Source organism: Lycorma delicatula, chromosome 3, assembly GCF_047948215.1.
Source record: "Lycorma delicatula isolate Av1 chromosome 3, ASM4794821v1, whole genome shotgun sequence".
NCBI classification, from domain to species: Eukaryota; Metazoa; Arthropoda; class Insecta; order Hemiptera; family Fulgoridae; genus Lycorma; species Lycorma delicatula.
Genome location: NC_134457.1, coordinates 192,390,358 through 192,534,536, shown reverse-complemented (window position 1 = coordinate 192,534,536; position 144,179 = coordinate 192,390,358). Strand labels below are relative to the sequence as shown.

At 29.2% G+C, this 144,179-nt stretch overlaps 1 protein-coding gene across 1 annotated transcript; it reads left to right on the top strand.

Moving 5' to 3' along the window:
* The first annotated feature begins 68,558 nt into the window (after positions 1-68,558).
* Positions 68,559-131,433, top strand: LOC142321268 (retinal homeobox protein Rx2-like). Its single transcript, XM_075359266.1, has 4 exons — positions 68,559-68,649; positions 110,630-110,895; positions 126,151-126,244; positions 131,048-131,433. The coding sequence occupies exons 1-4, from the start codon at positions 68,559-68,561 to the stop codon at positions 131,431-131,433; spliced, it is 837 nt and encodes a 278-aa protein (XP_075215381.1).
* Positions 131,434-144,179: the final 12,746 nt, after the last annotated feature.

Sequence of the window (144,179 nt, the reverse complement as noted above, 5' to 3'; positions counted from 1 at the left end):
CATCCCCGTCGAAACTTCACCCGCGCTATATGATTACTTCTGTTATCCATCAAGGTCAGCGGATGTTTAGTCGGTCAAGGGACTCTGCCTGCCCCTTAGGTCCCTCTCTGTGTTCATTAAACTCATGCTTGTGAGAAAAGTAAATAAAAATTAAAGGCTGTTCAATTTATGTAAACTATCAGTGCATTGTAATTTCTACAGAGCAACAGTTTTTTTTCCCGTAGTGGGAGGAAAAAGCCTGCCAGGCCAGCTCTGACAGCAGAGCGGGGCTCTCACCCGCTAAAAAAACCTCTCCCTCTAGTCACGCAGCGGCCGGACCTAATCCGTATGGTATGCACATAGCACGATCACCCAAGTGCTATTATTGCCATCTTGGGATAGCCCAAGCAGCAATTCTTGGGCCATTAACTGACAAAAACTCCGGAGAACAACGGCTATTCTGCCTTGGATTGACTACGTTCTTCCGGTTTGCCTTCTTCATTCTTCTGCTGCCTTAGATCTAACTATGGTAGTTACCGGAGTCGCTATTCTACTTCAGGAAACCCTGTCTCTAAAAATTATGCTGATGATGTTATCTGCATTTACTGGACCTTGTTCCAGTACATCAATCCTAAACTTCCTCCATCTTATGCACGAGAATGTTACATGATGAGTGGTGTTCCGCTCACCACAGTCGTGGCAGATCACTGTATTACAACAGTTTGGTCAGTATAGGACCCACTAATTAGTTTTTAGATTTCCCGTCGCGGCTTCGCTCGCGAAATACATAATCAGAATTGCAAACATAAATTACCATCACAGTGTTACCGAATCTCATAAAGATTGAATCAATAGCGGCAGCGTAAAACGGCAAAAATTTAAAAACAATTTATGTTTTTTAATCCCTCAAAATATTACAATTCAAAAAACCCGAAAATTGTTTTTAGATGTTTATCTGAAGAGTTTTTTCAAGTCCAAGTCGAGTGAATATCTTGTTTAGTATAATCCCGGGAATGAGGATTATTTGCAATCATTGTTTAATTTCATTTTTCATTTCTTCACTCCTTTCAAGGTCGAATTTCAAAAAAAATCTAGAAATTGGTATTTAGATATTATCATGAAGATTACACACAAAAAATCAAGTAGATATCTTCATTTGTTACCGAGGAATTAAAAGATTAGTATATTTCATTGTTACTCCATTTTAACCCTTTAAACTTGGGATTTCAAAAAATCCTTAATAGTATGTATCACTACACAGTAAGAAAACTTGCATACAAATTTTCATCCATTTATCTTCAGTAGTTTTTTTGGATGCTGATTATGAATCACTCAAGACATGTTACTTTATATACGAGTATATAGATCTGCATCCTCCCTGCGTTTCCTGTCGCGGTCAATTTATTTTTTATTCAAGTAACCGGAGGAAGTGCACCAGTCGCGTCGCACAAACAGGGACATTGGCAGTGACTGTATTGGTTGAGCCGCACGCCGCACACCGTCGTACTCCTTAAAAAATCGAAATTAAAAAACCAAAAAAATTGTTTTTAGATATTTTTCTGAAGATTACTTGCAAGTCTCAATCTACTGAATATCTCGTTTAGTACAGTTGGAAATGGGGAAAATTTTCAATCCCGGTACAAATTTTTTACCTTTCTTCATCCCTTTCAAGGTCAAATTTCGAAAAAATTAGAAATTCAGTTTTAGATATTTACATGAAGATTAGATAAACCAAACATCAAGATGATATCTTCATTTTTTACCGAGAAATTTAAAAACATTGTAAATAAAATTTTTACTTCATTTAACTCTTTAAATTTGAAATTTAAAAAATCCTTTTTTTAATGTGCAATTACACAATAAGAAAAGCGTGTATAAAAATTTACACCAATTTATCTTCAGTAGTTTTTGCTGGGCGTTAATGAATCAGTCAATCGGTCACAAGTTCTTTTACATATATATATATATTATCAAAACAATTTTTTGTCTGGAATACACTCAATTCAAATCTGTAACGTTAGAATTAAACAAAAACAACGTTATCGAATAAGCTATGTATGTGATACTTTTTTCAAAAATTAGTATTTTAATTCATTTATTATAATTTTATTTTGAAATTAGAAAGTAAATTATATTATTATTATCATTTATTTGTTTAAATTTTTCACTAGGCAGATCATAAAATGTAAATCCTTTGCCCCCTATAAGAACTTTGAAGGTTTCTTTATAGTCTATCGATTCTTATATAAAACTTATGAGAAGCTCGCGTTAAATCACTCAAGTTTCCACGAATCTTTGAAAATGGTTATTAAATCTAAGGACAATAAGGTACAATTATAAGGGTAGACAATACTGAACAGTAGTGTCGTGTTCCTCTCTTTGGGGGTGGAGAGAGGTAATAGTCAGGGAGAGTGATGGTAATAGATCTCTAAAGGAGGTCTTTCTAACTCTACTGTAGTGGCGGTATTATAAGTGTAGTCGAATAACGCGCGTCGGAATCGCTCGCTATTATCAGACAATCACGTCCTGGCTTCTTTCCTGACAAGTTGTTGCCTCCATCTGCCCATTACAGCAATAGCACAAAGCGGACACACTCCACTTGCTATACATAGAACATTTACATATTATCTTGTATGAACCATGAACAATGAAAAGGACTTTGATCTTCCACCCTATAACGACGAGTCAACCCTCCCCCCCTCCTACCATCCCTTCTACCGACGAAACCGATTCCCCGATCTCCCATGAACACAGTTAAATCTCTCCAATTAACTCTCGACACCCCCCAAGTAACCCCCATTCAGCAATATTACACTCCCTCTTCATAGAACTTGTTGGGCATCTTGATCTCATCCGAAACGATTTGTTTCCTTCCTCCGTAATGTAGCCGTTCAACCGATCATTACATTACACAACTATTTACTTGTCTTATTTAATAAATCTACATCGTTTAATAAACTGGAAAATATAGTCTTAAAATGATTACAGTAGTGATCGTGTGGACGAATAAAGCAATTAAATTCTTTAATGACATTTTATAACAAAAAATTATTTGAAATAATTAAGTTTTTTCTATAAAAAAAAATCACTCATGAAACTGATTAAGCCATCTTTTCCTTAAATCAGAGGAAAATATGTGAATATATTTGTAATCTCATATTATACAGAACACGTTTAATGAGATAGAATTGTTTTTGTAGATAGATCATTCATCCTTCATAGATTAATTTTTGTTGAAGTTTTGTTTCTGTAATTAAAACTAATAGATAAGTTAAATGTTAAATAATTAGATATACACATGTTTCATCATTCTGGATTAAACATTTTTAATCCGTTTGAAAAAAAATTCCATTATAAAGGGAAATTACATTTTACCTGTGACACGATACATCTCTTCATACATTTCAGATTACAACGCTTTTATACAACAATTTTTCTCTAGCTTTATTTTTTGATTCAAGTTAAAAAGTTAGTAGAACGAATTTAAAAGTTCAATAATTAAAACTGCTAAAGAAGTTCAGTTAATTAACCTAAAATTTAAAATCCTGAAATTAAAAATCCTAACTTGATAGGACTGTTTAAAATAACTAAAATTAATATACAGTTATCGAAATATAACTCTTATAATTAGCCATCTTTTAACTATAAATGAACCTGATCCCCTGGGGGAAGACACCTTCCCCCAGCGTAATTAGCCTCCCTCCCCCTCACTGTACCGTCCCCGCTCCATACCTAGACTTGATGGGCTTTTCCGGAGGTCATCTTTTAAACCTCGGCATATGACATCCGTCAGTCGCCTCAGTTCAGGATACCACCGATACGATTACCACAAGCGACATTTCCATCCGTGTAACGATTAGTAAAAATAACAACCCACATCTCTAGTCTCAAGCAACACTGAAAACTATAGTCGTCGAAGGAATTGAATCACCTACCTTCTACAAATGGACCATATACATTAAGATAACAACCATTTTTTATTTAAACAACCGAAGGTGCAGTAACATTAATAGATATTCAATAGTGGTATTTCTCTTGCTTATAATGCGAAATTTCTGGGTGTTTTTACTCGTATTAAGCCAAATTATCCCGGGATTATTAAATTGATTTCCTTTTCAACGAAATCAAATCGTACTTTTTGCTTTTAAAAGTTTTAATAAAAAGCTAAGCTCATCATCATTACTAAATATTTATGTTTATATATATTTCTGTCTGATATATAAATATTATGTCTCGGCATTCTTCCAGAATGTCATAACGAGTTTTCAGGATATCAAATTGGTCTCTTGATCGTTGTTTGGCATTTAAAAAATTAAAACCTTAACTAATCTATGTGTTTATTTTTATGAATCTGCAATATTTAAAAAAAAAAAGTATAGTTATTTATTGTTAAAAAATAACAATATTTACCTCATCATATCAAATAACAGAACTGTTTTCTGTTTTATTTAACATGATACCTCGGCTTACGAGAAAGAGCTTTATTATGATGCTTAAAAATAAATTACCAAGCCGTTTATAAACGTCTTTTCAGCAATTAATTTAAAATGAAATTAAAAGTTGATCATTAACAAAAACAATATTATTTTAACGATTAACTTTTAAACAATACTAATTACAAAAATACAAAAACCTCTAAATTTTCTGCATCTCTGAAAGTGCTCATAAATATGTGCTCTAATACTTTTTATTATCGTCTTCCTTCTGAATTATGATCTATTTTTACTTCCTTGTCGAAGTAAAGAAAGTATTGTGATCGCGAAAAATGTTGGTTTCCTGATTTAAACGGAAATATCCATTTTGACCATCCCTGAATCAATTTTGACTAGTTTCGGCGTGACGTCTGTACGTACATACGTACGCTATCTCGCATAACACAAAAACGATTAGTCGTAGGATGTTGAAAATTTGGATTTAGGACTGATGTAACATCTAGTTGTGCACTTCCTCTTTTGATTGTAATCGACTGTACGAAAAGTGTCCAAAAGAAAAAAGAAATTGGATTTTGGAATTTTTCTTAACTGCAGCAATAAGCCCTCATTGCGAGATTTTCAACTATATATCATAAGTAGTACTTATTTTCATTGGTTCCAGAATTACAGCCAAATAAAATTTTAGTTAAATGAAATATTTGGATCTTAGGGGAAGGCACATCGGTTCGAATCAGATTTCATCTCCTTTTTTTATTTTTTAACTTTTTTTTTAATTTAAATATATTGATTTATTAATTGTAAAAAAAATACGATGAATAATAATTCAATAACAGAGAAAAAAATTAAAAAATATCAAAAGTTTTTAATAAAATAAAATTTTACGTACTTTTCATTTGAAAAAAAAAAAATGTGTAATTGTAATTTAATAGGTGTACAAGGAAATCCATGTCTTGTCCACATCAGATTTTTTGTATTTAGAGACTTTTTTCCTTGTATCTACCTTAATATTATTTCGTTTATTCATATATTAAATAATTAATATAGATTTCAATCAACTTTATTCTCTATTTTATAATTCATTTTGTAATGCTGCTCTGTTGAAGGTTCTACTACGGTTTACCTTGATCCACCCGAAGAAATTATGGTATAGTCCTTTTTTTCGTAAAGTAGCATATCTAGCAATTTATGACATAATATATACGAGTATGTATATGTACTGGCCAAAAAAAAAACATTATTTTACCAACAACGGAACAACTTGTCGTTAGAATCTCTTGGTTAGAATGCAGTTATCACTTTCATAGAAATTTTTAGATTTTTTAAAGCTTAAATTAATCGTGTACAGTAATTTGTTTCATCAGTTTTATTTTTTAAACAATCTTATTGTCCGTGTATAAACAATCTTTATACACTGGTTAGAATAATTTGAGTTAGAATTTGGTAACGAGATCTATCTCACACTAAACTTAGCTACTTTTTACCACTAAAATAGTCATAGAAACTGAAAATATATATAAATAAAATACAATCTTCAATTTGTATGTGCGAATAACTCAAAAACTACTGAACCGATTTCCCTGAAAACTTCACAATTTATTATTATTAGTCCCATAAGTGAATCACACAAGAAGAATCTTTATTGAAATTCAGAGTTTAAAGGGGTAAAATGAAGTAACAATGAAATCTACTATTTTATTAATTTTTCGGTAAGAAAAAAAATATCAACTTGATTTTTGGTGTGTGTAATCTTCACGTGAATATCTAAAAACAAATTTCTAAACTTTTGAAATTCCTACTTTAAATCGTAAAAATAGACTTTTGATTTTTTTTTTGGAAACCCGGTTATTATTTTAATCTATAGGTAACAAATGAAGGTATCAACTTTATTTTTGGTGTGTGTAATTTTCCTGTGAATATCTAAAAAAACAATTCCTAGGTTTTCCTATGTTTTATCTTGATCAAAAATTTAGATATTCACAGGAAAATCACATACACCAAAAATAAAGTTGATATCTTCATTTGTTACCTAAGATTAAAAAAATAGCCGGGTTTCCAAAAAAAAAATTAAAAAAAACTATTTCAACCATTTAAACTTGGAATTTCAAAAAATTAAAAAATTGTTCACTTCATAATTTAAAAAAAATTTCTAGAGATTTTTTAAAAATCTAGAAATTAAAAAATTTTTTTTTAGTTAAAAAAATTGTTGAACTAGATTGCTAATTTTCCACGTTTCCGAACTATAGTAAATGAGATATAATATATTTGGGTTATAATTACTCTTCAGATAAATATATAAATAATTTCTGTTTTTTTTTTTTTTTTTGTTTCGACTTTTTAGACGGTGCGATGATGTACGGCGTGGCGGCTCATCAACACAACCATTGTCACTGTTACTGTTACTGTGCAATGCGACTGACTGGCTGTACTTGCCACCGCTTACTTGATTAAAAAATATTACACAAAAAAAATTGACCGCGACGGGAAGACTATATAGTGCGGGTGAAGCCGTGATGGGATTCTAGTTAACAATAAAACTTATAATTTTTCAGAATTAACTTAACAATATAATGGTATCGAATAACATAATACCATTGATTCTATCTTACAAGGTGATATTTCAAAATTATACATAGATATAAAGTTTTGTAGTGTAAATTTTTCTTTTAATCACACGCTACGCTAAATTTTTGATTCCTTAATTGAAACATTTGTTTTACTCATCTTGACATTAATTAAAAGTACCAAGTTTGATACAAAATGGTCATTCTTCGTTTTTTTGAGGAAACCTATCTTAACTAATTTAAATTTTCATAATTAACTCAAATACGTGTAATTATTATATAATTAACATTATGTATCATAAGTTTTAAAATATTTCTATAACATTCATTATAATATTGTAGATATTTATATTAATAAAAATTGGTTAATAGTACCGATAAATTAAATTTAGAGGAATAAAGTTAAACAGTATAAATATCTCAGTGAAACAGCATAATATTTTTGTTTACGTAAAAGTGCCTTGTTAAAAAAATACCTTCAATTTTCTAAATCTTCTGTATCCTTTTTTATTTGAAATGGAATTAAAATATATCTTTTGTAAAACATCTTATTAAAAAAAAAAAAAAAAAAAAAAAAAAAACAGTACATTATTCTTTTTATTGAGTTTATAAATAATTTAATTAAAAAAAAATAACTTTTGTAGCTTCGTTTTACGTTAAAAATATACCTGCTCGAATAATTTCAATTAATATTCTTAAACTGTTCTTTTCTTTAGTTTTGCCTAATTTTATTTATTACATTCACATATTTGCTTTAGTATTATTTTATACATGTATATATATATATATATATAGATGCATTAATAGAATAAACAATTACTATTTTTAAACAATTTAAGATGATGATCAAATCAAAATTTTCTCACGGTTTTCCCTGATCCTTCCAGACATTTTGGAGTAGTTCAACAACCTTCAAATATTGGTTAAATATTAATATAATATTGTATAAATATTAATATAATTATTGGTCAAATATGGTTCAATATACCAATTCTGGTATAATGAATAAACTATTTATATATTTGCATAAATAAATGTAATAAACAGGTAATAAAATTCCATATTTTTAACATTAACATAAATTGTAGGCTATATGTATATAAAATACTTAACATTACAGAAATTTTAGTTGACATAAATTTTCCTTTAATCATTTCAAGAAGAATTATATATAATGAGTTTAAAAATTATGTTTTTATTTCTTCTATTAAAAAATAATTCAGTATTAATATGTTAGTGTATATTATTATGAAATAAATTTATTTTATTAAATTATATTTTTAAAATAAATTTATAATCTTTTTATGGTTATTATATCTGCAGATGAAAGAAATTTAAATGTTTAATAAGTTTATTTAATAATTATCACTGTTTATTTTTACGTTCTGTACAAAGATATGAAAATAGATTTATAGAATATCATAACCATTTTCAATCGGTTTTATAAACGAATTAATTTTTTCATTACTACTAGCTAGATGAAAAAATTAATAATTCATGTTAAGTTTAAGATTATATAAAAATAAAATAAATTAAACAATACACTAGCAATTTTATATAAATAAGAGAAAAATAATAATGATAAACGTTTCTGAAATAAAAGTTATATAAGTATGTTGTAATATATCTGATGATAAAAGAGAAGAAAGAATAATAGATAGAGACGAAGTATAAAGGGCCTAGAGGTTGAGGAAGTGTTACCGGTGAGGTTAGGGAACAGATGTGCGGTAGGCGGGTGGTGGAAAAGAAGGCGCAAGGATAGAAGGCACGGGGAGGAAATAAAAGTTGCGAGTTGACTGTAATGGGTAAATGATGGAGCCACTAAGTTAGTGTCTCAATAATAGAAAGAACAACTCAATAATGTTATTGGCCGACCAAATATAGGAGGATCCCCAATAAACGGGAGGGAGTTCGGGAAAGGGGGTGGCCTCGAACTAATAAAATGGGCCGGTGACTTATTGAATCTGGTGTTTGCTCTGCAGCCAGCCCGCGTGTAAACTTTAATCAAACCCACAGGAGCAGGTCTTGTATTCTTTTTTCATCAATCCCTCTGCTCTTCTTCCATATATCTATCTATCTTTCTCTACCCGTCTCTTCTCTCTCGCTTTATAAACCCTTAAACCATTCGTTTATTAAAACTTCTTCATCTTTTATTCGGTAGAAAATTGGAGTCAGCGAAGGAGAAAGCAAACAGAACCGAGCGGATATATCAGCCCGTTCGTTCACTCTGGCTGAGGGCTATACACTGAATCAAGGGCCATTCTGTTCTCGTACCGAGATTTGGATTCGGCTCATCCCCCTTCCCACCTCCAAGCCCGCCGGCCCGCACCATCCACCGCGCGTACATCCTCATCCATCCGACCATCATACGGCACTAATTAACTTTCGCAACGACTTATAAACGTCCCTTCAATTTCACCCCCCCCCCCACAAATACCGTCCGTTTATTCCTAATAAACCTAACCTAACCGTTAGATAGGCATTTATTACTCTTTGATAACCTACTTTATACGAAACAGAAGCTTTAATATTATCGTTTAATATATATATATAATATTATATAATATAATAGCTACCGTAACGTTAGTTAATAATCTTGATTCATTCACTGAATCACCCACTTGTCAATCCATTCATATCATACCGGGCAAACTAATGAAAGTTCTTATTGTAAACTAATAAAAATTAATCCTTCATTTAATGATGACGTATGCTAAATTTGAAAATTAATTAACTCACTCTATTCAATATTCAGTATTATCTATATATACAGGTATGAAATGTATACAAACAAATTTTGAATAGATTTTAAATTTAATATAGAAGAAAAAAGTAATTTAATGTAATAGTTTATTATTATTATTATTATTATTATATAAAGTAATTTTTTACGCTTTAAAAATCATTTAATAAATAAATATATAACAAAATTTAGCAGAGTGAAGTAAGTCATCAGATTTATTATATTAAAAAATCTTATGTGGACACTATATAACTTTCTTGTCCGCCTATAAAATTACATAATTTTTTTGTAATTTTATATTTTTATTACATAAATTTTTATTTATTTTTAAAATTTTTTTATCGTTATTATTGAATTTTTATTACCGTAATTTTTTTTACAATCAGAGATTAATAATTATTAATGAATCAATATATTTAAATTTAAAAAAAAATTAAAAAAAAGAGATGAAGTTGATTCAAACCGATATGCCTTCCTTTTGTAAGATCCAAATATTTCATTAATTAAACATTATTTGGCTATAACTCTGGAACCAATGAAAATAAGTACCACTTATGATATATTGTTGAAAAGCTGTCAATGAGAGCTTATTACTGCAGTTAAGAAAAATTCCAAAATCCAAATTCTTTTGAATTTGGGCTTTTGGACAGTTATGGTCCAGTCGACTGCAATCAATAGGGAAGGTACACAACTAGATGTTACAACGGTCCTAAATTTAAAATTTCAGCTTCCTACGGCTAATCGTTTTTGAGTTATGCGAGATACATACGTACAAACGTCACTCCGAAACTAGTCAAAATGGATTCAGGGAAGGTCAAAATGGATATTTCCGTTGAAATTTGAGAACCGAAATTTTTAGTGATTAAAATACTTTCTTTACTTCATACAAGGAAGTAAAAATCCTGATTGTTGTTGATATAATTGGTAAAGGTGAACTTTATTGCCTAATGAACTATAAGATGGTTAAAGAAATTTTATTTCAATTTCAAAATAGGGAAACCTTCTCAGTTTGATTCATATATATTTATTCAGAAGTAAATTCATGCATTATTGTTTATCAAATACACCGATTTCATTATATATAAACATACATATATATATTTTATAGAGAAAGTTCCTTAGGCAGTTCCATAAGTCTCATTCATATTGCTTAACTATTTAAAATATTTTTAAAAGAAAAAAAAACATGAATTACGTAGAATTTTGAAAAAAAAGATTTATTTGTTGTCGATCGTTACTTAATACTTGATGTTATAACGTCATTACTTGATATTGTAATTTAATGACATACGCTATACCTTAATCTCTTTTATTATATAGTATTTTCACGCGAAAATTTAAGAAAATATGCTGAAGATTTACTTTAATTGGTCTAAATGTAAATAGTATATTTAAAAAGAATTAATTTGCCTAAATCTAATGTTTCATACATATTTTACATTTATTATCAACTATTAAAAAACAGAATTTTAAGATTAAAAAATTCCCAGATAAGGTTATGTTCGTATTATATCGAATCTATTTGGATAGGTTCGTATGATACCTGATTGAATGCAAGTAATTTTTTTCTTCTTTTTTCTCCTATTTAGCTTCCGGTAATTACCTTTCAGATAATACTTCAGTGGATGAATGAGGATGATATGTATCAGTGTAAATGAAGTGTAGTCTTGTAGTCTCAGTTCGACCATTCCTGAGATGTGTGGTTAATTGAAACCCAACCACCAAAGAACACCGGTATCCACGATCTAGTATTCAAATCCGGGTAAAAATAACTGAAAATAATTTTTTTCTGTAAAAATGTATTCTAACTTAATTTTTTAACACATGAATCGAATCTACATACTGCTGATTTTTTATTTGAAAATGTCTGTTTTTGTAATTTATTTCAGAAGAACCTTTTAGTTTTTGCACATATTGTGCAGATTATATAATATGATAAACAGAATACCCTTTAATTATCAGTAACTTTCATTTATAAACATTTTTTAAGTAAGGTAAATAGATTATAAATTAAAAAATATTCAAGGTTTTTAATATATTCAAGGATTGTAGGTTAGGCCTAACCTAACCTACAATCCGAATTAAATCTAAGTAGCAGGTGGCTGTGTACATGGAAAATAACTGTTAATCAAGCTAACTCGAGCTGTGTGATATTCGCTGCGGGTGACTGATTTTTGCAGATTGATATGCTGTCGTGGCATACTTGATGAATCTACGCACTAGGGTGTAGTTAGGGCTTAAATGTGACAGGCGCGGGATCTTCCACAAGTAGGCTTTTAACTTAGTTCCTGAGGGCAACGTGGTAGCTTTAGGTGTCAGCTATCTTCTTCGGAAGGCAGAACTCAATACTATCTCTCGGGGTGAATTTACTAATGTAGGTGTCCCTCGGGGCATCTGCATCGGTGGCATCTCACGTGGCCGGGCTGAACACTGTGGTATGTGATCAGTTTGAGGGCAAGAAGATGTCCTCTGTTAAAGCCATTGTTGGCAAGGAACGGAGGGGGGGTGTAGCGACCTGACACACTACGAGGCGAGATCTTCTCCTCTGGGTGGGGGGGGGGGGGAAGGAATTGAGGTGTGTGATATTCGCAATGAAGAGAGGAGACTGCCCACGAATCCACCTGGATGGAATTTTAATCCCCATATATTGAAAGTGTAAAGTACTTGGGTATTCAACTGGATCGTTGTTTGATGAGGAAGGTTCATGCGAGCGAAAAGAGAAAGCAAGCTAACACGAAGTTCAAGGAAATGTACTGATTACTGGGCGGGAGGTCTGAGTTACCTTTGTCTAATATGTTACTTTTATATTCAGCAATTTTGAAACCAATACGGGTATATGACGTCATTAATAGCGGTTTCAGATACACCGCTATTAATATTTGCTAAATATTTGGGTCTTCGGTACGTCAAGGAAGAAATAAAACGCTTCAGTATGAAATATGAACCTCGGTTAAATGACCACGTTATACACTTGGCCGTAAACCTCACAGACAACGGTGAGGATATTAGAAGACTTATAATAAACAAAGCTTTTATTAGGAACTTAGGAATTTTAAACTGTAAAGGGCAAAAAATATTGTTAGCCCTTATCCAAAGATACTTCTACTTCATGTCACTTTGCCTAAAATGTTTGGACTTAAAAAAGGTTCTCTTTCAACCTGAGTGCATAGACACACACCGTGTGTGGACCTATGTTTGTGTGTGTGTATGTGCGCGCGCACACACACACACACAAAATATGTCTCCATGTGTATACCACTAAAATTAATTACGTAAGGTAGATGTAAAGTGTGGATCAGAGAAGAATACATCTTATTTAAAGAACGAACACTCTTACCGTTAATGCACATTTAATTTGACTTGAAAATTGAGCTAATTCCTATTCATTTTGTGCATTGTCCCTGATTCTTAAAAAATAGGGCTATGAGTATGACTGGTAAATTGAAGGGTGCGGTACTAGATGGAGAAGGGTTTCTAATACTTAAAAAACAGATAGTTAGGGTATAAAAGAGACTGGTAAAGAGGGTGAGAAAGAGGGGTTGAGAAAAAATCATGAAATAATCGGCCGATGATGGTTAATCCACTAGCAAACAGATTTATTTCCTCCTATCTGAAATGAAAAGAAGGCGGGGAGGGTAGGCGCTTTCGAAATACGTACTCCCCTTTAGCTTGTTTAAGTATTTAATGCACTGACCAGTTTAATTAAACAAATACGCATTTTGTTGTGTTTTGCTGTTAGTATTTAACAGCTTAAATTTTTATAGTATTTACTGTTGATGCAAAAAAAAGAGAATGAGTAATACAACGAGTTGAATGCGATATAAAAAAATTATTTGATAAAATCAACCATAAATGTAAAAGTCTCTTCAATATTCGATTCAATAAAAACACTTGTCGAAGTTCAAAACAATTGACTTTATATTTTACGTAATAAAGATTCTTAAAATAAGAATAGGTGTGGAAGAGAGAAAAAATAAAATAAAAAATCTTATAAAAACAGTACATCAAACTTAATACTGTTTTAACTTCGTCTGAAATAAACATTTAATTTTAATAACGTTCATAAAATAAGGAATCACGTACCATAAATTATGAACCAAACTCAGTCCCGTATTCTATAGCCAGTCAAACCTCTTGCAAGATGCTGATAGTATAGTTATTAAAAAATTCCTCTTTATGGCTAAAGGTACGTTTAGAAAACTTACATCCATTGATATCTGGAAATTAATGTTTTGTTTCAAAGGAAGTACGTTCAAGTTCCTAAAGATGATATTATTATTCGTAACTTTTACTACTTGGAAAAATCCTTATACCGTTTTATAACAGCGATGAATCGGAAATAAAATCATTGATAGTTAAACACAAGAAAATATTGATTCATATGTATAAAATAATTATTAAAAATTATCAAAAAAAAAATTTCATTAACATTAATCGGTAGCATTCATACTGGCCCTTTATTTCAAATATGCAACCAGAAATCGTTCTATGCATAAACGTTTGGTCTGGCTGTCACAAAAAAAAAATGTATGTCACCATTAAACTACAATATATATATATATGGTAGCTGCTATAACAAACAGTTGTTGCAGGTCTAATGTGGGAAAAAATTTATTGCCAAAATCGAGATAACCATTTTCAAAAACAAGAATCTTCTTACGCCAAGAAGCTTACTTAAAAAAGTAAGTTTCCTTGCTTTTCCCTTTTTGGAAAAGTTTCCCTTTGCCTTCCTGGTTGTAACCTATATGAAATTTCAAATTAGTACGCTAACTTCAACAATATGCGAACAAAAACAACATTCCATCTACAAAATATCCAGCAAACCAACAGTAAACACATTTATTTATAACCATTTTAATCAATAGATCTCATTTTGTCTGCTACTTAACTCATTTACATAACCAGATCATTTAGAACCCAATAGAACCGAATTTATGCAGTATGATTTAAAAATCGACAAAAAATCGTCTATCCTAAACCAAAATATAAAATCTGGCAACAATGTCGTCGAATTTTCTCGGTTTTTGATAGATCTTAAAATGTAATCCATTCCACACTACGGATATAAAAATTAGTTTTGATTTTTCAGTTTGTACGATATGCTTGTCGAAGGTTACCGGGTTTGAATTAGTAAAAGTTGGTTGCTTTTGTACGGGATTCAATACTAGACAGTGGATACCGGTGTACTTTGGTAGTTGGGGTTTAATTAAATACAAATCTTAAGAATGGTCGGCCTGAGTCTTCCAATATTATACTTTTCCATATCTTACGTAATATCGTCATCTCACTGGTCCGAGTGGGGGTTGATTATTGTTATTTATTTATACAGATTGTAACGTACACATTAAGAATAAATAAATTTATATGATATATAATTCATTTCTCGTAATCATCAATAGCTGTAATCGATTCTAGAAGCTAAAACTATCTAATGAATAAATAAATTGTATTAAAAATAATATTTTGAATTATTTGAGCAAAATACTACTCTTAAAAATGTTTTTAAATTTACCTGTGTAAACTCCCTTCCCCTGTTTATCTCATTTCCTTGTGGGGTTCTGTTCTAAATAAATTTAAAACAATCGATATTTGAGAAGGAATAATACACAAATTTCCAAGCGGATAAGCTGTTTTAATAAAATAACTGTATGAATATGTCAAATAACTATTTACCAGATTAATTATAAACTAACTGGTCATGGCTCGTTTCACTTGCCTGATCGTCTAGCCAGGGGGCGGAGCACCCTGAACCCCCCGACGCCGCTCTACTGGTCGAAGCCCAAGCACGTTTAATCTCCATTCGCTGATCTCTTTCCTTTTTTATTTTTTGTTCTCGTAAAACCCGGCTACACTTACCGGCATTTGATGGTCGTCCTAGATTCTATATCTTCTTAGAAAGCATAATAAAAGAGATTCATAAAACCACATAGAAGGAAGAAGAAGAAGAAAGAATGCTTAATCATTAATGATTAAGAATGATTAATGAAGAAAGAGAATGTGACGTACATAAAAAAAGAGGAAGAAACAAAGAACAATGAAGCACAAAAACTTTACAAATATCTGGAAAAAAAACTAAATTACAAAACAGAATACGTATAAATATAGTAGTGTGAAAAAAGTAAGTTTACCTTGCTTTTCCCTTTCTTGGAAAAGTTTTCCTTTACCTTCCTGATTGTAACCAAAATGAACTTTCAGATTAGTATGAACCTCAACAATATGCCAGCAAAAACAACATTACATCTTCAAAATATCCAGTAAATCAACAACAAACACATATAGTATAACACAAAAAAACACATATAACACGTATTAAATACTTTATAGATATTCATTAAAGAAAAAAGAATTAGTTCATTTTACTTCATTATATTTATCTTGCCATGGTGAAAAATTATATAATGAAGTAAAATGATTAATTTTTATTTCTTTAATGAGTATCTTCAATTCAAAACTTCACCCCCGGGGGAGCTACAGCCTCGAACTATGGCTTAAAACATTCTTTGGGGTAAGAAGAATGTATCCTGAAAATTTGTAAGAAATTGATCGATCGGTTCTCGCGTGATTCTGTTACAGACAGACAAACTTTTGGATTTGTATATAATAGAAATATAAATCGTATTTTTAAAATAAAATATTGGGGAAAAATAATCTCGGACCTATGGACGTTTGTGACTGGGCAGTATCTATTTAAGTCGACATCAGGCTATATCGACTTTGGGTACAATATTAGTACACGTGAGATATATATATATATATATATATATATATATATAGGAAAAAAACAACAATGAAGTACAAAAACTTTACAAATATCTGGAAAAAAACTAAATTACAAAGCTGAATACATATAACTATAGTAGTATGAAAAAAGTAAGTTTTCCTTGCTTTTCCCTGTCTTGGAAAAGTTTTCCTTTCCCTTCCTGATTGTAACCAAAATGAACTTAACTATAATATATAAACTTTCATAGATTATTTTTTGCAGGTTGGCTTGTATTTAAAAGTAAATAAATTTGATATTATTATTTTGATAAGCTAAAAAATACAGGAAGAAAAATTTGGGAACTATTAATTTTAATTAAATTTTAGCCTGGTTCGTATGAATATGAGAAAATGAAACAGCTATTATTATGAAATCTTGAAGTTTTGTATCCTTAACGCGTTTAAAAAATATAGTACATGTGGCATTCGCATCGGTGGCATCCTCACTGAGGCAAGAACGAGGCTGATAGATGCCTTTCGCCGATGTTTTGAAGATGACCTCCGGTAAAGCCCATAAGGGCTAGGTATGGAGGGGGTGGCGTGGCGACCGCAATTGTCACATGGTGGGTATCTTCCCCTATGGGCTCAGTACAGCTTTTAAATCAGTTGCATCCGCTTTAATTAAAGGTTGTCATTGAAAGTATCGGTATTTGGATTAGATTTTGAACGATCATTGTTCGTAATATGTTCAAAGATATGTGTGGTTAAATAAATGTTTATTTATTTTTAACTGTTTTATCTGTATTTTCAGATATCTAAGAATGCCTAATTATAGTCTTTCATTATTTATATATCTGAATGATTTTCATATTGTTGATATTTGTATAAATATATGACTTGTTTCAATGAAATGTCTGATAAAATGTGGATTCAGTGGAAGAGAGAAGTAATTTTAACAGTTATTTGTATCATTTTTTTTTTGTCTTCAGTCATTTGACTGGTTTGATGCAGCTCTCCAAGATTCCCTATCTAGTGCTAGTCGTTTCATTTCAGTATACCCTCTACATCCTACATCCCTAACAATTTGTTTTACATATTCCAAAAGTGGCCTGCCTACACAATTTTTCCCTTCTACCTGTCCTTCCAATATTAAAGCGACTATTCCAGGATGCCTTAGTATGTGGCCTATAAGTCTGTCTCTTCTTTTAACTATATTTTTCCAAATGCTTCTTTCTTCATCTATTTGCCGCAATACTATGATTTTTAACATTCTCCTATAGCACCACATTTCAAAAGCTTCTAATCTTTTCATCTCAGATACTCCGATTGTCCAAGTTTCACTTCCATATAAAGCGACACTCCAGACATACACTTTCAAAAATCTTTTCCTGACATTTAAATTAATTTTTGATGTAAACAAATTATATTTCTTACTGAAGGCTCGTTTAGCTTGTGCTATTCGGCATTTTATATAGCTCTTGCTTCGTCCATCTTTAGTAATTCTACTTCCCAAATAACAAAATTCTTCTACCTCCATAATCTTTTCTCCTCCTATTTTCACATTCAGCGGTCCATCTTTGTTATTTCTACTACATTTCATTACTTTTGTTTTGTTCTTGTTTATTTTCATGCGATAGTTCTTGGGTAGGACTTCATCTATGTCGTTCATTGTTTCTTCTAAATCCTTTTTACTCTCGGCTAGAATTACTATATCATCAGCAAATCGCAGCATCTTTATCTTTTCACCTTGTACTGTTACTCCGAATCTAAATTGTTCCTTAACATCATCAACCGCCAGTTCCATGTAAAGATTAAAAAGTAACGGAGAGTCCTTGTCGGACTCCCTTTCTTATTACGGCTTCTTTCTTATGTTCTTCAATTGTTACTGTTGCTGTTTGGTTCCTGTACATGTTAGCAATTGTTCTTCTATCTCTGTATTCGAACCCTAATTTTTTTAAAATGCTGAACATTTTATTCCAGTCTACGTTATCGAATGCCTTTTCTAGGTCTATAAACGCCAAGTATGTTGGTTTGTTTTTCTTTAATCTTCCTTCTATTATTAATCTGAGCACTAAAATTGCTTCCCTTGTCGCTATATTTTTCCTGAAACCAAATTGGTCTTTTCCTAATACTTCTTCCACTCTCCTCTCAGTTTTCCTGTACAGAATTCTGATTAAGATTTTTGATGCATGACTAGTTAAGTTAATTGTTCTGTATTCTTCACATTTATCTGCCCCTGCTTTCTTTGGTATCATGATTATAACACTTTTTTTGAAGTCTGACGGAAATTCCCCTTTTTCATAAATATTACACACCAGTTTGTATAATCTATCAATCGCTTCCTCACCTGCACTGCGCAGTAATTCTACATGTATTCCGTCTATTCCAGGAGCCTTTCTGTCATTTAAATCTTTTAATGCTCTCTTAAATTCAGATCTCAGTATTGTTTCTCCCATTTCATCCTCCTCAACTTCCTCTATAACACCATTTTCTAATTCATTTCCTCCGTATAACTCTTCAATATATTCCACCCATCTATCGACTTTACCTTTCGTATTATATATTGGTGTACCATCTTTGTTTAATACATTATTCGATTTTAATTTATGTACCCCAAAATTTTCCTTAACTTTCCTGTATGCTCCGTCTATTTTACCAATGTTCATTTCTCTCTTGTATCATTAGGAAAATATAATCTAAATCATACCTCTTTTCCAACGCATCACAAAGGCGTTCCTTCAAAACAATATATTTAATTTACCAGGGTCACAACCAACGGTATAACACTTAGCACTCCCACAGACGTGAAGAAGTTTGATTTAGCTCAGATTCAGGTAAATATTTTCTATAAATTTAGCCTTAAAATAAAGTATACTGTATGTAATCAATTTAAAAACTGTTGTGTATTATTTTAAATTTAAGCTTTATGTAAATAAATAGTTTAAAATTAAATAAATTATTAAAGGACAAAAATATAAGATAATAATTATCAAGTATAATATAATTGTAAAACGTGTAAGTCGTTATATTATTTAAAGGATCTTTTAATAGTAAGTATCTATAAATATTTTACAGTAGCTGTGATTAAATTCAAAATAACGTTTTAATGCGCTGTAAGTAATAAGCTTAACGTTAACAAATGCGATGGCAATATATAAAGGTTTTGTAGCACAGGTGCTTCCTGAACAAGTAAGAACAAGAGGCTGATAAGGTAATGGCAGACAAGAAGATAAGGAGTCGAGCACGAGGGGGTGGATGAGGCAAGAGTAGGAACAAGTTGTTAATAATTGAACCTGACTTCGTGACTATTATAATATGTAATATTAAGTTTGAAGGGGGCTGGTCGGAGAAAGAGAGAGAATGACGGGGCGATTAAGGGTAAGAGAGTATATCTGATGCAATCACTGAGGAGTGTCAACCCTGAAATTATTGCTGACTGAATCTCTTTGCATTTTGGTATGAATAGGTTTAGATCTTGCGACGCCTCTACCATGCAAATACAACTCTATATGTATAATTCCTTTCGAATTAAACTTCCAAGATTTCATATTGCTTGCTCTGACGGATTCTATGTTATTATATTTGAGATTGAGCCGTCGTAGGGGATGCCGCTCGGTAAGGAGGGGGGTTCAGTTTAGTTTAGAAGGATTTGGGGAAGATTTATGCTTCTCGCTTTCAGCACAAAAATACACACGGCACCGACTGTAACAGCACACTTGTACTAATACTAATAATAGTAATAATAATAATAATAATAACTTAGTAATATCTGAAGGAGAAATATTATTAATAACACAGCTTAGTTACATATTACGTTACCGGTAAAGATCGAAGCCAACGTTGCACGAAATACAAATATTATATCGCATAAAGCACCTAAAAGTTGAACAATATTTTAAACATACGACAACTAAAGGTATGTGTTACATATAAATGTAATCTATATTCTGAAAAATTCAATCTTTTAAAGAACTGAAATAAGATTCTCTTTCCTACACAAATTTGAATCTTATTAACAATTTTTTTAATTATAAAAATGCAGATGAGATTTTGTAAAAATGCACATATTTACAAAAATTACTTCTGAATCTTCACATATTAAAAATAAAAAGCTGCCCACAGTTAGTTTTATTTGACTTTAATAATCAAATTGATTTATTTTCTTTCCAATATTCATCCATATTAATGTTCTGTTCGTGTAACATTTTAGATATTTTACGTAAGTTATAAAAACAAAAAAAAGAAAATTCAATTATAATTTTAAAGCAAAATTACAAAACAGCTTGTATAATATTATTATTACTATTATTAATAATAATTTTTTTATTATATTTTTTGGGTGGGGAGGAGGGAGGTGGAAATGCATTTACGCAAGAAGTGTCGGGCTCCCACTGATGGTATTATCTAATCACCATCAGCTACCGACTAAAACCACCACCATTCTACCAATACTCGACCCAGAACCGTTTTAACACATTACTTCAGGACGAGTCCTCCTATCCTAGCCCGAGGAGGCCGCCACTTAATTTTCATGACTATCCAAGTCACCCTCTTTGGTCCTGAGAATGCTGCCGACAAATTGGGCCACACTCTCCCAGCTGCTCAGGTCGCGAAGAATCATCGCAACCACGTTGTGAAGGGTTGAGTGCTCCGAGATCCGCCTCTAGTGTCCCCCGAGCTGTCGCGAGCACAATTGAAAAAGGTGTGCTCGGCGTCGTCCCGTACACCGTGGAAATAGAGGCAGTCGGGGGAACGGCGCTTTCCCTATGACACGGAGATAAGCGCAAAAGTATTCGTGACCCGTTAAAAACTGTCACGTAGTACTCCACCTCTCCATGCTGCCGCTCCGTCCACGGTCTGACCAGAGGGATAAGTTTTGCAATCCATCGTCCTCTGATGTTGTGGTCCCAGGTCTCTTGCCATGCGAGAAACGTGCGAGTCCGTTTCTCCTTGGCGAAGGTCTCCCGGTCACCGCCTGCCCGTCGCCTCCTGTAGGCCACCTTGCGCTCCCTTGCCAAAGGAGCAATGGGAATGACACCGGCCACCACCAGTACGGCAGGCTGGAAACCGACCGATACGCGAAAGCAACTCGCAAGGCCGCGGTGCGTTGCACATGCGCGAGCCACATCCGGTTTCTTTCGAATCTTAAGGCCTGGTCTCATATAACTTCCGCCCCGTATAACAGGACGGAATGCACCGTTCTGTTATCAGCAGTCGACGTCTGCCGGCCTTCGGTCTACCGACATTCGCCATAAGCGGGCAGAGAGCGGTTATGGTTCTCTCAGCTTTGTTGGCGGATCTCTCAAGCTGCTCAGCAAAGCTGAGTTTCCGGTCAATCATCATACCGAGGTACTTTGCAGCCGGTTTGGTCTCGACAACCTCGTCCCCGACCCACAGAAGGTTGAGGAGGAGGGTATCGATACGCTTCTTCAATACGATCTCCGTTTTCCTGAGAGCTAGAGACAACCCATGGTCGTCCACCCAGGCACTGACTCTGTGCATGGCTCGACTAAGACTCAGTTGTGCGCGTTTCACATCGCGGTTTGAGACAAGTAGTGCAACGTTGTCAGCCTACCCAACCAAGGCCGATTTTTCCAGCATCTCCAGCCTTTTCAAGTCGTCATTGACGGCATTCTAAAGGTCGGGGACGAGAATCAACCCCTGCTCCTCCCCTGACGTGATTGCAGTCCTACGCCAGCCTGCCGTGGTCTCGTACATGAGACCACTATTCCTCAGGAATAATAATAATAATAATAAAATTGGGTAATTTTAATATTTCCATGCAATAAATATATAATATTTATTATATATTGTAATATTACCATATATAATATAGTGATAACATAAATAATATGTGTTTTTAACATATTGTTACACTGCACAGAAACTGGTACACAATTAATCATTTTACATTCTCTGTTCCAGTTATTCTTATGCTGAGATACAAGTAAAAAATCTGCGTAACAAGGCGCGATTGTCAGAGTTTCTAATGATATTCACAACGAAGACAATCCTATATTCCAACGAAAAGAATGGTGTGATTTATAGAGATTAATATCACCTGCATTTCGATAGGCATCTATTTAGCCATATATTTTTCTTTAATGAATAATGTAACTAGAAGAAACCACTTAACTGTTCACTTTCTCTAGAGAACCTGGCATAGGATGTTTATTATTCTTAAAAATGTTAATATTATATTTTTAGGAGTGACTTATTATTTATCAGGTCACACACTTAACAATCGTGGAATATTTAATTTATTCTCAAACAATACAATCTGTTTCCTATGTTATTTAACAGATTATTATGAATGATTATATAGCAATTATTGTTGAAATAATTATTTTAAAAAAACAAAGGAATCGACATCAAGACCATGTAATATTATGCACGTATACAGAATTATATGATTCCTACTGTACCTACCGATGCTGTATATTATATATGTTACCGTGAAAGACCGATATCTGGCAAATGTGGATATTCTCCGGTGAATGTCAACATATACTAAATACTTCGGTGAAAGACCGAAATATTTACTAATTCAGACCTTCGCCGGTATATGTTGACACATATACCACATATAGCTCATATACATATACACATATAGCTCTGGTAGGGGTCGAAACGATAACAAGAAATTAAAAGAAAAATCACCCAATATCAGTGTCTAAGGTAAATAATAGATTACGCGAAACCCTCGTAAAAAAATAAGTTAAATTTAAGCCAAACATAATCTACGGTCGCTTCGTTCGCTAATTTCATCTAATTAATTTTATATACAAATTATATACGTTATTCTCCAACATTGGAGGCAATTAATAAAATTCTCAGCATATTATAAACTGAAAGGGCCAATCAGGATATACAGAATATGTTAACTGCATGGATGAACGATAACGATAAAATTAAATGGTTAGATGGTTTGCCCTTAATTAATCTTATTTTAAAAATACTTTTATTCATTTTTCACCATCAGTGCATGCTGAATGGGGTGAATTTAATTAATCTTCTCTAATGTTGGAGAATACCGTGTATAATTTGTACACTTAGACGAGGTGAGCGAGCGAAGCACGCGTAGTTTATGTTTGGCTTAAATTTAATCTTCCTTTTTTACGAGGGTTTCTCGTAATTTATTTACGTTAAAGATTGATACACTGGGTGATTTTTCTTTATTTTCTAGTTATCGGTTCGATCCCTCCAGAGCTTATCTGTATTTTTCAACATATACCGGTAAAGATCCAAATAAAAGCAAATATTTCGGTCTTTCACCGACGTATTTGGTATGTGTCGAACGAAATTCACCGGAGAATATTGACATTCTCTAATTTTCGTCTTTCACGGTAATATATAATATGTACATTGGGTCTGAAAGGTTTAAGACGAGATATCTCGAATTTTGATGATTTTATTAATGGTGCTACATATCTTGTGCAGAAAATCTCATTACCTGCTCTACTGAAAACCATATAACATCATTTAACGTGACGCATACATATAGAACATAGAGATTACCACTGTCCCTTCATAATCCGCTGGACGGTGAAAAATATTTTTTGTCAGTGTCAGACCGGTTTTTGTTGTCTAAAAGTTTTTTTCAACATGGTACCATTGCGAAAAGCAGCTTCGTCGATTACAGTCCAGATCGGAGTCATTACAGAAAAAAAGTCAGGGGGTAAGTTTTGAGTTCACTAAGGGAACTAGGAATAAATTTCGTTGTTGCGAACAACAGTTTTTGGCGGTAATGTTATTATTCATTTGCCTCGAATATGAGACATTTACACGAATTTGGCTCGGTAAATGTAGAATTTGGCGCAGGGTTCGTGCTTCCGCGAACTCCGTTAGCTAGTTCAGAGGACAACGATGGACATTCAAGATGTCCGGACGAGGCCTGCAGCGAAGGCAAAAGCTGAGTTTAAAAATCACCGATGTAAATGTCTATCGAGGCATTTACATCGGTGGCATCTCTACGAGGCCTGGCTTATTATTACGAGATGTAAAAAGTTAGACGGTGAAAGATGACTCCCATTAAAGCCCATCAGGACTAGGAACGGCGGGGGTGATCTGGCGACCGGAAGCGTCACAAGGCGGGTGTCTTCCTCAACGGGGGTGAGATGCGTCGATCACAACAAAATTTATTTCTATCGGATTAATAGGAAGAAAGTTATGCGCGAACAAACATAAAAAAATTTCATGTCGAATACTTCCTTTTTTGAAGTCGGTTAAAATCAGTTTAGGTTTTACTACAACTTCACTATTTTATTACTATAATTTTATGTCACATAAGTGTCGGTTAATCGATGCCGGATTCATCTGTATATTTGAGTACTACTCGTACGATCGTTGTCAATTTGAAATTACAGTAGGGAACTGTATTTTTAAAAATTAAAAAAAAAAGTATATTAGTTTTGATAAGTAAATAAAACGATAACTACAGTGTAACTTAAAAAAAATCTGTTGTTAAGAATAAATGAGTGACAATTGAAATATAATTGAATATTTCAAACCAGCGTGAGTGTTAAACAGAATTTATCGCAAGATAATTGATAATAAAATTATTATCTTATGAACATTATTTTCAAACTGCTGATATTTACAGTAAATTTTTACTCGGCAGCTACGTTTTTCTTTTAGTTGCACTTACTTTAAAAAAAAAATTATTTTTAAATACCATATCCTACCCCCAATGAAAATTGTTTCCTCTACTAATATTTATCTTATACAACTTATGAAAACAGACATACCAATTTTTTCCGACTAAAATAAATTTCTTAAAAAATGGCCAATAACTGGAAACCGTGCAACAAAAATGCCCAAACTGTGCGAGAACAATGAGAAAAGATTATTTAAAATGGCATATTGTTAGAATTACTTTTTCTTTAATTAGACACGGGAAAAAAGTAGAGTTAAGCTAAAATTGGTAAAAAAAGTGTTCTTTGTGTTTTTTTTAGAAAAATTTCAATAATGTAATAAAATCGTATAGGATCATAGAAAAAATAATTGATGAGCAAAAAACCCCATGTTTGACTCTTTAATCGTTATAACAAAGTTAAACTAAAAAATATCAAATTCATCTACCAAAACGACCGGGTTGGTCTTCGCAAATCAGGTGATTTCGAAGTCAAGTTCCAACGTTCAAATCCTGGTAAATGCACTTAATTTTACACGGATTTGAATATTAGATCGTGGATACAGGTGTTCTTTGGTGGTTGGGTTTCAATTAACCACACATCTCAGAAATGGTCGACCTTTGACTGTACAAGACTACACTTCACTTACACTCATACATATTATCATCCTCATTCATCTTCTGAAGCAATACCTGACGGTGATTCCCGGAGGCTAAACAGGAAAAAAATCCAAGACCTTATCAAATAAGAAAAACATTCCATTACTGAAAAGGATTCAAATAATATTTACATTAATTGCTGACGTAATGTATTCAAAATTTGTTTATTTTGTTATTAATTAATTATTATTATGATTGATGCCTGTTTATTATTAAATTGTTAGGTAAATAACATTAACCACTCTGTACTGAAAAGAATGAGTCACTTACATATTAATTTAGGTTTCCGCTAAATCTAGGATATGTTAACAGTACGGCTGTTACGACGCTGTCGTACGGCTTGTTTTGAATGAGACATATTTTTTTGTAAGATACATATCTTACCCACCCATCATTTTTGTTTTTTTTTCTTCTGAGTTAACGGGAATTCATTTTCTAGTAATTCATTTTTACAGTTTTAAATTAAAACAAAAGAACGCAGTTTTATTGTATTTTATTGTTAGTTGTTTTTAGAATAAATAAAATTGAAAACCAAAAACTAAATTTTGCAGTTATTTAAAAATAATTTCTTCCTTTACATCGAAGGGAATTGAAATAATGATTAATGTTCAATACTAGTCAAAAATTCGGAAGTTGAGGAAATTTCAAATACTTAAAAAAATTTCTCAAATTCTACTTCGGGAAAACTAGACGCAGCCTCAAAATTACAATGGAAATATAAAAACATCTTGCAATGACATAGTCTAGTGTCGACTTGGCTTAAACCACCGGGTTGGTCTAGTTGTGTACGCGTCTTCCTAAATCAGCTGATTTGGTAGTCGAGAGTTCCTGCGTTCAAGTCCTAGTAAAATCAGTTATTTTTACACAAATTTGAATACTTGATCGTGGATACCGGTGTTCTTTGGTGGTTGGGTTTCAATTAACCACACATCTCAGGAATGGTCGAACTGAGACTGTACAAGACTACACTTCATTTATACTCATACATATCATCCTTATTCATCCACTGAAGTATTATCTGAAAGGTAATTACCGGAGGCTAAACAGGAAAAAGAAAGCCTAGTAACCCTAGTACAAGGCGAATTTAATGTCGCACTATTTTGTCAAAACACAGTGTCGCGCATTCTACGGAAAGAAAAAACTTTAACCTTTCCGCCTGCAGAAATTACAAAATTTGCGGCAACAGATTACTCCCAGCGATTAACCTTTTGTCACTGGCTTCTAGACAAGACTGACAAGGAAAATTAAAAACCACCAACTTTACTTCTTAATTTGGGTCCCAAAAATTACAGTTGGGCTTCTTTTTATTAGAAGAGGGCAAATTCTTTTGCTAGCCGTAATTCTAAAACAAAGCGTTTCCAAATCTATTTATATGAACTTTTTTTCATTATTTTCATCACTAAAACAATGAAAAAAAAATTTCTCTCTTTAATAAAAAGTTTATTTGCGACACCCTTATATTTAGAAATGTGTATGGCTTTATGTTTTTAGCTTGTTAAAACAGCTACACTAATCTCGTACAAAAAAAGTAAAATTACTTATTATTAAGTTAGAAAACTGATTTAGGATAGTTTAATTTAGCAAGAAAATTCTTTGTCAGAAATCAATAAATCATATTGTTTCTTATGTTCTTTCTTCCTTTATTGCAAAAAGCAATCACAACTATGTACTTTTTTATACTGTAGATATAAATTTTTTAGAACAGGATTCTTTATATAGAAGTATCACACGAAGTTCTCCTGGGATTTTCATAATCTATTTTTTTCTCGTGAAAATAATGGAAAAAGTTCATATAAACATACTTCCTAAAATGCTTTGTTTGCGAGTTACGCCTAGTGAAAGATTTAGCTCGGATTTCAGCTACCCGGTGAAATGAGGTCGACTGAAATTATTAGGACATTAAGTAAGGGACAGAATTAGTGATTTCTCTCGGGTTCTGATCTGAAAAAAATTTAATAAAATAGGTCCCAGAACTCTATCTGCAGTAGATTTTAAGAAATCTGGGAGTGGGAAAACCAATAAATTGGGTAAAAAATTCTGTTTTTTAAGTTTGATGTATAATGATTCCAATTAATGATTAAATGTACAGCTTATATTAGTAGTTTCTTTTAGTTCAGTAATCCTTAAAACATTTCTAAGTAACACAAATCTACGACTTCTGTTATAATGTGTTCTATCTTCATATTTCATTTCTCATAACTTATTTTTGTTTCATTCCATATTTTAATTTATTCTTATTTAGTTTTAAACTGAATTTTTCTCGGGGATTGAATTTAAATCTTGTATTTTTTTAAACCGTTCTTAGTTTCAACTAAAATAACCACTTAACTGATATTCAGTAAATCAACTAATTTTTATTAATAATTTTTTCTACGATACTCGGCTCTAAAATGTTTCTTTTAGTTCTTTTGTTTATTACTAGCAATCCCGGCATTGCTTAGCTATTGCTAGATTTGAGTATTTATTTATATAAATTAAATGAACACAATTGAAAATTTGATAAAACATTAACAAAATGAACATGACGGAACTTCAAAAAATTTAACCTTCCCCTTTTACCCTTTGTTCCTTTTCCCTTCCCTCCTTTCATTTAATCCTTTTTCTTTTCCCCCATTTTACTTGTCCAATTTTCCTTTCCCCAATTTTCATTTTTACCATATTACATTTCCCTTTCCCCGTTTCCCCCTTTCCCCTTTCCCTTTTCTCCATTTTTATTTCCTTTCCTTCCCTCTTTCCCTTTCTCCTTATCTTTTTTTGCACTTTCGCCTTTGCATTTCCTTTTTCCGTTTTTCCTTTTCCCCGTTTGCCCTTTTTTATTTGCCCCATTTTCCCCTTCTCCTCTTTTACTTTTTCGATTTTCCTTTATCTATTTTTTTCCTATTTCCCTTTTCCGATTTATCCCTTTCGCCTTTTTTAAAATTATAATTAACCCTTTATTATATTTAATTTAATCCAACTCTATTTGTTTAAAATTGTAAGCAATTTTTTATTTTATATTGTAATAGCAAAAGATATTACTTTACCAAATACTTTCTAGAGATCCACAAATGCCATTTCATTAGCTTTGCTAGTTTTCAACCTAAACCTTTCAAAAAACTCATCGTCGTGTACGATACGAATAAAACTTAATTTTAAAATTCTACAGAGATTCAACGAATGCATAGTTTCTTACAGCCAGGCTGAAAAGTCCTGATTAGTGCCATACGTAAATTATTTAAAAATTATTTGGAAAACATAGGCATTCAATTTTGTTAGAAATATTACATGTAACTGATATTAAACAAAATTTTTGTGTAAGAGCGATTTTATATGTCAGAAAACAACCTAACCGCTAGATTTTATAAAGTAAATGTTAATCTAATTTTGGTGTTAATAAAAATAAATGATTTATTATTTTTATATACTTATTTAATAAATTGTGAAAAAAATATGCAATTAAAAAGATTAATTTTTAGCGACTTTTAAAATAAAAATGCAAAGATAGTAAAAGTGAAAATTTATTCAGTTGATAAACAACAATTTTTTTATATTCTTTATTTTTCCTAATATGTACGTTGCAATCTGTTTAGTGAACAATAAGCAACTCTCCTCCCACAGTCCAAAAAGATGATGATGATATGAATAGCATATAAATGAGGAGTAGTTTTGTGCAGACCCAGGCCGACCATTCCTGAGTCGTATGGTTAATTGAACCCTAACCATCAGAGTAAACAGGTATTCACTGTCTGATATTCAAATCTGTATAAAAGCAACTTAGTTTTACTAGAATTTAAATCTCAGAATATTATACTTCGAAAATCATCCGTTAAACAACTAACTGATTTGGGACGAGTTAATCACTAGATCAGCCCGGTGGGCTAAACGGCAAAATACAAAGTTAATCATGTCTTTAATTAAAAAATAATGATTTTTCTTTAACGATAATGAGGATAAACTTATGAAAAAAAAGTTTATATCTTTACTGGGAATCGAACTCAAGACTACTTGAATAAAAAGCCAGCACAATGACTACTACATGAAATATAGTTTATACATTAAAATTAATCGACGGAACCGATTTAGTTGTATGACCCGAAGTTGGAATTCTTATGTTACCGGTAGTGTTGTAGGCTATACGAGTATATATGTGTAGTAGTGGAGATTTGGCGGTTAAAGCAAAACTTTAATGAATTAATGAACTGTGAACTATGAGCCAGCTGGGTTTGAACTGAATGATTCGAATAAATATTATATAAAAATAATATAATTAAATTTACGTTAAATAAAATAAAAAATATTAATTAAATTAAAATAAAATTCTGTTTAATAGTAATGGGCTTCCCGAGAGGATTCCGTGTGAGGCTAGAATGGTGAGGTGATGCGAGCACCTCGTGCTAGGCTAAACCTATCACCATCAACCAGTAACAAACGGAGTGCCCCTGCGGCGCTGTTTTGGGAGGTTCAATGGAGAATATCTCTGCAAACAATCGTCCGTTTTTCAAAATTCAAACGGGGTATTTGCTAGTAATATACAACATTATGATGGAACCAAACCAGAACAAAAGAGCAATGTTTGTCAGCAATGTTTTTTCTTCGGCAGTCGTGTTTTTTAATTTTTAATACTTACCTCTTGTTAAGAAAATTATTTTTAAAGTTTTCTTAAAAATATCAGTCTATCCAAACTAATTAAATATATTTTTTTTATTTAAAAAATAGTTCAACGATTCCTCAATTAATCGTTGAACTATTTTTAGTTTAGTTTAGTACTATCGTTAGTTTAGTCTTATACATTTTAAATTTTAATTTATATATATATGTACATTTATTTAATTTATTTATTTATGTACGTATAATTATGTCATATTCGTAAATGAAGAAAAAGTTGTTAAATAAAGTAAAATTTTAAAACATAACACAAAGGTTTAGTAGAAATGAGAAGAAGAAATGTCATATTTAAATAATTTTTTTTATTTGTTATAATTTTAATTTAATTTGAAATTATTTTACTGTTATTCCTAAATTAGAACCAATGAAGATTCTCTGTGAATAAACTTTTTACAGTGATGCAATAAAATTGATATAACTGAAATATAAATATTTCAATTATAATTTGTTAAACGAGTATGCTGCCATTATTTTTATATCCTTACAAAATTATCAGAGTTTTGGAAGATATTCTCTGAAGAATGAATACGCGATTTTCTATTTTTTTTATACTGGTGATATACGAACTTAAATCCCAAATATTTTCTAGTATTTGAAATTTTCCCATTTAAAATAAATTAGAAAAACAAAATAAGTAAAGATACTAAATCAGATTTGTATTTAAAAAAAAAATTACACACACGAGATCTATAAATAAAGTAATGAGGCTATTTTTTTTGGTAGCCAAAGTAGCAACCCTGTATATTTACTAGTAAACATATGGTTATATGAACAGCTGAATTATATTAGGAATTAATATTTTTAGTCTATTATTGCCACATGAGACGTAAACAAACTTTTCATGAAACGAGTTTTTTTGTGCATTACAAAAATCAGTAATACTAATTATGAGCAACGTTGTGCAATCAAGTTTTGTATTAAATTCGGTGAGAATGCTACCGAACTTTTTCAATATTAAAAAGGGTATATGGAAATGACGTTCTGTCACGAACCCAAGTTTTTAGGTGGTTTAAAGCATTTTCATTTTCAGATGGCTGGGAATCAGTTGCGGATCATCCACGCTCTGGAAGACCGTTAACGTCAAAAAGTGACGACAATGTTGAGCGAATCAAAGACTTTATACTGTACGACCGGCGATTAACTGTCAGAATGATTACAGAAAAATTGAATTTGTACCGTACCACAGTTTGACAAACGAATTGGACATGAAAGAAGTTTATGCAAAATTGGTCCCAAAAAACCTCATTGTTGATTAGCAAAACAACAGGGTGGAAGTGTGCCGTGATATTCTAGAGCGACTTGAAACTGATTATGATTTTCTAAAAAAATGTTGTTACTTGTGATGAATCTTGGATATTTGAGTACGACCCAGAGCAAGGAGTGACAAACTTCAAACTCACGTCATAAAAAAGCAAATAAATCAAAACCATGCTAATTTGTTTTTTTGATAATAATGGCATTGTCCATAAGAAGATTTTGCCTACATGAGAGACTAAATCAATATGTTTACTGAGAAATTCTTGAAAGACTGAGGAAAAAGAGTTGCCCGCGTGAGATCAGCCATTAAAGACAATTGGATGCTGTTTCATGACAACGCACCTTGTCACACTGCACTCTCAATTAGTGAGTTTTTGGCAAAGAAAAACATTCCTGTAATTCCTCCACCATCTTATTCACCTGACTTCAGTCCTTGCGATATTCTCCTGTACCCGACTTTAAAAAAACATGTCAAAGGACACCATTTCGGAAGAGTAGAAAACATTAAAAAAATGTAACCGACCAGCTGAAGGACATTCCGGTTTCGTAGTTCAAACACTGCTATGAAGAGTGGGAAAACCCCATTTGAAGCGTTGCGTGGCTTCTCAAGGGAACTATTTTGAAGGTGACAGAGTTTTTCTGAACCAGTCTCATTACTTTATTTGCAGACCTCGTATATTATTCTATTTTTCGGGAGTGAATGTATAGAGATACTATATATTAAAATTCCGTAGTTTTATTCGTTCGTATTGAATCGCAAATCAGCAAACTTTGGTTGATATTTCATTGACGTGGATTGGCAAAGTCGTGAATAATATTTGACGATAAAACACTTAGTTACAGATATTTTTAATAAAGAAATAAAGTGAAGGAAAGCAAAAAATTGACATTTTTGCATAATGTAAATGTCAACTAACAATAGAAATGGTATTCTTTAATGGAATTTTTATGTTGTTATTGTAAATACTCTTGATGTTTTGATACATGGTTTCTTTTCTGTTTCATTTTGTTTTTAATGTCTGCTCTTATTTAAAATGGATGTAGTTCAAAATTGAAAGGACCAATTTTGCTTCCTATTTTTATAAACGTAGTTGCGTGTGAATTAAAAAGCATTTAATGTTATTATTTTTGTTTACACGTTTGGAAGTGCCATATGTTAATATGAAAAAATAATTGCTTCTTTTCGTATACTGTACATATATATTTATTTTCTTCATTTTATCTGTTTTTCATTTTATATTTTTTCCTTATTTTATTCTTTTGTTTTGAGTTTTTGTCTTTTTCGTATTTGGTCGACACATACGACTATTATTTTGAAAGATTTTGTCATCAATGTACATAAGCTTAAAAATGTAGCACCCACAACAACAATTACAACAAACCAACAAATATAAACAACCAACAACTTACAACAACCTTCTTTTTTCTTGTTAAAGGTAACAACCTTTAACAAGAAAAAAAAACAACAACCAAAAATAGCTAAAAACTGAAAACCAACATCAAAAACTAACAATAAACAATCAAGTGATAGTTTGAAAAACGTAAAAGTACTTTATTTCTTCATACAGTGTATCGTGAAGTTTTCGGGGATTTTCATAACCTATTCTACTTGTGAATATAATGGAAAAAATTAATAGTCCTAAAATGCTTCATTTTGCGAGTTACCACTAGTGAAAGATTTAGTTCGGATTTCAGCTACCCCGGTGAAGTGAGGTCGTACTGACATTCTTAGAACGTTAATTAAGGGGCAGAATTAGTGATTTAATTTACAAAAATATTGTATACAAAACAAATTCTCGTGAGGAATTAATTGTTCACATTATGGATACGGCTGAGCAACTTAAGGACAAAAGAATTAAAAAGAACTAAAAAAACCTGAAAATAAAAGAGCAACAAAAACAGCACAGAAGCTTGCCAAGAAATAGGTTGAAAATGGCGAGCTCGTTTTGAGTATCTATTATAAACTGATACGAATAATGGACTTTGGGGTGTCAAGTGTACAGTTTCTTAATATAATTTGAATTTTCCTAACTTTTCTTTTTTAATTATTTAACAAAGTAATTATAAGTCAAACACAAAAACCAAAGTTTTGTATCCCGATATATCAGTTTTCACCCCAGATTTCTCAAGAACTATTGTAGATGCGGTTCTGGAACCTACCAGGGTGGTCTAATGATCAACTCGTCATCGCAAATCAGCTGATTTCGAAGTCGAGAGTTCTAAGGTTCAAATCCTAGTAAAGGCAGTTACTTTTATAGAGATTTGAACACAAGATCGTGGATTCCGGTTTTCTTTTGGTAGTTCGGTTTCAATTAACCACACATCTCCGGAACTGTCGAACTGAGACTGTACAAGACTACACGTCATTTACATTCATACATCTCATTCTCATTTATTTTTTGAAGTAATACCTTACGGTGGTTCCGAAAACTAAACTGAAAAAGAAAAAGATAAGGTTCTGGACCTATTACAGGTATATTCGATTTTTCAGGTAAAGAACCATAAGAAATCACTAATTCTGCCTCTTAATTAAGTCCTAAGAATTTCAGTACGACCTAAAGCTAAATCTTTCACTATGCGCAACTCGCAAACGAAGCAGTTTAGACCACGTAAACTTCTTCCATTATTTTCACGAGTAGGATAGGCTATGAAAATTCCAGAGAACTTCATGATACATTCTGTATATAAATATATATCTGTTTCAGGATTTATTATTTTTTTGGATTTTACTAATTTTAAGTTTTTTTTTTTAATTTTAAATCCCAAGTTTTTGAGCGATTTATACTATTAAAAACCTAAAGAATTGATTTTGTTTTCTGTTTCATCAATAGTAGTTATATTTTCATTTATTGTGCTCAGTTTATCCAGAGGATCAGCTGACCATGGGTAATAAAGGTTGTTGCATAAGATTTTAGTAAGAATATTGTACCTGGTTTATAAAGATTGATTTTATTTTTGGAATGTATCTTGTTTTGGTATTGAACTGTATAGAGTTTATTCAATACAAACGGCATTAATATTATTGCTTTTATTTATTGTCTAGAAAGTTTTACTTTAAATAAAAAATTACTTAAAGAAAAGTTGGTAATATTACAGTTTCCTTTCCATTTTCGTAAATTTTACTAATATCTATTGAGATAAGATACACCATTGGATAGTTTTTTTAATTTATCTCTTTAACTTATAATATGAGTTTTCGATGAGTCTACTTCAGGAGAACTGTAGAAAATAGCATATTTAAAGTTACACTGTGGATTGGGAATAAATCTATATTTAAATTTTAGTTGCAAGAATAAACCATAAAAGAAAATTCTTGTGGGTAGAGTCAACGATTTTTTAGCTGGCTTAAAAATGAAAGGATATTATTCTGATCTTCAAGCGTACATGTATATATGTAGATGTCTATTGTTATTTAAAGAACTCGGCTAATCTTCATTTTCGACAAAATCATTTTACAACAATAAATATTTGTTTTGCTTTCACGACATCATTGTAAGTTACATCAACGCCCAGATATAGAAAAAAGAAATGCGCTTTTTCCAGGACCTTATCATAAAGACCAATTGAAGTACATCATTAGACATTTCGTGGGGAATTTAGTCGTCAGTACGCACATAATTTACCTTTATACACACGGCAGTTACTTTTATACGGATATGAATACTAGATCGTGGATACCGGTATTCTTTGTTGGGTGGGTTTCAATTAACCACACATCTCAAAATGATCGACCCGAGATTGAACTAAACTACACTTCACTTACACTCATACTTATCATCCTCATTCATCCTCTGAAGGAATAACTGACGGTTATTCCCGGAGGCTAAACAAAGAAAAAAATAAGCAATACGCACAAAATAACCAAAAAAATTAATAATTCGAGAAATTTAATGCTTTCATTGTCGTATGGTGTATGAATAAATTCTAAATAAAGTAGAATAAAGGGTACGATCTTATCCAACTCTGATTTTTTCGTTACTTCAGACTGATATGCCTTTTCTTAAAAAAATCGTAGTGTTTATGTAAAATTTTAAACTAAGTTAAAAGAGAAGTAAAAAGTTAAATTTCTTTATTATTTAACCTGTGTTTTCCTAAAATCAGCAAAAAACATAAGCTACTATTTCGAAGATTAAAAGCTAAGTACAATTTACTTTCCATTTAGTTTACCACAGTTTGTAAAAAAAAAATAGTATGCAAATTTTTTAAAATTTCCTTTAACGGGTAGTTGAATTACAGGTTAAGAATTTTAGACGTTTCTATTTTATAAAAAAAAGAAATCATTATCAAATTTTTGCAAATAACTATCAGATTAAAAAAATATATACCTGTGTATATACCGTATTTATTCGAGTACTCCCCGCCACCGAATAAGCCCCGCACCACGATTTTCCGGACCGAAAATCTAAAAAAAAATCGAGTATATACCGGTATTTTAAAGTGCAACAGATATGATAAAAACAATACGTAAATACGAAAATATTCAGAACGTAAAGCAATTAATTCGTTCAGTTAAATTACAATATTAATATTATATTAATAATTAATTACCGTAGGTACTAGTTTAGGTCAGAATCAGTAGGCCAGTAAAACGAAAAGAAAGTATCATGTTGAAAAGGATCATTTCAATACACTTTTTAATATGGGATTTTATTTTTAATTAATCACTGGCACTGTCAATGTCTCTAGAAGAGTTACCGGTAGTCTCCACGTCGCTCTGCCAAAGGTGATCGTCTTCACTACCATCAAGTTCATTAGATATTCCGCATTTTTAAAAACTTTTCCTTACTAATTCCGTGGAAATACCTTCCCAAGCATCTTTAATCCAAACACAAATCTGGTTAAAATCTGGGCGTTTGAGTCTTCCTGTAGGCGTGAGAAAGAAATTTTCATCAGCCATCCATTTACTGTACAGTTGTTTTAATGCAGATTTGAACGATTTATTAATGCAGACATCTAGTGGTTGCAATAGAGGTGTCAATCCGCCTGGAATTATTACTTGGTCTGTTATACCCTTTTTTAAAATGTCTTTCACTTTATCAGTCGTATTCCCCCCGATAACTATCCATTACTAATATACCGGTATTTTTTTTATTAAGTAAATCTCCTGATCGCTTTTGCCATACACACCTGATCCAATCTAAAATTAAGGTTTCGTCCATCCAACCTGATTACTGTGCTCTGATAATAACTCCATTTACCTGTACGGTAGGAAGAGTGTTTCTTTTAAAAACAATGTACGGAGGTAATTTTGATCCATCAGAAGTAATGCAAAGCATAACACCACCCCTATGTTTTTCATTACAACCAGTGCGAATCGTAACACTTTTTCACCTTTTTTGTTTACAGTTCTGTCAAATGGCATTTCAAAATATACGGGGGTTGATCAGCGTTTCCTATTTGAGAAGGCAAATAGCCTTTGTCTTTTCTAAGTTTTATTATGTATTTGTGAAAATGTAATATTTTTTGTTCATAAGCGTCTGGAAGTCGTTGAGAAATGGTCGTCTTTCGTCTTATTGACAAATCATTTCGTGCAAAAATCGTGTTATCCATCCACGGCTTACTTTAAAATAAACTTTATTCAACGGTTTAGCGATTTCACGAGCATATGATTAAATCATTTCTGTCGTGACAGCATAACCTCATTTCCTTTTTTCCATAACAAAGTCATACAATTTTTTTTCTAAGTCTGTGTATTTTGGTTTTAAGCCACAAAAAGCTCTTTTATTACAAGTTCCTTTCACCAGAAGTTGTTTCTTCTTACGCCAGTCTCGAATGCAGCTTTCATCTACGTCAAATTTTCTTCTTGCCGCCCGATTTCCAATTTTTTCAGCCTCTTCTATAACACGCAGTTTTTCATTTTTTTGTAAAAGATCGTAGACGCTGTCCTGTTGCCGTAATTAAAATAAATCACCGTATTAAACTTTACAAGATAAACTAAACAGATAAAATGCACGTAACCGTCCACATATACAAACAGTATAATGACTTTGGCGAATAGACAAGACGACGATGGGTAACTGATACTGTAACTGTAGCGTCATTAGAACCGGATGCAGCCTGTACAGAATGAATCAGTTTTATAAAAATACCGTAACTTCGTTCCTATCGATAATATGAACAGGATGTTTTAATTAAGGATGTATTCTGTATAAGCGGCATCCAGTATTGATAAACGAAAGCCTAATGTAACTATATTTATGTGATTGAATTTAGGTACTTCTAAGAACACGTTTACTTTTCATAAATTATCCTGGCTAAAGGCAGTTTCAATAAAGCCCCGCACCCTTATTTTTTCTCTCCAATTCCAAGAAAAAAGTTCGGAGGGTACTCGAATAAATACTGTATATATATTTTTCTTCTAGATGGAAAATGGAAGTATATGTGTGTGTGTGTGTGTGTGTGTGCGCGCGCGCGTGTATGAGTATTGACTTAAATGTAATTTAAGTTTATTTTACTTTTGATTGGATAGAATTAAATATAATAAGACGTATTTTACTTAAAGGTATTACTTGTATTAATCTCTCGGGTTAACCAATCAACTATACAAACTTATAAATTAAATTCACTACGTTTCACTTAGAATTCTTTAAGCTTCCTCAGGTGGCAATACACATTCATACACACATTATACAGAATTCTGTATGATGAAACATATTGAATTTAATTTATAACTTATAGTTGATTGGTTAACCCATGAGATTAGTTCTCCCGGGATTTTCATAACCTATTCTACTCGTGAAAATAATGTAATATTTTTATATGTTTATTAAACATATGTTCTAAACTGCCTCATTTGCGAAGTGCGGCTAGTGAAAGATTTGGCTCGGATTTCAGCTTCCCCGGTTAAACGAGATCGATGTTAATTTTTACGAAGTTAATTAAGAGTAAAAATTAGAGTTCTTATGGCTTTTGATGTAAAAGTCGAATAAAACAGGTCTCATAACCGTATCTACTGTAGTTTTTGAGAAATCAGGGGTGGAAACCAATAAATTGGAGTAAAAAACCCTGTTTTTATGTTTGACATACAATAACTGTTAAATGAGCTAATAAACAAACCAAACTTATAAACAAAACTTGTAGAGAATTTAGAATTTAAAACTGAGAATGACTCTATTTTTAATTTTTGTATTACCAGAAATAAATAAATAACATGAAAAAAAAAAAATTCAATTAATACAACACAAAATGTATGTATTGTTATTATTTGTGAGTTCCTTATTATTTACAAAACTTATTAAAATATTGATCAGAATAGATTCTAAACAGAGATTGATTTTCATTAGAGAAATGATAATATATATTTTTTTTATTTGTAGGTTAATGAAACATGTTGAAGATGGAAAAATAAATTATAATCAGTTTTAATAAAATTATAAGTTTCAATAAAATAATTAATATAATAGGATACAAAATCGTTTGGTTATCTCATTTATTAGTAAAAACTGCATAACAAAGTACAATTTAATCAAAATTATTATATTTTTTTTATTTTGTTAAAGTGTTATTTTTGTTGTACTAGGTTTTAAAAATGGTCAACTAAAAGACTGCTTGAAAATTACTTTAAATATTCTTTTTTTATCTTTTTCCCTCCGTTTAGTAAAGTAAAATTTTTTAATGACTGAAAAGGAAAAAAGAGAATAAAGAATAAAGTTTTTTAAACTTTTTCCACCAAGAAGTTAATTAAAATCTTTTCTCTTGTAATAATGTAAAAACAGATTAAAAAGTAATGAACTGTCTTGACTATAAAATTACGGGAGATTAGATTTAGCCAACCATTTTTAATTAGTTACTTTTGGTTCAAATATCAGAGAAAATAAAAAAAAGTTATTATGAAGAAAGGACGGATAAAAAAGGGCAAAGTATCTTTAAGTAATGTTGTAAAATAATTAATTAAGAAATATTAGCTTTAATGAAGATTTAGTCTTAACTGAAAACATCATCTCTTTTATGTAACATCGATTTTTATTTTGCTTGACTAAAAACATCGGCTAAAATAAAATATAAAACATGATTTATTAAATTTTACAATTTTAATGATATAAAGGTTTATTTTTTAGTAATAATAGATAGTATTTATTCAACTATATTACTAATCAATGACATAAATAATTAAAATAACTGCAACGAATTATCAAATAATAATAAAAAAAAAACATTACAAATTGTTGTGAAAAATATTTAACAAAAAAAGCATTGAGTATCAGTGAATTCAAATGACTATTGGGTCTTAGATCCTTCGGTCCTTTCTTGTGGTGTCATATCCTAACGGTCGTTGACAATCTTTTTGCCAATTTAATCTTGTCAAACGCATCTCGGAATTATTTAACTGACGTCTGACAAATTATATCTCCAAATCACTAAATCATGACATCCTTCTTCTATCAGGCGATTTATAACAATTAATTTTACCTAACATTATTAACTCTTGAGTCCGCTATTTCTATTCATTTCTTATAATATGTGAAAAATAAGTAGATTTCCATATCCGAGTCCTCTCTATTCTTCATATTTCAAAAACACCTTTATTTGTTCCACGATCTAATTGACGCATCACATACCGGCAAAGATTCCAAACCATACAAAATTATCGAAAAAACAAAGCATTTTAATAATTTCATTCCTAATCCTATTGCAGGTTTTTCTAATGCCAATTTTAAATTTTTATTTTTATAAATGCTCCTCTAGCTTGTTTTATCCTACACTAAATTCCGAGTTTACGATTTATATTTTTGTTCATATATCAATCAAGATGTTTAATATATTCTTGGATCTAGATAAAAAAAAAAAAAATAATTAGATGACGTTTTTCTAATTTTAGGAATTAATATTGTATTTGTGTGAGTTGAACATAAAAAACAGCTTCTAATAAACCATGTGTTTTAAATGAATCTGCTACTTTATTAATTCTTTCTGTAATGAAATCATTACCTTAACATTTCGGTATGTAATGATTATTAGTTATTAATTTTTTCTGAAATTTTTTTAAGATAATAATAATTTGGGGCAGATTTCTTTTTTTATATCAATATATCAAGCAAGTTTACAACTGAAACAGGCTAAAATTATGCGAAAAAACCAAGACAAGAACTAGAGGTACGAAATAATTTCTATGATTCAAAAAATCTTTGTTAGGCGTTTAAATCTATAATAAAAAAAAATAAGAGGAAGAGGGTTTTTGTTTGTGCGGGATAAACAAAAAAACTATTCGATCAATCGGAACCAAAATTTTACCCATATTTCTTGGTATTACTAAGAAGGTTTTTAGATATATTTCATCTCGAAAAATTAAAAAAAAAAAAAATATATATATGTGTGTATATATATATATATATATATGTAGCAGTGGAGATTTGCCGTTTGAAGCACTTACTTTTGAGATGTGAACTTTGAGTGTCTATCACTGTGTGAGCTGGGTTTTAATTGAATGATTACAAATATCTATAAACCAATTTTTAGATTTTTTGAAATTCCGTGGTCAAGGGTTAAAAATTATTTTTGAGTTTTTTTTAAAATCTGATTTGTTTTGAAATTTCTGATTTGAAAATCAGAAATTCTGATTTCAGATTTTTTTTCTGATTTCTTCATTTGTGACCGAGACCGGTCACTCTCGGTCACAAATGAAGAAATCAACCTGATTATTGGTGAGTATAATATTCATATCAATATAACAATTTCTAGATTTTTGAAATTCGACCTTGAAAGGGGATGAAGAAGTTTTAAACAATGACTGTGTATTTCCCCGACTATACTAAACTACATATTTAGTAGATTTGGGCTTGTAAATACTCTTCAGATAAATATTTAAAAACCATTTTCGTGTTTTCTTTAATTCTTATTTTTTTAAGAGGTGCAAAGGTATAAGGCGCTGTGGCTCAACCAGCACAGCCACTGCCACCGTTAATGTATTTCTGAGTGGTAGCAGCTGCCTTCGGTTATTTGACTAAAAACATAAAATAAAAAAGAATTGACATCTACGGGAATAACCATATATAGTGTAGGCCAAGCTGCGACGGGGAGCTAGTCTATTTATAAAAATAAATTATTACATTAAAACTTTTGTATCATTTCATGCAATAATTAGGTACAAAATCGATGCTTCTAGTTTTTGTAAACGGTTGAGAAACAAAAAAAAAAAGTAAAAAGAATATGTAGAATGCAATTGGATCGTCAGAGAGAAAAGGTTTAGAAATTACTTTAATGAATGGGTAGTGAAATATAGTGAAAAAAAAAATACTCAGAGGAGTTCATCCTAAATGGTTAACAATACAAAAAAAAAGTGTGTGTACAATCTTTCCGCTATTTGAGATATTTGCTTAACCTTTTCCCATACAATGATCCGCGGTTGATTAGCGCTCCTCGAAAATATGTTGGTATCTGATTGCCTCCCTTCATAGTCTTATGCTACCCTCTTATGAAAAAAATTTCAAAAAATTACAGTATGTTAAAGAGATTTAACAGATTCTGACAAAAAAATACCGTTACGATTGGATATTTTTTATGCCTGTAACAACAATAAAATTGAAACAGCACATTAATTACGATAATTTAATTGCAGAAATTTTTTTGCGCATTTCTACCACGTTTTTATTCCTGAAATTTCTTCTTTTTTTGTTTGTGTTTATGAAACATAGTTTGCTGATTTTAAAAATAATACTTTCAAGCAAATCGGTTGAAAATTGGGCAAAATATGATGAAAAACCCGAGTCATAAATCACAGATTAGTAACATATGTTAGTATAAGTGAAAGTAGTGGTGAACGCGTCTTCCCAAATCAGCTGATTTGGAAGTCGAGAGTTCCAGCGTTCAAGTCCTAGTAAAGCCAGTTGTTTTTACACGGATTTGAATACTATATCGTGAATACCGGTGTTCTTTGGTGGTTGGGTTTCAATTAACCACACTTTTCGGGAATGGTCGAACTGAGATGAATGTACAAGACTACACTTCATTTACACTCATACATATCATCCTCATTCATCCTCTGAAGAATTATCTAAACGGTAGTTACCGGGGGCTAAACAGGAAAGAAAGAAAGATTCAGAAAACTACGTTTTATAAAAATTCCTACCACTCAAAAGGCTATTCAGATTGACAAAAAACTATTTTTACTGTATACTCTTATTCATTACGAATCTATATGTGTTACATGTTTACCGATATCATTTGTCAGAAAAGATATTTATAGAACTGAAGTAAAAGTGACGTATTATGAACACAAATTCCTTCTTTTTTTTGTGTGTGCCTTATATCATAATTTATTATGTGTTTCAATATATCGATATGTTGCTAGTAAGATAAGCTATTTTTGTAAATAATAAATAAATACTCATAGCAATTATAATACACACACACACACACAAGCACATTTCTGAGAAAGAAATGGTCATATTCTTTCTAGTTTAAATAAAACATTTTACATTGTATAAAAATGGTTCAAATTGTGTAATAAAACTGATTCCTTTTTGAATATAAAAATAACCGACTTAGATGCCATATAAAATGATTTTGTAACAGCCTACATAACCAGTTCCAAGGCTACATGATAAAAGGTTTTAATATACTAATTTATTTAAGTGATTATCCACAATTAATATATAAAATGAAACATGAACATAATATTATAATATTTATTATATATTATAATATTTAAAATACGATTATGCTTGTTTAGCATATTGTACATGTGTATTTGTACACTAGTTGGCAAACGAAAGAAGATATATGAGTAAAAATGAACTCATTTAAATTGAATTTCATTTAAATTGAAAAAAATCGTGTTTATATTTTACAAAAACAAAGCAAAACAAGGTTTATCGGTCTTTGTTTGTATGTGCAATTTTCAAGCTCAATAAATTTCACAAAAAACAATTTGGGGAGTTTTTTGTTAATATAAATGTTAAATATGAAAATATATAACAAAATAAATAATAAGTAGAAACATTATTTATAAAATAGAAGAGGTATTTGATAAAATAGATAGAAGATAAATTAATTAAAAAAATTGGATTTTATTGTTTATTTTGTTTTTGGGTTATTTCTTTCGGTTAGCCAAGATTTGATGAAAATTATTAGTAAACTATTTCATTTTATAACTGCACCTTTATAAAGGTTCAGCCTTTGTTTTACGAACGTAAGGCCTCATTAACTAAGCTATTATATATAATATTACAACGTAGAGACAGTTTTACTAAATTATCATTTCAGGGGTAATTTCCGGAACCCCGTTATTAGAGTGTCAAATGCATTGAGAAACGTCGTTTTGATTGACATAATGAATGCCGAGTATTACAACTTATTACAATGCAGTTTATTAATTACTCTTACTTATGTAGCATTTAAAGTAAACTATAAACAAGAGAGAATAATAATTTTGTGTATAATATCAATATATATATATATATTTTCTAGTAGTTTGTCATCCTTTTAAAGAAGTGCTTATTTCTCATTAAATTTTGAAATCTAATTTGAAATCTAATTATTATAGGTTTGAAATGTTAATAATATTACGTATATAAATTTCACAAAACATTCCATTTTAATAGATTTTTCATTTTTCTAAAAACCATTCAAACTTACCTCTTTCATAAGATTTATATATAAATAAATGTTAATTCGTATGATTTTTTTTATTTGGCAACTTAGAGAGATGTGATTCTTTAATATCAACCAGCGTTCAGAACATGTTATTCTTACTCTCTTGTTGGATCATCCCTCAATGAAAAGTTGTCAAGAAAAATACGGAGTATTTATTAAAAATATTTGGCCGTAAAAAGAATTAATTTAATATATCCGTTTAGTTAAAAAAACGTTTAGCTTAAATTAATGTAAAAATTTTATATCTTTCTGTTTAGACTCCGGAACCACCGTAAGGTATTACTTCAGAGATTGAATGAGGGTGATATGTATGAATGTAAATGAAGTCTAGTTTAGTACAGTCTCAGCTCAACCATTCCCGAGATGTGTGGTTAATTGAAACCCAACCATCAAAGAACACCGGTATCAAATCCGTATAAAAGTTTACTAGGATTAAAAAAAAATTATGTACATAGTTTTTGTATTCCATTGCTTAACAATGTAATCTATAAAAATAACCTATTACATAAAGTGTAAGTTGTAAAATTATCTGATTTATACAGAGTGTTTCTAAAACGGTGAGCTGGCTATACTTTACGATTCTACTTGTAAACTAAACAAAAAATATCCTTAGGGAAAATACCAATTTCTCCTTCGTTCTCCCTATGTCCACCATTTTGTTATTTTTATATAATAATTTATATCTCAAGTTCGGGTAGACGAATCACATTAATATATGGTAAGCATCTTGGTAATAAAGTGTTAAAATTATCAATAAATCAGGATTTAAATATCTTCGAAAAATTACAAAATGGTAGCCACGTTTATTTTTTTAATTCGTTATATCTCCAAAAATATTAATTTTATCAGAGCGCTTAAATATTGAGTCTTTTATTTTGAACAAAATGGCATTTCATTTTTTTAAATCGGTTAACAAATAGCCGAGTTATGGCAGAAAATTGATGTAATATGTGTCTGTTTTCATGTCCTCTACTTTACGTACAATTCGATTTCATCGAATTATTATTAATTATTTTTATTTATTATTAATTCTAGTATTGTAAATTAGTATCAAATTAAGTAATAATTTTCACAAACCAATAGAGTTAATAATTATGACACAAAATTACATCAATTTTCTTCCATAACTCGACTATTTGATAACAGATTTTCAAAAATAAAATGTCATTTTGTTCAAAATAAAGGCTTAGTATTTAAGCATATAAAATAAATTTTGATAAAACTAATATTTATGGAGATATAACGGATTGAAAAATAAAGATGCACACCATTTTGTAATTTACGAAGGTATTTAAGTCCTGATTTTTTTCTAATTTTAAAATTTTATTACCAAGATGCTTACCAAATATTAATGTGATTCGTCTATCCGAACCTCAGATATAAATTATTATATAAAAATAACAAAATGGCGCACAGAGGGAGAACGAAAGTGAAATTGGTATTTTTCCTAATGATTTTTTTTTTTAGTTTTACAACTAGAATTCGAAAAAGTGTAGCTAGCCCACCATTTTAGAAACAATCTGTATATACTCTTTTTTCTCTTTTACAGAACGTTCTTAATGTGACTTGTAGCATAATACATGGAAGATGCTTTTTCTTCTGGTCTTGCGCCAGTGAATGCATAAGGAATGAATTATTATTATTAGATTGTAATACTTGTTTCAAAATTATATCATTTTTTAAGTAAGCATATATTTTTGGAAAAATTATTGAAATTGTTTTATTATACTTTTATTTTTTCATAACGGTTCCTAGTTGTTATTTATTTTAATTTTATTTTTTTATTTGAATGTGGATTTAAAAAAATAAAGTAAAAATCTCCCTTTTTTCCTTTCAATTAGATGCACGTTTATATTTAATTAGTTGTTCAACAATTTTCCACATAAAAATGATGGTATACTGTACCATTTATTAATATTTTATTAATCACCATTCCTCATTTCGAAATGATTTTGTTGATTTTATATTAAATTTTTACTATATTCAGTATGCCTAAGAGTATATGTTTAAGAACAAATGCGTAACAATCTTTAATTACGGTTAAATTAGACAATAATTAGGCAAGTCTTAAATTGAATAATAAATAAATAAATAAATTGGATAATAATTCATAATAACCAAATAAAACAGATTTGAATATAATTTTGTATATCTAAATGAACATATTGTTTTATTTTGGAATAATTTATATTAATTGTACTCATATAGTTCCATTAATGTAAGGGAAGGTTGTAGCCGATCTCACATGATTCACAAACCATTTTCAAAAATAATACAGCCATCCTTAAGAATAACAAGCATACTATTCCAAGCTTATTAAGGAAACTGAAAAGTGAAATGGTTTTCCCCTAGTTTCTCCATTGAATCAAATGTAGGGCTACATATAAGCATTTAAACCCCACAAGTGTTACCTTTAACTTATTTGTTATGGATACTGGGCTTATAATGTTGTGACAGAAATTTAAAATAGTTGAGCTCAGCAGGAGAAACCTATATGTAGTATGTAGTCACAGGGAGATGATAAAAACGGAGATTTGATCAAATCCCTAAGGTAGATGATCAATTCACGGAAGATGTTAAAATTACAACTCTGCGGGGTGATTTCCCTAAAGAAAGTAAGTGATTTATCAAATCCCTTAACTGTTTTAGTGAAAAGATGAAATAAACAAATCAGGACTAGCACAGCTCTATGTTTCGCTTGTCACCAACCCCCCTTACCACAACACTCACCTCCGGCGTCCCAGCCGGCCAGCGCCGCGTTTCTATCGTGACACACACTGTAGCGCAGAAACATTACGCGAAGAAGATTGCGCGCATTTTTATTATTGTTTTCTATATTTTGAGATTTATCAAGTACCTGTCGTAGAAGAATGGGTTCAAATAGACAAAAACATTAAAATTAATTACAAAATTAACTTTAAACAAACTAAACTTAAAATTAAACTAAAATTAACTTTAAACATAATTAATTTTTACAAAATTAATTATATTATTTCATCTTTTCACTAAAACAGTTAAATGATTTGATCAAATCACTTACTTTCTTTAGGGAAATCAGCCCGCAGAGTTGTAATTTTAACATCTTCCGTGAACTGATCATCTACCTTAGGGATTTGATCAAATCTCCATTTTCGTCATTTCCCTGCAATATATACACATATACTACAATATGCATGTATAATACACAGAGTGCCCCGAGACATTTTTTCGAAACCTAAGGAACTGCTTCATGGCGTCAAAATAAACCAAAAAATTGTTAACAAATTAACTATTTCGTTTCATTTTATATTTTTACATGCTTTTCTTTAACTCACTTTCGTTCCACGGTGTAGTACACATCCGCAGTTGGTAGGTATGCTTTCTTTTTTTGTTTAGCCTCTGGAACCACCGTAAGGTATTACTTCAGAGGATGATATATGTGATGTAAATAAAGTGTAGTCTTGTACAGTCTGAAGTCGACCATTCCTGAGATGTGTAATTAATTGAAACCCAACGACCAAAGAACACCGGTATCTATGATTTAGTATTCAAGTCCGTATAAAAGTAACTGCCTTTAATTATGATTTGAACCTTAGATCTCTCGACTTCGAAATCAGCTGATTTGCGATGAGGTTGTCATTCAGTACAGTCTGGAGGATGAAGAGGCATATATGATACTGATTTTTTAGTTATAATAAAAATTTTTTTTTAAAACATGGTTTCTATAAAAACTGAAAATCTAATAAAAATAAATATTTTTAGATTGTACTAAAAAGTAAAAAATAATATTTTGAAAAAGACTTCTGAGAAATTAAGTTTAACATACTAAATAATTCAATTCAATTCGAGAGAAAAATGATCCAAACAGTGGATTACCCAGTAAATACAAGATAATTTATTTTTCAACAAAATGATATCTATAAAGTTGTCTATTTTTGCAAGACCACAATGAAAAGTATGGGCGCGCTTTCATATTCAATATCTACATAAATTCTTTAAATATGACAAAGGTTTTGGTACAAAATGGAAATGATAGCTTCAATATACAAGATTTAGTAAATCTCTTTCGATGAACTAAAGTTAAAGTGCAAAATAGAACCGAGGTCGCGCCTCGTGCTTTAAATTGCGGTCTTGCGAAAACAGACAACTTTATAGCTATCATTTTGTTGAAAAGAAAGTTGTCTTCTATTTATGTTTACTGGATAATCCATTGTTTGGATCATTTTTTTCTTGAATTGAATTGGATTATTTCGTATGCTAAACTTAATTTTTTAGTAGTCCTTTATTTTTGGAAATACTATTTTTTTCCGTTTTAGAACGATTTTTAAATATTTATTTTTTCGATTTTCAATTTTTATAGAAAGGCATGTTTTTAATTATTTTTTCAGTAAAAGCTTATGTTTTAGAAATAGTTTGGAGACCATTTTGAGAATGCAGTTTAAATACCTGTTGATCTAGATTAGACAATTCAAGTTTAAATTGTGTTCATATTTTAATGCAAATTATTGTGTAATTTATCTAAAAATCAAAAGTAACACAGTTTCTTATTTTATGGATTGATTTCTAATTTATTTATTAACTTCGTATTATTAAATTTTCTAGCCAAAGTAATTAATATATATTTTTTTAATTTTACTGAATTGTTAATTATAATAGAAATTACTATTAATAATGTTTATTTTAACCCGCTGGGGTCTAGTGGTTAACCTTGTCATCGCAAAATCAGTTGATTTTCGAAATCGAGAAATCTAAGGTTCGATTCCTTGTAAAGGCATTGCTTTCGTATGGATTTGAATGCTAGACTGTGGATATAGGTGTAATACTGTTGCTGGGTTTCAATTAACCAATATCTCAGGGGTGGTCGACACGAGTCTGTTCTAAGTTACATGTTTACCGATAAATTTATTCTTGCATTGCAGCTATGTCAGGCCTGGTAAGCCGGTAGTAATGGCATTAACCTATACACACAAATCCAGACCTGACAGTAGCTAGAAAACTCGTTGGAGAAAATAAATAAAAAAAGTTTATTTTAATTCGTGAAGGAAGTGAAAATATGCCAGACTACATTATTACACCGTAAGCGTACTTTGGACCAGATTTTAACAATTTCTGCCACATCTCGGAACCTTTTTAAAGCGATTTTATTAATTAATTTATAATCTTTTTTTCGGAGTAAGTTGCTTAAAATTTTATGTATAAAATATAATTTGATAAAACTAATATTTACAGAACTACTAATAATAATAAATGGCTGCAATTTAGACATTTACGAAGCTAAAACATTTTAATATTTGCATTTTTAGATGTCTTTACATGAATGAACTCCGAATTTCACTAAAATATCTCAATTCTTTTTCGAGACACATTTTTATTTAGAAAATTGGCGGACACGTTAAATGAAATGAGATAGGATATTTTTCCACATGAACTACTTTTTTTTTATTTTGTTGCCTAGAATCAGTCCCTCAGGTTTTGCAAAATCACCTTACGGAACATTCTTTACAAATTAACACGTAAACATACAGTTCTAATATAGAAATAATAACCATTAATAAAAATGTTTAATTAGATTACCACGCAATATTTTGCGAAAGTCATGGGGAAAAAATGGTTATTTGGGCATATGAAAGTAATAAATATATTTGTCACTAGGCAGTTACTATGTAATTATGTACGAATGGATTAAAAGTTTCTTAATTTTTATTATACCACTCTTATATTAACTCGCCTTGGACTACGTATATGAGATTCATGATACGGAACATTTCAGTCGAATTTTGAAGCACTTCCGCTTATCCATTCAGTCTGAAATTTTGCTTACAGGATGACAACACATTTTAGCAACATTTTCAAGCGGTTAAGATGCGTTAATTAGTGAAAAATGCCCCTTAATAAAGTGAAAAAATGCCTCTTGGACTTAAGTAACCTCATTTACATGTAAAATTTCATTTCTTTGTAAAAAAATTATCCATATTTGTGATGCTGTCGTTTGATTTGACTAAATTGAACGAAAGTATTTTTTCTACGGCTGAGGAAAAATAAAAATTTCATATAATCGTTACATACAATATTTATATCTGATGATTTATGATACTTATAAGCTAGCAAATAAAAGTCGTTACTCCTCTTCGATCATAAGTGAGAAGTATGTATTTTCCTCGCGTAGATTACAAACTAAGGTCAAAATTAACTTAAAATTAAAAAAAAAAAAAATACATCAAAAAGGTTAAAAAAGTACAAAAAAAAATCAAAAAAGTAATTTTTCTGCCGACAGAACTTGAACACGCGACCGCACACACGGTGACAAAAACGTTGTGCGCTACTTTTGTTAAATTATGGACTGGAGTTTCGAAATCCGGAATTTCCTTTGGGATATTTTATGTCATTACTGTCTGGTTCAGTGCATGAATGCATGAGATATTTTAATATTTTTTTTGGTTACTCAGTTTTACTGACAAAGATATTTGAAAAAAAATCGTTTGTAGCGCCTTATTGGCCTATTCTATATCATACAAATCCTGAATTTGAATATTAGAATATTTTTGAAGGTAATGGTGATTATAGAAAAATAATAAAATATTGTTGTTTTTTCTGTAACCTATTTGCCATACTAATAAATAATACAAAAATAAATGCTGAAATATACCGTTACTTTGTTTAATGCCTAAAATAATATTCTCATAAAATAATCAAAAAGGAAAATATTAGAAAAATAAATATTAACTAATTTGAAAAATTTCATGAAAATAAATTGAGTGGGGGTACAAATTCGGAGTTCCGGTACTTCTTTTTATAGTATCACATTCCTGTGATGCTATAAAAATGGTTATCTTTTAGATCAGTGAAACGGTTCTTGATTTTTAGACAAAAATTGGTAAAAATAAACTCAGAAACCTACATACATATAGTTGGATATTCCTACTTTTCCCCTGACCTATGAGATTCCTCACAAAAAGATAACGCAATACAAAAAGATAATGCACTACGGCTGTTATCATTAATACCCGAAGAAATATTCCGCCACGTGGCGGACCTCCGTGGCGAAGTGGTAGCGTCTCCGCCTTTCAGCCGGAGGGCCCGGGTTCAAAATCCCGCTAAGGCATGGGATTTTCATACAACAAAATTCTATTTCTATATTCCCACACACAAATTTCATGCTTCTGTAACGAATTAATTCATAAAAAGAAGAAAAAACTTGGCTGCTTCCCACTCTTTTACATATTTTTGTAAAGTAGCAACTCCTCCATTATATTTAAATAGAGTAACAGTAATATTTTATTATTTAAAAAAAAATATGCATACGGTTTCCGGAGTATTTAGCGGGATATATTTTTTGAACCAAGAAAACTTGAATATATATATATAAGTATCATTTCAAAACAGTAACTGTTATCCCAGATTGGACTTCACATACGATTAAATCTTCAAATTTTAGAAAAACAGACTACCTTTTCAAGAACAAACAAACAATGTTAAGTCTTTTAAGGAGAATGTTTACATGAACCTCCATGACAAGTAAGAATCAACTCTTAAACCAAGAAATTTAATTGTATTTCATACGGTTATAATTATGTAAATCAATAACGACATTAAATTATGGATCAGATGATTACTTCTGATCTTCAAATTAGTTTACTTATATTAATTTTTAAATCTTTCTGAAAGAAGATTTATATATAATACATCATATGCAGATAAGGATTTAATTAAAATAAGTTGATAATAACGTAACATTTAATTATTATTAACAGTAATCACAAAACAAAGTATCGTGCGTATGTTATAACAAAAAAAAATAAAAAATAATGAACCGACTGCTTAATAAAAGAATATTAATTCTCATGGAATAATCCCTATTGAATTTTATTTGCTTTTATTTAATTTAATAACGTATATACTAAATGTACAGCCAACGTATGTGTATGTATAATAAATAAATTCAATGTTCCGTGTAAGCTTTTAAGTCTAAAACCTTATTGAAGTAAAGAATTGTAATCGGTATTAGGGAGTTATTAGGGCGGTAGGGCTAAACTATTGCACCTGGAAATATGCCGGACCGATCAGGTGAAAGGATTATGTTCCTAGTATAGACTTATATATACTAACATTCTGTAATCGGTAGTAAGAGAGAAAATGAGGGAGTAGGGGAAGGGAAAGGCGAAAAGGGGGTATCAATGTCTTTTTTCTTTTATTGTGCATCGAACCAATTCATTATCACACGGTATTAAATAATGGATAGACAAACCTCAGCCGTTTAATTCGTGATTTAATTTCTTCCGAAGTAAGCAACAACCAAGAGAGAATAAGAAACAAAGAGAGAGAAAGAAAGAAAAAGCAAGGGCGCATTATTCTTTTATATCCCTTCCTTTTTTTCTTTCATTTTCTTCACATGAAAAATTACATTGATAATATTTTATTGTGCGATAGTCTACGGTATTTGAATTTTTCTGAAAGCTATTTACAATGTACGGTAGCATGTCTTTTATTAAATCTATAAGAATTAATATTTTGATAAAAATATTCCCTCACTTTTGTCATGAAATTTTGCAGGTTCAAATCCTAGTAAAGACAGTTTATACGGATTTGAATACTATGTCGTGAATCGGTATTCACGACCGGTGAATACCGAACACCGGTGTTTCTTTGGTGGTTGGGTTTCAATTAACCACACATCTCAGAAATGGTCGACCTGAGACTGCACAAGACTACATTTCACTTACACTCATACATATCATCGTCACTTATCCTTTGAAGTAATATCTGACGGTGATTCTCGGAGGCTAAACAGGAAAAAAGATTAAAAAATAATATAATAAAGTAATGCTTTACTATTTGGAATAAAATATTGTTAATCTGAGATAAACGTTTAAATATCATCAAGAATTAAAAAGAAATTACTTTTTGTATTTAGTTGACCAAATTCTGTTTACTATACATATTTAGGTTTCTAAGCTTCAGCTGCAAGTTTTAATAAAAATCTCTGCCTAACAGAGGAAAATTATCTAGGAAAAATATAAATATTTTGTAGATTATTATTTGTAGGTTTTACAGACCCCTCCAGTGTAAAAACAAACACACACACACACACACACACACACACACACACACACACACACACACACACACAGAGAGAGAGAGAGAGAGAGAGAGAGAGAGAGAGAGAGAGAGAGAGAGAGAGAGTGAGCGAGAGAGAGAGACACTCATTCACACAAAATTTATATACGATAATATGCTATTTTTTTTTAATGAGATTATCAATAATAAATTTGCCAATGACGAAACTTGCTAAGTTATTTTTAAGTGGGTGACTGCAGACTAATTTGTAAATCAACACACGTCTTTGGCTAAAGGAAGCATTGCAACAGCTTTCACGTTTAACTATATATATATATGAATATTTACTTAAATGTAATTTATTTATTTTCTTCTTGATAGAATTAAAAGTAATACAAAGATATATTCTACTTAAAAATATTATCTTTTTAATCTCTTGGGTTAACCAATTAACTATACAAACTTGTAAATAAATTCCGTACGTTTCACTTAGAATTCTCTAACCTTCCTCTAATCTTCCCTGATTGATACACAACATTGTGTATTATCACCTGAGGAAGCTTAGAAAATTTTAACTGAAACGTAGTGAATTTATTTATAAATTTATACAGTAGATTGGCTAACCCAAGATATTAATAAAGACAATATTTTTAAGCAAAATATGTATTGTTATCACACACACACACACACACACACACACACACACACACACACACACACACACACACACACACACACACACACACACACACACACACACACACACACACACACACACATATATATATATATATATATATATATATATACATACACACACACACACACACACACTTATCATAGTTAATTTTTATTTTAAGGTTAGTGTTGCAAGTATTAGTATAAGAAACATTTTTTGCTTCTTTTTAATGTTGGTACTGTAACTCTTACCTGATTTTGATTTCAAATTTCGGAAATTTTACTCCTGTGGATACAGTTTTGTTATACAGTAAAACCTCCCAAAAACGGAATCTGAAGGGACCGAGTATGAATTCCGTTTTGAAGAAGTTTCCGTCTTGCAGAGTTTTTAAAAATCGAACTAATTTATAGTGAGGTGTTGTGCTATGAATTATACAGATGTAAAATGAAATTAGACAAGAATAAACGTTTGGAATAATCCGGAAATTATACTGTATACAGAGAACATTAACCACCAATTTTCAAAAATTGTTCAGTTACACTAAAAGTGTTTTTTTATTTTCACAAGTTAGTAATTTTTCATTTAAAAGTTACACTTAATTAGAAGACATATAACATGATCTAACACCAATTGTAAAATAAAATCATTTTCTAAAATAATCAAGTACAGTGTTCTGTTTCAATAATTTACTCTTGGAAATTTCGTTTTCAATAATATTTCTTTCGGTTAACATATTCTTTCGCAAATCATCGTTGTTTAACCGACCGAGTTGGTCTAGTGGTGAAGCGTCTTCCCAAATCAACAGATTTGGTAGTCGAGAGTTCCAGCGTTCAAGTCCTAATAAAGTCAGTTATTTTTACACGGATTTGAATACTAGATCGTGGATACCAGTGTTCTTTGATGGTTGGGTTTCATCAATTAACCAGGCATCTCAGGAATGGTCGAACTGAGTCTGTACTAGACTACACTCGTACATATCATCCTCATTTTTCCTCTGAAGTATTATTTGAACGGTAATTACCCGAGGCTAAACAGGAAAAAGAAATCATCGTTGTTTATACAAATCGTGAATTCTTCCAGCTGTACGACCATACCCAATACTTTTCCGAAACTGATAATATTGATTTCTGTGTCCTCTCCTTGTTTGGAGTTTGAGCCAAGTTTGGAGTCTAGAATATGACGGCGTATGATTAGATAAACAACAATTACATTACTGTATTATAATAATAATCTACTGGATTTATCATTTACAAATCGTGGTAATCTACAATCTTTTTTTTAATTTCCTTTCCGTCTTATGGAACGTCTTACATACGTAAAATTAAAAGTAAAATTTATGTTTCCTTTCCGTTTCAGTATTTCGGAGGTTTCCGTCTTGAAGAGATTAATTTCTATAATAATATATCGAAACTTGAGATACCGTACGGGTTGAGGAGGTTTCCGTTTTTTGGAGGTTCCGTTTTGTAGAAGTTTCACTGTAAATAAAACTAATCACCAATTTTGAGTTATGGTAACGTATAAATAAATTCTGATCGATAATAAATAACAAAGATCACATAGTTATAAGATAAAGTATAAATATAAAAACATATTATAAGAAAAAAAATTTATTTAAGTTAGGGTAAATGCATTAAACAAAATAGTACTATTCTGAAGGCTCTGTTGAAATTTTGTTTCAACAAATATTTATGTACAGAACTGCAGAAAAATCAAGGATTAAAAAAAAAAAATATTAATATTATTTAAAAATTCATCATCAGATTAATATTGTTTTCGTAAAATAAGATCTTTTAAGTGTATTTTAAATAAATTGGCGGGAAACGTTTTCAAATAATTCGGTAATTTATTAAAAATTGCCATAGAAGCAAATTGTAAGGGTTTTCTCGTAAGCTAAATTGTCTATAAGATTAACTTATAGTATTTTCAAAACGATATTATATTATGTAAAAAAAATTCTTTTAACCCAATTTAATTTGATAAATTTACTTACATTATTATTTGTAGAAAATATGAAAATGTAATAACATACGAAGTTAAAGGCGTATTGGTTAAATATTGTTAAAGCTTAGTGATTTGAAAAACCTTTTATTTGATTGCGTGTTATTACAGTAGAGTTTTTAAAACCTTTATAAAGCTACTAACAGCTAACTGAAATAAAATAGTTCAGTATCAATGTTGGTCACAATAATTCATGAAAAAAGTATTGAGTAAGTCTACAATTCTTACATTTTTAATAAAACAACAAATTTGAAATCTGTTAAAAATTAAATAACACACCTGCCAAATAAACTAAAAAAAATAGGATGCCTTCTAGATACGGTTTTTGAAATTCGGATTTGATTTTAAAATTAGCGCATTCTGAGCGCTCTAGGCGTGCGGGTGACAAATATTGCTCTTTAATATTACTAATACAGGACAATTAAAGAGCTCGCGGGTGAAAATTTTGAATATAATTTAATTTTTTTTCAATTTATTTAAACATATAGTGTTTATGTAGGCTATGACAATCTCGTAACTTAAGGATTCCATCACGGGGTCATACAACTAAATCGGTTAAGCCGTTGAGTTTATTATGGTGAAACAAACATACATACTCCCTAAATACATTACACACCTTTTTAGGTAGTCGTGTAATAATAATAAAAAATAATAATAATTTTCTATAATTTTTATAGAAATCTTCGGGTATTTTTGCGTCACGAAAAATTAATAAGTTATTATGAAACCGTATCACTGCTACGGAAATAAATTAATAAAATTTACTATCGTAAATTCATTCGTTCAATATCGTAGCAGATCTTAAAACACAATTATTTTTGATTTAAATAAATCGATACTGAAAATATTATCGATTATCGATTTAGAATGGCATTATGATTTTTTGTGGTCTTTTAGTTACAAGCAAACACACATATTTATATAACCTATTTAAGATGTACTAGGTGTTGGGTAAGAGATTACAACTTTTTTTGTCCAACAAGGTTCTACTCTACAAGGCTTTCTTGAAACCGATATAGACATACAGGATTGAACACCGGGGAACGGCCAGTAACAGCAACGTGGAGGTCATTCAACGGTTTCAGAACAAACTTCTACGGAACATAACCTAGGCGCCGTGGTTCGCGAGGAATTCTGAGATCCACGATTGCGTAGGCATTCCATACGTTCGAGAGGAAGTTGGACGTCTAGTTTCAAGATATGTGTTCAGGTTGGATAAGCATATAAATCATCTCGCTTTGAATCTGATAGGCAACAGCGAGGACATTAGGAGACTAAAAAGGCTCCATGCGCTTCATCTTGTTGATAGTCCATTATGATGATCCGGTTTGGCGGCTTGGTGCTCACGTTTATTGTTTCTTGGCTGTTTCAAAATTACTGTTTCGTTTACTGTTCTATTTAAAGTTGTTATATATTTTGTTGTTTTAATGTTAAAGTTGACTGGACATTCAGAGGAACTATCAAATATTTTATTATTTATGTTATACTATTGTTTGTTTGTTATGCTATGCTATTGTTTTTGTATTACTTGAGGATTATCATTGGATGGTCCTCTTTCACGTGATGGTCAGTCATACGACTTACTTATAGCTTCATTGTAGAAGCTGATTGTAAGTAAATAAAGGAATTCAGCAAAAAAAAATATATATATTTTTTTTTTATAGCCTATCACATTTCCGGTAACGTAAGGATTCCAACGCGGGGTTATACATCTAAATCGGTTCAGCCGTTGAGCTACTACGGTGGAACAAACATACATACATAGGCCCTAAATGCACTACAATCTTTTTTGGGGAGTTGTGTCTATTGAATGTCTTTGAATTTTTTCCCGAAAATAAATTCTCTTCTATTAAAAAACTAATTATTTTTTAATAGTTTTTATTTAAAACTTGTTGGATAACTTCCATGAAAACCATCTAATCGTATTGGAAGACTTTGAATTTTTTTTTTGAAATTAGAGTATTAAAATCGTACTAAATAAATAATCATTAAAGATAATTAACAATGTACTATTAAGCAAATGTAACGTCTGAAATTGCATTTAAAGCGAAATATAAATAATTAGAATATTAACTCTCCAACTATGGAAAAATTCCACATTACATTCGATTTTTACTAAATTTTTATGCAAACACAATGATAAAAATCAAGGAGTTCGTTAGATCTTCGTCGGTAAGAGACGACGAACTCAGTGAACTACGTTTATAGTTCTAAAAATTAGCTAACCTAACAGCGAAATGAAAATGGGGAAAAAATAAAGTAAGCGTGAATACATATTTCAGTTCATTTAGATTTGCAATAAAGAGTACTTTCAAAAAATACTTCAAATTTTGTTAGACAAGGTTTTTTTTGCATTTGTGTAACCGCGGGACTCGAATATGTCATTTTATTCATTTTTTTAATGTACCTTTACGAATCGCACCGCTAGATAGCAGTACTTGATAGTACTAGGTAGCGTACAAAAACTTAATAATGTACTTGAAATAATAAAATTTAAAAGAAAATATACTACAGCTTGTTTTAATAGTAAATGCTGTTATGTACTGATGATGAAACAATTTTTTTAATTCCCATCACTTCTTTTTAAAAAAAATAAATCTATTAGTTTACAAGAGATTATAATAGTTTCATTAAAAAGGAATAAATAAAACAGAAATAAATTCGATTGGTAAAATCGAATTTAACGATAAAAATCGAGGGTTACACTTACAAAGTAATATATGCAATATTACACCATGGATCTTCGATTCGTAAAGGTCATTACATTAGTTTTATTAAAAAAAGAAAAACTATTGTATGAAGTGAATGATTTGAGTATCAAAAAAAAAAATTGGCCGTGAAATTCAATTTGTTTGTTCTAAGGCAATAAATTTTAATAATAAATCCATAAGATAACAGTCAGTAATTCATAAAAAAATAAAAGAATAATCTAATAAAACGCAGTGATATAAAAAAAAATTACAATGAAATTGTAAACCGTACGGTAAGAGTCTCGCAGATATCATTTTTTCCGCTCAAAAAAAAAATTTCTAAATAATATAAATAAAACTGTTTTTAACAAAAGAATACTGAAATCAAAAAAATGTAAGAAACAACATTTCTATTATCAAAATCTGTTATTAATTTAGAATTTTCTTTAAAAAAAATACAAGTTAAATATATGTAATAGACAATAGATATACAATAATAGATAATAAACATAAGCGTTCCATATAAGTAAAAAAAAAGAGAAAGTTTTTACAAAACTCTTACTGGCCCGATTTAATTTATTAAAAAACGAATACTCATAAGAATTGTGTTATTTCTCTAAATGTGATATGTATTACATATAAATGAAATCGGGCCGGTAACAGTTTTGTAACAAATTTTTTTTTCTTATATGGAACGCTAATGTTTATTATCTATTATTGTATATATCTATTGTCTAATACATATATTTAACATGTATTTTCTTTTAAACAAAATTCTAAATTAATAACAGATTTTGATAATAGAAATTTATTGTCTTCCTTTTTTTAATATCAGTATCATTTTGTTGAAAACAGTTTTATTTATATTACAGAAATTTTTGTTTTTTGAGCGGAAATTATGATATTTGCGAGACTCTTACCGTACGGTTTAAAATTTCATTGTAATTTTTTTGTATAATTTTTACCCTTTTCTTTTTCTTGAACAGTAACATGAAACTTTATTCAGCATAAAAAATAATCAATAAATAAAATGTAATTATAATTAAATGTAAATATAAATTGTAAGTTATTTAAGAGCAGAAGTATCTCAATAATATCAATCAAGCTCTTAAAGTACAATTCTTTGAAACAGATTTCTTAAAAAAATTAGTCCTTTTATTTATCCACACATTATATCCAAATAAATAATGGGGTTTTTATGAAAGAAAAAATAAAGAAACTTTACTACTTTATTAACAAGGCAGCTTTTTCTAATCCAGAATTGGCTGTACAAAAAGTAATATTGACCATCTATACACATTACCTATATATATTATTTTATACATACAATTGTATGTATATATAAATATACTGGTATGCATGTAACAAATATGTATCATGCATTTTTTAATCCATTACTCAAGCACTTTTAATTTTAAAATTCAATTGTTTTTTTATAAATTACTTACACAGGCTATATATATATATTAGTTATAATATATATATATATTTATATACATTAGTTATTATATTAATGAAAGTTATTCCAAGCGTTACAGAGTTACAGGAGGACAAATACACAAGGCATTTTGTTTGTGGGTTTATTTAGATAACAGATTCAGGTAAACACGGATTTAATAGCATTCCAATCTGTTTTTACCAGAGTGTATATTTAATACTAAGGATATTTACTTATTTTTATGTACTTAAATACAAATTCAATAGATGATGCGCCTACTTAAATATTATTTGGATTCAAAATATTTTGATCCAGTTAAAAGAAAATAAAAAATATTTTACCCGGGTTTTGTACTTCCAATAAGTTTTGAGTAACTTATTGTACAATAAGTTTTGACAGTAGAGTGGATCCGAAACGCGTCGACATGTATTAAAAGAATGAAGCTAAGAAAGGTAAGCGCTACTAAACATAGAAACTAAGATACTGTGATCTTAGCAGAAAAGATAGTAGTAATTATTATCTTAACAACAATATGGGTGAATGGTTGAAGGGATAATTCACAATTATTTAAAGAACTGGATATTACTTAGAAAAGAAAATGAAAACGATTAAAGATGATACAGATATAAGATTCGATAAATTGAAATTTTATGAGATTATATATAGAAGATTAAAAAATAGACAGAAAGTAAAGGATATAACAGTAAAGTGATAGAAGTACAATAGGATTAAATATTATACAGAATGGATAATGATGCATTGTTGTTTTTCAGAATAATACAATAAATACTGAAAGGAGTTTTTAAGTAAACTTCATAGAACCCTTTCAATGTTTTTTTTTTCATTATTACCTGATCTTTATATTCTTGGTATTTTAACGTAATTTTATACGTAGATAGGTAAGATACGTCAGCAGACAGTATGTTCTCCATCGTTATCCCTCGTAGACAGTAATCTTCTGAATAGGTGCTTTACAATACCCAACAGATTAATGTGGAATTCCAAGTTGTTTAAGACACTTTTGAGATGAGATGTGCTACTTCGGGAATATTTATTTTCAACATTTTCTTGAAAGATTTGGGTTTCTACTACATGGAAATTAATCTTTCGACTTAGTTTAATTTTTGAGCTATCCACCTTCGATTAATGTAATTTTTAACAGTTTTTCCATTGCTTTAGCAAACGGATAGTCATCCGGATAAACTCATCATTGATGTTTACTTGTCATTCAGGGAAATCAGTAACAAATAATTTTAAATAATCTTTAGTTATTAAGTATAACATAACGAGTTAAAATATTGCTCGTTATTAAAAATATATGAATCCTTAATAAGTGATCTTTTTACCGGATGAACAAAACAAATATAATAAAATGTAAAATAAAATTACTAAAATATAAGAAAATAAAATTGCCTACTAAATTAATACTTCTAACATAAAATTGGTCTCTTAATAAACAAAAGTGACAGTAATGATGATGAAATAATTAAATGATAAATATTTTTCTCGTGATGGGGTACTTTTATCCTCCGGAGAATAGTATTATGATTTAAATTTAACGGAACGGAACGCAAAGTGGCGGGAGTATCACAATTCCCCCTTCGAATCGCAGTGCCTGGACAATGTCTCTTGCTGCTGTATGATTCTGTAATCTAGCGTGTTTCAAGGGTTTTCTTTTAATGTTGGTTATAAGTTTTAAATTTTATTTTATTTATGGACGGATTTTGTGATCTGCGTTCTTATTAAATTTAAACAGAATCCTACTTTTATCTTTAAATTAATAAACGATATGGCCATAGATTTTATTGATCCAAAGTTGAAAAAAAATCTCAATCTTTCAATTAAGTTAACCCCGTACGAGTAGACAATAATCCATTAATTCGATTGATTGAATAAAATTAAAATAATTAGTTACTTTAAGAGTTAGGGGGGAAAACTCAATGTGAATTTTATATGACAATCAGAAACAGAAAATATTTTTTTCAAAATAGTTTATAAGTTGAGAGAGAGAGAGAGAGAGAGAGAGAGAGAGAGAGAGAGAGAGAGAGAGAGAGAGAGAGAGAGAGAGAGAGAGAGAGAGAGAGAGAGAGAGAGAGAGAGAGAGAAGAGAGAGAGAGAGAGATTCAATCTGACATTATTTGACATTTTTTAACTCAAAACTTGGTTTTTAAAACAATGTGTCAAAAATATCCTTCACTTTAAAGTATTTCCTGTTTAGCCTCCGAGAAATACCGTCAGGTAATTACTTCAAACGATGAATGATGGATGATATGTATGAGTGTACATGAAATCTAGTCTTTTACAGTCTCAGGTCGACCATTTCTGAGATGTTTAGTTAATTGAAACCCATTATTTGACATTTTTTAACTCAAAACTTGGTTTTTAAAACAATGTGTCAAAAAAATCCTTCATTTTACAGTTTTTTTCCAGTTTAGCCTCCGAGAAATACCGTCAGGTAATTACTTCAGAGGATGAATGATGGATGATATGTGTGAGTGTAAATGAAATCTAGTCTTGTACAGTCTCAGGTCGACCATTTCTGAGATGTTTAGTTAATTGAAACCCAATACCAAAGAACACCGATATCCACGATCTAGTATTCAAATCCGTATTCAAATTATCGAAGGGAAAAGACAAAAATAATTTCAACAAAAACCAATATAAGATTAGTTATTTATTAGTATATTGAAAAAGACATGACAATATTCAACAGGCAAACGTTAAGTTTAAAAATAGAGTAATACGAGAAAGAATGAAGCGTCTATAAGAGACATTCTAGAAATTATTTATGGCACCAAGCAGTTAAACTTATTTTCCACCGCACATCAACTTCATCTCTCTCTTAAGAAAAATTATTGGAATTTGCATTATTACACTTATTGTAAAATGAAATATTTCGTGTAAAATTTAGATAGATCGATGTATCGATCTATCTAATAATAAGGACGTTATTACAAAATATTGTAAAATTTTCAAAACGCATTTGGATACATTATATTATAACCACACAGACTAATGTAAAGCAAAAAGGTCAATTTAAAACAGGAACTCGTTTCTTTCGGCCAAGTATTATGGATTAGGTGAAAAGTTGGTTTTGCTTACATATTGGAATAAAAACGATTGATGTAGAATGCGTATTCGATATCTATCGTTATTATTATGAAAACGTGTTTTTTTTTTAAGTTTTTTCTTTTATATTTATCATGTTTTATATTTATCATATTTTTCATTTATATTTATTATTAACACCTGACTTTCAATTCTTTATTAAAGTGGAAATGTAATTCCTAGTATTAAGTAATTATGATTATATTAAGCTCGAGATATTAGTTACCGGAGTGAACAAAGCGACAGATGATCTCCAGAGAGGAAATATACCTTATCCCTGTAAATACAAAAATAAAATTAAATTCCATTTGCATTTAATTTTAATATGAATACGTTATTTTAATATGTAACGTACTGTTTTACTCATTTATACTATTATTTGATATAGAAATATAATTAACAGTTCCGTAGAATTATTACTATGAGATGTTTTAAAGAAAATTAACAAGAGGTAACCGTTAAATAGGTAAATTCCCGGATTTACTTTGAGTATTTGAAAATTCAGATTTCTAAATATCTGAATTTTTTGATTGAATTTAATACCTTTTTCTAATTATGTATAGAATTTAAAGTAATAGGTCAAAAAATTGCATTCTATATAAGAATTTTAAAACAAATTTAATTTTGGAGTTTTATTTATGTCTAATTCGGGTGATTACTCTACTATAATCGACCCTTGATATCTTTCACTGTTTATCTAACTTATAATTTTCATTCTTTAATAAAAGTAGTACTGGAATTTCCGGTATTAAGTAATTATAATAGTTTAAACAAGTTATTGATTGTTGGAATAGACTGGTATTTCTGGAATAATTATTTTATTAATAGGCTCATATATGAGTAATTGTTATAGACAATACCAATATGTAATTTTGTTGTATAATTACATTATTTTTCTAATAATATAATTTTTGACATCTACTGGAATTATATAAGGTATAATTTACTAATAAGGTAAGAGAATACACGATGTATTTATACATTAGATACACGAATAATATATTTTGAAAGGTACAAAACTGACAAGTGGTACAATTCACTCGGCGTTTGAAATAAAATGAATAACATAGAAATTTTTCGTAAAGAATTTTAATGAAAAAAGGGGATGACCCAAAAAAAAGTGATATTTAATAAAAAGCTGACAAAAATGCTATAATTTCTTGGCATTAGTTATTTATTCTTATATAGTGAAAAAATAATTATACAAGAAAAAAGGTAGCTAACATTCTTTTTGGGGTGGAAGTAATTTATGATGAAGTTTTATTATAAAAGTATTATTATTTTTTATATGTTTAAATAAACCAAAAATAATTTTTTTACTTAAAAATTCGGTATTTTTTATTTTTATCTGCTTTCCAATCTCTAAATCAACTACCAAGAAATCCTTTTGGTTTTTCTACATTAACAATTTAAATGGAAGAAACGAAAAGAAAATTCCACTAACAGTGCCAAAAATAAACTCCCTGTATTAGTAAGATAGTAAACACTAATCCAGGAAGCCGGACATCACAAATTCATAACTGCTGAATAGGTACTGCTATCAGTAGATTCAAATTGTTAAATTTGTTTTATTTTCATACTTATTTTTTCTAAAATATTTTTGTAAATCAAATAATCGAAGGCAAAAGACAAAAGTAATTTCATTAAATCTAATATAAGATTAGTTATTAATTAATATATTGAAAAAGACATGGCAATATTCAATAGGCAAACGTTAAGCTTAAAAATAGAGTAATACGGGAATGAATGAAGTATCTAACGTGTCTAATAAGAGACATTCTAGAAATTGTTTGTGGCATCAAGCAGTTAACCTTCTTTTCCACCGCAAATCAACTTCATCTCTCTTTTAAGAAAAATTATTGCAAGTTGCATTATTATTACAGTTATTATTGCAAAATGAAACATTTCCTTTAAAATTTCTCATATACATCGATCCATCTAATAATAAGGACGTTATTACATAATGTAAAATTTGCAAAACGCATTTGGATATATTATATTATAACCTAAGATTCCTTTTTTTTGGGGGGGAGGGGGTTTGGATGAATTATGATGAAATTTTATTGCTAAAAGTTTATTTAAATTTTTAATAAAATTAAAAGGTTAATTTCGCAGACATATTATAACTTAATCTTTTAAAAATAAAAAAAGGGTTATAAAAAATTCAAAAAATAGGTATTTTTAAACTATGATCGTCTGCCCTACCTTAAGTACGGCTCTGAAAGTATTTTTTGAGGGTCGCTTGCACTATGCCTAGTAAGACATTAACAAAATCAGTTAAAATATGCAGTAATTTAAAAGATAGCTTTTTCGATTTTTGAAAAGGGGGAATTGGGAGATAAATTAAAAGAAAAATGGCAAAATAAGCATTTTCATATGTACAGCTTAATATAAAGTGGGGTTATGTTTGCAAAATTTTGAGAAAATTGACGTCAAAAAACTATCTACCACAACCTCTGGAAATTTTGACCTCAAATTTTTACCAACAAATTATCCCATATACACGAGTCTCTATATAAAATTTCATCAAAAAACGGTTTATCCAATAAAATTTTGTTATGCTTCTAATACTCCAACACACGAACATTCGTACGTTGCCTCTCATCAGTTTTTTTCTGTTTTTTGGGGTCCCTGAGTCATGAAATGTCGAGAAATGAAAAAAGCCTTATCCTTTTTATTGATTGATTAGATACTTTCCTTCTTGCAGTTTAGTTCTAGAAATGGAATCCGAGTAAAGGAGTAATTTAAAGTTTCAACTTACAATAATAATAATTACAATTATAATAATATATTTATATTATTTATATAATAATATAAAAATGTTATTATTACTTTTTTAAGGTGTAAGTACAACTTTTTTTATAATTAAGCGTTGACGGAATAAGTAAAAAATAAATTAAGAATACTGCATCTTTAAGAAATTAAAAAAAAAAAAAATTTAATTTAAGAGAATTTCTTGATGCAATCTAAAAATAATTTCTCCAAAATTTAAAAAAAATAGTTTGCCTTTTGAGAAATTTTAAGATAAAACCTTTTTCTTTTCTTTTTATGAGAATTAAATATTGGGAGATTTACAACACCTTTTACTGAAAAATCTGTTCTACATTTGTTTTCATGAATATTTATTAAAACGTAAAAAATAAACATTTAAATAACAGTTTCATAAGGAAAATTAAAAATAAGATTATGAATCTTACTTGGCTTTTGTTTTATGCAATGAATTTGGAAGAGCAAAAACAAGTTTAAAAAAAAAAACAAAGATATTTCAGGGATGAGCTGATTTAATTTTTCGAGTATTTCTGTTAAAATGTTTTTGAAAAGTACAAGTCAAAATAAAACGTTTATCAATAAAAAAATCTCTTTAGACGAAATTATTTCGTTATTTTATTCACCGATATGGCTTACGCATTACAGAAATGTTTTCAGAGATTCAAGGGTAGTGTTAAAATTTTTATTACGTTTCAATTCTTTTTGTTTTCTTTTCTTAAGTCTTCGAAAGTAATCGTGAATAATTTTGTTAAAAAAATTATTTTGTTTTGATAATCATCGAAATGTAGATGAACAATATTTGTTGATAGACAAATAATTTTTGTTTTTTGCTGATTGTTGTCGTTAAAGGAAAATAATACGCTCCCACGAAACACTTTAAAAAGATTAAAAATTACGTCAAAAATAAAACTAAATACATAAATGATTTCAAAGAAAAAAAAGTTGGAAAGCGAATATAAAGCAAGTGATGTTGGATAAGCCCTTGCACAAACTTATATTCAAAATTTACTCTCCATAAATTTAAGAAATTATTTACTTAAAAAAGAAAATAAGAACAGTTTATTCCGCAAACAATCGAGTATATGTGGAATATAGTTTACTGGTATGATTTTTTAAGTCATATTATTAGACATTTTGTGGGATATATGTATATATATATATATAAAAGATTATCTCTATTTTTATAATAAATTATTATTATTTTAGAACTAGCATAATCAAGATATTTTGAGCTAAAGTGTCCATATAAATGACATTTGTTGTTTAAATTATTTCAATAAAACCAGTATATAAAGGCCCATGAGATAAGTAAAAATGCTGAGCTCAACGTTGAGTCATCATACCTATCATCATATAGGTTTCTACTTTCAACATCTTTTACTTTTTTTTAAATTAAATAAAACTGAGAATTTTTTTTGACAACTTAAAAAATATGTATAAATAATATTTCTACCTTGTAGTACAGTTTCGTGATCATAATGTTAAGCTGTATGTCTTCAATTAATAAAAAAGATATAATTTTTTCAAAACCGAACCTTCAACTCTTTTTCAAATAAGCATCTATCTGGGCACACATTATATTTTGGAATATTTTAAAAATAAAGCTGTTGATATAATTAATATTGGTACTGATACGTTGTTAATTTGTAACGGTTATTTATCTTTAAATAAATTAAATTATTAATAGTTTTTATATTTCGTATATATTTAAAAGAAAAGGTTAATTTTTAGCCGGTGAGAAAGTCTGCTATTTCTAGTTGATTATTTTATGAGAGGCCTTAAACCTCTCAAAGGTTGTAAATTGTGTATACATATACACACTATTTTTTGGCTGAACTTTGTACTGATTAATTTATAAATAATAAAGGTATTTGTTTATTTAAACCAATAATTGAAGTTTTGAATTTAATAATATGAACGGTAATTTAATATTATTATTAGTTGAAAAAAGTGTATGTATTTAATACTAAATACACTTAGCAATTTTATTAAAAAACTAGTGTAGTAATAAATAAATTGACCAATAAAACTTTTAATGAGGATTTACAGGGTATTTATGAAATAAAAGGGAGGTAACCGTAAGAGTATGAGAGAGTAGATGAAAAGTGGGAGAGTATATTTGAAGATAAAGATGATGAGTTTAATGGTTTTTATTATTATTGTTATGGATAAATAAGGATAGATATATCTCGGCGTATAGTGTTTGCGATAGGGTAAGACAAGGAAAGAAAGATATCGTGTAAGTTAAGTAAAGTAGAAGAGGAGCAGAGAGAAGGTTAAGTTACAAGCAGGCGTGGACCTGATTTGTGTTTGATTGGTATTTGATAGTAAGTAATTTGATAAGAGAGGCAACGCGCGGCTCGGCTACCACATCAGATTGGTCGAATTATACGCATGCGCGTAAGGTAAGCCGGGTTGATATTCGGGGGGATAAAATGATGACAAGACGCGCAGCGGTCGTCTGGATGCTGAAGTACAAGAGTTGTAGTGGTGGTCTTTTTAGGAATGATTATTATTAACAGTTTAAGGGCTGTTAAGGGTGGGGTGATACGGAGGTTTTTACGGTCGGGTAGAGTAGGAGTTACGGGATACAGGGTGAGTTTACTTACTATCGTTGTCGACAGTCGGTAGTTGAACGTCAACAATGATGGACCGAAACAGACCTCGTGCTTTATATACCATCGATCAAATATTGGCGGGCACGCCGCGTCATCATTCACATTCGATGCATACCGGTAAGTAACGACCGTTATAATTATATTATTTTCTTAAAAATAATAATAAATAAATAATCTGACGGAAATAAAATAACGACATTTATTAAACGATTAAACAATAATTATTAATCTTTACAATAACAATGAATTATAAAAAATTAAATTATAACAAATTCTTTTGAAAAAACAATTAATTAAACATTAAAATATAAAAAAGCAACGAAGAATAAAGCACTGCTTAATTTCATTTATATATAAACTATATTTAAATAAAAGGAAGAACTGATTTATTTATAAATGTAGGGTAGTATTATTTAAATTCTTCTTTTAGTTTATTAAAAATTATATTACTTTAATTCTTCCATAAATTAAAAATTTATTTGAATTAAATTACAGTAAAATTAATTTTACACAGACTTGTGTTATTATAATTAAATTTATTGAAATGCAATCTTATTAAGTTTATAACTAACGTCAGATGTAGGCTATAACATTTTTTGTCTTTTAAGAATACAGGCTAACCATTCTGATTACTTTTAAATAAAATAAAATTTAAATAGAGAATTTACAGTCGTCTTATATTTAAACTGCCTTTTGTTTAGATTTAGTTAAAACCGATGTTTTTTGTTTTATTATTTTATAATAAACGATAAGTAAATCATTCTCATATTTTAATTCGATTTTCTAAAGATAAAAAATATTTTCCTTTTGTTATGTACATAAAAATATATTATTTTATGTGTATTTTTTAAATATGTTTCTGTTATATCCAAAATTTTACTTTAATTCAAATTAGTACTGTACACAGTAATACTGTAATTTACACACACATGCGATCGCCCACACACACAAAAATATATATACTTAGACAAGTATATATATACTTAGACACATGTATTGACAAAAACTCTTTAAAAAAGGTGGTAAATTATATAATGTTAGCAACAGGAATTTTATTTGGATATATTTCTTTAAAATACATTTTTCTTACTTCTTTTGTCTCAATATAGGAAATGAGCAAAAAATTAGATTTTAATAATTACTCTTGTTAGACTCGAATGACAATTTTTTAATCATTGCTACTAACTAAATCAACAGAGGTGATGATTATTAAATGAAAACTAACGAATACTTTTTAACAGCCTAAAATACTTTTCAACCTCACCGATATTTAACACAAATGTTACATAATCTTTATATGTTTTTATATTTACTTTCTTGTACGAAGTAAAGGAAGTATTATAATCCCGAAAAATCTCGGTTTTCAGATTTCAACGGAAATATCCATTTTGATTAGTTTCTGCGTGACGTCTGTACGTACAGCATCTCGCATAACTCAAAAACAATTAGCCATAGAATCTAGAAATTTTGGATTTAGAACTGTTGTATCATCTACTTGTGCACCTCCCCTTTTGATTGCAATCAACTGAACAAAAGTACCTAAAAAAAAACCCAAAAATCAAAAAAATCTGGATTTTGGACTTTTTCTTTACTGCAGTAATCAGCCCTAATTGAGAGATTATCAACGATTTATCATAAGTGGTAGTTATTTTCATTGATTCCAGAGTTATAGGCAAATAAAATTTTAATTAATGAAAATTTGAATCGTATAAGTGGAAAGCACATCGGTTCAAATCCGACTTCATTTAACCTTTTTAACTTTCTTTTTTTTAAATTTAAATATATTGACTTATTAATAATTATTAACCTCCGATTGTAAAAAAAATGTGTATATGTAATTTAATAGTCGTACAAGGAGACCATGCGGTGTCCAAATCAGATATTTTTTTTACAGTATTTTAAATTGTACTATGTATTTATCAGTTTTACGTATTTGTACTTGTATATCATTAAAAAAATAATAATAAAACGATGTTTTTAATTAAACATTATTATATTGGGAGAAAAAATTAAAAACAGTTATTATTATTACTAATAGTAGTAGTAGTAGTTTTAAATAAATATTTTAGTAATATTTTTTGAAAATAATTATTGGTGATTATTAACATTACATACCCAACAACATGTTTATAATAATAGACGTCCAAGTACTAATATTATTTTAATTAGGCAGGTTTTGGTTCATTACAGAAATATTATATTTAGATCAGCATTGAGCACTCAAAATAATGTTTCATTAGCTAGAAATCGATTGCTATCTAATAATTAGGTTATTCCAGCTGACCATCATACAAATTAAAATAAATTAAAATTTATCATAAACGTATTGTAACGTTCATGTTTACATAATATATATATATATATATATATATATATATATATATATGTGTGTGTGTGTGTGTGTGTAGCTGAAAACATTAAAAATAAATGTTTTCTAATGTGTTCACAGTTATTGATATAATTTAACATTTAATTTAAATTAAATGTTTAAAACAATTAATTTAAAAAAACGATTAGTAAGTATATACCAGTGCTTAACTTTATTTCTTAAAAACTGTATTTAAAATATAAGGAAAGTTTAATTTATTTTTAAATTTATTATTATTTACAAATAATACCAAAGAAATGTAATATAGAACAAATAGTAATCTGATCTCTATACGTATGATTTTTCATACATGTAATGGTCAACATTATGATGTAAAATAACTATTCTCAGGTTAAATCTCTGGCAAATTTCAAGTACTTTTAACAGTTTTGATTCATACTTCTTTCTTTAACTGCTTACATAAAGATGGGTTGTTTCTTTTAATATTTTAATAGAAGCTTTTTGGGAACATCATATAGTTAAAAGAAGAGACAGACTTATAAGCCACATACTAAGGCATCCTGGAATAGTCGCTTTAATATTGGAAGGACAGGTAGAAGGAAAAAATTGTGTAGGCAGGCCACGTTTGGAATATGTAAAACAAATTGTTAGGGATGTAGGATGTAGAGCGTGTACTGAAATGAAACGACTAGCACTAGATAGGGAATCTTGGAGAGCTACATCAAACCAGTCAAATGACCGAAGACAAAAAAAACATATCGTAAAAATGTAAAAAATATATATATATATAAATTAACTCTAATACTTATTTTAAAAAGTCAAATTTATATAATATCTACTGTGTCGAAATTTTTAGATTCAATCGATGGGATAGTTTTCTATTTTTTTCAAATTTTTACTATTATTTCATTGCTTAATATAAAATTGAGGATCTTTCTACTTTTATAGAAAAGTATTTTTTTTTCTGAAAGAAAATATCTTTCTTTCATATTTTATCTTTTTTTATAGAATTGTTATAAATAAATGAAGTAATAATAGATTAGTTTATTAGATAATTTTTATTAATTTAAAAATGATTTATTTTTGTTTGTTATTAACTGAGGTTAATAATTTATTTTATTTATTTATTTAATGACATTTTATAATCATCAACCAAAGTATTTTGGAAAATATGGTTATATAGATAGATGAAACTTAAATATAAAATCAATAAATTTAAACATCAGTATATACACAAAACGAAATTATAGATAGAATTAATTATATTTTAAAAGTTCACCTTTGTTTTTGATGATATAAAATAAATTAAGTTTTTCTTCATTCAATGTTATTTTTATTATAATGTAATTCATATTTAAAAAAAAAAATATTATTATAAAACGAATTCTGGATTAAAAACCGTTGAATGAAAAATAAAACTAATCGTAGATTAATCATTTTCTTATAGTATCATTTATTTGGTATTATAACTGAAAATTTGTTATAAATATAAATAAGTACTAATATAGTACATTAAGATAGATTCTTGAAAAAACTTTAAAAGTAATTATAATTCAGACGACTCTGATAAAACACATATTTATGATTAAATCTATAAATGCATATTTAATAGTAATATAAAAACAAAATTCCAAAAACAAATTTCTGAAAAGAAATTCCAGAAAAATATAAGTTGAACAAAAATGACATCTTAATAGTTAGAAATAAAAGGTTTCCATAAATATATTGTTACTTAAGTATTTTTTTTTGTCAGTCATTTGACTGGTTTGATGCAGCTTTCCAATTTTTTCTACCTAGTGCCAGTCATTTCATTTCGGTATACCACTTACATCCTACATCCCTAACAATTTGTTTTACTTATTCCAAACGTTGCCTGCCTGCACAATTTTTCCCTTCTACGTGTTTCTCAAATATTAAAACGACTATTCCATGATGCCTTAATGTGTAGCCTATAAGTCTGTCTCTTCTTTTAATTATATTTTCCCAAATGCTTCTTTCTTCATCAATTTGCCGCAACACCTCCTCATTTGTCACTTTATCCACCCATCTGATTTTTAACATTCTCCTATAACACCACATTTCAAAAGCTTCTAACCTTTTCTTTTCAGGTAGTCCGATCGTCCAAGTTTCACTTCCATATAAAGCTACGCCCAAACAAAAACTTGTTTTCCTGACGTTTAAATTAATTTTTGATGTAAAGAAATTATGTTTCTGAATGAAGGCTTGTTTCGCCTGTACTATTCAACGTTTTATATCGCTCCTGCTTCGTCCATCTTTAGTAATTCTACCTCCGTAATCTTTTCTCTTCCTGTTTTTATAATAAGTGGTTCATCTACAGTATTTCTAGTGCATTCTAAGTATTTTACTAAGTGGTTCTAAGTATTTCTAATGCATTTCATTACTTTCGTTTTGTTCTTGATTATTTTCATGCAGTAGTTCTTGCGTAGGACTTACCGTTCATTGTTTCTTCTAAACTCACCTAGAATTACTATATCATCAGCAAATCGTAACATCTCTCTATCTTTTCACCTTGTACTGTTACTCCGAATCTAAATTGTTCTTTAACATCATTAACTGCTAGTTCCATGTAAAGATTAAAAAGTAACGGGGATATGGAACATCCTTGTCGGACTTCCTTTCTTATTACGGCTTCTTTCTTATGTTCTTCAATTGTTACTGTTGCTGTTTGGTTCCTATAAATGTTAGCACTAGTTCTTCTAACTCCGTACTTGAACCCTAATTTTTTAAAAATGCTGAACACTTTATTCCAGTCTATGTTACCGAATGCCTTTTATAGGAATATAAATGCCGAGTATGTTGGTTTGTTTTTCTTTAATTTTCCTTCTATCATAATCTGAGCGCTAAAATTGCTTTCCTTGACCCTATACTTTTCCTGAAAAAAAATTGGTCTTCTTCTAATACTTCCACTCTCCTCTCAATTCTATATACCTAATATCAAAACTAAACTAACATAAAAAATAAAAAAAGGAACAATACTGTTAATTTTTAACAGAAAAAAATTATATTAAAAAAAAGTAAAAAAGTATAAAACAGTAATTATGGAGTACTGAACAAATATCATATAAATAAATATGATATTTTATATCATATTTAGCAAGTAAAGTATGCTCTGAAAGCATATTTCCTTCTATCAAACGTAAAAATCTCTTCTGTAACAATATCAATGATTCAATATTGATAAAATATATACCACATCAATATTCAGGACCATATTGAAGGCATCGAATGATTGTATTAGGCATCTCTAAGGCAACAACCTATTATTTTGAGGTTACACATCACAGCAGTCTTTCAAGCAAAGTTCATGATCTCCCATTAGTAGATGCACAGTGGCTTTTTAAAAATATTTTTACTCACCGTAATAAATTCTATAGTTGTAATAAAAGCAATTATGTTTTATAAAATTATTACAAATTTTACATTTATCCTAATTAATAAAAACTAAGTGTTATGTCAGCAAAACACTAATCGTAGCTAAATAGAAAAATATTAATGTAGATAAATAATTGTATGTTCAATGAAATTATTCTTAAGGAATAAGTCTCATAATATGAACTGCAAAAAACTTAATAAGGAATGTAATAGATAAGACAGGTATAACCAAATTCTACAGCATAACATCTATTTCACAAACATTGTATAAAAAAATACTGTTTACGTTATTGATTATTGAATTGCTTCAGAAAATATTTTCAGATTTACTCCTTTAAATAGCCGTACTTTGAAATTATTTAAGAATCATTTGATTTTATTTTCTATCGTTATGAAATTTCGTCAATGAATTATTTTGTGGAAATAAGACATTAAAATCTTCTAAAAGTTTCAATTTCGGATGCGGTAACAAAGTGTTGCTAGCTGATTAAAACTTTTATCTAAATACGTTCGTATTACCATTATTTCTATTTCCACTTCTCAAAAAAATAAAAATAAATAAAATAGTTTCAGATCTTATATAAAAATAAGTGGTGTACAGATCAAATATCATATTTAGCAAATAAAGTACGATCCAAAAATTTATTTCCTTCCATCAAACATGTAAACTTCTTCTGTACAACAGTTACAGAAACCAAATTTTTTTTTTACTGAAAATTAATTCACCACAGAAGTTTACAAAAAGAACCTTTTGCGTGGGAATATGAAAAAGGAAATCTGTAGCGTATGATAAATGCCATACCTGATCAGGATTCGAACCCGGAACCCCCGGATGAAAGACCGAGCCACGACTACTCGGCCACGGAGATCGGCAATATTGATAAAATAAATATCATTCCAATATCAAGGACCGTATTGAAGCTTTGAATTAGCTAAATTGAAACAATTTATCTTTAAAACGGACGGGTGGAAAATCATATATTATTATGCAGATTTTATTGGAGATTTACGATATTAAATTGTAATTTTAACTTATGGAATGTTAGCTGTGCTTTTTTTATATACAGATTAATTAATCAACCCGTAAAAATTTACAAAAAAAATGTCATGGAAAGAATGTAGGTTATTTTTAAAAATAAAATAATTTTTATTTTTTCGAATGGGAAGGAACATGACAATAATTAGTTTATCTATTGGTTATATTGATTTAACATAAAATATTAAACGTCAGTATTTTTTAATGAATAAAAGATGAAAAAAAAATGAAGATGAACTAAAATATAAAAAGGGAAGATTTCTTTGTAGCTGAGTAAAATGTATCGATTTATTTTTATTATTATTTTTAGACGTTACTATTATTGTGATGGGCCATATTATCTAGTCTACATGTCTAAAGTTAAAAATATATTTTTAAACATAATTATTAGTCTCAGATATTTTTATCCTTAATAATTTCTTATAACATAATTTATTAATCAGAGTCAGTTATTTTATATTATTATATGAAAACTTTTAAATTATTCATAGAATTATAATCTTTCATGACTGAAATGAGTACATTAATTTATATTTTTCAAGGTCGCGGACTTTATTATTCTGGCGGTACTGCTTATAAATGAACTGAGGTGTATTAGACGACAGTTATAGAAGCTTTCTCTGAAAATAATGATGCCAGTTATATTCCGTATTTATTTAATTATATATATATATTATGTAGTGCACAGAGAGAAGTAGTCGCTTGTAGTTGAATATCACCTTAGTCTCGATGGGCTTTATATGTTGATCTGTAACATTTTACTTGGCTTATTGTAAGTTCATGTCTAACGTTACTTGGGAAACCTAAATTAAAATATTTCTTTTTCTAGAAATTCTATTTCTACGGGGGGATTTGTGCTTCTATCAAGTCAAGTGCAAATACTCAGTTATAACATCTTCTACTCGAATATTTAAGATTTAAAATTTTTTTTTGAAAGAGTTTGATTTGGATAATGAATTTTATTCTACACGCGTGGCTGTAGAATTTCAACTTCATATATCGTTGAAAATTGTTGTCTTATGGTTTTTCATTTTTATTTTATATTTATTTTTACTTTTTTAATATTATTATTATTTTTTTTTAAATTTACTTACTGTTTCCTAAGTAATATGCTCTGGCACATCCGAAGTAAAAACTCATTCCACTTTCTTTGTAATTATGTGTATGATTTAAAGATGAAATGACAATTCTCATAAAAATATATAATTGTAGTATTTATCTATTTAATTAATAATCTAAATTAAATTTAACTATTAATCTAATTAATACTATAGACCGATTACTTATATGGAGAGTAATGTTTATTTACAACTATAAAAACCATAATATTATAATTAAACTCATTCTATTCGTCCAATAAACTATTAATCATAATTAAGTTATTAATGGTACAGATAAAAATTCAAATAATAATTGTAGATAATGGTGATACATGTTACCTGCTACCGGAAGTAAATAATTTTGAAAATTAATTCCCATATTAAAAGTGATTAATTAATTGAATTTTTACGACCTTTAAGAGCGTTAAATTAAGAAGTAATGATTATTATACTTATTAATTATGAGAAAATTTGTTATCGTTTAAACAATTTATAAATTAAAAAAAAAGAAAAAGTTATTTTATACTTATATAATAGGCATTCTTCTAGCCTCATATCCTCAAATATGAGGCATACTTAACTTCCGATGTCTGTAATATAAAGTGAAAAAATATAAACGATCTGGTGTTTTTCAAATGAATATCACTTTGAAATAAGTAAGATTGAACATCCATATCTTGTTGTCTATCTAAAGTTAGTTAAATCTTTAGGACGAATTTTTCACACACACACCCTGAAGTAAACTTTTTATAAATAAATACTATATTTTTTTTAAGAGAACTATTATGTTTAAATCAAATAATTATTAATTCATAATTTTAGAAAAAAATGTAATGAATTTTAACTTCGGATGTGGATTATATTTCGGAAGCAGTAAGGAAACTTAAATAAGAAATAAATATTAAAAAAAACGACTGCCAAAAAAAATATTGCTTCTTAATATAGGATTATTAAAGAAACATGCCAGTGACAATTTTGTACATGGTATAACTTTTTTTTTCGGAGCTTTTAAATTTATTTAAATATGTATATATATATATATATATATATACATACATATACACACACACACATATATATATATATATATAAACATGTATGCATGTTTACAGCCTATGACACTCCCGGTAACGAAAAGATTCCAGCGCAGAGTCGTACATAAAAATCGGTCAGCCATTAAGCTGATACAGCAGAACAAACATATATGTATACATACATACCCAAATATCTCAACTGATATAGATGCATTGGTAATTTGTGAAAATAACACTATGAATCTGAAAACAATAAAAACAAACTTAAATTAACGGGAAAAAATTTAATGAAACTGTTATTTATTGTTCAATAAAATACACAGATAATTTTTTAAATATCTATAAATAATGAAGAAATGAAAAATTATAAGAAGATCGGAACAATCATAATTATTTAACTATGGGTATCGTATCATAATTATGCACTGTTAATAAAATAATTTTAAGATTAGAAAATTTTTGTTTTCTAAATTATAAAATACAAAACTGGTAATTCCTTAAAATACTATAATCTAAAGTTTATTTCTTCATAATAAAATACAGTAGCTTTTTTACAACTTTTTTACAATATAAATAATTTATCTGGACTTTCTTTTATGAGTCGGTCAATTAGTATAAAAAATGTAGAATAATTGAAAAATGACTAATTCTTGTGGAAAATTGACTGATTATTATATTACTAATAGTTATTAGAAGATATGTTAAACCAACAATACAAAAAAAATTTCCGGTTGGAAAAATGACAAGTATAACAATAACAATAGGTCAGGTAGATGCTTATTAAACTACCTGTATTAGACGTAAATCTTACTGAATAGTTCAGTGGAGTGATTATTTTTAATTATGTACGCCATACGTATGTCAAAATTTACCTGGAATTTTCATATAATACTTGGCAGGGGTTTTCGGTAAAATTCTTATATCAATTTTATATTAAACGAAAATCTAAATGATTGAATTAATAATAATTATATACTATACTATATATATATATATACTACTTTTTCACCGTTATTATTTAAAAGATTTATTATTATATTAGCTGTAATTCTACTTGATTTACCTATAAGTAATGCTGTCATTATGCCTAATTCTTACATTTAAATGGTGGTTGTACCATATACCAATATTTTAATTGTTAAAAACTAGTTATGACATTTAAATAGCGAAAAAAAATTGGAAAATATTAAAAATTAAGTCAGAAAAGTCGTAAAATAAATAGTATAAAATGATACGAAATTTAATTCAGTTTTGATAAAAACGAAAAATCGACAACATATGACTTCCTTGTACGCTTATTCCATTACATTTATACATTTAAAAAAAATGAAAAGTACATAAAATTTTATAATATTTTTTCATATTTTATTTATTTTTATTATTATTCATCGTAGTTTTTTTACATTTCAACATCCTACCCACGGCTAATCGTTTTACATATATACATACGTAAATATATATATACACGTACGTAGAGACGGCACGCCGAAACTAATCAAAATCGATTCAGGGATGGTCAAAATGAATATTTCAGTTGAAATCTGGAAACCGAAATTTTTCGCGATCGCAATTTTCCTTTACTTCTTACAAGGAAGTAAAAATGAGCAAGCAGATCACTAAATGCATTTGTAACAAATACTGTTTGCCAATTACTAAAGTAGTAAATTTCATCAATTGTTAAAAAGAAGAGTTTAAAACTACTTATAGTATCAATTTATTTTTCTCTGTTTGTAACAATAGGACATAAATACTAAGTTTACATCATTAACCGATTTCTTCCCAGTCTACCCATATTATTCTGTTATGATTTCTAAACGTACTACAGGGAATTATGAAAAAACCTACTAATAGGTAATAAAATAATTTATAGATTTTGCAAAAGTTTCCCCAATCTTCTTCGTTAAAATTGTATACTTATAAAAACTTCTTTCTACAGTCACATTGTGTTACTTCCTTAAAATTCTTCAGTTCACGTATACACATCATATCCAAAGTATTTAAATAACTGGTACCTCTTGCAAGAACATTCCAGTTAGCTCTACTTGATCTCACCTGCTACTTACCAAAAAAAAAAAAATTTAATCTTTTGAATTGATATTTTTAGGTTAGACTATAGCCTTCGAATATTTTTCTTTTTGTAATAAGAGTGCTCTTCTTCGTAACATATTTTCGGTCTCTTGTTTAATAAAGTCGCCGGCATAAGAAATAATATATAATACTGACCAAAATAAATCATATTTAGTTTAGAAATACGTAAAAATAATATAACCACAAGTAACAAAATGTTGGAATATTTTTTTCATAATTTGAAGAATGCAATGTTACGGAGCGTAATTGTCTAATGGTTTGTAAAAATTCGGGTAAATAAAATAAACTGTATTAATTATATAGTTTTTTTGGTACTGTTACTACTTAAATCCGATCGTATAATTTATACTAATGATTTGAAAATCATTATATTATGTCGCACTCTGTTGATTGATATCGCAGACGTGGAAGTAGTTAGACAATACAAAGCAATAAAATATATTTTTAATTTAGATGAGATAATTGTATTAAAATCGATTTGACAATATTCATGACGGAACATGTTGAAAAAGAAAGAGAAAGAGATATAGAAATGATTGAGGGAGATTTGAGAAGGCTATAATGTTCTGCACGCATGTGTGCTGTACCGGCAGTGTTGTGAGAGAGGATTATTTGTTAATGCATATCCCATTGTCGCTGACATTGCTTAAAGCCTTTTCCCTTCCTTCCTTTTACTGTAATAATAACAATTAATTAGTCGATAGTAAACCAATTTAATCAGATATAATGTTTTTTCAATAAATTATGTTGGTATTTTGTTCTACAAAAACATTTACAATAAAAAAAACATATATATTTAAAAATATTTGCTAAAAAAATATGAAATTTATTAAAATATTTTCAATAATCATCTACTAAATGTATTATTATTGTTATTTCTAAAAAAAGATAAAGCAAGAACGATTATGATAATATTGTTAAAATAAAATCAAATAAATAGTTTAAATTAAATATTGTATTAAAATAATATTTATTAGTGAAATGAAAAGATATTATATCAAATTTATGTTGTTTAATTTTATATAAATTGAGATATCTCTTCTTCATATTGGTTAGAAAAACCTTTTTCGTAACATTTTAATGTTTAATAAAAACTGATGAAAATTAACCAAATAAAAAATTATCTCGCAAAATGATACATTATATAAGAATAGATGAATCGATTTTAATGAACTTGCTGAATGACGCTATTGATTGGTTATACTTAAATATAGGCAATGTCTTAAATTAAATTACAACTAGGGTCTTCCGTTTTTTGATCAAAAAAAGGATTTCTTTTTTTCAAAGGGCGTTGAAAAAAAAATTATTTTTTCTTAACAAGATCCTTTCTTTCTTTTCCTGTTTAGCATCCGGTAACTACCGTTTAGATAATACTTCAGAGGATGATGAGGATGATATGTATGAGTGTAAATGAAGTGTAGTCTTGTACATTCTCAGTTCGACCATTCCTGAGATGTGTGGTTAATTGAAACCCAACCACCAAAGAACACCGGTATCCACGATCTTAACAAGATCCTATTTTAAGCTTAAAATTAATGGTTCCCTCCTTTCTTTGGATTTATCAAATTTTTCTCCATAATTTGTATTTAACAATAAAATTCTATTTGGACTTCCATTATTATCTCTTTGGACTAATATTCACTTGATGTTCTTAGATCGTTGACTCAATAATCGGTTAATAAAACCAATAAAATATTGGTTTTGATTTTTTATAAATATATATTTCTATTTTACCAGTCTAATGCGTTTTGCCACTGATATCAGGAATCCATTCTCAGCGTTTTGTAATCTTTATTCATGAATTCTAGCTAACTTGCAAGCTTTAATTTAAAAAATAAAAAAAGCTAAACGTTAAAAAATTGCGTCTCTTTTTTTGCTATGAGTATTAAAATGCATTTAATAACATAATTTATATTTTCTCAAATATGATATAAACTTAAAAAATAATTAAAAGTAAACACTTGTTCTTTTTTATAGGAGAGAAAAATTTAGGAAGTGGATCTGTAAAAGAATCCAAAAGATTGAAGATGGTACCTTCATCTTAAATAAAGGTTTTTCATGGTTAGGTTAACAAACCCTCCTACGATTATTTTTTAACCATCGTAGAAAAAATAATCCGATTGAAAAGAAAAAGAAGTCAATATGAAAAAAATATAGAAAAGCATAAAATTTAGAATATTTCTTGTTAGACTTTTTTCAGTTTTGATAAGGATTTCAACTCCATATGAGCAAAAGAGGTTTTAGTGATTTATACAATCATTTGATTAATAAAGTAAAGGATATTAAGTTTGAAAAAAATTAAAGAAAATTATAATTTACCACTTACATTTATAGGAAATTTTTGATACTTAAGAAAACTCCTGGAATTTATAAAGAGCACTTTTACCACCGTACAAAGTACCTTCTGTGATTTATTTTCTATTAAGAAAAAATCTCAGAAAACAAACATTTTTTAAACTAACTTCAAAGTTTGCACAAATCTCTAACCATAATTTCTCCTACTAGGAGAAATTACTGTTTTCTGATAATATATTTAGATAACACTTTTTAAAACAATTCAATTACGACTCCAACGGCATCTAGAACTGCTTCTTCGTAGGAACATCATGGTGTTTCTGAGGGACAGCCCCATCCGGGAGGGAGTGGGAGGCCTCGGTCTCCCGCTTGCGAAGATCTGGTGGGGACTCCCTTGCAGTACCGTTGTGGGGAAAGTAAGATCCAGTCCCGGGGGGGGGGTCCTTTGGATCTCCTCATTAGAGGCACGGTGTCTTACAAACCGAGTCCCGGCTATCTGGCGGGAACTTTGTTCCCGGCGAGGTAATTAGAGGCTGTGGCACCCCTCGGAGCCGAGTTTATGTTTAGCTGTGGATCCGGCTCCGGGGGCGGGGAAAAAACGGAGAAAATAAAACAATTCAATTAAACAAAAAATTAACTACTTCAGCAGAAATTTTTCTTTGGAACGATCAAAAACAGACATTTTTGTCTACGATAAAAAATATATTTTGTTTGCTTTAACATTTAATAATGTAGGATATTAAACGAATATGAGAGAAATAAAACAAAATAGTGATTATACTTTTTTTTTAGTTTCTTGTAATATGAATAATTAAAAGAAAAAACTGGTTCCATTTGTTTTGTATAGCTGTAAACCAGATGGTCGAAGATTATGAATTTGATATTACTTCAATTCTCTTCAATAAAAAAGCATGGTGCGTTGGTTTGTTTGCTGTATGTGCTCACATTTTTATTTTGTCACCATGGCAACAGAAATATAATTAAGTAAAATCTTTTAGTCTTTTTTTTCTTTAATAAATATTTCTGTAAAATACTTCACATTCTCACAAACATGAGGATACGAGGGTCCAGCGGGCTCACAAGCGTCGAGGGTCCAGCGGGCTCCGCCCCTGGGTAGACGGTCGGACGAGAGAAGCGAGAGCTGACCGGATAGTTTAAACAAAGATATCTTAATAATGTACTTTATTAGAAATTGAAAACAAAAAGCAGTAAAGATATAAATGGAATTTTTCATTAGTAATAATTTAGTAAGGTTTGAATAAGATAACCTAAATCTTATATTCTCTATTACTGACCATTTAATGAAAAAAAGGAAAAGATTATATAACTTGTCATAATTTTTCTTATCGGTTTAGATTAAACGCATTTGTTTATTTATAAATAAAGTTCCTGCAAATACTATTTTAATATATATGCTACTTTTTATAATATATCGATGGGCTAATAAAAGAAAGATGGGGGTTGTTTGTTGATTAGTAAATACAAGAATAGCAGTGGGAAAAGTTACATAGGCGTAGAAAGAGGGCTTGAAGGAGGGGGGGTTGATAAAGTGTTGGTAAGTAGAGGTTGACAGGAGAGCTTGCAGTTTATATGACACACAGGATAAGGGTGGTGAAAACGGGCTTCTCTTTATTGCTATTTGACTCGTGCCACTGTTTACGCCTGAGTCCCGATAGAATTTAATAAAGTAATGTAACAGTAATTAGTTTCCAAACTGAATCTACTGAGATTCATTCGTAAACTATTACGTAACAACTAATTTCATCATTACAATTGTTTGTAAATTAGAGCCTTTTATTTACAATTTAATGAATTTAATGTTGTACCGTTTTATTTAGAAATAAGAGTGATTCATAAGTATAAAATATCCCTTTCATTTTTCTGTCTTATTCTCTGTATTGAATCGAAATATAACTTACTTAAAAATGTAAGTTATATTTAATGTATTAATTCATAATGTATTCATGTATAAGTTTTTTTAAGTAGGTGACTATATTTTAAAAATTAATAGTATTTCTTTTTATAAATTTTACAACAATACAAAATACAGAAATAACAAAAAAATGTTTCGGAATATTATAAGATTTAGTTTTTAAATATAGAATGAAAAATTCTGATAATAAAGTTGTCATACTTTCTTGGCATTGGTTATTTATCATTATATAGAGAAAAATAATGATAATGGGAAACCATAATTGAAATGAATAAATAATGTATGAATGAAATGTTATCTAAGATTCCTTTTTTGGGATAGAGGTAGTCTATGATGTAGTTCTATTGTAAAATTATCATTATATGTTTATATACCAAAAAAATAAAGAAAGTAAAAAAAAATATTTTTTCTGTTCCGCCACCCCTAAAATCAGCTTTCAAGAAAATTTTTTATTTTTCTACTTTTACTATATTAAATGGAAAAACTAAAAAAATCCACTGAGAAATGTACAACCAATAAAGATTTATTTAAGATTTCTTTTTTGGGAGTGAGAGTGAATTATAATGAATTTTATTGTAATATTATTATTATTAAAAGTTTAAATAAGTAAAAAAGTTTTAAATATTACAAAAATCTATATTTTTAAACTTTGTTCGGTTCTCCCAACCACAATACTATCCCCAAAGAATATTTTTGGCCGCTTGCACTACTACTATGCTTAGAAAAACATTTTTAAAATATCAGTTAAAAATATGGAATAAATAAAAAAATAAGTTTTTTAGATTGTTTGGGATGGGAGAGAATTTGGTGGTAAATCTTTTTTAAAAATGGTAGATAAGCGTGTACGCATGTATTGAGCTCAATATAAAGTGGGGTTAGGTTTACAAAATTCTGAGAAAAGTGATCCCAGAAAAACTATCTACCTTAACCTCTGGAGTTATTGGTGCCAAATGTTTACCAACAAATTGATATCGGTTTATCCAGCCAACAGTTATTAAGCTTCAAACACGCCAGCACATGAAAATACATACATACGTAAGTACGTACGAACATTATTCCCCCTACATTTTTTTGTTTTTTGGAGTCCCTGAGGTCATGAAAGATCAAGAAATGCAAAAAATTATACCCCATTTTTCGACTGACTACCATATTTTCCTTCTTGTACCGCAGTTCTAGAGTGATGCCACAAAAGAAAAAAGCAAGGGAGAAAACTTGATAAAAGAAAAAACAAAAATAACAGGTTGGATGATTTCTTTACACAATTTGCCATTCTATGACCAATATTGTTTAATTCGTATATTCGTGATTTTCCCTGTCTTATTTCAAGATAAATTAATTAAATTTTTTTTTAATAATTTCTTTCATTGTCTATCCATTCAATATTTAGATTATTTTCATATGTTGAACCACATTTTGACTTATCGTCAGATCATACACCAATTGCACTTAATATCTATTGACGTTATGCTAACTGCTAGATCTTACACTTTGTTTTGTTTAAATTGACCAACAAACGATGTTTTCATGACTTTTTGAAGGAAAATACAAAATTGGATGTGCCTTTAAAATCACCGGCCGATGTGGACAATGCAGTACACGAATTTTCCAGATTGGTTCAATCAGTATCGTGGACCTCCACGCCCAATTTGGATTTTTTCTCCCTCAGCTCAAAATACGTATCCGATCAGAGAAAAGATAGAAGAACGCCGGAGATTACGACGCGTATGACAGAGAACTCGTTATCCTGCTGATAAGGGAAGATTTAACAGTTAACAGGGCTTCTCAAGAACTAAAAAAAATTATTTAAACCTTTAAGAACACCTCGTTTCAATCTTACATTGAAAATATTTCTGATAGGCAGGCTGCTGAATACACTTTATGAGAAGTTACAAAGTCGTTAAAGATACCACTGCAGTCTATTCCTCCTCTCTGTAAAATTGACGGAACATGGGCGAGAAGTTTTCAAGAGAAGGCAAATTAATTTGGTAAACACTTTTCCGACGTATTCCAGCCCAGTAATATCAAATCGGATCCAGATGAAATCAGAGAAATCTCCAAATGTTTGACTTCTCCTTTACAACTGTCCTTACCAATTAAACGCTTTACAATCAATGAGGTCTCAACAGTTATTGACGACGAAATACATACAATAAAGACGCTGGGATATGATTTGTTTACCGGTCGGGTTCTCCAGGCATTACCTCGATTTGCGATACGTTTAGTTACTCTAATTTTTAATGCTATTATTCAAATTGGTAATTTTCCTGGTCAGTGGAAAATGTCACAAATAATTGTGATAGAAAAACCGGGTAAAGATCCAACAAATGAAATATCTTACTGAACAGATTGTAAAGGCGCTGTAAAGCTAAAATAAAAAAAAAAAATAAAAAAATAATTTGTACTAATTTAATTAATTTTCAGTACAATTTTAATTTTATTAGTTTAACTATTTTCATTATTTTCTGTTATATGCAAACCTTAATATAAAAAAAAAATTAAATAAAAGTTTAAATCGTTAACTAAAAATAAATATTTCTGTACGACACAATTTTTCCTCCTTTTTGGAAATTTTCTCATAGATTTATCATTTCCAAATTATCTAAAAGCTCTTCACTTCATACTGTACCGAAAACTTAATTTTGAACATTGTATAAAAAATAAATTTCAATTGTCTTTTCATATTTAATTATCCGATTTTTCCTATTTTTCTGATTTTAAAAGGCTTTACTAGATAAATAATAGAAATAAAATTTTATTTTATTTTTCAGTTTAATACAGGCAGTTTTTTAAATGAAAACTCCATAATTACCCTGCATTACATTACCCTGAATACATTAATGTATTCCTGATCTAGCAAATCCTTGGGTGATTCTACTATCTGAATAAAAAAAAAATTTAATATTGTCGGTTCTTTAAAATGTAACTACTTTTTTATAACACTTATGTAAACTTCATCATCTACGTTCTAATCTTGATAAATACCCTAGTGCATATTCCGGTAGATAGATTGTAGACTTAAACCCACCGGGTTGGTCTAGTAGTGAACGCGTCTTCCCAAATCAGCTGATTTGGAATTCGAGAGTTCCAGCGTTCAAGTCCTAGTAAAGTCAGTTACTTTTATACGGATCTGAATATTAGATCGTGGATACCCGTGTTCTTTGGTGGTTGGGTTTCAATTAACCACACATTTCAGGAATGGTCGAACTGAGACCTGTACAAGACTACACTTCATTTACACTCATACATATCATCCTCTGAAGTATTATCTGAAAGGTAATTACCGGAGGCTAAACAGGAAAAAGAAAAGAAAAGATTGTAGACTTAAAATTAGGCAGTTATCACTGTTATATTTGTTTCAGCTTTCTTTGGTATGGGATAGTTTTATATTTCTTGAAATCCAGTGGTCTTTGATCAGACTCATAAATTTTATGTAATTCAGTGTAATCTATTCAGTTCTTAATATTTCTTTAGTTAATCTTTTTACCATATAAAAATAGTATGAATCAATTTTTTTCTATCTTTAGTCTTGTTTAAATATTTTAATGCAGATATTCAAGATTGCAAAATTGTATGTCCACTATAATCATTATTAATGTTTTTTTCCCTTCTTCTAGCTTTTATTAGATAACGTTTCCTTTTTATATTCTCTTTTTTTTATAACCTATCATTTGTTAATTTTTACTCTATATATATTTTCCAATAATTATATTCTTTAATACTTCATAACATTTTTCTCCAATAATTATTAGTTGTTCTTCAATTACTCTTAATGCACCTTTCTGAAGATTTTAGTTTTTCTCTGTCTCTTTTGTATTGCTATACCTTCCGTGTTTATCCATCATTCTAATAACTATTATAAAAATTATAAAATGTTAGTTATTATGCATCATATGTCATTTATTTATAGTACGAAAATGATTTAAGGCTAAAACAATTTATTTTATGGATATGGCCTGTAGTATTTAATTAAATTATTCGTATATAAACAATATAATATGCATTATATAATGAAGAATGAAATATAAAAAATAAATAAAAGAAAAGGGTGAGATTTAGCGAATGTAATAAAAGAAAATGAATTTGAAAGGGAATAGAGATTAATGATTTTGAAAGGGTGTAATACAGGAAATGAACTGCATTAAAAGAAAGAGAACATTGTGAATAGGGTGTTTCTGTATGACGTATAGACCTCTTGTTGTAGCTTATAATACAAAAAGTATAATTTAAGTGTGTGTTGAACTTATATAGTTTTTTGTCACACACTTATGAGTTCATATAGTGTGACAGGATCGTTATATAAAGAAAGAAAAAAAAAGATAAACCTAATGTATATAGTACTGAGTTTTTAGAAAGTGTCGAGAGGAGTTTATTTTGGTAGCACAAATGAGACACTAATTGTGGTTACCTCTAGGGGTGCAGCTAACATACTTTTAGGCTACAATGTTATTCTTTGTTACTTTATTTTTACGCTTGTCTAAACTCATAAATATAAGGATTAATAAGTGGTACTTATACCTACAAAAAACTAACGAAAATATCTTCCAAACCTTTGTAACGCTGTAAATGCTAATAAAAATACAAGTAAAAAAGGAATAATTATAACTGTATTATTCAACAAATCTTTCGAGTTTAATATTAAAAATTCACGCATGCTGTAATATTCACATCTTATGATAGTACCCCATTCATTCCTTTAAGTGGGTAGTAACGATAAATTACGCTTCACGGCAATCAAAGTTGAACTTCAATGCGCTCTTACCTCACAACTGTTTCCCCTTTAAGCATTACAAAAGCCTCTGCTGGCTCTCCTCCAGGCAAAAGGTGACAGAACAATTCAACTGAAAATAGCTACTTTGTCATTATTTGGGGATAAAATAATTAAATTATTAACTTTCAATAATATGAAATTTAATCTTTTTTTCATTATAATAAAATTGCATTGTATTTTATTAATGAAGGAAGGCGGACGTAGTATGAAAGGAGATGGGAAAATAATGTAGCCTGTTTCCTTTTATTTTAAATTTTTATATGGAAGCAGCAATGAAAGAACTAAAAAATAATTTTGGGTAGAAATTGAGAATGCATCAGAAGAAGTAATAAATAATGGGATTTGTTACAAATATGACAACCCACCGGGTTGGTCTAGTGGTGAGTGCGTCTTTGCAAATCAGCTGATTTGGAAGTCGAGAGTTCCAGCGTTCAAGTCCTAGTAAAGGCAGTTACTTTTATACGGATTTGAATATTAGATCGTCGATACCGGTGTTCTTTGGTGGTTGGGTTTCAATTAACTACAAATCTCAGGAATGGTCGAACTGAGACTGTACAAGATTACACTTCGTTTACACTCAGACGTATAATCCTCATTAATCCTATGAAGTATTATCTGATAGGTAATTACCAGAGGAAATTACCTATCATATGACTATTGGAAACTATTTAAAATATTATAATAACTATTTAACTATTGTAAACAAAAAGCGATTGAAATTTAGCAGCCCACAATACCAGAATTATAATCTGTGACGGAATGTTTTTTCCTTATTTCTCTTTCCTTAGTAAGAAATATACTAGTTTTAAACTTCCCGTACTAAATTATTTTATATTCGATTTGAATTAGAATGATAAAAAAATTAATTTTCGAATGTTCAATATAAGAACAAATAAATTATTAAAAAAAGGAATACGAAATACTTTAAATCTAACATTTTATAAGTGGTGAATGTATAGATTAAGTAATACTAAGGATATAAGTAATTTTCGGTGAAAGAATCCTGAATGGTATTAGTGAATCAAAAGAACAGAAGAAATAATTATTTAAACCAAAGGAAATTTGAATTATTGAGTAATGTTTCGCAGAAGATATTTTGTGAAAGACAAAATAGCTGAACAAATTAAATACGTCATTATTTTAGGTAGGTGGGCATTTAGCAATTTAAATCCTGTTCTGCAGTTCGTCTACTTATTCCGTGTCACTTATATAGAAACTTGTGTTAGCTTCACCGACTAAAATTGAGTATTAATACGAACATTCAAATGAAATTAAAAGCAACTTAAAATTCACGGATTGAATGAGTAGTTAGCATTACTTATTAGTTAAAATGATAATAAGATTTCAAGTGAATGTGGAAATTAATGTAATCAAGATAAGTTTTTTGTTGTGGTTTAATAAGAAGTTCTGACTCAGCATTCTGACTTAAGATTAGACAGGAGCAGGTGCGGAATTTTATCTGGATTCACAGTCGTAAACAATTAGCATCTCACAATGCTAAACAATTAATCTCAAAATAAAAATTAAATATTTCCGCCGGTATTCTGTAGCAGTAAAATAATAATAATAGCAATAAAAAACACACAATTACTTTTTCAGTTTCCTTAATTATCGATTATTTAAAATCTGTTCCAAACGAATAGTTAATAAGTTGCTTGTAATCTATTTTTAAATTTGGCGCCAATTTAAAAATAACGAGATTAAAAGAAAAACTGAAAATATTATTTTTTAACTTTTTTTATTATTTAAAATCAGAGTACCCTACAATAAACGCAAACCGATTAAAAATATCTTTCACAAAAAGTACAACAGACGAAAAATTAGCATTTTCATAAAAAATACCAGTGGAATGGAGAAAAACATTCTAAAAAGACCGATAATATCAGATTGGTATCAGACTATACACACGTTTACGTCATAAAAATCAAATAATAAACAATTATAACGACAAATAAATTAATATCTTTAACACGCCTACAAGTAATTCTCTTTTAACATAGTCTTCTATTTAAATTATTCGGAAGAATCTTAGCTCAAAGTAGAAGAAAATTTTACCAAAGGGAATCATCGAAATCTGTACAAAAAGGAAACATGTATTGAAAAGAGACTCTTTTATTATTTAAAAGTCGATTAAAAGAATAGATTACACAAAAAAATTAATTAAGAGTCATTATCATCATCATTCACTAAAGGCTATATATGCCTTGTCGATTTAGTCACGTCACTCTTATCTCCGCTTCTCTCTTCAAGTCATTATATGAAACATGGCCCATCTCTTTTACATTATTTATGATGGTTTCTCTCGGTCTACCTCTAGGTTTTTTACCCAAAACCTTGCCCTAAAATATATTCGTCAAGAACTGGTCATGTGTGAGCGAAATTGATAGAATATGTACTACTGTACATGTCTCTTCTTCGTGTAACATTTAGCAAGGATGTCCTCTCATTCACTTCTGCGAACACTTGATCATTTCTTTTCCTATCCACCCAGCTTGTTCTTGTTATTCTCCTCCAAATCCACATTTCCATTGCTTCCAGTCTTCCTTTTTCTGCTTCCCCAAGCGTCCGTGTTTCACATCCATAGGTTAGACATAGGACAGACATAAGTTTTAGCGAACTGCTTCCTCATTTGCATACTCATATGATTATCAGTCAGTAAATTCTTTTTATCCTGGAAAACTCGTTTTGCCAGCGTTATACTTCTTTTTACTTCTGTGTCACATTTATTATCGCTAGTGACGGTACTTCCCAAATAACAAAATCTGTCAACCTTCTCTACAAAAGTACCGTCTAATTTAATATCAACCTTTGTACCCTCCTTTGTTTTTCCTACAATCATAATCTTTGTCTTCTCCTTATTAATTTTCAGTTTAAGTTTTGTTAGTACTTTAGGTAGTTCTAACATAATCTTCATTCCTCTTGCTGATTCCGCCAGTAACACAATAATATCTGCGAAACGGATACAGTGTATGAATTTTCCATTAATTCTGATTCCTTTTGTTTTGTTTTTTTTTTTCATTTCCACGATAGCTTTTTCAGTAAACAAATTAAACAAAATCGGTGGCAGTGGGCACCCTTGCCTGATTGCCCTTCTTATTTTAGCCTTTTTCTTTAAGTCGTTGATTTCAATCTCCGTTTTCTGCATTTTATACAGATTCAGAATTAATCTTCTATTCCCTGTCGAGCTTTATTTCCCTTTATATGCATTACTTAATTCTTCAATTTCTCACTCCGTTTACAAAGACTTAAGTTTATAAGTATCCCTTTAATAAAAATAAATAAAGGAAATTTAATATCAAATTTGTTGACATTTAAACTTGTAAACAAATTGCATTTCCAATTATTTTAATGTAGAAATTTTAATGAAATTAAAGTTATTTTTAAGTAATTATGTCAACTTTGAAAGTAACAATTGTTCAATTTAGGACAGTTTTAATGTTATTAGATAATTAATTACTCGTTACTAAATTTAAATAGCTTGTGTAGCTGTATTTGAAAATGTTATAATTATTGTGACGAGTTCATAAAGTATAGAATTTCCGTTACGTATTGAGATATTGAATTAGAAAATTTACTGCTTAACATTAATTAGACTACTGTTATAATAATTGTAACTGACTAAATTATCAAACAATAAACTATTGCTGTAAGTGAAAATTTATTTTAATATTTCCCAAATTAACTTTATAATTTAATTTATTCCAGATTTATCTTTACTAAAATGTCTTGGTGAAACGGATTATAAAACTTCTTCCACAGTCTCATGTCGTAAGAAGCGAATCGGATGGGAAAACAGCCAACAATACAAATAGAAGTTTAGTTAAGTAAAATACCTTCAGATAACATTGTAAAGATGTTCCTAGGTGAACTCAGTACAAATTTTCATGCTTTTAATTTTTTCACTTCTAAAGAAAAAGAAGAAAAATTTCAAATATTTATTTCCAAACATATGCTTTTCTTTAATATTCTGTTGATTATTTTTCAATTCGTGTCTATAAATTGATATTAGATTTCTTCTTTACATGAAAAGTTAAATATTTTAGTTCAACCACTAAAAAAATAAAAAAAAAAATATTTGCAGACCGAGAACGTTTTCTTTATTGCCTAAAGTAAATTTTTATTACTGATGCAATGCTTGTAAATTGATTTATTCCGTTCTTCTGGAAAATATACTTAGAAAACTGGTTGTAGAAAGTGCAATATTTTTATAAGATTAATTTCACAAATATCAGAGTTTCTATAAATTCATTTACAAGAGATAATGCAAATTCAGTTGAAGTATTTACAATGTTATCTCAACAATGCTACTGGTAAACAATACATTTTATCCGTAGGCAAAATCATAACTACTTTGTATTGTTAAAGTTAATGAAAACAATGGACAGAACCAGAACAAATTGGTAAAAGAACTTTACAGAGACCAATAAAAAAGATTTAAATTAGTAATTAATTACCAATAGACAGTATGTTATTAGAAGGGTCAGTAAAAGAAGAAAGAAAGCGGGGAGGAAGAAAGTTGAGGTAAATAAATGAAATTAAGCTTAAAACTATAAGGTGTTGAAAATGAAGGCTCGTGATAGAAATGATTGGATGCAGCGGTGGCGTAAGGGACTTGTCGACAGGCAGAATACCCGATGATGATTACGTAAGCCACAATCATAAAGTTGGAAGTCATTGATTTAAAAAAAAACTCTTCAAATAAATTATATTCTTCACATTAATAAAATTCAGAGGATGCTAATGAATTTTTATTTTTAAAGGCTATAAACTCGGAATTTAATGTCCATTAACTAAAAAGCGCCAAACGTTTCTTTCTGTACTATGATTACAAACTGCACTTTATTATATTGTTATCCCAAAAGAAAGCTCCAAATATATAATTTATGTTTTAATTTGAAACATTCTTTGAAATAAAACCACAAAAACGGAAAAAAGTAGGGTAGAAGTAATTATTAATCAAATTGTTCTACGTTACAGATTGAATAGCAGTCAACATTCAGATTTACGTTGTAGTAGTTTGTCGTACGTCTATAAATCATTAATCCTCGTATTTCAAGTAACAAAATACACAATAGTTATATTTTTGTAATGTACACTATTTTGAATTTCAACAAAAGTTACTCAAAGTCTCTTTCAGTTCACGTTCCAGAATAACTTTTCTTACTCTACGGTCTGTTTCAGTGAACATGCAAAGGTGTTACTACATTATATAACATTCTGTATTATATTATTTATATCACGTATAAGCAAACATTTATATTGAGTTTTACAATTTATACTAGCGTGGTATGAAAAGTATATTCTCGTTTTAATATTAAAATTCATGATGCTTCTTTCTTGTATAAACAACAATAAAATTCTACCTAAAGGATTTTTATAAAATTTATTATGAACTAATTTTTTTTTTTAGATTTCTATGCTACTTTCATATTCAGAATTCATTAAACAATTTGATATTCCTAGCGAGGGATTTTTTTTCTTTAAAGAAAATATAAACCTGTAAAATATAATTTCTTTTATTAATTTTTAATATAAATATTTTCCAGGGTAAACTGATCTTTTTCTTCCTTTGAACTGTAACTAGTATAAAAAATATAAAAATCTGATATGGACATTATATGACTTCCTTGTACGCCTATTAAATTATATATACACACTTTTTTTTAGATGAAAATTACATAAAATTTTATTTTAGTAATAACTTCTGATTTTTTTTCATATATTTTTTAATTGTTATTACTGAATTATTATTTATTCTAAATTGTTTTTTTTTTTTACAATTACAGGTTAATAATTATTAATAAATCAATATATTTAAATTAAAAAAAAAGATAAAAAAAGAACGAAATGAAGTCGGATTCGAACCGATGAGCCTTCCCTTTGTAAGATCCAAATATTTCATTAATTAACATTTTATTTGGCTGTAACTCTAGAAGCAATGAAAATAAGTACCATTTATATATATCGTTGAAAAGCATATATAGGCCGTATATATCGTTGAAAAGCTCTCAATTAGGGCTTATTAATACAGTTAAGTAAAAGTTCAAAATCCAAATGTTTTGGATTTTGGGCATTTTTGGTCAAGTAGATTGCAATAAAAAGGGAGGTGCACAACTAGATATTACAACAGTCCTAAACAGTCCTAAATATATTAGAACAGTCCTAAATGCAAAATTTCAACATTTTACGGCTAATCGTATTTGAGTTTTGCAAAATACATACGTACAGACGTCTGACCTAATAGTTAAAATGGATTCAGGGATGGTCAAAATGGATATTTCTGTTGAAATCTGAAAACTGTCATTTTTCGCCATTAAAATACTTCCTTTACTTCGTACAATGAAGTAAAAGTGTGTACACTGAAATTAACTGAGCAGTTTGTGAGGTTGTTTCTTTTACTATATAAATAGAAAATTATAAATAAAAATCTTAAAAAATAACTGATAATTTAAAAATCTATTAATATTCAGTTTTGAGCTGTTACACAAATCATACAGTATCATTATACACATTTTCTAATTGAAAATTTAGCTTTATAATAAGATTTCTGAAGATAAGAGAATCGATTAAATAGTTTTCGAATCGAATAGAATCGTTAAAAAAAAGAACCAATCACTGTATATAACGATTTATAGATGAGTAATATATAATAAGTGGCGAATTTTTCGAGGGGGGGAGGTGGAAAAAGTGGAGGAAATAAGGAGGGATATGGAAGGCAGATATATTGAGGGGGAATTGCTCCTTTACAGGGTGATCCTCTCAGCCAATTTATTCGCAACTTCCCTTTACCAGCCACGAGCTTCAGAGAGAAAGGGAAACAGTAAAAGAGAGTAGAACGAAGATAGAACGGGGAAGTAAAAAGTGGGTTGTGGATATGGGTGGGGGCTGTTTCTCGTCCGCTTCGGTTCTGGTAATCACGTTTTAATAGGCTCTCAGAGCTTATGTCTTTGTATAAAAAGAGACAAGTCTATTCTCCTCCGGCCGAGTGTCACCTCAATTGAGTCTTTTGATATATCATTAGGAGCTTCAAACGGACAACATATAGCTTTACCATTTTACAATTTACCAGCTGTTTTGTGTCCAGTACCTGTAAATCGCCTGAATGAAACTAAATTGCCATCGCTTATATCGTTTTGACGCAAAGCACATTCGGTCTCATTACATGCTTTTCGTCTTAACAATGTGAGTATATCCATTCCGACCCTCCCACCGCGATTACACTGTCCGATGCAAATATAACTAAAACCTTTTCCCCCTCCTCGTCCGCAAACCCTTCCTACAACCTTTTAATTCCTCTTTCAGTAAATTACTTCATTTTCTACTCCTTTTATGCCCTTATATTCCTTAATAATTAACTCCTCACTAAAGAACGCCGTTTAGCATATTACCAATATTTCTCTATCAATAAATGAAAAAAAAAAACAACCTTTGAACAGTTAAAAGGCTGAAATAAATTAATTTTAAAATCAAATTTTTATAAAATAAATCTTACAATTTCTATAAAACGCTTTACATTTTTATCACTAAGAAATAATAATTTATAAATTTTATTTGTACTTTTTCCTTTTTCATCAATTAGATTTAATATATAACTAAATAAATTATTTTTAATAAAATACTGAGACATACTTATTTTAATTAGCAAACCCTTTTCAAATACGCTAGTTAGAAATCTTAATGAACTTTTTTAAATAAATTATTAATTTCTTAATGGCTGTGATAAGCAACAAAGGAAGTAAATTTATATAAAATCATTTTAAAAAAAACTTAATATGATTTAATATTATAAATAATTTAACGTCATTAATAATGTATTAAGAGAAAAATTATTAAATGTAAGTTAAATTACATGACTAAGTATTCTGTACGGACGTACGTTCATAAAAGAGTTGTGAATTTTGACAAAGAAAATGTTATTCATACATTCAAATAGAAAATTATTTCCAAATGACAAAAACAAAAAAACAAAAAGTAATACAATTATTTTACTATTCAAAATTATTAATTCTGTTTTAATAATTAAATAATTCTTTTTCATTAATCGGTTTATTCTGAATTCTTGAAGTAATATAAATAATAAATATAAATATTATTTATCAGATCAGTATCGTTACCGTGTTCTTTAAACATGTTATTGAAAAATCTGATGTAGACACTACATTACTTCCTTGTACGCCTATTAAATTACATACGCACATTTTTTTTTTAAAACGAAAAGTACATAAGATTTTTTTCATTAATAACTTCTGATATTTTTTCATATATTTTTGTTGTTGTTATTATTGAATTATTATTTATTGTAAATTTTTTTTACAATTAGAGTTTAATAATATTAATAAATCAATATATTTAAATTAAAAAAAGTTAAAAAAAAAGATGAAGTCAGATTTGAACCTATGTGCTTTCCCCTTGTAAGATCCAAATATTTCATTAATTAAGATTTTATTATGCTATAACTCTGGAATCAATGAAAATAAGTACCGCTTATATATATATATTTATCACTTATAGTTGCTATAATTGTTATAGTTGTTAAACTATAACAACTATTGTTATAGTTGTTAAAAGCTCTCAATTAGGGCTTATTAATACAGTTAAGAAAAAGTCCAAAATCCAAAAGTTTTGGATGTTGGACATTTTTGGCCAAGTAAATTGCAATCAACAGGGGAGGTGCACAACTAGATATTACAACTGTCCTAAATCCAAATTTTCAATATTCTACGGTTAATCGTTTTTGAGTTATGCGAGATACATACGCACGCACATACGTACGTACAAAAGTCACGCCGAAACTAATCAAAATTCAGAGATATCCAGAATGGATATTTCTGTTGAAATCTGAAAATCGAAATTTTTTGCGATTACAATACTTTCTTTATTTCGTACAAGAAGTTAAAAATCAGGCTTTACATAGAGTAGTATTAATATAATTGCTGCTGTTAGATGAAACAAATACTAACCTCTAAAAGTATAAACGTTTTCCACACTAAGAATTCCCTAGGCTGTAAATATCTATAGTAATATCTATGATAAAGTTGTGATTTTCTTAATCAAATCTAATTTTATATATATGTTAAAAATACACTATTCATATTCTAATTAGAAGATCTTTTGAATTATCTTTAACAATATTAATTTTAATTGGTTTTGTTCTTTATCTCAGAAATAGTTAACGTTTCCTCTTTCGATAGCTTTACAGACACCATTTTTAGTAATAATCGATTTATAGAGAAAAAAATTAAAACAAGAGTTATAATTTATAATATTTTTTAACAATTTACAGAATATACAGTGTCTCGAAAAAAATATAGACAGTTTGATATTATGCTTGTGTTGTTTTTTAACTTAAACTTATAAATTTTTAAAATGACCATCTTAAAACTAGTGCACCTATGGCAACAGTTTAATACATAGTCTTATTTTAACTGTACTGTAGCTTAAGGGATCGTGCAACCGAAGTTTTGATTTGCTGTCAATCAGCTACAGTGTTCTTAGTTTTATAGCATATACAGTATCTTTTCAAAACAACAAAGCTGCATGGGTGTTTAGTCTAGAGATTGAACCGGGAACTCTGAAATACTTCCTCTTTGTCCTATCCATCGGTCGGGAAAGGTATTATCAAGAAATTCCATCACGTCAATATGATAATGGTGTAAAGCCCTATTTGTTGAAAGTAGTAAATTCGGGTATTACTTAAGAGGATGATTGAGGATGATATGTATGAGTATAAATGAAGTGTAGTCTTGTACAGTCTCAGTTCGTCCATTCCTGAGATGTATGGTTAATTGAAACCCAACCATCAAAGAACACCGGTATCCGCGATCTAGTATTCATATCCGTATAAAAGTAATTTCTTTACTAGGACTTAAACGCTGGAACTCTTGAGTTCCAAATCAAAAGATGTTTTGAACTATCGGCTGACATGGTTTTGTTATTTCTATCCCGGTTCATTTTCTAGTTTCAACCATTCAAAAAATGTATAAATTAATTTGAAACAATGTATTAAATAAAATTTCTATTTGAAGTTTCTTTCCTGTCCAAGTGTATAAAAAAAATCTATGCTTAAATATATTTTTTTATGTAACTAAAAATTTATTTATTCAAGTTTTATTTAATTTTTCCAGTCGCTTAGTCATTTCGATGATTAGTCATCATATTCAGAGAATTTTTGAAGCGAAATACATAAAAATGTATTAAAATAAAAAAAAAACATTTGGATTGTAATGAATCGCCTTTTAATTTACAGGTTTTGTGGAATTTCAAGATTATTTTACTTCAACGATGATAACTAAATGTCGAATAGCTCAGAGACTGGTCAATTAATTAAATTTATCTAAGGAGCGTTTTCGTTTAATTTATTAAACTATTAAATATACTTTCTTTTTTTTTTTTATAAAAGTTTTAACAAATAAATTAAGAAACACGTTTTAAAGAAAAGAAAATTTACACTATTTTTGTAAACATCTGTAATAAAAAAAGTTTTCATGCACCGCATATATTTGAGAAGTTATTTTTATTTCTACTTACCTCATAATAGTTTTGGATTTTTTTTTACATAAAATAAAAATTTGGCAAATTTTCCTTGTTGGACAATTTTTTGGTCTAAGATCTTGAAAGGCAGTATAATCTTCAAAATCTCAAATTCTGATGTAAAATCTAAAAGTAAAGAATTAAAACGTTCAGATATAAAGAACCGTTGTTTTATCGTTTTGATCTTATAAAGTTTACGTAAAAGAAAAACGAAATACGAAAGTTTCAACTGAAATAGCGAGATGTAACGTGAATAAAATTTAATGTATTTTACAATTTAATGTATGAAAATTTAAGTTATATAATTATACTGGAATGATTATATTTGTAATCAGTTATTCATTTGTCATAAATACTTTTCGGCTAATATAGAACTTTATGTATGAATCAAATGTAATTTAAGTTTAAATTTTCATTGCGTTAGGTTCACATCAAAACATATTACCTAATGTAATAGTTCATATAAGCATGAAATAATGCTGTATTTGAAGGTTTTGGTAACTTTCCACTAGTCCTTTCCATATAAATACAGCTCAATTTTCATAAAATCACAATTATTTTACGAGTAGCGCTAAAAGCAAAATAGCGTTTTATTTATCTATTTTCTTTATATGAATAATTTATTTCGATAAAATGTATAAAATATAACGAAAACACGTATGGCATAAATTGAAATTCTGAATAGGAAAATAATTTCGCATTAAATTTAATGTATTAGTGCGAGTATGTATAATGTTTTAGTGAATACATTATTTAATATTAACAAAATAAATCTAATACTATTTCTATTATATGAAATTGTATTTACAGTCGTTTATTCTATATATAAACGTATTTTCCAAATATTCTTTCAATTAATAACAAATTTATTTCGCGAATTGTCTCAAAGTATTAATAATAACTATATATCAGTTATTTACGTAATCCAGTCCAGATTATGTTGCTAATAAAACTAAATTTTAGTTTAATATTTCAAATTAATGCATCGGATAGACATATTTGTAAACGTATTATATAAATTTATTTCGTTAAAATTAATTTAATCCTTTACAGTCTTTTAGAAACAACCTTTCATATGACCTTCCTATTTCATAACAACCTTTTCAAATGATAAGAAAATTAATTTTATTCCTTTATATTTCAATTTTTTTAAATTCGAAATAAATATATTGGTAAGTTGTAATCTTTAATAACATTTTCGTTTCATTATTTTTGTGTTGATCTATTTATTAGTTATAGATTTTTTTAAATTTTAATTACATTTTTTAGTCTAATATTGTGCTAGTATTCACTAATAATTAATAGATCTCAACATCTTCCCTGTTTAGTTACACTGATAGACAAAAAAAAAAAAAATAATGTTTCTCTAAGTGTGATATCATTTTTTTAATTGCTTTTTTGCGTACGTTACAGTACGCAATTGTATCTTCTTTCTTTCCTGTTTAGCCACCGGTAACTACCGTTTAGATAATTCTTCAGAGGATGAATGAGGATGATATGTATGAGTGTAAATGAAGTGTAGTCTTGTACATTCATCTCAGTTCGACCATTCCTGAAATTTGTGGTTAATTGAAACCCAACCACCACCAAAGAACACCGGTATCCACGATTTAGTATTCAAATCCATGTAAAAATAACTGGCTTTACTAGGACTTGAACGCTGTAACTCTCGACTTCCAAATCAGCTGATTTGGGAAGACGCGTTAACCACTAGACCAACCCGGTGGGTACGCAATTGTATCTGTAAATACAATTTTTCTATCACTCTTATTTTTAAATAAATTACGCTTCAAAAAAATTAAGGGAAAATATAGATAAAATCTGTAAAATTTATAATTTTGCATGGCCATACCTGTGTTAGAATGATTTCGCTGATGCTTTTCTTTTATAAATAGCGTCAGGCACATCCCCAATTAATGTCCAACCGTAACCGGCTAGCATGTTATTATTCCATTTCTCTTTATAGCGGTTTTCTATCACCGAAATGTCTTGGTGGAAACGTTCACCGTGTTCGTCACTTACATCTCCGAGGTTGTCCGGGAAAAAATCCAGATATGAGCGGAGGAAATGTATTTTCAAAGACATATTACATTCCACAGCTCTGAATGAAGTTGATTAACAATATCGTGGTAATTGTCGGATTTTTGTTTGCCGAGAAAAGTTTTGTAAACGTCTTTAAATTAAACTCAAGCTGCACTTTCTACATTATGTAATATCGCATTAAATACATCATCTTTGAACAACTCTGTTATTTGAGGTGCAAATAAAAATATTCCTTCTTTAATTTTTCCTTCACTTACATTCGGGAATTTCTGCCTGATGTACAAAAATCTGGGGCTATCCTTCTTCATTGCTTTTACAAAATTTTTCATTAGTCCTAGCTTTATATAGAGAGGGGGTAAAAATATTTTTTGGTTCAGCTAAGGGCACTTGAGTAATATTTTTCCTATTTGGAGTTAAGTTGTCTCGTTTCTTCCACTCTTTGGTAACATAATATTTATGCCTAGCATAAATATGTTGCTGCATTCGCAAAGAAAACACATGTACTTAGTGTAGTCTAACTGCATACCTATCAAAATAACTATAACTTTCAAATCACCACATATGTTCCAGCTACATTTTTTATAATTTATTTTTTCAAAAACGTCTTTCATCACATCGTATGTCTCTTTCAAATTAATACCATAAGCGATTGGTATCGAAGGATATTTGTTACCGTAGTGTAGTAGAACCACTTTTTAATTATAATTGGACGAATCTATGAAAAGGCGTCACTCCTCAGGTTTATGAACTTGTTCTAAGTGTAACATAAGCTCATCAATATTTGTGCAATAATCCAAACTATTTTCATGAATAAAGTACTGGGAAAGTTCTTTCTGTCGGCTTTGAAAGCCCGAAACTTTTGTATTTTTTTGAAGTAAATTCCAACTTTGCACTTTCAATCCTAACAGTTCAGCTTGTCTTTCTGATAAATTTAAATCCCTAACCAAGTCATTTAATTCACTTGTGATATAAGATGTGGCTTATTGGAAGATAATCAAAATCATTATTGCCTTCTTCAGTACTGCCTGATTCTTCATCACTGCTTTCAAAACATATATTCATAGGTGGTTCAAGAACTGGAATAATTTCACAGTGAGGTATAAGCCTGATTGCAGATTACAATGAAGGATATTTTACAGTATGTTTAGATTTTTTAGAAATTCCACACAAACTTGTTAAACAAAAGTAACAATCTGTTACATGATCCTTTGGTTCACGCCAAACCATAGGTATACCAAATGGCAAAGCCTTCTGTGTTCCTTTCAGCCATTCTTTTAATTATACAGAACAATTAGTGCATACTATATGAGAAGGCCACGTCGTATCCTGATTACCAATTTTACACTGAAAGTAAAAACAATATTTTTTTTTTTAATTAAAGGTGTAATGTTTTTTTCTATTTGATTTTACGGTAAACTCACCACATACATAACAGATAGCATCTGCATCATTTATGTAATTTCGAGGCATTACGATACTGCACTGTTAGAAAACTTAGGACAGCAATAAGACTGAACAAAATTAATTCATTCCTAAATCCAGTGCTTAATACAAACAACACAGCTGTGTTAGCTACAAGTTTTGACCTGGACAGACATGATTAATCTTGTCCATGAAATCTCACTCATCAGTATTAGATATGATGTCATAATATGTGATTATGATATGATTTAATTCTTTCTCTAGTATTTTTCATTTATAGCTTACAAATTATGTTAACAAAGTTAAACAACAAAAAATCAGCTAACAAAATAAAACATAGGAGCTTAAAATGCTAACTATACGTTGAAAAAGGAAAAAAAATCATTTAATTAAAATTAAAAAAATTTTCAAAACTGGTGGGTAATAGAAATATTCTGAGTTCATATTTGTTTTTAGCATAAAAAACCAGATTAAAATCACGTATCGCATGTTATTAAACAAAAATTATGTTTTCCAGTGATTAAAGGAATAAAAATAGAAATAAATAAATTATTAATTAAAATAAAAATTGTAAATACCTTAGCAGACAGTATTATATAGTAATGATTTGTGTTATGGATTTCGAATTCAAAGATATTCTTTTGAGAATTCTTAACAAAACGCTAAACACAAAAATGGAAAAAAGGTTACAGAAGAATAATATCGACTTAGGAAGAGAAGTAGCACAAAGGATGAGTTTGGGATAAGAACTATTGATAACAGGTTTATAGAGGTAAAGGAATGTATGAATCTTTTATAGATATAGAAAAAGCATTTGATCGTCATATAAGATAAATTAATGAAAATGTTAAAAAGGTAGGTAGCAAATTGGGACTCTGAATATTAGTTAAAGAATTGTACTAGAACAAAAAAAAATTATGAAAATAAAAATTACTTAAAGTGAGTAAGAGGAGTATGGTTACCGTTTATCCACAAGTTTGTTTTATATAATATATATATATATTGAAGACATGATCAGAAATTCTTTAAAGAGAATGAAGGGATCAGCAAAGGAGGAAGAAGAATAGATAGGGTTGTAGATTACACGATTTTTTTAAGGGTATGAAACACAGTACATAAAATATTAAAAGAATTTATGACAGAATGAAAATTAATGTTAAAAGAATAAAAAATGATGAGAATGGAGACAATAAGGCAATGAATGTTTATACAAAAGAAGGAAAAATTAAAAATACACAACAGGTATTTAAGGAATAATGTAAATAAAAAATTGAAAAAGGAATAAAATAAAAAATACGAATGACTAAGAAAGCGTTTAATAAACAGAAGCAGCTATATGTAGTAAAAAGGAGTTAGGAGTTGAAAGAATGTCTTGTGACGTGTTACAACTGAATTTATTAAAAAAGATTTAATATCAATCTTAAGATTATATTGATTTGATATATGGATACTTAGAAAAAGAGAAAAAGAAAACTAGATATATTTGAAATTGGATATGGAATGAGATAAGAGAAGATTAAATGAACAAAGAGAAAAATAGAAAAGTAATGTAAAGAGTGAAGCAGAATAGAAGCCTAATCAGAACAATTCAGAATTGGAAAACTAATTTATTATACATCCAAAATATCCAAAAATAGAGGCCAGAAAAGATTACAAATGACAGACAATCTAAAAAACGTCTAAAAAACACGTCACGCCGAAACTGATCAAAATGCATTCAGGGATGGTCAAAATGGATATTTCTGTTGAAATATGAAAACCGAAATTTTTCGCGATCACAATACTTCCTTTACTTCGTACAAGGAAGTAAAAAAGAGGAGCCATCACTCTAAAATGTATTCCAAACTAATAATCTCTTTCAGCATGTCTTTCGTTATATTAACGGTTCCTAAACCAACATTACCATATATACCTGGCAAGACTATTGTCCATAATTTTACATATATATATATAAATTAATCGATATAAAACAAAACTTCCTATATAAGTATATGTTAGGTGACATAACTCTAACCGGGGATAGAAAAACGGGTACGAGAAAAAGTCATTGTACATAAAATAGCATCCCATTTCAAAAAAAAAAAAAAAAACAAGAATCTTATAACAAGCTTATTGAGGGAAATCTGGGATCCGGCAACGGGTTTATCATTGACTTCTTCAATCTGCCGGATATACTATCGCATGTCACTGTGTTGAACTAACTGGATCGGAGTTGATGTTTAGCCTTACTAGTTAAACATTCAGTATTTTTACTGCAATGACTTGGCTGTATAATAAATACCTTTACTATAACAGAAAACAACTAAGATTAGTATCACTTCAATGATTAACATCTTTTTAGTCAAAAGAAATGCTAAGATATACAACTCTTTTTCTGAGGGAAACAAAGATATACTTTTTCTAATCAGTATAGGAAATATGAATACGTATTAATTAATTGTTAGATCTACAGTCGGTTTTCGGAAAAAATTAATTTAAAAACTTAACATATATTTTTCTTTTTTTTTTTTTGCTCTCCTGCTCCCGTAACCGACTCAACAATCAAGTAGTATGCTGCCCAGGGGAGTGGGCTTGCGACTCTAATAAGCCTCCCCGCCGGCGTGTCAGGTTGGCTCACCGACTCCGGATCTTTTCCTTATTTTCATCTTGCCTCTAACCGCTAAGACCAGGGATGCTGTACCCGGGCCCTGCCCCTGTAGCCGGGTCTCAGTCGTGGTAACTCCTCCCACTTCTTGTAATCTACTTCCTTTGCTCGTATAACCTCAGCCACGAATCTCTATTGTCAGCCATTCCTCTCTATCTCTCAGCATATACTTTATTGTAGTTTCTGGGGTAATCTCTTGTATGTTATATCTGGCTTTTAGATCCTCCCAATATGCACATTCAAAAAAGGTGTGGCAGGGAGTGTCCTCTTGACCGCAGTACACATAATTTGGGAGCTCCCTTCTTCTAAAACTGTGTAACTATACACCAAATCCTCCGTGACCTGAGAGTAATTCCTCTTGCTGTTTAGTGCCGAAAACCAGACAGGCATTGCATACAATATTGTAAAAGTCGCTATTTTCAATAGTTTTCTTTTAACTGCTCTGGGTCCCCACTTGGCGCCCATCAGTCTATTCAATGTGTGGACGATCCGTTGCGCTTTACTGCATACTGCATACATATATTTAACTTATTTGATTACAGCTTGCTTCGTTTTATCTCGTATAGTTTCTTTGAACTGAAACGGTCTAAAGGAAGATAAATGTTCTACGAAGGTAGCTAACACGAAATAAAATAATTTGTATGAATTAAGTGCATATCTTAGTAGAAATATTTGTCTTAATTAAATTACAAATAAATTAACCAAATTTAAGGTAAAAATAATAACATAAATTATATTATTTTGACGAGTACATAAATTATTTTAGTATTGTTACGAATAATATATATAAATATTTGAATTTTTAATTCGAAGCTTGCGCATGGGAACATGAAATGAAATTTGTAGCACATGAAAAATGTCATCCGTGACCGGGATTCAAACCCGGGACATCCGTATGAAAGGCCGAGACGCTACCACTGCGCCAAGGAGATTGGCGGAGTGATTTAAAAAAAAGTAAAATGGGAGCTTGAATTAAAACAACTGTACAATGAACGTCCCTATATTTTGCATATTTTGCATGAGTATATTTTTTTATTTCAAATAATTTTGCAACGATTCACAAAATCCCTATAATTATCATTAACATTTCCTCTCTCCACTAATACCAAATATACAAAATTCATCCGAAGGATAATTATGTTTTTTTTTAATAATTAATGTAACATGTAATAAAGGCCGTAAGTAAACTAAAAAAAAAGTTGACAACAATTTTGTTATACTTTGTGCCATTGATTATTTATTGTTATATACTGGAAAAATATGATCCATGAAAAAAATATAAAAAAAATTAAAGTCGTCCATAATAATTAATAATCTATAATAATTTTAATCCATGATGCGAGAAACGTGCGAGTCTGTTCCTCCTTGGCAATGGTCTCCGGGTCTTCCTCTGCCCGTCGCTTCCTGTATGCCGTCTTGCGTTTCCTTGCCAAAAGAGCAATGGGTATGACGCCGGCGACCACCAGTACGGCAGGGTCGGAAACCTTCCAATACGCGGAAGCAACTCGCATTGCAACTGCAGTGCGAGTTGCGAATAGCTTTCGAATATTAATGCATGTGCCTACACACCTCCGCCCCGTATAACAGGATGGAATGCACCGTGGACATCAGAAATCGCCATCTCCTGGCCTTCCGTCCGCCGACATTCGTCATGAGCCGGCTGAGAGCGATTACGGCTCTCGCAGCTTTGACGGCGGCTCTCCGAAGCCGGTCAGCAGAGCTGAGTATCCGGTCAATCATCATACCGAGGTATTTTGCGATCGGCTTGGTCTCGACAACCTCGTCAATGGCCCGCAGGAAGAGGAGAGTGTTGATACGCTTCTTCGTTAGAACCAAGATCTCCGTTTTGCTGAGGGTTAGAGACAACGCATGCACGAATAATAATAATAATAAATAATATTTTTTTATTATTATTAATAACTATCCAAAGTATTAAAAAATACTTATTTAATAGCTTTTATGAAAAAATATTCCAGCCTAGTACTGATACAAGTACTGTATTCAGTTAGTAGAAAAAAATCAACAAGTATTTTGTAAACTAATACGTACTAAGCATGTAACTGGAGTATTGTCGGACAAAATGATTGTTATTGAATCAGTTTAATTTTAAAATCCTGTTTCATTTTTCTCATTTATATAAATATTTTAAAAAGGATTGAGAGAACAGTTTAAGAGATTGAATAGAATTCTAGGGTAGGAGAATCGAAAAAAAAGAAGTGTATTGATATCAATACGTATATTAGGATATACTTGTGAGAGTATATATGAGTGAGAGAGAAAGCCGGATAAAGAGAGTGAAAAGGGGAGGAGAAATCAGTGTATGCTTTAGTTGATTATTATTTTTTTTTTTTTACGAAAGTCTGTCTGTTCGACAGACTACAGCTTTACGCGAAAAGGGATGTAAAAATAAACAGTTTTTTTTTTTATTGTGATTGAGTTGGAGTTGTATGTTAAAAGAGCGGGAAGGTAGGGGGTTATAGGTGATGATGGTACGTGTAGAGATCGTTTGAGTTTTGAATTGTAGCTTATATTATCATTATTATTATTATTATTCTGATGACGATGATGATATCGAAGCAATAAAGGGATTGACTCTATTATGTCGATTGCGCTTTTATCTTATTATCATTATTATTGAATTCCGTTCTGAACGGTTTACGGGGGTGATGGAGGAGAATCAGGAAGTCAGGAGAAGGGATAGGAAAGGAAAGGGTGGAAAAAAGAGGATGAGATTCGACATCGGTTAAACGAAAGGGAGGGGTCGAGTTTGGGTAAGAGAGGATGAGTAAGAAGTTTTTGAAAGCAAAACTACTCTCCTCTCGATACGTTTATTTTTTCTGTACCTATTCCATACGTAGCTTTTACTCTCCCTTCCCTAACACTACTTTTTACTTTTAGTTCCCCTTATGCGAAGCTAAAAATAAGCCTCTTAATTGTGCATGCACCCACCTGCACTTTATAACATTCAGATTACTAATGTAATAATGTACTCTAAATACGTGTAAGCTAAGTACTTCGATATAAGATCTCTAATGCTACGATAATACGTGATTAAGTTTTGTATGTTTTGTAAATGGAATAAGCTATCTCATAAAGTATCATGAGTTTTTGTTAAAGTCCTTTATTCTTTGTGTAGCTCACATAATTTTACGTGTAATCCGTTTATAGATTTTTCCAACAGACAATTTTTCCAACAGAAAAATAAGAAACAAATTTAAAAATAAATAATATTTTTACAATAAAAATAGTTTCCCCTGTTGACAAAGTGCTTTATTAATATATTATTGTAAAATAACAATTTATTATCGCTTCAATCTGTAGATGAAATTTTAGCGTTGTACGAATTGTGCTTTTTTTATGGAATAGTATAAAAAAATACATAAACTAAGTAATGGTTTTGGCGAGTTTTTTTACAGAATATAATAAATATTTTTTTAAAAAGCCATATACTTAATTGGAAACTAATTAAAATTTAACGACTAACTTCCTTCCTGGTTTTTATTTTATATGAAAAAAGGAATCATTTTAAAATTATCTTTAAAAAAATAGGGAGATAATTCCAATATTAATATAAATTGTTATTTTTCTACATAAAAGATAAATAAAAAATCAAGAGCATATTAAGTTCTAATTAGTTTTTAAATATATATTAGTATACTTTTTTCTCCTGTTGAAAAATAAACGTGAGAAAATCGCAAAGAGATAAAAATACCAAAGTGCTCTATAGGATAAATAGTTAATTTTACTAAAACTAGGAAAAAATCTGATCTATACTCAAAGATTTTGAATATTTAAGAATATATGACGATACTAAAAATGCAATTTTTATGAACTTGAAAATTAAAAGAATTTTCAAGTCCATATTATATAATTTAAGAATATTTCTTTGTATTTAATTTAATTTTCTTAAAAAGTACCATGTTTTTACAGTTTTATATAATCAAACGTTTGCCAATCTCAGCAAAAAACCACAAAATAAACAAACCATTAAAATGCGAGCGATGCATTTTTTTATTTATGAATTCTGTGGGCGCCTTACTGTATAAAAGATTCAAAGCCATGTAATGAGCAGATGAAGTTCTTTTATCAACGTCTTGGATAATTTGCAATATATTTTATCTTATAATTTTTTTATTTTTGATTACATTTTTCAATCTTTATAATTAGACTTCTCTCTTTTCTTATTTAAAATTAATATATTTACATTTAGCTATAACCGTTTTATATAGTTGCATATCTATTCATAACTAAGATTTTCTGTACAAGAATAAAAATAAATAAAATTTCGTTTTTCGAAATTTTTATGACTATACTAATTTTTTTAAATTAGTATAACCTCTTAGCCACTTTCCTGGGAAAGGCTGCCCCGGGACCCTGCACCCTTCTATATTCATTAAACTCATGTTTATGATGATTATAGTGATAAATAAAGATTGAAGCCTACCCAATTTAAAAAAAAAAAAAAAAAAAAAAAAAAAAAAAAAATCAGTATATTTTAATTCTTTCAGAGTAACAGTTTGGTCAGTACAGGAATTGGTTTTTAGATTTCCCGTTGCGGTTTCCCTCCCGAAATACATAATCAGAATAACAAACATAAATTACGATCACAATGTTAACAAATTTTCAAAAAAATTGATTCAATAGCGGTAACATAAAACGGCAAAAATGTAAAAATCAATTTAAGCATTTTTATCTAATAAAATATTAAAACTCAAAAAACCCAAAAAGTCGTTTTATATATTTATCTGAAGAGCATTTGAAAATCCAAATGGAGTGAATATCTCATTAAATATATTTTGAAATGGGGAAAATTTGCAATAATTTTTCGAAATTTTTTTACCTTTCTTCACTTTTTTCAAGATAGAATTTAAAAGAAACTCTAAATATTGCTTTTTAGATATTCACATGAAGATTACACACACATACCAAAAATCAAGTTGATATCTTCATTTGTCACCGAGAACTTAAAAATTTGTAAACTTCATTTTAACTCCATTTTAACCTTTATACTCGGAATTAAAAAGAAACCCTTTCTTAGTGTCTTACGTCGTAAGGAGAACGTGAATACAAATTTTCATCAATTTATTTTCAATAGTTTTTTCTGAGCGTTGATTCACTACGATATGTTCTTTTATATAGATATATGTTTATTTATTTCTATTATTTTTAAGTTCCATCAACTAAATTAAGTTAAATACATCTAAAATCATTAGTGACTATGGTAAAGTTGATCCAGGACTTTCAGCGTAGAAGGGAAGCACACTCACCTCCTTGCTCCTCTATTTAAATTTAATTTTAATAATATTTTAGTTAATAAAAACGGATTACGTATGAAAACCCCAGATCCTTTCAGAGGCAGCTACATTCAGGAATAAATATTTAAAAAAAATCTATATAATATTATTAAATCATTTGTGAATTTCAAACTTTCAGTTAAAACATCCATTTTGGAAGGATAAAAAATTTTTTCTTTTTGTTACAGAAACGAAATGCAATGGGGAAAACGGTAGTAGTAGTGAAGGTGGAAACGATTCAGAAGCTGCAGTATCGGGTGTAGCGGTTGGATCAGATGTTAATGGGACTGGCGATGAAGATCTTAAACCAAGAAAGATTCGTCGAAGTCGAACTACCTTTACAACATATCAACTTCACCAGCTTGAGCGCGCCTTTGATAAAACTCAATATCCAGATGTATTTACTAGAGAGGAATTGGCGATGAGGCTAGATCTCAGTGAAGCCAGAGTCCAGGTTAGTCATTTTAAATAAAACTTTAATGTAATCGTCGTATTCATAGATGATATAGGTAACCAAATTATTAACCGTTAGGAGCAGATTATTCCATTTTTTATGGTTTCATCTTTATTTATCTCTCTTCTACGATCTTCTATCATCTTTTGTAGGTAATGATAAATAGATTTTTTTTTCATTTTAAGTTCAGAACCCATAGTGCTCTAATATATTTGCATCCACATTTTTTAAATTTATTTATATATTTTTTATGAGCATTAAACATGTATTTTGCAGATTATTTTGTTTTAATACTTATTTTTATTTCTATTCATTATTTAATTTATTTCACAGTTGCATGTATGTAGTTTATAATAATATCGGTAATGTAGCAAATATTTTTGTACACATATTGATAAATAAATTAATTCTTTTATATTGAATTTTTTTCTTTAAGAAAATTTTGTTACAAAATAAACAAGTTAATACTATATTATTTAAGCAGCTCAAAAAGTATAAATTAGCTATACCTCAAAACTTCGTGTTATTTTAACGACTTTTTAATTACGGTTCATTTGGTAATTTTATGTATATATGAATAATTATACCTCTGTAAAAATGATTATTGGAAATCATATGTAACTTTTCATATTTTACAATTTTAACTGCACTTAATTTCAATTTATTAAAAAAGCAATATTTTTATTATACTCAAGAATGTGGTTAAAAAAGTAAAATGAAGATTGATTTTGAAATTAGAATTAAAAAAAAATACATTATTGTTTAATTCTCTCTTAATTGGATGAAGAAATTATGAGAAAGAAATATTTACGTATATCAAATTGAAAAGAAAGGTTTATGATAGAATTTTAGGAAAGGTTTACTAGATGTGCAAAGTAATCTAAGAAAATAAGTACTGGGTATATATGCCATTAAATTGCGAGAGAGAGGTAGGGAGATACCTATGTAGGACCAAAATATTTATCTCATTTATATCATTTATAAACTCCAGTTTATATCATTTATAAACTCCAAATGGAGTGAATATCTCATTTAATATATTTTGAAATGGGGAAAATTTGCAATCATTTTTCGAAATTTTTATACCTTTCTTCACTTTTTTCAAGATAGAATTTAAAAGAAACTCTAAATATTGGTTTTTAGATATTCACATGAAGATTACACACATATACCAAAAATCAAGTTGATATCTTCATTTGTTACCGAGAACTTAAAAATTTGTTAAATTAAATTTAACAAATAAATAAAATACTTAAGAGATGCGAAGTATAATTTAATTTTGCTAGTATATGGATGGAAGGAAACTTAATAATTCTGTTAAAAAAAATAAGTAAAAGAAATTTAATTATTATTGAAATTTATGATTATAAAGGCGACGTCTTTAACCATCTCCGTAGAACCGATTTTTCAGAAATCACTTTCACGATTGCTTATATTCTTTTTAGTCTTGATTTTTTAGTCAAGTATCTGGATTTTTTCTTTCTATTCAACAATGTCCTTTACGTAGCCCAAAAGAAGAAATCCATCGTCGTCAAATCGGGGCTTCGCGGTAGCCAAGTGATGGGAGCTTCTCTGCTTATCCAGCCTTGTGGGAAATTGTCATTGAACACAATCCGTACAACTCCTGCATGATGTGGTGGGGCTCCATCCGGTTGAAAAAGTAGGTCCTCCACATTTTAAATTTGCGGAAACAAAATATTCGTTAACATTTCTAAGTTAACTTGCTCATAATAGTCTGCTCCTGGAAAAAATTGTTTAAAATTCGATTGTGCATGATACCACACCAAACATTCACTTTCGGACAGTTACGGCGGATTACACCGATTTGTGTGAAATTTCTGAGTCTCATATTCGACAATTGTGTCGATTCACCTCTCCGTAAATATGAAATCTTGTTTCATCAGCAAATGTGTCGCTTCAGGTAGTATTCACCAGCAGAAATAACATAGTTGTTACAAATTGAACTGTTTGTGGCTTATCGTCAGGTTTAATTTCATGGAGCAGCTGTAGTTTATAAGAACGAAGTTTCAACCTCTAGCGAACAAAATTATGAATAGTGCTTTAGGAATTTTTAGTTGACTATTAACTTTACGAAATGAAAGTATGGAATTTGGTTGGAAAGACAATCAAATTCTTTCCGTGTTTTCGGCACTTATTTTAGGCCTTCCTGGTAAGTATCCTTTCAAAATACTTCCGGTTTCCAAAGACTGTTCACAAAACTTACTTATGCTTCTGACATTAGAAGAATTTAAACGGTACTTTCCAAAACTAATACTTTTGAATGATGCATTCTATGGTATGGACAATAGCCAGCCACAATGGCTTTTATGTCGATTACTGTATTTTACTCTTGTATTGACAATAATCTACATTAGTGTCGATCACAACGTCGAACCGTTATCGGCCAGTATTGTTACGTATTTATGAATAATTTAACGTGTTCCATAATATTATTATTTAAATTATATTGTACAAAAACAAAAAATAAACATAATTAAACTGTGCCAAAAAGCTGTCGAATCTCATTAAGAATATTTACTGAATCATACCATACATGTAAAAGCATTGTTATTTGGTTGACAAAAGAGATGTGAAAGAAAGTACCGTAATAACGAGTAATTTCTAACCGGGGTGGCCAATAATATAACAGGCTATGTTGTAGGAAATAAGATCGGGAACTGGCACTACCACCCTCACTAATAATGGTAGGGTCTTTTAGGTAATGTACGCTTGATTAATTTTTTTTAATTATTGACATCGGCAATAATAGGAGAGGCCATGTTTGAATGGAATTATTCCAAAAGAATCCCCATAATGCTATATTTGTGTAGTACTTATATAGTTTAGCTTAAAGAATTTTCAAAGTAAATCCTTTATTCATGATTTCTATAATTTAAGCTGTTTCTTTGGAACTCTACTAAATCTATTTTAAAATATTACTAGTTTTACTCGGCGATAAATCAACACTTAAATATTCATTTAAAAACTATTTTTTTTTTTTTGTCTTCAGTCATTTGACTGGTTTGATGCAGCTCTCCAAGATTCCCTATCTAGTGCTAGTCGTTTCATTTCAGTATACCCTCTACATCCTACATCCCCAACAATTTGTTTTACATACTCCAAACGTGGCCTGCCTACACAATTTTTCCCTTCTACCTGTCCTTCCAATATTAAATCGACTATTCCAGGCTGCCTTAGTATGTGGCCTATAAGTCTGTCTCTTCTTTTAACTATATTTTTCCAAATGCTTCTTTCTTCATCTATTTGCCGCAATACCTCTTCATTTGTCACTTTATCCACCCTGATTTTTAACATTCTTCTATAGCACCACATTTCAAAAGCTTCTAATCTTTTCTTCTCAGATACTCCGATTGTCCAAGTTTCACTTCCATATAAAGCGACACTCCAAACATACACTTTCAAAAATCTTTTCCTGACATTTAAACTAATTTTTGATGTAAACAAATTATATTTCTTACTGAAGGCTCGTTTAGCTTGTGCTATTCGGCATTTTATATCGCTCCTGCTTCGTCCATCTTTAGTAATTTTACTTCCCAAATAACAAAATTCTTCTACCTCCATAATCTTTTCTCCTCCTATTTTCACATTCAGCGGTCCATCTTTGTTATTTCTACTACATTTCATTACTTTTATATATATATACGTATATATACACATCCTTTCTGAAGGTTTCTGCCATACCTCGTTGGAGTGTTCTTCTCATCAAAATAATGAAAAAGGTTCATACAAACATACAAACTTCATTTCGAGTTACATCTAGCGTTAAGGTTTCGTCCAGATTTGTGCTTTAAAGGACGTACCGTAACATGCCACCTTACTTAAAAAACAGAAAAAATGTATTCCGAAGTGTATCTGAAATAATTTTTAAGAAAATTGTTGTTAAACCAAAAAAACTGAATTTCAGATTTAAGTTTAGCGAAAATTTAACTTTTTAAATTATCACTTACCAAAAAGAAAACCTTTTTAGAAATTTTAATTCTGAGAAAGCTGATGTAACTAAAGTCAATAAAAACCGAATAGAATATTTTTAAATCAATCTTTGTTGAAACATCGAGCACAACAAAAAAAATTCTGTTGAAGATAAAGTTCTATGAACTATTTTTTTAACAATTTCATGTTTAATAACAGACTACACCACTAATTTTGAACAATAGTTTGTGTCCATAGAATCTAAGCATAATTATTTGCCCTTAAGAGCAAAAAATTTGGATGAAATCTTACGCTAATCGTAACTCAAAATAAAGCGTTTCAAACCTTTGTTTATACGACATTTTTTATATTTTTGTGAGACGGATTCCACGAAGTATGGTACAAACTTCCTGAAAAGAAGTACGTGTGCGTATACATATAAATTAAGAAAACCTGAACTTCTCAGTTCCGTGTCGATTTTTTTTGGAAATGATTCAAAGTATAAGTAGGTGATTCGCGTTAGCCTTAGTAATAATTATCCAAAAAAATTACAAGGAAGTTGCAAGCAGTACGGTAAGAATCCCGCAGATATCATTTCTTCCACTCAAAATAAACATTTCTGTAATATAAATAAAACTGTCTTTAACAAAATGATACCGTTATCAAAAAAGGTAAGACAATACATTTCTATTATTAAAATCTGTTATTAATTTAGAATTAAAAAAAAAAAAAAATACATGTTAAATATATGTAATAGACAATAGATATGCAATAACAGATAATAAACAATATTTAAGCGTTCCATATAAGAAGCAAATAATAGAAAAAATTCTTACAAAACTCTTACGGGCCCAATTTCATTTATATGTAATACATATCGAACTTACAAAAATAATATAATTCTTATGATTATTCGTTGCTTAGTAAATGAAATCGGGCAGGTAAGAGTTTTGAAACAAATTTTTCAATTTTTTGCTTTTTGTATGAAACGATTAAACATTGTTTATTATCTGTTATTGTATATCTATTGTCTATTACATATATTTAACATGTATTTTTTTTTTTTAATTCTAAATTAATAACAGATTTTGATAATAGAAATGTATGTCTTACCATTTTTGATATCAGTATCATTTTGTTAAAAATAATTCTATTTAATTACAAAAATTTTTGTTTTTTGAGCGAAGAAATGATATCTGCGAGACTCACCGTACGGTTTACAATTTCATTGTAATTTTTTTGGATATCACTGCTTTTGTTAGATTTATTCTTTTATGAATTACCGATTATTATCTTATGGATTTATTATTAAAATTTATTGGCTTTCTAGAACAAACAATTATACATTTTTTGAATTTCTCGACTAATTGTTTTTGTTGATAGTCATATCTTTCACTTCATACCATATTTTTCCTTTTTTGATTCAACTAGTACCTTCACGAATCGAAGATCCGTAATGTAATATTGCACTTATTACTTTGCAAGTGTAGTCCTCGATTTTTATACTTTTATATTATTATTAAATGAACTTTTTTTATTTCTCCATCAGTTAGTTGAAATTGTTCTAATTTAATTGTAGAATAAAAATTGTACGAATAGAATTTATTTCTGTATTATGTAACAAACCTTTCTTGCCAAATTAGCAAAAATAGGAAGTATTCTGAGCGCGAAACACCTGTACACTTCTCTTTTCTATTGCAATCGAAATTAAAATTAAAATTTTAATTAATGAAATATTTGAATCTTACGAGGAAGTGCATCGGTTCGATAAGACTTCATCTCCTTTTGCTTTTTTTAACATTTTTTAAATTTATTTTCAAAAAAAAATTTTTTTTAATATTGATTTAATAATTATTAACCCGTGATTGTAAAAAACCTTTTACAATAAATAATAATTCAATGATAATAAAAAAAATGAAAAAAGTTATTAGTAAAATAAAATTTTTCATCTTTTAAAAATGTGTAAGTGTAATATAATAGGCATTACGTATGTATATATGTAATAGATTTGGTGAAACATCTTAGACACCTAAGGTACCCAAAAAACCGGATGGAAATTTTCTGGATGTTAATCTTCTTATGTACTTGTGTGTGTGCGCGCGCACGCGCTCGGTGTTAGTTTCTAAATGATTTTTTATCTCCAGAACTACTGGACCGATTTTAACCAAACTTGGTTAGATTACTTCTATATGTGGGGCATGATGTAAATAAATTTTCAACTTAAAAAGTCAACGAGGTAGACTGTAGAGCAAGGTCACCCTCAGTATTTCGAGATTTCCCCTAATTAAGGTCATATTTTTCTAAGGCACATTTGTTAATTAAAAAATAACAATATTTACAAAAAAAATTTGCAAAATCGCATCTGATCCGGAAAAAAATGCTCTAAACTAGTGGCTAAGTGGACATACTGCGTCAATAGTACCCCTTGTCACCACAAGGGGCGCTAGTGTAGCACTGACGTACAGCTTTTGTAGTCGTCTGACGTCACAGGTGAGCGGTAAAATTAAATAAATGAATAATATTTAAAGTGTAAAAAAGTAATTTGTGTAGTTAGTCTCGAACTCGATCGACTTGGTATCTGGTGTATTAAGCCTTGCGGCTACACTTGTTTGCCGACCGCACAAACGAAATTTGGGGGGAAGTTTTATGGGTATTAATTTTCTCAAAATTTTTCAAACATAATCCCACTTTATATTAAATTCAGTACGTGCGTGCATGCTCATCTTATCATTTTTAAGATACGAGTAATTTGGCCCCAAAATTTTCTCTTCCCCAAAAAATCAAAATGTATATTTTATTTATTGCATATTTTTAACTGATTTTTTTAAATGTCTTTTTAGGCATAGTAGGAGTACAAGTATCTCCGAAAAAGAAAGAATAATTTGGGGTATTTAGGGTGAAAAGCCGATCAATAATTTAAAATATTTTTTTTTCTTAATTTTTCAAATTGTTTGTTTATTTAAACTTTTAGTATTGTTAACAGATTAATTAATACACTTTTAATAATAATATTACAATAAAACTTCATAATTCATCCCCACCCAAAAAAAAATCTTATAACTTTTTATTGTTTGTACGTTTTTTTGTGATTTTTTTATTTTCTTCCATTTAATATAGTAAATGTGGGAAAAAATATTTTGAAGGTAATACATTATATATATATATATATATATATATATATATATGTATAATGTTAATTTTACAATAAAACTTCATTATAAATTATTCCCCCCCCCACATAACAAAAAAATCTCAAGCAACTTTATTCATGTATAATTATTTTTCCACTATGTAAAAAAAAACTAATTCCAAGAAATTATACTATTAAATTAACTTTTTTGTCAGCTTTTTTCTGTTCATAATATAAAGAAATACTACATAAAAAATTATTGAAGTTCCTGTATATTTAGTGAATTTCTATATCTCCCAGTTTTTTAAACATATTAAAACAAATTATGTTTAATTCTTTAGACTTAATAGAAAAAAAATTAGAATATTTTATATTTAATTATTATGAAAGGAACAATTTTAATAATAATTAATAAAAAATTAAAATTAATGAAAATACAAAGGAATTAATAGTTGAATTGATGTTAATACAATTGCACATGTACATTGTATAATTTAACGTAAACGTACCAGTAATTCGTCTACCGATTCAGTAATACGAACGAGATAAATTACATCAATTTGTTCTCACTGTATCTCTCTGTTCCGTTTTGTTCGTTCTATAGTTGTATGCTTGTGCGCGAATGTTCGTTCAAGCGCGGAGTTGTCTGTTGGGGGTGGTGAGCAGTGGGTGCCTGTATGCCACTGATGTACATTGGTGGTAGGAGGGAGTTGCTGAAGGGAGGGTTAGGCAGCAGCAGCAGTCATTAACCACGGGGGACTATTTGGACATCCGATTAGCCTCATTGTGGAGTCTCTATACCGCTAACAATGGTGCCAATTGCTACGAACAATACATTAAATGATCGTACATCGTACTGTTCTAGGTTCTGCCTCGCCCCCACCCGCTTCTATTCCTCGGTTGTTGCAATTTAAAGCCCGCCTCGCTCCACAGCCAAGCTACTAAACTCTCCACCCCTCCGCCGATGAGTTACTATGTTACTACTGTAGGATTAATGCATTCTAAATTGGCCGCCAATTAGCCGGTAATTCAGAGCTTCGGATATTCGGCTATTTTTGCCAGACGACTTAAATTTTGAATAAAAGTCCATTAATTATGCTGGAGTACTCTTCTCCCTCCACTTACCTCTTCATCTTTCTCTTTATCACCCCTTTTCTATCTCTTTCGTAACAACACATTTAAAGATACTGTAATGAAATGTAATTAGTGGCATTCTTTTCTTAAAATTTTAATGATGATAATTGTTCCATTCTAAAGTACTTTGCTTTGAAATCTTTTGTAGCAGGGCACTAAACCGTACCCACCCCCTAACCTTTCCTTATAACCTTATCACCACACACCATTACCATCGCCCTTCTGTATTATCACCAGCCCAATAAGAGAAAGAGAAGAAGGGCAAAAACCCATTCACTTACCGCGCCTCTTTTACCGATATTTTTAACTTTATTTTGTTAAAGTTCCGTTAAAAATTGTTAAACAAACTTATAATTCTCTTCATTTATTAATTTTTGATTCGATTAACCTGATTTTTTGTTATTGTAACTGAACATAAGTTAATAAAAATGATTGCGGGTGAAATATTTTTGTGCTTAAAACCTTCATATTTTTCTAAAGAGTTCTTATAACTAAAGCAAAGACATTAATAGAATTAAGTTTATTGAAATAATTGTTTTTGTTGTTTTTATGAATTTCATTATGGTACGGTTTATTTTGTGTTTTCTTACTAAGAAATAAAAAAAAAAAAACAAATCAAATTAGTAATACGGTAAATGATTTGTTCTTTCTTTTAAATATATACTGAAAAAGTGCCTATTTTCATATCATTATATAATTATTATTACTGAAAATAAGAATTATAATTCATTTTTTCCACAACTTGTATATTTACAATCCAATCCTTAAGTGGAACCATAAGTAAATCATTTGATAATAAGCACATGATAGGGGGTTCTTACGGAATTCCTATAATAAATAAATCTATAACAAAAGTTATCAGTAATCAGTAATTTAAGGTTCAGTAATAAAAATATATCTGCCAACACTTCATAGTCTATAAAAACAAACAATTAAAAAGTAATAACCAATAAACAAATAAATAGTCAGTAAACAGACAAACAAATAATCAAGCGATAGCTAGTCGAACAAAGAACAAAACAGTTTATAGCTACAAACAAAAAAGTAGAGAAGTAGCAAAAATATTATTAGATTTGGAGACAGTAATTGAAAACTGTTATTCAGTAGCTCCTAAATCAATCTTCGAACGTCTCCACTGTTATCAAGCAGATTGATCCGCTAAGTGGTTGGTGTGATATTCTAAATTAGTATTAATTAATTAATGTTTAATAATTAAAAAAATAAATAATTAGAATATGTTTTTTTTTTTATAATATTTGAATTGTACTAAATTCTTTTCGAAATAACAACACAATAAACCTAATTAACGTTTAAAAGAAAATATATATAAAAACATTTCTTTGCGTCCAGAAAAGAAAGGCTTGTGCTTGGCGTGTGAATGTGGAATAGGGAAGAGAATAGAACAAAATAAATAATTAAAATATAAAACACATTTACCATCAATCTTTAATGCGTCCTAGTGCTTTCGGAAATGAATTTCATCTTCAGGAACTTAATTTTTTTTTATTAACTAAAACTTTGTCGTCATGAACAGAATTGTTATGTAAGGTGTGTAAAATATCTCCACCGTTCTGGTGGAGACATTCGTTATGACAGGAAATTAAGTCGACGCAATTTTAACAGATGACGACCACCTTTATACATTTTATACACTTTACATAACTATTCTACTTATGACGACAAAGTTTTATTTAATAAAAAAAAAATTATGTTCCTGAAGATGGAATTCGTTTTCGAAAGTGCTGTTGTTGGTAACTGGGTTTTATATTTTAATTATTTATTGTATAATCATACCAACGAGCCATGTTTGATAAATAGAGGAAAGTAAAAGCATCCCGAGTTTTTTTTTTAAATATATAGAGCTACCGCTCTGCCAACCTCAGTGACAGAATGCGAGGTCAGTAAAAACAAAAAAAAAAAATCTATCAGATTTGACTGAACTGAACAGTCAACTACTTTATTGTAAATAAATAACATAATCAATATCCGTTTTGTAAAAACGAATTTAAAAACTAAAAAGGTTTTTATGGAACCTTTTTTGATCGTGAAAAGCTTTTTACTTAGTCTTTCAGTCTCCTTCTTGCTAACATTAAATTTTACATTAGATCTCATTATAAGTATTACTATTTGTACAATAAAATAATTTTATTTGCGATAAAGAATGAAATTTACCTTGAAAAATCTGGTTTTTCTATAATTATAGTAAATATAAGGTTAGAAAGTAAAAAAAAAGATATATTTATTAAGTCTAGTGACTTGCCACTAAAATCTGGGTAGTAGAAAGTACTCATAACGTGGTTTGAGTTACTGGGATGTCCTTTCAGAGAAGTATACATTTTTTCTTATAAGTGGTTTGTAAAATAAAACCGGTGGAAAAAAATAAGAAAATTCAGTGTAGGGTAGATTATAAATTTTTACTTCTTTATAACATTTTTTAATTAAATAAAAATATTCATTCAAATAGAAATTTGAAATATTTATTGATGAAAAAATATTATTACTTTTTATTCCTTCTTTTTATACAAAAATAAAGTGGAAGAGAGGAAGCATAAAATACCAATTGATTCGGTTTAATTTTGTTTTGTTTTACATTCTAGATTAGAATTCAGTCAGCTTGATTTGCAAAAATGTTCTTTAAGAACTGTTCTCAGTTTTATTTTGTAAATTATACGCTTTTCACTAGTTTAACGTATAAGAATTACAAATAACTAGTTTTTAAATCTTATTTGAATATGTCTTCCGCAAAATATTAATTTTGAATTTCAACAAAGGAATCTAGAGTATTAAAAAAATTGAAATATAAAACTGAGCCATTTAATGGAAAATTAAAAAGTAAGAAATCTTTTTACGAATTAAAGAGATCTGAATTTATGCAGAAAGTTATTAAACATATTGATCAGTTACGGCAGAGAATACAGAGTTTCCGGATTGCTGCGTAATAATTTTGAAGTCGAGTGTTGCAGCGTTCAAGTCCTAGTAAAGGCATTTTATTATGCCTTTTATACGGATTTGAATACTAGTTTTTTTTTTTTTTTTTTTTTTTTTTTTTTTTTACGTTGTTCTTTGGTGGTTGGGTTGCAATTAACTACACATCTCAGAAATGGTCGACCTGAGACTGTACAACACTTTACACATACTCATACATATTATCCTCATTCATCTTCTGAAGTAATACTTGACGGTAATTCTCGGAGGCTAAACAGGAAAAAGGAGGATTGCTGCGTAAGCAGACTCCACCTCATTAGTTCATAACAAGGATAAACTGTTTCTATAAGCCACGGGATCATCAGAATAAACCTACCTACATCTATATAATTTAAGTCAACGATAAGATAAAACAATTAATGTCTTTTTTTACTGTTTTTGTGTTTTAAATTAGCACGGAGTTTTAGGTATGATCAATCACAATTTCTTTGGGCAAATCCATGATTTGTGTCATAATGAACCCAGTCTTTTTCATACGGGAAGGTCTTCATCCGCGTATAAACTGTAAGAAAAGTCGTAGAATAAAATAAATGATGCTGGTGATGAGATGTACAAGGTCTATAAGATAATTTGGTATGAAATAATTAATTAATAGATAAAAGAAAAATTTGGAGAAAACAAAATCGTTTTCATAACTGATGATAAATAAATTTTTAATATATATAAATAGATATTTTTAATTTTATATAACGGTGAATATTTACATATGTATATGTGACAGTCGTTATAGTATATCAATACTACAATACTTATTTTAAAGTAGATTGATTATGACAAACATAACAATTTTGTATTAAAATAAGTTTTACAAGGTTCATTATTAGCACTCAATTAATTAAATATCAGATGTAAAGTGTTATTAACAATTAATGAATTTACGAAAGGGAGATATTATATAATTTTAAAATATTTTAATATTGTTATATTCATTTAATATAAAATCTTTGAAAAATTACTAACAGGAAATATTAATTAAATTTAATTTAACAGATCGTTACTTTGAATAAAAGGAAGTAAGTATTTTATTAAAGTAATAAATTAAGGTTTTGAAGTTAAAGTTATAGAGTTAAACGCGTTAAATTAATTTACTTTCTACTTCTTTCATATTAAATTTGTTATCAATTGAATCCATTTTACGGGATGATACGAGTGAGTGTAATTGGTTTTGAGGAAAAAGGTTTTTTTATTCCTTCAGACGTTCAATTTTCAAACAGTTTTATACACAAACAGTTTTTCACTTCATGTATTCTATCTTATATAAGGATGAAAAACGATACTGATGGAGGTATACATCGTAAATATGCTTTTGTTACCTTTAAGTAGCTATTGATGAAGTATCTTTAAGTTGTTGCTTTCAATAAAGTTAATATCAAGTAAGCAATGAGAGCAATAACCTTTCTACAGTATTGTATGCTGTACATATAAAATATCTTTAGTGCTTTGAATCTTATTTCTTTGCAATCTTTTCTATACTCGTTTTTTTTCAGAGCCAATTATTCAACCAATTTTCAAAATTTAATTTAATAGATCTATTATTCAATTTTGATGATAATTATTTTCTGTTAAAAGACACCGTGGAAAATAAATACGTTGTAGCCCGTACAAAAATATAATTTTTAGTAAATATTTTATAGTTAACATTTTTATATAAATTCGGTCATAAAAATTAACAAAATATATTAACAAAAAATATTTTTATATAATTATAATTAAATAAACGTATCATTATGGTCACTGGTAAAATTTCATAAACCATAATACGAATAAACATTGTGCGGGAATGTAGATTGTCTCTGATCTGAGAAATTTTATTTTAATTTATTTTCAACCAATACTCCTGGAGCTTAAAACTACAAGCAAAATTCTTCCGTATTTGTACTAAAAATACCTGAAAACGAACATTTAATTTGTTTTTTTAACTTTATTTCAAATGGAAAGTATTTTAGAATTGAGTCCGGATGTCACCGATCCTTTAATTATTATAATGTACCTAAAGTAAATTTGCGTAAAATGAGTTCTTACTGCCGATATAACATAAATCAAAAGATTTAAATACGTATTGGGACCTGTCTTTCCCTGTAACTTCACTGCTGAAGGTTCAGTTGAGAATGGAGTCACTGTCGCTTCATTTGTTGATAACCCGGCTATTCTGCGTATTGATGACAACCCAAATGTGGCTTCAACTAATCTACAATCTGAATTAAATCTAATCAGTCGGTGGCTGAAAGGTAAAACTTAATCAAGCTAAGTCGAGCCAATTGATAATGGCGATTAGGAGAGGAGACTGCACACGTGCCCACGTTGATGACATTGTAATTCCGCATGCTCAAAGTGTAAAGTACCTGGGTCTTCACCTGGATCATAGTTTGTCATGGAAGAGAGAAAGCAACTTAAGGAAATGTACTGATTCCTGGGCAGGAAATCTGAGTTATCTTTTTTTAATAAGCTACTTTTAAATTCAGTAATTTAAAAAACCAATATGAATATAAGGCGTCCAATTATTAGTCACAGTAAGCAAGACAAATGTTGAAATCATACAGCGATTTTAGAACAAAATAACAAGATGTATAGCTGAAGAACTGTGGTTTGCTAAAACATTGTAATCTCCGAATATCTGGGTCTACGACATGTCAAGACAGAAATACAACGCTTGAAATATGAATTTCCCCTAAATGACTACGTTAACCACTTGGCCGTAAAACACCTAGACAACGTTGAGAATGTTAGAAAACTTAAGCGGCTGCACATTTTGGACCTTAATAACTCTATAGTATAATTTCAGATTACTGGGCATTAATCAATCCTTCACTCCCTTCCTCTCTGTTTCTACTTAATTTTTTCTTTCTTAATTTTTTCTTTACCTATTATGTGTTTCACCAATCTATGATTTTTATGATTCTTGTTATTGCTTTCTATTGAACTATTGATAGATAGTACAGTTCTTCGAAAGAACCTTGCGTACATTTTAGGTAAATTCTATTTAGAAACTAGAAATTTTATTTAGTACTAGTATATAATTTTTGAGAAATTTCAATGAGGATTTCTTTTTAATGTAAATATATTTTATATAATTTACTTAGGTTTTTACAAAAATGTAACCGGTTGTAAATAAATATTTAAAATAAAATATATAATTATAAAATTTTTAATTTTTGAGAAGACAAACTAAAGATAATAGCACATGCATGAGAAAATATAATTTTTAAAAGTAGAATTATTATTATCAGTAAAATCAGAAGCATAATCGATATTTTAATAAATGTTTTCTAATCTTTCATTGCCTTATGTACTTTACATCTTATGTTTACTTTCTTATTTTCTCTTTGAATAAGCCAAGCAATTTTATTAGAACTGAGTAAATCTCCACAAGAATGAAAAAAATACATTATTTGGGTACGATACGAGGTTGTTTACTGATTCTTTCTATCGAAGTTGAAGGTGAGCAAAGGAAATACGATGTATGAAACGTAACTTTAATAATGAAACATAATTTATGGCATTAGTACACTAATTAAAATATTCTGATTTGAATACTGATTAGATTCGATTAAGATTTCTAACACAATGGATGATTAAAAATTAAACATTTTGTAATCTATCCCTTTTTGTGTTTTACCTCCGGAACCACCGTAAGGTATTACTTCAGACGATGAATGAGGATGATAAGTATGAATGTAAATGAACTGTAGTGTTGTGCAGTCTCAGGTCGACCGTTCCTCAGATGTGTGAATAATTGAAACCAAACCATCAAAGAACACCGATATCCACGATCTAGTATTCAAATCCGTATAAAAGATTTTGTAATCAAAATGTTTATAAACTTTTTTCAATCAAAATACAAAAGCGATCGGTACAGTTATTATCTAATCAATCATTACACTAACAAATGAAAGATAAGGTAAAATAGGTATTAAAGGTAAAATAGTATTAAAAATAGGGTAAAATGAATCATTAGAGTAAATCTTTTCAAAATTATTTTAAACTTGTAAAATTTCCAAAACGTGACTGATCATTTGGAAGACGTTTTTTACTGACATTTATGAAAGTAATTCTTAAACATATTTTTTGTTTAACAGGTCTGGTTTCAAAACCGAAGAGCGAAGTGGAGAAAAAGAGAAAAGGCTCTTGGTAGAGAAACAGCTGGATTTCTACATCCTGATCCATCTCAAGGTACTTATAAAAATTTTTTATCGGTTATATTTGTACATAAATAAATTTGTTAAAGTAAGAAAGTTAGTGAACTATTAAAGAAATCATAATTATAAAAAAAATTTTTCAACTATTATTTAACATAAAAAAAACTGATAATAAAGTTGTTGTACTTTCCTGGCATTGGTAAAGTAATGACAAGAACAGTTTTTTTAACAATTCAAAAAATTGATATATTTTATTGCTTTCTGCTCCCCCGCCTCCAAAATCATCTCCTAGGTTTACTATGTTAAGTGGAAAAAAGTAAAAAAAAAATCCAATGAAAATTATACAACCAATAAAAAATTTATTAAAATTCTTCTTTTGTGGTTGGTGGGAGGGTGTTTTGATGTAATATTTTTGGTAAAAGTTTACATAAATAAAAAAAGTTTAAAAAAATTAAATACATTAATATTTTTAAATTTTTATTGGCCCCTCTACCCTGAATATTGCCAGCAAAATGCTTCTTTTTTTTTGTTTGTTTGACCTAATGCTAAGACATAAAAAAAATCGGTTTAAACAATAGATAAAATGAACTTTATATAAAATGGGGTTTGCAAAATCTTTAGAAAATTAACACCCAAAAAAGCTATCTACCCCTTGAAAATGCTGTCTCCAAACCTTTACCAACAAATTGCCCCGTATACTCGAGTCTTTGCACCAAATTTCGTAAAAATCGACTTATTCAGTCATAAGTTAAGTTTCAAAAACGCAACTTATGTACATATGAACGTACGTACGAAAATTACCCCCCCCCCTCAACTTTTAATTTGATTTTGTGGTTCCTAGGTCATGACGCTGAAAAATTAAAAACATTCATACCCCTTTTTTTTTTACTGATTACCCTACTTTTCTTCGTGCATCATAGCTTTAGAGCTATGATATCAGGAAAGTAAAATTTATATTTCTTTATATGTCGATAAGCTGTCGTGCTGTTTTCAAAAACTTCCCGTAAAATAAAAAACCTTAAACTAAATTTATATTAGTACATTGTATTTCGAGAATCATGAATCATTAAAATTGATTGATATGTTTCCAAAATATATAGAAGTTTAGTTCGTAAATTATTACACAACGGAATTTCACGAACGAAACCCTATCAGAAGAATTTTAGCTTCCATTAATGTCCTTAGCATGTCCGTTAATATCGTTTGTAAATTAATATACTAACTCATGCATTCGAGTATTCAGACATACTAACCTTAAACATTTTTAATGATCATTCCGTTAAAAACATTTAATCAACAAGAAACGATTCGTAAAATGTTCTGTATTCGTTAAAAAAAAGATTTTTACATCTGCTTTCCATTAAAATATTATAAATATATATTTAATATATGTTACTAGAGTGTAGTACAAATTAATTAAAACACTAAGTATATCAAATGAACAAAATATTATGCAGAAATTTGCGAGCAAAAAAAAAATACAACGTGTTTACAACAATGAATGGAAATACAAAGAAGTTTGATTTAGAGAATTGATTTAGAATTAAAGAAGACGTAGAGAAAAAAGTATCTAATAAAGATATTAATACATTTTCTGAATAAAACATAAAGCAAGTTATTGATTCGTAAATATGCACGAATTAAATGACTATCAAATCAATAAACTTTATCGAATCAATAATTTTTTTATCTAAATTATTTAGATTAAAAAAGGTAATCAAATAATTTAATAAGTACTGTTATTACTTACTAATTTACATATCGCTGGATAAATTTCTTTACTAATCCATTATCAAAGTATATATTAAGTCAAGGTATTCTTGCAAAACAAATAGCTGCACGATTGTTCGCTTGTTGATGAGACTACGCTACGTTTATTAGAAGAGCGATTTTTATGCAGTAGGAGTATTGTGGAATGTAGGTAAAATAAGTTATTGGTAGTTCAGTTTTTCTCAATCCTCTTCATTCATAACGTCTACTGTAGATTTAAAATTTAAATTTAACATTCCACTTCCCAGTCAACCAAATAGCGCCAGTCCCATCCTTTCTGTTTGCGTTTAACTATTGTAACATAAATTTAAGCATTACATTTTTGTGATAAAAGATTCGGAAATGAATATTTTTGAAAATTTAATATACGAATCAATCTTCTAAACGGTTTTTACGACCGTTATACATAAATTTATGTAAAAAATTACAATTTATGCATGTATAAAATATTAAATTTTATGAACTTTGTTGTTATAAAAATTAAGGTAAACACTAGAATTAATGTTTGAAATACCTCGTCTTCCAACAAATTAGATTACATTTGAAAAAAAAATCAATAAAATTATTAGAGTTTGAGCACAGTTGGTCAGAAAGTAAAAAAGGGAATTTATATAATCAAAGTGAAACTAATACTAAATAATTATTTATTAGAAATTACTTTTTTTAATCAATTCTTACTCGATATTTGCTTTTTTAAAAAGAAGGAAAAACAATTTTTGACATATTTTTTTTGTTCTACAATCTTTTTTACAATTTTTTTAAATTTACAATCGGCTCCATAAGTGGAACCATAAGTAAATTGTTTGATAAGAAATACATGATAAGAGGTTCTTAAGGAACTCCCATAATAAGTAATTCATAATAATAGTTATCATTAAGCAGTAATCTTAAAGATCATTAGAAAAATATTTCTGCCAACACTTCATAGTCCATAAAAACAGAATACTAATAAATAAAAAAAAACCAGTAAACAAATAAATAGTTAAACCAAAAAAAAAAAGTAAAGAAGAATAAAATCACTAGATTTGGCGTTATCATTTATCAAACTATCATTCAGTAGCCACGAAGTCAAGCATATAGAGACGTTTCAACCTTCGGACGTTCCTGTTGTTATCAAGCAGATTGATTGCAAAGTGGTTGACGTGATTTTCAGTTGTAGTTGGTATTTAAAACGGCGCAGTCTAACAAGCTCACGAACAACCGGAAGCTACAGATATTCATGAATTTCATCATTCTGTGTAAGCCATAGTACCTCTGCAATTGCTCTCGTACTTTGTTTTGGAAGCGTTGTACGATATTTATGTTACTATTATTTGCTGTTCCCCACAACTTCACGCCATAACACCAGATTGGTTGTAAGATAACTTTGTAAATGAGAACTTTATTGCACAACAACAAGGCGTGAATTTCTCCGTAGCAGCCAATGCAACTCCCTATACTTCGCGTTCAGTTGTTTTCTTTTCATCCTCACGTGACACTTCCAGGTCAAACTCCGATCTAGATGAAATCCTAGGTACCGCACACTCTCTGTTTGTGGGATCAAGAAACCATCCATGTTTACATTAGGACAGTCACCCTTTTGCATGGCGAATTTGACATGCTTTGATTTATCTAGATTATTATGGAAGCAAGTTGTGTTCCGATTCGCTTTTTGCCTTCGTTTCCTCTGTAATTTTCTTGGTACATCTGCAGCCTCGATAGATTGCCGGATAGTTCGATTGTAAAGCACAGGTTTTAGGAGTGCTCCTGTCCGTCCTGGAACAATCAGCTGTTTGTGGCCTTTCCCACCTTTACACAGCGGGAGGGCCTCATGCAATTATTTTTGGCGTGCCCGTACTGTTGGCATCTCATGCACTGCATGAGGCCTGTTGGTTTCCGCGGTGATTCGAACGATACATTGCAATTCGCAATGTATTTTAATTCAAACATAGTTTCATTTTTCTCCTGCGGCTGTACGTTCACGAAAAAAGTCGATGTAGGCTCTTTAGTTACTCTGCGGAATCCATTTATTAAGTCCTTCACCCTATGCCTGTGGCCTTCGATGGCCTTCTTCCTTAATCATCTCCAGTGGAATCGAGTGGTACAAGTTCCTAATCACGACACGAAAGGCTCGTTGATCCTTTCTAATGAAGTTATGACCTATTAAACCATGTTTTCTAACTATATTTATGATTTTCTTGTACGCTCAACTCAACTCAGAACGTTACGCTCAACTTAGAAATTATTCTAAGTTGTTTACCCTATCAGTCGAATGTTGTATTTCCCCTTACACACGACCGTTTCTAACAGTTCGTATAACCTTAGCACATCATTTATCCCGTAAAGTACAGTAAGTGGGGGCTTCAAGGATTCCGTTTGGTTCGTAAGATTTGTATTCTCTAATGGAAGCCCACTAAATCTATTTGATACGGGTAATTAACCATTGCTAGGATTATGAATTGCAGTTTTTCTCGGCATAGATACGGTTCTTCACTAATTAAAAAGGTTGGGATTCCATATTTATCGCTATGGCATTAGTACCTATCGCTTGAAATTCCGGATAAATATTTCGCTATGTCATCTCTAATTAGTTTTCCACGGGCTACGCTCCTCGGATCTCTATTCTACGACGTTAATGAACCACGTTTTCTTGATGTTATTTGATAACCTTTACAATCATATACCCCTTCGCCGATCATATCATTTGGTGGTAACTGATCCATGTTGCATTCCTCTACGGCCTAGGTTAGCCCAACCTAATGTTAGAAAGATAGACTAAAATGACGTATAAATAAGTATACCTTACAAAAAAGAGGTTTTTGTAAATATGCAACTCTCCTAAATATGCAACCAGATCTGAAGTAATATCGTACACGCATCTATTTCACAATTATTAAATATAACAACATTTAATAAACACAGCTATACTACAAAACAACACTGATTTTATCCCTTGGCAATATTACAAAAAAAAAAAGGCGAAACTGTAATGTTAATTTCAGCTATGGCTTCAGCCGACTAATCATTCACCTTTTCTTATTATTTTAAAATAATTGGATATTCAATTAAAGCTGTCATATTTTTTCAGGTTTCCCCCCGGAACTTAGCGTACACGCCGGTTTAGGAATGCCGCCTCTTCCTCCTGATCCATTTTGGCCGGCTCTGGGATTTAATCCGGCAGCAATGTTCGGTTTATGGAGTAAAGGAGCACCACTTCATAGTCTATTATCGCAATATGTACTAGCCGGTGGAGGGTTACCGGTATTAGGTGCACCTTTCCCGGTAGTACCACCACGATCATCTCCACCACCCGACTCACCGAGTCCGCCGCCGTCTTTATCCCCAGATTCAAGATTGCGATTACGATCTAAGGAACATCTTTACGAGTGTCAGCCGCCACCTAATTCTGCACCAGGACCTTCAAGGGGGACATTATCACCTACACCGTTACATACGCTTCATTCAGAATCGTAAACTGCATAAACTGTGTTTATTTATTAATGCGATTATTAAAAACAATTAATTTGATCTCATTTTTAATAATTTATTGATTAATATAATATCTTAAAAGTTACATTCAAAGAATATGTAATTGATTATATAACGAAAATATTTCATAATTATATTTTAAGAGACTAAAATAAAGTAAAAATAAAAATTGTAACTAAATTTTTACTTTGTACGCAATTATTTTAGAAATATTTTTCGTTTTAGTTGAATAAAATCTATTCCCTTTTATTGTTAGTAACAAAAACGTTTTAGTATAATTGAAATTTTTTACCTTTTTCTGGGTGCATCATAAATATTCATGTTTTCAACAATATACATTCAGGGTAAGAGCTATCCTGCAATTATTTGAAATAGTACCGTTTAAGGTGCATTTCAATAACTGATATTAATAAGTAAAAAAATAAAAGAGCGTTTCCAAACGTAGTATATAAAACTTACATAAAACTATTTGATGCATTCATTATTATATTAAACAAGCTTTTTACGTAAGTATTGTTAAAATATAAAAATAAAATAATTGTATAATTTTATAAATTATTAAATCATAAATCACCAGACAAGTATCGCCACTTTAAGCCTGCGCAATGGATAGCTCTTATACCACATATATATATATATATATATATATATATATATATATATATATATATATATATATATAACATGTCATGAGTGATTCATAATTAACACCCAGCTAAAATTACGGAAGATAAATTTATGAAAATTTATATACAAATTCTTCTTATGGTGTAAATGCGCAATAAGAAAGGATTTTTTGAAATTCCGAATTTAAAGAGATAAAATAGAGTAACAATAAATTATACTATTATTTTTTTAATTTCTGGGTAACAGATGAAGATATCAACTTGATTTTTATGTATGTGTAATCTTCATGTAAATATCTAAAAATTAATTTCTAGATTTTACGAAATTTAACCTTGAAAGGGGTGAAGAAAGGTAAAAATATTGCGAACAATGATTACAAATTTCCCCATTCCCGAATATACTAAACGAAATATTCACTAGATTTTGGCTTGCAAATATTCTTTAGATAAATATTTTCTTTAAATTTTCGGTTTTTTTTTTAATTTCAATTTTTTAAGGGGTGCGTTGGTGTACGGCATGGTGGCACAAACGTCACAGCCACTGCCACTGTTACAATATGTGTGAGGCACTGCACTTGCTTCCGGTTGCTTAACTGAAAACATGAAATAAAAAAATAAAAAATTAACTGGGACGGTGTATGCTGTTTTAATAAAATTTTTGAATTAACATATTACATGTCAAAAAATAATTTTTTATTAACTGATTTTGTTTGAATTTATGCATTAGTTTTCTGTAAAGAAATTATTAAAGTAAATTTTTAATAGAAATAGTAGTAATAACGAAGTGCAACGATTAATTATGTGCAATAATTTAGTACATAAATTTTTTTTGTTAAATAATTAAATAGTATAGAGTTAAGGAGATTAAAATTATTTTATTTGAACTAATAGAAATATTAATAATTTAAGCTATGTTTTGATTTATTTATTTAAAAAATGTAATTTAAGCTTCATTATAGATTTGATTTTTCTTTTATATTAAAGTAGTACAGATTAATTTAAATATTTTTTTTTTTTAACTACGAAAACAATTTAATCACTTTTTAAGAAACTTTATATTTTTTTAAAAAAAGATGATAGAATTAACATGTAGTTAATAATTTATATTTAATTTTTAGAAGTAGATAGATTTCTGCTTTTTATTAAGATAATCCCATTTCCAAATTTTTTAGTAATTTAAATCACTAAAATTCGTATATTTTTCCTGGGATAAATATAGTTTACATTTCCGTCTCATAGTTTTTCAGAAGGTAATGTGATAATATTAACAAGAAAAGAGGGTTGTAATTTCTGGAAAATTAGTAGTGAAATATTATTTTGTTACTAATATTTCTTATTTAATTTCCGCAACCATATTTATATTAAAATACATTCAAGGATTTGATATAAAAGTAATTGGTTCTGACAATTAAAATTATACAAATTTTTTTTTATGGAAAACTCAATTATTTTATTAATCTATGAAATTATGTTTTTATTACCTTATTCTATTAATTACAACTAGTAATAATTTTTTTCATCAGAATTGAGAATTACGAAATAATTAAAGTAATTTATTCCTAACTGTTGTTTGGTTAGGCTTTAATTAATCTATTTCAGTAAATTTTAAACACTATATTCATCTGTATTTTCTTGCAGGCTACTTATAAATGGGTCTAATGTGTTTATTAATTTATATTAACGCTATTATATGTATATATATTTTTTTATGTAAACGAACATTTATTATTAAATATAAATTATTTTTGTCTACACAAAAATCAACTTTCTCTGGTTAAGAATAACTTTTACTTAAGGTCATTAAAACTCATTGGAAAATTATAAAATCGAAACATAATGACTCACGGATAAAGAATATGCAATAGAAAAATTTCGTAATCCCAATTACAAGATTGTTTAAAATAAAGAACTCAAAACAAAATGGGATATTTTATGTAAGAGATATTCTATTTACGTCTAAGATATTTGCACGTAACATTTTGATGACTCAATCAATGATAACTTTAAGGTATTTAGAAAATAGGTCAGTCGCTGATAAATTCCGGTTTGCAGAGTAAAGCTTTTACTCTTATTAATCTTAATGATGGTATTATGATAGAAATTTTATTACAATTTAATAATTCTTTTATTTAGATTCTGTTGTTCAGTTTTAATTAAATTAGAACTATACAAAGAACCGGATTGACCTCCAGGGAATTAACAAATTTCACGAAAAATGTTGGTAAATCGTCCTAGCCTACGTTAAACTACGGATGATTCCTATAAAATAATTAATTTTTTTATTTAAAAAATGTGTTAAAAATGAGATTGGTGAAAACAGGTCAAGCTTATGCTGGTAATCAAATCATATCGATTTAGTTATAATATCTGATTACTAAACGTAACAAACTTATACAAAAACACGTTTAAATATTCATTAAACTTTAAAAAGTTTAACTAAAAAAAAATAAAAATTTTCAATAATAAAAATAATTAAGTTTATTGAAACTAGTTTATGAACTATTCTACATTATTACTTAATTAACAGAAGTTACAATTTTAGAATTTATTAAAAATATTTAATTGTATTTACGTACAAAAAATAACTAATTTAATTTTTAACTATATAAATAAAATTTGCTATGTAAGAACCCTGAAAATTCGTATTCAATATATTTTTTAGAAACTGTTTTTTTTTTTTTTTTTTGAATGAAATTAAACTAAAAATATATAAATTGAGTTTTAATTCAATTAAGAATGATTTTTAAAATAAATTTTTACTTATAAATAACAATCGTTGGAAAACAGGTATCAATGAAACATATAAAAAAATAAATAATCAAGACGATGTTAATTTAAGGGACTACAATTATTTCTTTCCTTCATTTTAAATTATATTTTTTTATTAAGGAAAAAAATCAATTTAATTATCATGAAAACAAGATTAATAATGATTTAAAGTAAATTATAGAAAACCAATTAAAAATTTTAATCGTATTACTTTGTTTATAATTATATTTTCGAGTACTGTATTTGATGATTTAATATCTTTCTATTGTTTAAAAAAGAGGTTGGCTAATGTATAATAGTAAGCTGTAAAAAATGTTGTGTAAATTAATAAGGAAGATTCCGAATTAAACAATAATTGAAGGGTATTTAAGAAATAATTAAAATATTTAAAGAAAAATCATTTAATCATTTTATATAATAATTATAATCTTTTATGGATAAAAAATGTATATTATAATCGACAATTTTTTTACATTTTTATTATTATTGCAGAATTGTTCTACCAATAGCTTATTTAAATGTTTTTTTGGTCTGTAATCTCCCCGCCACCCGGAGCCGGATCCACAATTACGCATAAACGATTATTTAAATTAATTTATTATATTTTAACTTAAAATTTATAATAACAAGAATTAATAAAGTTAATTTAATGCAGTAAATTCTAGCTAATCTATATGTATTTGAACGCGTCTTCCAAATCAGCTGATTTGGAAGTCGATAGTTCCAGTATTGAAGTCCTAGTAAAGGCTGTTACTTATATACGGAATTGAATACTAGATCGTGGATACCGGTGTTCTTTGGTGGTTGAGTTTCAATTAACCAAACATCTCAGGAATGGTCGAATTGAGACTGTACAAGACTACACTTCATTTACACTCACACATATCATCCTCTGAAGTATAACTGAACGGTAATTCCCGGAGGCTAAATAGAAAAAAGAAAAATTTATAAGTAGTAATCATATTTCGTTTTTAATTATTACCTAAACTTTTAAGTAATTCTTATATTTTTAAAAGAAAGAACAACTAAAATTAACATAAATTACATTAAATGAAACGTTACGAGTATTAAAATAAAATATAATGTTTAAAAACAATCTTTAATGTAATTATTTTTTAAAGTATATATATTAACAAGTACTTTTTTATATATATTTTTATTCATAGTCACATCAACAATTAGTCATTAGCGATTTATCAGTGTTATGTAACTGTACCGGTAGATATGTGCTTTTGAACAAACTCAGGCCGACCATTCCTGAGACGTCTGGTTAATGTACGGTCGTGGTACCCAACCACTAAAGAACGCCGGTATAAACGAATTAGTATTCAAATCCGAATAAAAGCAACTACCTTTATTAGGATTTGAATCTGAGAACTCTCGACTTGGAAATCAGCTGATTTACGACGACGAGTTTACCACTATACCAACCCGGTGGGTTAACAAGTATTTTGCTTACACTAAGTATGTTAAACAATGCGATGACTAATATCGATAATAAATTACTATAATATTGAAGTTACTGACAATAAAATAAAAATAATATAAAACTAGAAATAAATAATTCTTCCTTCTCTTGACCAAACCTTGAACTTACTAAATTTCTGTTATGGTTTTAATATTTTTCATTATAGCTTAAAAAAATTTAAAAGAAAATAAACAGGCAATAAATAAACGGTAAATAAAATTCAAATCTAATATTATTACTTATAATGCTGGCAACTGTCATCATATAGTAATATTATTATGTAATGTTACCACACTTGATTTCTGCATACCCAGTAAAAATGATAGGGATTAGTTAAATTAATTTGAAAATGCATTAGAATAGGTTTAACTTAAACCACCGTATAAAATAATAAAAATAGTTAAATATTCACTATTCATTTTTCTTTTAGTGTAATTTACATTACGTAGAAAAAATATGTTTTTTAAATAAATTAAATTTTTTCCCAAATATTATACTTGACCAAAAAAACGTTACACTTATAAAAAAAAACTTTCAATGTGTTTTTATAAACTTATACGAAGTAAATACAGAAAGTAGCAAGTAATAAAAGCGATAAGTTTTCATAATATTATTAACTGGATAAATACATTAATACATATTGTTATATAAATACATTGTTATTAACTGAAAAACGAAAATACATTCAATAACCGATTATAAAAATTTTACGTAAATTCAAAAAATTATATAAATCTAAAACTAACATATATATTATTTTGATTTTTCCTCTTTTTGAAAGAGATATGGAGATATCTCTTAGGCATATGGAGATATATATAAAAAAGAATTGATGTACCAATGCAGTTAAACATTTGAGAGTTTCAACATGATTACCAAATTATTATACTAAACAATATTATTATTGCGACCAGTGTTTAACGAGCTTGGAATAACTACTTGAGAGTTCAACACACCTATTTTTCTCCTTGTGAGAAAAATAACATTGTTCTTTCACTGTTAAAAATTTTTTATGAAAGTAGATTAATTAAAATTTTATAATAATTAGTTTTAGAAAGATCAATAAAATCGCGAAAAGAAAACGAAATGATCATACTTTTGTAAAAACTTAAAAATTCTTTCGTTTTTGCATTAAAATTAATTTTGAACTTTTAAAAGTTACAATAATTATATTTGTAGGCTTTGTGATATTTTAAATTGCTGTATTATTACAATCTAAAACCTTATAATTATTATTGTAAACTTTTTCTTTCAAAGCAGTTAATGTAGGTATAACGTAAAATTAAAAAATAAAGTCTTGAATAATATATTGTTTCTTTTTTTATTTAAAAAAACAGCGTCATAAAATTGTTTTCAACATAATGAAAAAATTATTGTATTACTTGATTAAAAAAGGTGATAAAAATTTGTTGCTAAATTTTATATATCTTTATTTAAATTTAAATTGTGTATATATTTATATATAAATTAGTATGTTTGTAAATGTAATGTAATCATAATATTTATTTTAGTTATGTTAAGTTCACGTAAAAGTATTATGTTTATAAAATAGAATAATATAATTAATAAAGTTTTTGTACAAATATCTGTATAGAAAAATTGTGTAAGTTATGAAATATATTAACTTAAATTGTTTATATTTGTTTTTATTTTTACGTAATTTATTCCATTATAAAGCATTTTTCTTTGAAAAAGGAATTCAGAAGGGAATTTGTTCAGTAGTTAGTTGGAATAAATTATTCCAACTAACAACTTGAGGTATTATTTGTTCATTTTACCTTAAATTTTCAACAATATTTTCGCTGTTAATTATTTTATTTAATAATCTGTTAAAAATTTATTCCAAAGTTTTTCGTTAGATGTGTTTGTTCTTTTAAACAGTTTTTCATGAAAGAAGTAATCTAATCACAAAAACATTGATATCAAAGGATAAAGTAATTATACATAAAAAAAATTACCTATAATAAAAAGTGTTTTATTACGTATTTTAAATAGTAAAATATTCAATCATTAATAAGGCTCTCCTAAAATAAAATTTAATATTGTAAAGTCTTCAAAATTATCAAAAATAAATCGAACTACGAAAACACTAACCTGTAGTTAAGCCTCGCTCTACCACGCCAAATCATCTCCTCAAACTTGAATAAATAATAACTTATTTACCAATTTAGTTATTCACATATTCATAAAATGAAATTACATTCGATACTGTGCCTATTAAGAGAGGTATGATTTTTTTTTGTCTTCAAAACCCCATTTCTTCACCCCCTGGGCCAGTGGTTGGTGATATAAAAACTTTACTTAGATAAGTTTTAGATCCTTATCCAAAGAATAGTAGGAACTTTAAACTAATTCGATACATTACTTAATAAGGAAGTTGTAGAGATATTTTGTTTTTTCGAGAAAGCCCCTCCATTTCCACCCCCATAGACCGATTTTGGCCGTTAATGAATTCGATTGAGATTTTGGGACGCGTTATTTTTAAGGAATAATTTGAAAGTGACGCGCAAAATTACGGCAGTTACACAAGAAAGTGAAATATATTTATAAAAAAACTTTTGAACTAATGATGGTTTTGGGTTCTAGGGGATGTGAAACGCGAAGATATGTCAAAATTTTTAGGAAGTCAAATCATGGCACCCATTAAAATAGGTAGCTTTCTTATGAAATCTACCTAATAAGCAACGTAGCATAGTATATAATAAAATTTTTAAAATGCTGGCTGAAGAACGTTCCCGGCGTTGCCTAGGACAAATTTTTATTTTAAGTTTACTTCATAGAGTTTTTAATGGCTTAAATTTTTGAAATATTAACAGTTTAATTGCGAAAAAAGCAAAAATGTTCAAAAAAGGGAGTACGACTTGATCTCGACCAAAAGATGTATTAACTTAAAAATTGCAGCATTAAAAACATAACAGAAAAAAATTCCTGATAAAAAATATTTGGTTCCAGTTGACTTCTTTGACCAAATAAGGTATTTATCATCTAAGTTATACCTACTTTATTTAGCGAACAATTGCTTAAAAATAATTAAAATGCTAAGTAAAATTATTTGAATGTTAATTGAATCTCCTTGCTCGACGGCTACTTCCAAAAACATTTTTAACAGCTACAACTTTAAAAAAATAAAGTATTAGAAATTATAAAAAATTCAAAAACATTTTGAAAGTTTAAATCGGATCCCATGGGTTTCCCATTTTTTAAAAAGGATTCCGTGGCATTTATATTAATATCAGAGAGCTGGATCTTTAAGTTAAAAATTAAAGCTAAAAAAATATGTATTTTAAGTATGGGTCCTACTGACTTCAATTGATTTTTGGAGTTTAAAAATTCATTTATTGAAGTAATATTTACCTGAATAAATATTAATTAATATTATTATTATTATTATTATTAATATAACAAATATTAATACTTGAGTAAATATTAATATTGAAGGAATATTTAATTAAGTTGGCCTGATGCGTAAAAATGCTATTCAACAAGGGTAAAAGAAATGATTTTATTAAAAAATATACGGGTAGATGATGCCTTCATGTCAGATATACTAGATAACCAGGTTAATCCTGGGATATACAGAGTGTATCACGAAGTTCTCCCAAAACTTTCATACCCTATTCTACTCGTGAAAATAATGGAAAACGTTCATGAAAATGTATGTCCTAAAATGTTTCATTTGCGAGTTACGGATAGTGAAAAATTTCGCTCGTATTTCAGCTACTTCGGTAAAATGAGGTCGTACTGAAATTTTTAGGATGTTAATTAAGGGACATAATTAGTGATTTATTATTGTTCGACCTGAAAAATTGAAAAAAGTAGGTCCCAAAACCGTATTTGCAGTAATGTTTGAGAAATCAGGGGTAAAAACCACTATTTTTTATGTTTGACGTACAATAACTTAAAACCGATGGATCCATTTCCCTGAGAAATGAATCGATCGTGGAGGTCCACATTCCTGGTCACCAAGATACCCTGATTAACACCTTTAGATTTTTGCGTCTGGGGATAATGAAAAATACTATATACAAAATAAAAGTAAATTCTCGTGAGGAATTATGGATGCGGCTGAGAAACTTAAGGACAACCCTGAAGGACTAAAAAGAAGAAAAACAAAAGCAGTTCAGAAGCGTGCAAAAAATGTGTTGAAAACGGCAGAAAATTTTGAACATTTGTCATAAACTAGCACGTATAATGCATTTTGGTCTAATGTACTGTTTGTAAATGAAATTCGATTTTTTTGAACTTTTCTCTGTTTTTATTCAACTTATGTTATACAATCTGTTAAAAATTAAAATCTCTATAATTCTGGTTTAAAATTTTTATTTATTTATTACCCATTTAACAAAATTATTATACTTCAAACAAAAAAAAACGGGTTTTTATCCCAGTCTATCAGTTTCACCGCAGATTTTTCAAAATCTACTGCAGATACGGTTCTGGGACTTATTTTATTCAATTTTCAGGTCAAAAGCCATAAAAAATCACTAATTATGTCCTTAATTAACGTCCTAAAAATTTCAGTACGACTTCATTTCACTGGGATAGCTGAAATCCGAGTGAAATCTTTCACTAGTGTGTAACTCACACACGAAGCATTTTAGGACATAAGTTTATATGAATTTTTTCAATTATTTTCACAAGTAAAGTAGGTTGTGAAAGTTCCAGGAAATTTTTGTGATACACTCTGTGTATAGCCAAATAATTTTTCCTATTTATAATTTTTTAATCAACGGATTTTCGAGATGTGAAGCAAAAACTGATCAGAAAGAATACTGTTGAATATGCCCCAACCCTAAATCTAAGCTATTTAAATATTTGGAATTTTTATAAGTTTCATGGTACTAATACTCAACTTTCTATGATTACTGTACAAAAAGTCAAAAATAAAAAGTGGCAAAACTATCCCACTTTTAATTTTATCCAAAATTTAGTGCTGTCAATGGCCATTGTACTTGTATAGTCATTTTCAAAGAGTTTATGTTAAACCAGTCTTCAGATATTAATCAAAATTCAGAGTAAATGAACATCGTATACTCATCTGGAAATTTCTATAATTTCTTGTGTTTTTTGGATCAAAACGGAATCATCAACATTAACAAAAACTCCGATACAAAAATTTTTGAAACCAATTTCTATACTTTCTCTTTACATCTATGCTTAACAACAACACTTCTGTTACTGAGAAAGTCAAAAGAAATAATGCGTACATCAATGTAATAAAATATTTATTATTCAGATTATATTAAATTATAGAAAGCCATATTTTAATATTTTGTATTATAGTACATTAGTATCAATTAATATTCTAATATATTATACATTTTATATCAACGAAAACAATCTTTGGAAAAAAATTAGATGTTAAACTAGAATCAAAGTTACTAAAATAATATTTACCCAAATGGTGAATTACACATTAACCGTGAATTACGTAACAATAACTCTTTGCGAAACTCATTCACAGAAAAATAATATTTTTACAGGAGAGGGATCCGAAATTACTTTTTTATAACGATTTTTAATAGAGAGTTCATCCATCAGGAGAGCAAAAACTTATTACATAAAATCGAAATAGCGTAATGTGGGGAAATTTCAAACTTGAAGTCCTCTGTTTTGGATATGACGAATCATTTAAATGTTTCGTATTTGACACTGTATTCATAAAAGAGTGAGTTCTATCGAATTTTTATACGTTACCAGGTAATAATTTAAAAAAACCGTAAAATTCTTAGTTTCCTAAAATAAGCGTTAAACAATTCAATATTTCAGGTCATTCATTATTTTCAATATCCATTTTCTTGAAAATTTTACGATTACTGAAATTTTACCAGAAAATTATTACGCCAGTAAAAATGGATGTAAATTCGTGTAATAGTGAGTTTTGTTTACAATTTTTCACTATCCAAAATTAACTCGTTATTTAGTTTTGACATTAATTCAGATTTTTTAGTTTTCATTGTTTCAAAACATTATTCAAGTAGTAGGGAACTATCCGAGTAGTAGAGAAAGTTGCTGAAGTTGGACCTGTTTCCTAAATTGAACCCGTCCTTTTAGGAGACTGTTGTAAATATTGTTACTTTTCATTTTAATTTGTACAGTATGTAATAAATCGGAGGGCTCTGAGAGTTCAGGTCACCAAGATGTCGAAAAGGGGAACGTATGGAAAATGGATCGAACATAATTTAAATATGGCTGTGACTGTCTCATCGCGTGGTTATGGAGTACAAAAGGGGCTATAACAGACACGATGATAATAAAAATGCTGTTTGAATTCAATAAAGTTCTTTGGTAGGCAAGCAATAGTTGCAGAAATGGAGAACGTAATCGCAGACCACAATCTATTGTTTGAGGAAAGGTTTTTCGTCTTGCCTCATCAAAGGCGTTCGTCGGCAAATTTTATGATTTTGCAGATAAATACGGCTTACTGTTTTAACAAATAAGAAAAGATGGCCGGTAAAAAGTAGTTTTATTCATTCATGAATCGAAAACCACTGCTTTCCCTCCGACAGCCAGAAGGAACATCAATGGCTTGAGCTAAGAGGTTTAATAGAGACAGTAATAACAATTTTTTAACATACTCGAATGAAGCATTGATGTCAATCGTATTACAGAAAATACTATTTTCAATGTGGATGAATCTGACTTTATAACGGTGCAAAATCGGCAACAAAAGTAATCGCTCGAAAAGGTAAGCAAATTAGAGCCATTACGAATGGAAAAAGAGGAGTGAACACTACAGTCGTCTGTGCTGTTAATGCGGCGGGTTTCTTTATACCATCAATGATTATTTTTAAAAGAAAAAGGAAGTAGCAAGAACTTGAGATTGGTGCTCCATCAGAAAGTGTTGTAGAGATTTCCGACACTGGGTACATAAATTCAGTTGTTTATAACGTAGATTAAGCACTTTAAGAACCTTGAAAACTGCTGTAAAGAATCGTCTGCATTCTTACTGTTTGATGGACACACAAAACACATCCCGAACCCCGTAGGGGAAGACACCTGCCTTATGACGCTTCCGGTCGTTACACCCCCCGCCCCGTTCCTAGCCTGATGAGCTTTAACGGGAGCACACAAAACACAGCAGAATCCTTGAGGCGGTTGACTACGCTCTTGATAACAGCATTATTGTACTTCAGTAGCCTTAGCATACAACTCACCGGTTGCAGCCACTTCATGGAACATTTCTTGGTCCCTTGCAAACCTACTTCAGCCAAGCACAAGACAAGTGGTTACGCCAGAATTTAGAAAAGCTGATATCACAATTTCAAATATCTGGGATATTAAATGCTCGAACTGCATCGACTGGAAGAGCGGAGAGTGCCTTCCGCATATCTCGGATTTGGTCTGTAAGTAGAACCGTATTTCTTGACCATGATTTCCTCCGTTTGATGCCTTAACCGTAGAAGAAATCGTAACAGATGAACCTACTTCTAGCAAAGATTACAGGTGCAACAACACCGGTGTAAAAACGATGATGACACCTGCAAATGTAAAAAAATTTAGGAAGACTGTAACTAAATTATCATCGTTTCCAAAAGCATCCAAGATACTTGCTATTCGAGGAAGAGAACAAGGTAGGGTGCAGTTTTAATTACATGTAACCTACATAAATTAGGCGTACAGTTGCAACAAACAAACAATCAAAAAATGTGAATTCTATGCAGAAAAGCTTTTATTCCAACGAAGGCAAGAAAGATCAAGAGGAAGGCGATTCAAACTGGTTCTGTGCTTTGTATGTGTGAAGGAAAAAGAAAAAGACATGATCCAGTGTATGAACTGTAAATCGTGGGTTCATACAATGTGCCAACTTTAAGCGCAATATAAAAATTCCGTATAGATTGCAAGCAGACTTTAAAATCATTTGTGAG

Coding starts and splice junctions, on each gene's coding strand:
- LOC142321268 (XM_075359266.1), top strand. CDS start 68,559: ATGATGGACCGAAACAGACCTCGTGCTTTATATACCATCGATCAAATA. Junction 110,896..126,150: donor TCAGTGAAGCCAGAGTCCAG/GTTAGTCATTTT, acceptor TTTGTTTAACAG/GTCTGGTTTCAAAACCGAAG. Junction 126,245..131,047: donor ACATCCTGATCCATCTCAAG/GTACTTATAAAA, acceptor ATATTTTTTCAG/GTTTCCCCCCGGAACTTAGC.